This window comes from Schistocerca americana, chromosome 2 (assembly GCF_021461395.2).
Source record: "Schistocerca americana isolate TAMUIC-IGC-003095 chromosome 2, iqSchAmer2.1, whole genome shotgun sequence".
Lineage (NCBI taxonomy): Eukaryota > Metazoa > Arthropoda > Insecta > Orthoptera > Acrididae > Schistocerca > Schistocerca americana.
In genome coordinates, this window is record NC_060120.1 from 810438892 (window position 1) to 810583070 (window position 144179).

Genomic DNA, 144179 nt, shown 5'->3' on the forward strand with positions numbered 1-144179 from the left:
CCATTTTAAGTATTTAAAACAGTTCTCATTCTCGCCGCGCCGCCCGAAGTGGCTGTGCGGTTAAAGGCGCTGCAGTCTGGAACCGCAAGATCGATATGGTCGCAGGTTCGAATCCTGCCTCGGGCATGGATGTTTGTGATGTCCTTAGGTTAGTTCGGTTTAACTAGTTCTAAGTTCTAGGGGACTAATGACCTCAGCAGTTAAGTCCCATAGTGCTCAGAGCCATTTGATTCATTCTCGCCGCTGGCGGTAAAATTCCATCTGCCATACGGTGCTGCCATCTCTGGGACGTATTGACAATGAATGCGGCCTCATTTTAAAACAATGCGCATGTTTCTATCTCTTTCCAGTCCGGAGAAAAAAAATCGGAGGCCTTAGAACTTGAATGCACCTCGCAGTATTGGAGGGCAGCGTGGAGGGTAAAAATCGTAGAGGGAGACCAAGAGATAAATACACTAAGCAGGTTCAGAAGGATGTAGGCTGCAGTACGTACTGGGAGATGAAGCTGCTTGCACAGGATAGAGAAGCATCGAGAGCTGCATCAAACCAGTCTCAGGACTGAAGACCACAACAACAACAACAATCCTTCCGTAGGTGCCTTCATTTAATTTATCTTGTCTTCGTGATCCTTACGCGAAATGTACGTTGGCAGCAGTAGAATCTCTAAATTTTCTCAATAGTATTTTGTGGAAAAAAAAGGAACAAAATACCTCGTCTCTTCTCCAGCGAGTCCTATTTGAGGTCAGAAAGCATCTCCTCAGTAGTCGTTATTTTTATCGAACCTACCGGCATCAAATCTGGGAGCACCATTCTGAATTTCTCCGATGTCTTCTGTTAATACGACCTTGTGGGGACCCCAACACTCGAGCAGTACTGAAGAATCGATCGAACTAGTGTTCTATAAACTGTCTCCTTCCTAAATCCGTGCTGATATGTGGACAGAAGGTTTTCTGTCTCAAGGAAATTCAGTATGTTGGAATTTCGAATACACTCAAGGATTTCGGAGCAAAGAGATGTTAAAGATATTACGTCAGTAGTTTTGCGGGTCCTTTCGTATATCCGTCTTATATACCGGAGTCATCTCAGCTTTTCTTCAGTTGCTTGGGCGAGAGATTAGCGGTCAATGCAAGCTATGTAAAGAGTAAAAGCCGAGTAATACTCTAAAACTGAACTGGGATTTCATTCCAGCATGAGATTTATTCGTTTCCAGTTCTTTTAGTTCCTTCTCAACAGCAGGGATGCCTATTTATATGTGTCCCTAGATGAGACTGTGCGACGGTCAATCGATAGTATGTCATCCTGAGTGAATGATTTTTTTAAACACGAAATTTAAAACTTCCGCTTTTGCTGTGTTCTATTGCCGTACCAGACTCTTCGACTAGTGACTGGCCAGAAGCCTTCGACCTGGTTAATAACCAGCTTGTCGGATTTCCAGGAAGATCTTTCGCTGAAAGTGTATGAACGAGGCAGTAGTGGTATTCTTCGTGCATCGATGTTTTTACAGGCGCACGAATTTCTACTAACTTTTGCCTATCAACGTTTTCGTGTCCTTCTTTTGAACTGTGAATGTAACAATCTCAGTTTCCTCAGCATTTTATGAATTTTGTCATCAAAGCACGGTCCTCAGCTCACATATTTTTCCCGTTAAGAAGGCTTTCCATAGTGAGAGTTCCACCTCGGAAATCTTGCCTTCCTAAGGGACAAAAAGGTCACCGTCCCCGTTTTCCACGTCATTAGGTGCACACAACCTCAAATGGCTGTGGTGTAACAAAATAACTGTTTAACAAAACATACTTGACAACATTCAAATAATGATTAACAAGTGTCAGGCGCTAATTAAAGTAGCATATAGTGTCGCAATTCTTTTCATTTGTTGAAGAGATGGTAATTTATACCGTTGGCCGCTGATAGGTAGACCTACTCCTCGGTACAAGTAGAAAGTCATCGTCATTGGAACTGCTACCAACATATGCGATTTAACGGTAAGTGGTACATTAGTAATTGTCGTACAACAGCATTCATTTATTTAATTTCAGAATTGCTACTCAAAATATGTATCCCTTTTGAATGTCTGCATAATGCGCTGTGACAAAATTAGCTGATAGGTTCGGCGCGGTCATGTTGTGTTCTATTGGTGATTAAATTGTAGGATCAAGTGTTTTGGATAGCCCTTGGGTTAGGGACTATCTGTAATTCGTATAGTCTTAGCGTCACTATCCTAAAGTACAGGGTCAAAGTATGAATATTACACACTTCCTCGAGCTTAGACAAATGCAGCAAATAGGTTGGTTCTTTTTGAATTTGACATGGTCTACGGTGGTCTTGAGGATATTTGTAGAAGGAACATTAAATGATAGGCAGTTCCTCGGGAAACCACAAGAAAAGGATTTTCTTACTATATTTTCGCTGTCATCAGCGGACCAAAACACAGCCAAGGATTTCAAAAAGGCTATGCACAGCAAATGGTTGAAATTTTTGTCATATATTAAGATCCCGATCTCGAAAAACATTGAAAATTCTCTTGATATCTTTATCCCTTTCCCAGATACAGAGGTTTAAAGGTACCCTACTCGTACACGTAAAATGCACGTAAAAATTAAACAGATTGATTGATGAGGCTATATCCGTGATAAAACCGTGATTTTCGGGTATACTCTTGAATGAATGAATGAATGAATAATGCATTGGCGTAAATTCATGGACTGTTACTGAGAACCCCCCCCCCCCAAAAAAAAAGGTTTTTACCATTTTTTGCCGTCAGCAGCGGACTAAATCCCAACCGTGGAGTCCAAGACTGCTATGCACAGCAAATAGGTAAAAGTTTTACGATATATACCTAAGATCCTGGTCTCCAACTGCCTTCGAAATTTTCTTGATATCTTTACCTGTGCCAAGATACAGAGGTTCAAATTAACACTACTTCTATACGCAAAATACGCACATAATAATAATTAAATAAATCGATTGATGATTGATAATGACTGCTATATCCGTGATATCCACTGATATAAGTTGACAGATATACCCATGAAGAATGATCGAACGATGTATTTGTAAATTTTGTTGGTAAAAGTCTCAAAATTTTATTAGCAGTTGGCTTAAAAAATTGTCGAAATCGCGACTTTTTCGTATCAAAGCCCCAGCCGCGGATTCCAAGACGGTTATACACAGAAAATGGCTGAATTTTGTGCGATACATTCCTAAGACCCCGATCTCGAAAAACCTTAAAAATTTTCTTGATATCTTCATCCATTCCCCACATACAGAGGATGAAATATACGATACACTACTCGTACACGTAAAATATACGCGTAAAACTGACTGATGATGGGTATTCCTCTGATAAAACCATGATTCAATTGAACTGCCGGATTTACCCGTAAATGAATGAACGAAAGACACATTTGCGTAAATTCATGGGCGGTTTCTGAGGACACCCCCCACCCCCCCCCCCCCCAAAAAAAAAACATTTTTCACCATTTTTTCGCCGTAAGCAGCGAAGCAAACCCCAGTCGCGGATCCAAGATTGCTATGTACAGCAACTTGTTGTAGGTGTTACAATATTTTAAGATTCTGGTCTCGAACAGCGTCGAAACGTTTCTAGATATAATCATCCGTTTCCGAGACACAAAGGTTCGAAATTACTTTACTTGTGCACTTAAAATACGCACGTAAAATTCGATGTGAGGTGAAAACGTAGTTTACAAAGTGACGTAGCAAGGAGAATAAAGTGTCTCCATTATCATCAGAAGTGTTCTGGGAACCGAATGTTGTTGTGCTTCAGCACAAGCAGAGTTTTTATGCACATAAAATTCTGCCTGATGCATAAAATTAGTTAAACTAACAATATTTTACTGGTTCCCTGCTGTGACAGGGCAAATAAGGGAACCAGCGGAAAAATTCTCCTATCGGATCGCAAAAAGCGCGAGTTTGGTCTTCTTTATTAAAAGGCTCTGACTGAAGAGTGGAGTACCATCTGCCTCATTCTACCTTCACCAGCCCGTGTAAAAATTTTAGCAAAAATATTGCCATGCGACCATATTAACCCTTATTTATGCTGAGAGTAAAGGAGACAGTGGCAACGGAAAACGGACGGAGATGTAGTAAATATTGGAAGATAGTACACAGTGGTTGTGGTATAGAGAAAACGAGAGAGACAATGGAATTGTGAGAGAAAGAAAGTGGCGAAAGTAGCACGGTGACAGTGGAGCATAATAGACAATTGAGAGAACATTCTTAGCAAACGAGTGAAGAAGACAGTGACAGTGAGAGAGGAATAAAGAGAAGGAGAAAATGGAAGTGGATGTGAGCCAGTGATAATGAGAGATAGAGTCTATGACAATGACAGGGAGGATGAGAGAGATAGTGACCTCGAAAAGAGACAGCATCAATAGGAAGGAAAGAGTGAGTAGTAGCTGCAAGAGAGAACAAAAGGGAGACCGTGACAGTAGTGGTAGGGCAGAACGAAGGGGACTGTGGTTGTGAGACAGGAGACAGCGACAGCTGGATAGACACAAAGAGATAATGGCAATGAGTTGGGCCGAATGAGTGAGTCAGAATGGGTAGTCGGGAGTAGATGAGCATGAGAGACTTACAGCAATGGACTAGTGGATGCTCGTGAGTTACAGATAGGAAAACTAATGGGGATAAGAGATGAGTTTCAAGTATAAAAAAAAACACGATTATGTTCACTAGTCAACGTTTTTGTGAAAATGTATAAGGTGCTGAGGAAGGTGAATGGGGCAGCTGGTTCATCACTTGTCTGTCAGAGTCTTTTAATAAAGAGGAAAATATTCGCAAGTTTTGTATCCCGATAGGAGCATTTTTCCGCAGGTGAAGATATCCACAGTTTATTAATAGTTGACAGTGAACTGTACATCAGCAGTGGTGCATGAATGTACTTAGAGCTTAGTGGATTGTGTGGTGTAAAAACATAGTGAATAAGGTGAAAAGATTACCGATGTTAGTAAGTTTTAGTACCTCATAAACAAATGAGAGAATAAAAATGTCCTCGGTCCCGGGTTCGAAACTCGCCACCACCTCAATTTTGATTAATAATCAGGACTAGCGGCTGAAGACTTCCGGCGTAAGTCACCCACATTGTGTTAACGGCCTTGTCAAATACAGCGGAAGAGCGGACAAATGTTCATGGCACTCTCTTGTCCTTGGGGTGGGAAACTGCCCCTAAAGGCGGAAGAATCAGCAATGATGATGTGTGAGGATGCAGAAGGCAGTGGAAACCACAGCATTAAAGTCACATAACGTGTACCAATAGGACACGTGACCTGAAACTGAAAAAGTATTACGATGATCTCTCCATTGGTAAAAGATACGGAATAGTTCCCCATTCGGATCTCCAGGAGGGGACTGCCAAAAGGAAGGTGACCATGAGAAAAAGATTGAATAACCAACGGAAGAATAACGTTCTACGAGTCGGGACGTGGAATGTCAGGAGCTTCAAAGTAGTAGGAAAGCTAGAAAATCTGAAAAGGGAAATGTAAAGGCTCAATTTAAATGTAACATGGGTAAGCGAAGCGAAATGGAAACAAGACAAAGATTTCTCGTCACATGAGTACAGGTTAATATCAACAGCAGCAGAAAATTGTATAAATGGTGTGGAATTCATTATCAGTAGGAAGGTAGAGCAGAGAGTGTGTTAATGTGAACAGTTCAGTGATAGGGTAGTTCTCATCAGAATCGACAGCAAACCAGCACTAACAACGGAAGTTCAGTATACATGTCGACGTCGCAAGCTGAGGATGAAGAGACAGAGAAAGTATATGAGGATACTGGAAGGGTAATACAGTATGTAAAAGGAGATGAAAATCTAATAGTCATGGGAGACTAGAATGCAGTAGTAGGGGAAGCAGCAGAAGAAAAGGTCACAGGAGAATATGAGCTTTTGACAAGGAATACAGAGGAGAAAGACTAATACATGTAATACATTTCAGCTAGTAACAGCGAATATTCTGTTCAAGAATCATAAGAGGAGGAGGTATGCTTGGAAAAGACCGGGTGGAACGGGAATATTTCAGTTAGATTACATCATGGCCAGAGAGAGACTCCGAAGTCAGATACTGAATTGTAAGAAGTACCCAGGAGCAGATGTAGTCTCAGATCACAATGTAGTAGCTATGAAGAGTAAATTGAGGTTTAAGAGGCTAGTCGGGTAGAATCAGAACGCATACATACAGCAATACGGAATAGCTCAGCAGGCAGTACAGTTGAAGAGGAATTGACATCTCTACAAAGAGCAATCACAGAAGTTGGAAACAAAAACTTAGATACAATTTTTTTAAGGCAAGTGCGAAGAAACCATGAGTAACAGAAGAAATACTTCAGTTGATAGATGAAAGGAAGTACAAAAATGTTTAAGAAAATTCAGGAATACAGAAACACAAATCGCTGAGGAATGGAATAAATAGGAAGTGCAGGGAAGCTAAGACGAAATGGCTGCATGAAAAATGTGAAGATATCGAAAAAGAAATGATTGTCGCAAAGACTGACTCAGCATATAGGAAAGTCAAAATAACCTTCGATGAAATTAAAACCAAGGGTGGTAACATTAAAAGTGCTACGGGAATTCCACTGTTAAATGCAGAGGAGAGAGCGTATAGTTGGAAAGAGAACACTGAAGGCCTCTATGAGGGAGAAGATTTGTCAGATGTGATAGAAGAAGAATCAGGAGTCCATTTAGAAGGGATAGGGGATCGAGTATTAGAATTAGAATTTAAGAAAGCTTTGGAGGACTTAAGATCAAATAAGGCAGAAGGGATGGATAATATTTCGTCAGAATTTCTAAAATCATTGATGGAAGTGGCAGCAAAGCGGCTATTCAGGTTGGTATGTAGATTGTATGAGTCTGGCGACAAACCATCTGATTTCGGAAAAATATCATTCACAAAATTCCGAACACCGCAAGAGCTAAAAAATGCGAGAATTATCGAACAATCAGCTTAACAGCTCATGCATCCGAGTTGCTTACAATAATAATATAGCGAACATGGAAATAAAAATTGAGGATGTTTTAGGTGACGGTCTGTTTGGCTTCAGGAACGATAAAGGTACCAGAGAGGACATTCTGACGTTGCGGTTGATAATGGAAGCAAGACTAAAGAATAATCAAGAGACGTTCAACAATGTAAAATGGTACAAGATGTTCAAAAATCAGAGAAATAGCGGTAAGCTATAGGGTGAGAGATGTAATATATAATATGTGCAAGAGCCGAGACGGAATAAAAAGAGTGGACGACCAAGAACGAAGTGCTCGGATTAGAAAGGGCGTAAGTTAGGGATGTAGCCTTTCACCCCTACTGTTGAATCTTACATCGAAGAAGCAATGATGGAAATAAAAGAGAGGTTCAGGACTGGGATTAAAATTCAAGATGAAAGGATATTAATAATAAGATTCGCTGATGACATTGCTATCCTGAGTGAAAGTGAAGAAGAATTACATGATCTGTTGAATCGAATGAACAGTCTAATGAGTACAGAATATGGATTGAGAAAAACTCTAAAAAGGGCGAAAGTAATGGGAAGTAGCGGAAATGAGAACAGCGAGAAACTTAACGTCTGGATTATTGGTCACAAAGTAGATGAAGTTAAGAAATTCTACTATCTAGGCAGCAAAATAACCAATGACGGACGGAGCAAGGGAGACATCAAAGGCAGACTAGCACTGGAAAAAGGGGAATTCCTGGCCAAGAGAAGTCTTCTAGTATCTAGCGTAGGTATTAATTTGAGGAAGAAATTTCTGAAAATGTACGTTTGGAGCACAGTATTGTATAGTAGTGAAACATGAACAGTGGGAAAACCGGAACAGAAACGAATCAAAGCATTTGAGATGTGGTGCTATAGACGAATGTTGAAAATTAAGTGGACTGATAAGGTAAAGAAAGATGAGATTCTGCGCAGACTCGGAAAGAAAAGCAATATGTGGAAAACCTGACAAGAAGAAGGGACAGGTTGATAGGACATCTATTAAGACACCAGGTAATAACTTTCATGGTAATAGAGGCAAATGTAGAGGGTAAAAACTGTAGAGGAAGGCAGAGAGTGAAATATATCCAGCAGATAATTGAGGACGAAGAGGTTGTCACAGGAGAGCAATTCGTGGCGGCTCGCATCAAACCAGACAAAAGACTGATGACTTAAAAAAACGAATAAAAACCAAAAATATAAGTGAGAGATCGAAAATATACTATTTGCGAAGAAATATCACCAGAAAAGAGTGAATCAAACTCAGATATATCTATTAGAAGTATAATTAAGTGTGCTGATGGAGAATATATAGACCTAGCCAGTACCTCTGCTGCCTTCATCAACATAGATGAAGAGGATATTAGTTTCCTGGTTACTATTTCTGGTGTCGGAAATTATTTTGGAAAACGGAGATTGCTTATTCTCTAAACTGTAAGCTTGTGTTGAATTTAAGGCACCTGATAAAAGTTATAATTCCAAAAATGCCATAGACGGTATAAGTAGATTATTTCGATTGAACTGACTGTCATTATATCCACGCCTGGGTTATTCTAAAACAGTGACAGGTGCAATTTCTAAGTTACGTGTCCTTTTTCGTCTACGTATAATGCCTGAGAGTCATCGTGGCGCAATCATAAGCCGTCCACTAACCAGTTTCAAAAAGATTCAGTAATATAAAGAAAACCCACATGAATTCCGAATGTCATAAAGATGCACCAGAAAAGTCAAGCATTTTTTAAAATAATGTAACAAACCAAACAAAGAATTTAATAGAACTCATCAACGAGAATCTTGCATAATTCATACAAACTAGTCGCAGTTAGTTGAAATCAGAAGTTTCTTGGGTGTTGTTTTATGCATTACATGACTTCCCTTTGAGAGAAAAAACAAATTTAATGGCTATTCTTGGTGATTTATTGCAGTTTAGAGTCAGGCGACGAAACATTGCGAAACTGCCCCTAAAAATGCCATCTATATTTTTCATAGAACCCAAAATAATTTAGATTCTGAAACAAACTCTACAATTCTATCTTATGCATTAACCTAAAGGTTTGTGTATGAGCGAGAACAGGATGTAGTTTTCAAATAAGTCTATTTGAAAATCTATATTGAAGCTGGTGGTAGTGATTCAAAAGCGCATAATATTGGAAACGTTATGCAGACGAAATTTTTATCGGTCAGGTAACCACTGAGAGATGAAGGCCTACGGTGGTACCAACAGAAAATAAAGTAAGCTAAATGGTGTGAAAATGTGAAATCTGGGAATATGAAAACTACTGACCTGGTAGGTTAGCCGAGAGCGCTAATACGCTGCTTCTTGGACTCGGACTCGGGTAGGCTCACTGGCCCCGGATCGAATCCGCTCGGCGGATTAACGACAAGGACCGGTGTGCCGGCTAGCCTGGATGTGGTTTTTAGACGGTTTTCCATATCACCCTAGGTGAATAGCGGTCTGGCTCCCACGTCCCGCCTCAGCTACACGACTCACAGACATTTTAAAACGTTCGCCCTATTTCATGGCTTACGCTAGACAGCTGGGGGTACGCTAATTCCGCCCCGCAGGGGGGGTGGGGGGGTGGCGGGTGCGGGGTGTCAACAGGAAGGGCATCTGGCCACCCTCTGACACTAACATCGCGAAATCCATAGTAACAAGGCCGACGCCGCATTGAAGTGGGACAAAGGCCTTAAGAAAATGATATACTACTAGAATATTTATGATTACAACTTTGAACAGGTACTAAAAATGGGCCGGCCGGTGTAGCCGAGCGGTTCTAGGCGCTTCAGTCTCGAGCCGCGCGACCGCTCCGGTCGCAGGTTCGAATCCTGCCTCCGGCATGGATGTGTGTGATGTCCTTACTTTAGGTTTAAGTAGTCCTAAGTTCAACGGGACTGATGACCTCAGATGTTAAGTCCCATAGTGCTCAGAGCCATCTCAACCATTTCAACTAAAAGTGCCCTGTAGAAACGAGTAGGAGAAAGTTATGTACGGATAAAAAGTCCTTAAAATTTCTAAGTCACATTTATGGAGAAAATATCGCTAATAGCATAGTTTGTGAATGAGCTATGAACACTAGACGTTTTGCACATTTCTGAACGATTCTCGTATTATATGCATGAGCAGTTGAATTGCAGATTGATGCTGTGTCGAGGAGAGTTCTCCTGTGGCTACGCCGATTGAGATATTTCCGCCGAGCGGAGTGGCAGCGCGGTTTAAGGCGCCATGTCACAGATTGCACGGCCCCTCTTGCTGGAGGTTGTGGTCCTCCCTCAGGCATGGGTGCGTGCGTTTTCTTCGCATAAATTAGTTTAAGTAATGTATAAGTTTAGGGACTGAGGACCTCAGCAGTTTGGTCCCTTAGGAATTCACACACATTTGAACATTTGAGATATTTTCGCAAATCACATTAGTTTAATGACGTGAAATCTGGTATTAATTGGCAGGGTCTCAGTGGACTGCAGCACTGTCAAGATCAGACATATAAGCGCATTCGTCCGTGGCCACATTTTAGTTACACTCAGACAGGACACTCCAGGTCAACAGTGCACCGTGAGTACGTCGATTTGGATAAAACACCACCCCTCCCTGAATGTTAGTCGTGAATAGCGTGAGATTGACAATGGATCGCCGTAAACCGTCGCTGATTTTTGCAGCGAGCGTACAAGCAATGACGCAGAAAGTCGCTCGAAACTTTGAAACTGGATAACGACAGATGGCGAGTTGCCGTACAATGTGGTACATGGGTACAGATCTCATAGCCCCACACGCATAACTCTACTCATCATCACAAAGCTTAGCATGCGAGTAAGAACACCGCCTCCGGACGCTCGATATGTGGCCTGGTAAGTCACGGAACACGTTAACAACTCAGGTGGTAGGATACGAGTACATCCAGCAGGGCTAAATGATGTGATGTATCCACTCAACACATATGAGAGTGCCGATGCAGTTTCCTACGTGACCTAAACTCGGTCCTTGTAAACACACCAATAGAGTTGTGCGCAATCTGGGTCCAGCTCCAACCAATCTCTACGAGTTCTTGGCTACGGTTTGCCGGTCCAGGATCAAGGTAGCCTTCCAAAGCTTTCTGGTACTCGTAGAGTACACGCTAAGACGCGTCGCGGTCACCACACCCCATTGGTCTTGTTTGTAGGTGTGTGTCTGTATTATGACAGGTAACGACTGGACGCTCTACACTTTTCTCTATCCCTGCCTCTTCCTTAATCTACATTTAATGTTACTCAGCATACGAAATACTGTTTTCGCCATAACTGTGTGATGTGCGACTGCTTGATCTAATTTTCCATCATATACGTAATTGTCCTGGCTGCGTGCAGACAAACGCAGAGATTTGCATATCCTCTTTCTTCTCTGCTGCCTTATTAACATACACTTCCCCTATCTCTCCTTGACCTTAACGCTCTTGTCCGAACAACATGACAGAAACACATGTTCTCGTCATAGCAAAATTCTTTCTGTGCCTCTCCATCATGCACCACTTTCTGCAAGTCCTTCTTGGTAGCAGAAACCAGATTCTGCAATAACGTTCGCATTATATTACACAACTGAAAAACATCTGCAGCTCCAAAAGACAGTTGATGACGTGTCTGCTGATGCCAAAATAATGGTAACCATTGTCCTTGTTACCGCTGTACGTCCTTCTTTTCATCCACATCTTCCCCATTCTCCAGTATTCTTAGCTGGTGCAGTCTCCTTAAATTTCCTTCGTCGAGGACTCTTTATATCAGAAGATATCTGTTTTGTGCGGTTTATTGTCATTATTACCATTATTATTGTTATTATTATTTCTTTGCTTTCTCAGACGTTAAGTCTGGTTAAAAATGGGAAGTGACGCGGACCTTGATCAAGCGTCACTTCCTTTTAGCTGTACGGTATATGTTATATTGCATTTAGGAACTTTCGGGTAATTGAACATGTATCAATAATTACGGATTTCTGTAATTGTATACATAAGTTTGGATGTAGCTGTATTGTATTGATGTACTGGTGGATATTGTGTGGTATGACTCCTGTAGTTGATAGTATAATTGGTATAATGTCAACTTTATCCTGATGCCACATGTCCTTGACTTCCTCAGCCAGTTGGATGTATTTTTCAATTTTTTCTCCTGTTTTCTTTTGCATATTTGTTGTATTGGGTATGGATATTTCGATTAGTTGTGTTAATTTCTTCTTTTTATTGGTGGGTATGATGTCAGGTTTGTTATGTGGTGTTGTTTTATCTGTTATAATGGTTCTGTTCCAGAATAATTTGTATTCATCATTCTCCAGTACATTTTGTGGTGCATACTTGTATGTGGGAACGTGTTGTTTTATGAGTTTATGTTGTAAGGCAAGCTGTTGAAGTATTATTTTTGCTACATTGTCATGTCTTCTGGGGTATTCTGTATTTGCTAGTATTGTACATCCACTTGTGATGTGATCTACTGTTTCTATTTGTTGTTTGCAAAGTCTGCATTTATCTGTTGTGGTATAATATGCTTGCTGTAATATCTGGTGTTTATTGTTTGATCCTGTATTGCAATCATGAATCCTTCCGTGTCACTGTATATATTGCCTTTTCTTAGCCATGTGTTGGATGCGTCTTGATCAATGTGTGGCTGTGTTAGATGATACGGGTGCTTGCCATGTAGTGTTTTCTTTTTCCAATTTACTTTCTTCGTATCTGTTGATGTTACGTGATCTAAAGGGTTGTAGAGGTGGTTATGAAATTGCAGTGGTGTAGCCGATGTATTTATATGAGTGATTGCCTTGTGTATTTTGCTAGTTTCTGCTCGTTCTAGAAAGAATTTTCTTAAATTGTCTACCTGTCCATAATGTAGGTTTTTTATGTCGATGAATCCCCTTCCTCCTTCCTTTCTGCTTATTGTGAATCTTTCTGTTGCTGAATGTATGTGATGTATTCTATATTTGTGGCATTGTGAACGTGTAAGTGTATTGAGTGCTTCTAGGTCTGTGTTACTCCATTTCACTACTCCAAATGAGTAGGTCAATATTAGTATAGCATAAGTATTTATAGCTTTTGTCTTGTTTCTTGCTGTCAATTCTGTTTTCAGTATTTTTGTTAGGCTTTGTCTATATTTTTCTTTTAGTTCTTCCTAAATATTTGTATTACCTATTCCTATTTTTTGTCTGTATCCTAGATATTTATAGGCATCTGTTTTTTCCATCGCTTCTATGGAGTCACTGTGGTTATTCAATATGTAATCTTCTTGTTTAGTGTGTTTTCCCTTGACTATGCTACTTTTCTTACATTTGCCTGTTCCAGAAGCCATATTTATATCATTGCTGAATACTTCTGTTATCTGTAGTAATTGGTTGAGTTGTTGATTGGTTGCTGCCAGTAGTTTTAGATCATCCATGTATAGCAAATTTGTGATTTTGTGTGGGTACGTTCCAGTAATATTATATCCATAATTTGTATTATTTAGCATGTTGGATAGTGGGTTCAGAGCAAGACAGAACCAGAAAGGACTTAATGAGTCTCCTTGGTATATTCCACACTTAATATGTATTAGCTGTGATGTGATGTTATCTGAATTTGTTTGGATATTAAGTGTGGTTTTCCAGTTTTTCATTACTATGTTTAGAAACTGTATCAATTTAGGATCTACTTTGTATATTTCCAATATCTGCAGTAACCATGAGTGGGGTACACTATCAAAAGCTTTTTGGTAATCAATGTATGCGTAGTGTAGCGACCTTTGTTTAGTTTTAGATTGATATGTCACCTCTGCATCTATTATCAGTTGCTCTTTACATCCTCGTGCTCCTTTGCAACAGCCTTTTTGTTCTTCATTTATAATTTTGTTCTGTGTTGTATGTGTCATTAATTTCTGTTTAATGACTGAAGCTAATATTTTGTATATTGTTGGTAGGCATGTTATGGGGCGATATTTAGCTGGGTTCGCTGTGTCTGCTTGATATTTAGGTTTCAGATATGTTATTCCGTGTGTAAGTGTATCAGGGAATGTGTATGGGTCTGCAATGTAACTGTTAAACAATTTAGTTAGATGTGAATGTGTTGAGGTGAACTTCTTTAACCAGAAATTTGCTATTTTATCATTTCCAGGGGCTTTCCAATTGTGAGTAGAATTAATTGCTTGGGTGACTTCATGTTGCAAAATTATCACTTCAGGCATTTGTGGTATCATCTTGTATGTGTCTGTTTCTGCTTGTATCCACCGTGCATGCCTGTTATGTTGTACCGGGTTTGACCATATGTTGCTCCAGAAGTGTTCCATGTCTGTTATGTTTGGTGGATTGTTTATTTTAATGTGTGTGTTATCTATTGTCTGGTAAAATTTCTTTTGGTTTGTGTTGAATGTTTGGTTTTGTTTCCTTCTATTTTCACTTTTTTTGTATCTTCTGAGTCGTTTGGCTAATGCTTGTAATTTCTGCTTCTTTTCGTCTAATTGCTCTGTCGCTTCTTGTTGTGAGATTTTACCTAACCTTTTTCGTTTTTTTTTCCGAGATTTCATTTCTTATAAATTGTGTTAGCTGTTCGATGTCTTTTCTCAGTTTTTCTATTTTGATCTGTAGCCTGTGTTGCCATGCTGGTTTTGTGGGTTTCTTCTGTGTGTTGGTTGGTTCTGATCTCTGCCTAGTGTGTATATTTAGTGTAGTGAGTGCTCCTATATAAACCAGTAGTTGTAACTCTTCCATAGTTGTGTTTTCATTTATTTTGTTGTGTATGATTGTGTTGATAGTTTTTATTGTTGTTTCGACTTGTGGGTTATTTGGTGGTCTATGCAAGAATGGTCTAATGTCTGTATTTGTGTCTTTGTATTCTATATATGTTAGCTGAAATTTTTCTTCTATATCTAACATGTGTGTCACTTCATGTTCTATTTGTGCTTGTTCTGGTGGCTGTCTTAAGATTTCGTTTTCCTCTGATTGTTTAATTGGTGCGTGTTGTTCTTTGTTTGTTTGCTCTGCAATGTTTGAGTCCACTACTGTATTTTCTTCTTCTTCTGATTGCACATTATTTTGTTCCAGTATTTGTTGTACTTGTTGTTTGATGTTTTCTAATTCTGACTGGGGTATCCTCTTATTTTTTATTATTACACGGATCTGATCAGCTAGTCGTTGTTCCGTTAAAAATTTTAATTCTGGGTATCTGGTAATAAATGTTGTGTATACTTGTGGTCTGTATCCAGTTGTGTTGGTTCCTAGGTTTGTTGCTTGGTAATAACAGAACATGAGGTGTCGATTAACTTCATCTGACCATCTCATCCTCTGTCTTTGTTTTCCTTCTAGGGTGGTTGCAGGAAGCATATCCTGCAAAACACCTCTATTTGGATTTTAATCATTTTCCAGTTGGCTAGCAGTGCCGTTACCACTGTGGGCGGGCATAGGGTTCAAGCGTCGTCCCCGTCCATGACGGCGCTTGTCCAAGGCTTCTTTAGTTCTGTCCTGAACCAACTAATCACACTAAAAGGGGGGTTAGCCCTATTAGTGGTTTGTTCTTTTCGTCGCCTTTTACGACTGGCAGAACATACCGGAGGGCTATTCTTTTCCCGGGCCTCCACGGGGTTTATTATTATTATTATTATTATTATTATAGAATTCTCACAATGAATGGACGACGATAAGAAAAATAACGCAATTCATTTTTCTTTATGCTCTCATTGTTATCCAGTAGGCTTTCATTCATTATTTCCGAGAAGGCATGAATACATTCTTCCGACCAGTTCGTTCTGTACTGTTTTTGTTTTGATTTGCTCTGATGTAACTTCGAAGTTGTCTATTTTGTGTCTGAAAGTGTCTGTTCCTAAAATGTCAGTTAGTCTTACGTCTTGCGGTTTTGAGATCCTTTCAAATTTCGTTCAGCCAAGGAGTAGAGTTTTTAAGTGATGGCACATAGTCTGTTAGCCGTTATGTCACTCGCTTTTCTGGTAGTCTGATGAGATGACAACAGAATTTCTTTCACCTTCTCTTGAAGTCGGTTTGATATTGAGAAGCTTTCTGCTGCTTTGATTGACTGTTGCCTGTAACCATTATGGTTATGTCTTGCTGCCAAAATATCCCCAATGATCAATCTCTTTTTTTTATTTCATCACGTTCATGTTTTTTATTAAGTGTCAGTCTTTCGCTTGCATAGAGGCTATTGGTTTAGTGACTTTGTTGCGGTGCTGCATTTTTGTCACTCTTGATGTGAATTTTTTTGTGGTAGAGGTTTTGGACTATCCTAATGGCTTTTTGTCATTATTGTTATTATTACTGTTACTAATATTACTATTATCAGTATTAGTGGCAGCAGCAGCAGTACGGCCATTATTAACGTTATTAGTTCCAAGTTAGTATAATTTACTCACAATAACACTTCAGATATTAAGATTGTTTTAACAAAAATGTTCAAATGTGTGTGAAATTTTATGAGATTTAACTGCTAAGGTCATCAGTCCATAAGCTTACACACTACTTAACCTAAATTATCCTAAGGACAAACACACACACCCATGCCCGAGGGAGGACTCGAACCTCTGCCGGGATCAGCCGTTATTTTAACACTGTTCGTCATATTAAAATAGTTATTTCACATATAACTATAAAATCGCAGAGCGAAAAGGTTGTTGTTGTTGTGGTCTTCAGTCGTGAGACTGGTTTGATGCAGCTCTCGATGCTACTCTATCCTGTGCAAGCTTCTTCATCTCCCAGTACCTACTGCAGCCTACATCCTTCTGAATCTGCTTAGTGTATTCATCTCTTGGTCTCCCTCTACGATTTTTACCCTCCACGCTGCCCTCCAATACTAAATTGGTGATCCCTCGATGTCTCAGAACATGTCCTACCAACCGATCCGTTCTTCTAGTCAAGTTGTGCCACAAGCTCCTCTTCTCCCCAATTCTATTCAATACCTCCTCATTAGTTATATGATCTACCCATCCAATCTTCAGCATTCTTCTGTAGCACCACATTTCGAAAGCTTCTATTCTCTTCTTGTCTAAATTATTTATTGTCCACGTTTCACTTCCATACATGGTTACGCTCCATACAAATACTTCCAGAAATGACTTTCTGACATTTAAATCTATACTCGATGTTAACAAATTTTTCTTCTTCAGAGACGCTTTCCTTGCCATTGCCAGTCTACATTTTATATCCTCTCTACTTCGACCATCATCAGTTATTTTGCTCCCCAAATAGCAAAACTCCTTCACTACTTTAAGTGTCTCATTTCCTAATCTAATTCCCTCAGCATCACCCGACTTAATTCGACTACATTCCATTATCCTCGTTTTGCTTTTGTTGATGTTCATCTTATATCCTCCTATCAAGACACTGTTCATTCCGTTCAACTCCTCTTTAAGTCCTTTGCTGTCTCTGACAGAATTACAATGTCATCGGCGAACCTCAAAGTTTTTATTTCTTCTCCACGGATTTTAATACCTACTCCGAATTTTTCTTTTGTTTCCTTTATTGCTTGCTCAATATACAGATTGAATAACATCGGAGATAGGCTACAACCCTGTCTCACTCCCTTCTCAACCACTGCTTCCCTTTCATACCCCTCGACTCTCATTACTGCCATCTGCTTTCTGTACAAATTGTAAATAGCCTTTTGCTCCATGTATTTTACCCCTGCCACCTTCAGAATTTGAAAGAGAGTATTCCAATCAACATTGTCAAAAGATTTCTCCAAGTCTACAAATGCTAGAAACGTAGGTTTGCTTTCCTTAATCTTTCTTCTAAGATAAGTCAGTATTGCCTCACGTGTTCCAACATTTCTAGGGAATCCAAACGGATCTTCCTCGAGGTCGGCTTCTATCAGTTTTTCAGGTAGGTATGTGAGATTCCCTCGTCCTATGTAAGAGTGGGCCTAATGGCCGTAATCTCTTCAGGTTAAATGGTGACGTAGGGAACCGCCTCCTGTCTCCGTCGTGTGCCGGATTTCTGGTATCGTATAGCGCCTCAGTAGTCTTTTCCTATGACTGAGATGAGGCACATTCTACGCGCTTCCAAATACACTCTGCACTTGTTTGTAAGTAACTGTAAAGCTGATGTCAAGAAAGAAATGCGAAGCGTATCTGTGGACTCAGTTGTAACAATTACTTAGTGTAGTGTCGTCGGAAGAGCCAGATGCCAAAGCAACGTTGGCACCTGGCAACGAAACCACAACAAAAGATAGTCGCCGCCAGGCTGCACCGACGAATGAGGGACACCGGCGTAGCCGATTCCAGAACCGTTTCGCTACGCCATCGCAACGGATCTTCTGCTTCCGGCCGAGCGCAGCACCGCTCAGCCCAGTCCGCGATTATCTACTGAGACAACAGCATCGCCTCCTTGTAAGCCAGATCGGTGACCTGTGTATTAGGCTGCACTTAACGTGAAAGTTATTGTTAAAAAGACTCTGAGTGAGAGACTTGTGTTTTGTCTGTATCAAGTGATAGTTAATCTTCAGAGACAGTTGTGAATACTCATGACATTCCTTTGGCAACATACTGTACAAAATTAAGTAATTCTTGTTATATATGTTATAATGAATTGGCCTAATACACTGAAGAGCCAAAGAAACTGGTACACCCGCCTGATATCGTGTAGGGTCCCCGCGAGCACGCAGGTGCAAGGAATCCTACACATGCTCAATAATGTTCATGTCTGGAGAGTTTGGTGGCCAGCGGAAGCGTTTAAACTCAGAAGAATGCTCCTGGAGCCACTTTGTACCAATTCGGGACGCGTGGTGTGTCGCATTGTTCTGTTGGAATTTTCGAAGCCCGTCGAAAACCTCGATCGACATGAATGGATGCAGGTCATCAGACAAAATGCTTACGTACTGTCAGCTGTCAGAGACATATCTAGACGTATCACAGGTCCCATATCACTACAACTGCACGCGCCCCACACCATTGCAGAGTCTCAACCGGCTTGACAAGTACCCTGCTGACAAGCAGGGTCCATAGATTCATGAAGTTGTCTCCATACCTCCACACGTCCGTCCGCTCGATACAATTTGATACGAGACTCGTCCGACTGGGCAACATGTTTCCAGTCATCAACAGTCCTATATCGGTGTTGACGGCGAGGCGTAAAGCTTCGTCTCGCGCAGTCATCAAGGGTATACGTGTGTGCCTTGGCTCCGAAAGCCCAAATAAATGATGTTTCGTTGAATGGTTCGCGCTCTGACACGTGCTGATGGCCCAGTATTGAAACTGCAGCAATTTGAGGAAGGGTTGCACTTATATCACGTTTCTCTTCAGTCATTGTTGGTCCCATTCTTTCAGGATCTTTTCCGGCCGCAGCGATGTCGAAGATTTGATGTTTTACCGAATTTCTGATATTCACGGTACACTCGTGAAATGGTCGTCCAGGAAAATCCCCACTTCATTGCTACCTCGAAGATGCTGTGTCCCATCGCTCGTTCGTTGGATGTTCAAACTAACTTAAATCTTGATAACCTCCAACTGTAGCAGCAGTAACCGATCTACCAACTGCTCCAGACACTTGTAGTCTTATTTAGGCGTTGCCGACCGCAGTACCGTATTCTGCCTGTTTTCACATCTCTATATCTGTATACGCATCCCTATATCACTTCCTTTGACGCTTCAGTGTATTTTATATGTTATAGCATCAACTCGGTCTCCTCCCAAATCAAACCAATGAACCCACGGCTGTGACGACGAGTGTATCTTCGTCCGATTCAAAACTAATTTATTATGAAAGATATTTACGTGTTAAGATAGTGCCAGAGAGAGCAGTGTATGTTCTGTGTTTACGTGGTTACCAGGACTGAGCAGCTGACAACAGGAACTACGGTGGTGTTAAGAGACTAAAAATTAATCAAAAATTAGTCATCTACAAATGAAACGTGAGTCTTTTACTTTTGTTGTATGTTAGGTACAATACTCTGACATGTGTCATTGAGTGCTATATACTTGGATCTGAGGATGATCCAGAGGAATCGAAACACATCTATCTAAAAATGTGCAACTGAGACGGAACAGTAAATGAAAACTATCTTAAATATCATCACAATTGCTGAATCTCTCACTACGATTACGTCGCCTATAGTGATATTGTTTATTATTTGATAACGAACCTACCTTCGGGAGATGTTCGAGAAATATTTCTATGAGGAAGAGAGCTTAGAAGTTTCTTCAGCTATGTCATACCCAACTAAGGCCATTCATTGTTGGTTAAATCACGTGGTGCTATCAAATTTCGCGGATGTTTAGTGCTAAGTCTGATGCGATCTTCCGAATAGTTCCCGACATTTACGTTGGGATTAAGATTTAGTGACTTCGCAGTCAATTGGAGACGTGATAGGGTTCCTGAGTGTTCGTTAAACAGGCATTGCAGCCCTGCAAAGACAGCTGTTGTCATCTTGGAAGATGGAAGTGTCGACAGCATACACACCGTGAAGATGTAGAAGAAAGAGCACCAATAGGTGACCGAGAATGCTGAAATAAATATGAATGTTCGTATTCACAGTAGCACTGATAAGGGCACGTAAATAATGATACGAAAAACATCCTCGTAATACCACCGCAATACCTTCGGCCTGAGCGACGCTCTCCACAGACGGCGCATTAAACGGCTCACTCGACCGTCATTTGAAAAGAGGCAAAATCACGACTTAACAGCCACACTGCACACCTCTAGTCAGCCGCTGGCCAGTATCTGTGTTGTCTATTTGAATATGTACGGCCGTATGAGCCGCTATGATCAATGACCTACTGTGAGATAATCCACTCCAAATGTCAGTTGTATACAGTTTCCTCCGAATTTCTCTCTCGGAATCTGGTTGTGATCGACGTGCAGTCACTGACAGCAGCAATTCTTGTCGGGCCTGAAACTGATTGCTGTTGAAGAGATGTAACACCCGTCTACAATCCCTGACAGTAGCCGGCCGCGGTGGCCGTGCGGTTCTAGGCGCTCCAGTCCGGAGCCGCGCTGTTGCTACGGTCGCAGGTTCGAATCCTGCCTCGGGCATGGGTGTATGTGATGTCCTTAGGTTAGTTAGGTTTAAGTAGTTCTAAGTCCTAGGGGACTGATAACCACAGCAGTTGAGTCCCATAGTGCCCAGAGCCATTTGAACCATTTGAACCTGACAGTATCATTGACAACCGTTGCTCTTATGCCGCCTTGCATGCACGCGTTGTAGACACGCTGGGAAGTCCACACTAATACATCAACAAATCTGCCAACTTAATTCCCGATACCATAATGGGCACGTCCTAACGCGATAGCTCATTCCAGATGTTCTGCTGTGTCTGCATGTTCATCCACCTTACTGCAGTGTCTCCGTACGACCGACTGGTAAATACACACCAATTCAATGACGATAACGTCAGCGGTGGGGGCTCACAGACCAATTGGTAGAAAGTTCACACTTTCTACGACGCTCTAAGGGTGTGACTAAAATTTTTTTCGATGCACTTACTTTTACCATATGTAAAGAAGAAGAGTAAGGTTTGGTGGAGTCATACATGAATCACGCAGAGGTGGTTGCCCAGGTTCGTCTCGAGGTGCACACCGGCGCAGAAATAACGTGACGAGAACGTACCCATTAGGGGGCGAGCGGTGACGACGTCGCCCACTATTTTGAGAGATTCCGAAAGTGTTCGTGACGGCTCCGGCGGCGTGGAAAGCACGTCGCCTCAGTGGTGGACTGAGGTAGGTGGGAGGGGGAGGGGGGGCTACCTGCGTGCCAAATTTCCTACCGATCGATGCAGCCATCGGCGATATTTAAAACGGCGAGCAAAGAGGAAGAGAGAGAGAGAGAGAGAGAGGGAGAGGGAGGGTAGAGGGAGGGAGGTGAGGAGGTGGTGGCAGGGGTGCACGCCGGAAGGCCTCGCCGGACGCGCAGACAGCTGCGTCCCCGAGGAGGCTCCGCCGGCGCGCAGACCCCGCCAGCGCCAGCGCCCGCTCCTTGTCTCCAGTTTGTCTCACCATATCCAGCGTCTTAACTACGTCCACATGAAACAGAGTACACACGGCACATGAATATTCTAGCCGGTCCCCTCGCCTCATTTCCACCCCCGTCCCTCCGTCTTGCCCTCGTCTCGCCTGCCCCTTTTCCGCGGGCGGCCTACACCCCCCCCCCCCCCCCCCCCCGGCATCCTGCAAGTTTCTTTCCTCCCCCTTGCTTAGCGTTTTGCATTTTTTCTTTTCTTTCCTCCTTCACCCCTATCTTTTAAAACACCCCCTGCCCGGCGCGGCGCGGCGCCCCCGCCCCCGCGTCCTCCCGCCCCCGCCACCGCCCCCGCCGCCCCCTCGCCCGCCTCCCGGCAGCCGACCCTCCCTGCCGCCGCCGCCGCCTACCCTTTCTTGCCTTCACTCTTTTCTCTTGGCGCTGGCTCATTAACTCAGGGCGGACCGGAGCGGGCTTGGCGATCGATGCGCTTGGCGTGTTGCATGTACTGCCTCCGCCGCCGCCACCGCCGCCGCCGCCTCCGCCGTTGCCTCCGCCACTACTCGAATCGCCACGTCACCACCACTACCTCCGCGTCTGCCAAAGTCATCACCGACCGGCGCAGCCACTGCAACCACCGCAGCCGTGTCCAACGGCAACGGCGTTCTCAACAATGGAAGCCCGAGTTCGAAGTCAACGGCCTGCTGATGGTAAGCATTCTCGCCGCTGAGAGGGGAATTTTTCTCGTGGGTACCCAAAAATGAAGAGTTTCTGAATGTATTACTTCTTTTAAGTGAGTCATACTAAGAAAAATGTTGAGAGCGGGGAAAGGAAGGTACACAACTGGGGCATTGTGTTGCAGGAGGCGGCAGTCTTGTTTACCTGCTTCGGACTGGTTTCACCAGTCTAAGAACTTTCAGCATTATACTCGATAATGGCACAAAAACCGAAATCTTGACAGTACAGAAGATGAATACAGTAAAACAGTCAAATGGTGGTTTATTCTTTCAAAAAATATTGAGTGACTGTGGCTCAGCACCATCGAAAATTTTTTAGTGTTTTATCATTTTAAGGGATGGTATCGCGGAAACCACGAAAAACTGCTGTAACGCGTGTTTATTCATAGACAAACGGTTTTGGACAAGTCACTATCCACAGGACACCGATTCAGATTAGACCTTAGAGGTAGGTATTTGACGGCAAGGGACCTGCCTCTAATCTTATGTAGTATTAAGCAGTGACTTAAAGATGCTACCTTGAACGAAGCTGGATGTCAGTGAATAAATACACATTACGGGAGATTTTCGTTACTGCCGTGATACCGATTCTTTTTAAATACAGTTGAAGCTATGCAGCACTATTAAAAAAAATTATTATTTTATAAACGAAAGTCTAGTCTGCCTTAATAGTTAGTAGTCAGCATAGCAAAACACGTTGCTAGGGATCCGGGTCCGATTCTTGGACGAATTTTGAGATTTTCTCGCTCGGAACTGGGTGTTTGTTGTTTTCATCATCAATTCATCCTCATCGACACGAATGTCGCCGAAGTGGCATCAACTACAAAGACTTGGACCACGCCGCCGGTCTACCCGACGGGAGGCCCAAGCCACACACACATTTCAATTCAGCGTAAGTCTGGATGCCTCAGACTAGGGAATACAGTGGCCCTTATATAACTCTTATTGTGTTTGTTAGCTTCGCGACACACAAACGCTAGCATGACTGGTTTCGACTTCTTAGTAAGTCGTCATAAGATTTTCTGTTTAAACATATAAAGAACTGGGGTTGGTAAATACAGTAAAATAAATTAGTTTATTTAACTGTTTTACCGGTTTCAGCTCAATAAGGCCATCTTCGGACCTGAAACTTAAGCAGAGGAAGACTGTTGCTACCACCGGAGTCATATGGTTCAAAAAATGGTTCAAATGCCTCTGAGCACTATGGGACTTAACATCTGAGGTCATCAGTCCCCTATAACTTAGAAGTACGTAAACCTAACTAACCTAAGGACATCACACACATCCATGCCCGAGGCAGGATTCGAACCTGCGACCGTAGCGGTCGCGCGGTTCCAGACTGAAGTGCCTAGAACCGCTCGGCCACACCCGGCCGGCTACATTTGGTTCAGAGCGTAAGGACTTTAGACGTACTAGCAGTCTTCCTGAACGTTTGTATTAGAGCTGAAGATAGCCTTATTGAGAGGACCCCAGTAATGGCAGATAAATAAATACGTGTTCTAGATTGTTTTGTTCACCAAATAATGAAATGACGAGGGTAACAAACGAAGTGTAAGAGCAATGATAACTGCGGCAAAAACGCCTCATTTGTATTTAAAATATTGATCGTAAGGCGAGTAAGGCTTTGACATCGCTTACAGCGAGAAAGTTAAACATGTCCAAGTCGACCTCGTTCCAGCTGTAGCAATATCTCAAATGACGATGACTGTTTTAAAGGACCACCTCGTCTGAATCATTTAGGATAACCATCCAGAAATAAAATGAGGGCTATTGGACAAGTATCTCATGACCTCAGTCAAGGTCCCATTCTTAAACACTGTGCCAACTCGCTTTATCATGTACATGTTGTGCCAAGAGGAACGGTCGATATTCATGGATACGACAGAACGATCATTCGAAGCAACAGCGTCTCTAAAATGCACACCTTAACAGCTATGAGCAATGTTTCATCTTCGATACTGTTAAACAAACCTCTTCTACTGCAAGCTCTTTGCTTTCCTTATTTCGGTAGATGATGCTGTGGACCAAGACAAGAAAATTGTCTAGTAAATATGGGCTCTCAAATGCATACCTTAAGAGCTATGAGCAATTGTTCAGCAGATGACACGAATTTCATAGTAGGTAGGATGAACCAGTGCGCATAGCTCTTAATGAGTGCGTTTTAGAGCCCATGTTTAGTAGAGAATTTTACTTCCAGTGGTCGTAACTGACAATTGACTGTTTGTCCTGGGATACCCTCCACAGGTTATGGTGTGGGAATCGATCGTACGTAACATATTGGACTGGTACCCACTACACGAACGGTATAAATGGAAGAGGTTATGTCCTGTCAGCGTCGAGGTCATTAGAGACGAAGTACCACTTCAAATGTAGAATAATGCAGAAAGGAAACGGCTGTGAAAGGTTTGGGGAATCACCCTGATTTTCGCCTAATTTTATTTAGGGAAGCCATCGAAACTTTCATAACTGAAGACATGACGTGTGTGGGTGACGTGTGAGGGCTCTGTGACCACTTCTAGTATAGTGAAAAAAGACAGACACCGTACGAGTCACATTTTAATGTTTATTCGGAATGCCGGTTTAACCTTTGGAACCTGGCATCCTTGATTCAAATACCTAATTATTGGGAATTGCAGCTCCTCAACAAGGCGAAGATGCAAATACACATACAAAGTAATAGTGTCTGTCTTTCTTCAGGCCGTGAAAATCGAAGTTCAGGAATGTTGATATTTGAACCGTGCTGCTCCAAGAACACAAATGCGGTCTCTCAACCAGTACTTCACATCCGCTGGTCACTCACCTACATCTTGTGTAGGATCTGTCAAACATCTGCTCTCCGACTGATCCTACATAAGATATAGGCCCGAGATTAGTAAGTAACGATGATATCTATCTTTTCATCCCGAATGAATTCTAAGTACGATGTCAGGCATAATGAAAGTGCCATACGACGCTCGGGTAAGATACGGAGCGTTTGGACGTGTTGTCCTTTGCCGTGGGAATTACCCCAGTCCTTCTGCCACTGTTACAGGCGGTGTTCACCAGGCTGACAATGTGGATTACTCTTTTTGGCTACCTCACTTCACGGAGCCACGTCCTGAGACTAGAAATACTAAACTTAGCCCAACTTCTGGCTTAAGATGTAGTTAAAACTTAATATTTAATGTCCAAGACTTTTGATTTATGTAGTGAGAATAGGGTGACTATCAAGTCGCAACTTCGAATTGGCACAAGGTCTAAGGTGAGATTTTAGAGACGCGTGTGTGAAGTGTAGACTTCCGCAGATGACTGTAAGGGATACTGATTGTGTATGTCGTTCTCAGAAATCTGAGAACCTTACAAAATACTGCAAAGACAAAATTCTGCTGAAACTCACTGATGCAAGAAACGCATTGCTTTCGGCATACTCGTCATCACCCTTTATTAGAAACTGCAGTTACGTCTTAAGAAAGAGAGATAAAGTATTTCTATTTTCTTTACTCTTTTGTGTTCTTTGTGGGGGAACGGTCTCTCTGCATATCTCGATAAAAATTACAGTATGTGACATCCAAACCTCATTTCAGTGCTGCCAAATTGATTTTCAGATATTTAATTGTGTTTTCTCTTTTTCACCAAATATCGTGTGTATCTAACAACACCACAGTTCGACCGAACTTTCAGGCAGTTTGTTGCTCGGGTATTACTTAACACGCTGATCCGGTGCTCAGGAAGAACATGGTTCGGCGTTCTTCTATCATCTTTTGAGTCTTCCATGATTTCTGTAAATCTCTATCAGTCAGTGCCAAAGTAGTGCCATTAAGGAAACCGTGGCTGATTCCCTCATCTACCTTTGCAAGTTCACACTATTACTTTTTCACTAATTATCTCGATATCCATAGGACGATCAAGTCAGTTTCCTTTCGTGTCTTATCAGATCAGAGAGCAAGGAAATATTGACTGCACCTTACGTACTGATTGAGAAGACCTACTGGTACGATGCTTTTGAGATAGAGAGGGACGGGACGCAAGATGCATCCACCGACAGAAAAGAAGTTTTATTCTCAGTTTAATAAAGAGAAATTGAGGATTTCAATTTCTGTACACACAGCAACCGCAGTAATAGTAGAAACAAAACAGAATAACGATTGTCGGGTAAGCAGCTGGTATCGAGCCATAATGACACCCTGGTTTTGAGTACACTACTGAACGACATCCACAAAATAATGGTTCAAATGGCCCTGAGCACTATGGGACTTAACTTCTGAGGTCATCAGTCCCCTAGAACTTAGAACTACTTAAACCTAACCAACCTAAGGACATCACATACATCCATGCCCGAGGCAGGATTCTAACCTGCGACCGCAGCGGTCGTGCGGTTCCAGACTGAAACGGCTAGAACAGCTCGGCCACCCCGGCCATCAACGACATCCCCCTTCAGTGGAAGGTACACTGTAAAAAGATTAATACTCTTGCTGATTAACTACAGTATCCTGGGACAGCGTAATGCCGACCAACTGCGACTTAATTGTATCTAAGTTTTGAGCGCTGACCATCGATAAAAATTTGAGAGAGTTGTTAAACTTGTAATGCGAACAGTGTTAAAATAAAGGCGTGAGCTCCTTCGTTAATCGACGATAGTTCAGATTTTGTTTCTGTGACCGATAGGCCGTAACCCAAGACATATTTCTATTCCCCTAACGATCTTCTTCTGATCTCGGAAACCTCGTCAGACTCATATTGCAGTTCCAAACTTAAACAAGTTCAGCGAGCCGAACTGTTTGTATGTTACCACGCAATTTACGGCACAGAATTATATGCCTTGGACCTCGACTTAATGATTATGAAACCAAATCCATCGAGAACGAACATACCGGCCGTGAATGCTTGCACTGTTAAGTTCAATATATTTGCATATTAGGCAGTGTCACGGTTTGTCGTTCATTCTCAGCTCTGGACTTACCGCCGTCCTGGAGTTGTAACGGTCCGCTGCTGCCACCTGGCGGCGTTTCTTGCGAACCACCTGCAGCGTGTTCCTTCTCTTTCAGTGTTCTGTGGCGGCAAAGTCGGTAGGTAGCTCTCGCTGTGATTCACTAATAGACGTTAAGTATGAAAGATTATCCTCTCTTATCAGTAATTATCAGTACAGTACACGTGATGTATAACGATTATAAACCGCATTAATATGTTGACATCGGGATACTGTTTTCCGCTAGCGAAAATTATCTGTATTTCGTCTTTGAAAAAACCGTAAGTTATAGACGGAAGAAACTGTGTTTTTGCAGGAATTTTAAGAGGGTTTTATTTCTTTTCCTGGGGTAACATCTGAGAAGTTGTTACCTATGATTTAATAGTTTTTGGCACTGTGTTTGTTTCACTGAACAACATACGCAATAAGTCCTCAACACGTGATAAATGTGAAAAAGTAACGTTCTCTATCATGTCTCTGGGTTACAGCAGGTATTTGGAAGGAAGTTTGATGTGACGTATAACCATTCTTTCTGGATGCAAGTATGGAGAGTTTAAAAAAAACTACTACAAGAAATTATATGCATTCTTAGCACTGAAACTAAGTTGAGCAGAATATAATATAGAGTAGTGCATACAATAACCGTCCTTAATGATCAGACTTGGTGGACTCGGTAGCAGAACAGGTGTTGTACTACATAGGATGTATTTCTAAAAAGGGTGCTCCAAGCAAGAAAGATCTGAGCAGTATGCTGTCAAACTATTAGTGAAGAAAAGTTTGTTACCTGTGTCACTGTGCGGCTTGTCCCGTCGGAGGTTCGAGTCCTCCCTAGGGCATGGGTGTGTGTGTTTGTCCTTAGGATAATTTAGGTTACGTAGTGTGTAAGCTTAGGGACTGATGACCTTAGCAGTTAAGTCCCATAAGGTTTCACACACATTTGAACATTTTTGAACCTGTGTCATACGTGGGCACGAGGCGTTTAGTCTGCGTGAATGTGAAACTTGGTCCTTGCTAACTAAACATATTAACAACTATAGAAAGAAAAGTTAGTAGAAGGAATAGACGAGCAACCAAGCTGTGAAATATATAGCTTCAAGGAAAAGGAGCAATTCAGTAAAACGGCTGCTAATACTTTCTGTAATAATTACACTACTGGCCATTAAAATTGCTACACCACGAAGATGACGTGCTACAGACGCGAAATTTAACCGACAGGAAGAAGATGCTGTGATGTGCATTCACACAAGGTTGGCGCCGGTGGCGACACCTACAGCGTGCTTACATGAGGAAAGTTTCCAAACGATTTCTAATACACAAACAGCAGTTGACCGGCGTTGCCTGGTGAAACGTTGTTGTGATGCCTCGTGTAAGGAGGAGAAATGCGTACCATCACGTTTCTGACTTTGCTAATATAGGCTATCGCGATTGTGGTTTATTGTATCGCGACATTGCTGCTCGCGTTGGTCGAGATCCAATGACTGTTAGCAGAATATGGAATAGGTGGGTTCAGGAGGTTAATACGGAACGCCGTGCTGGATCCCAACGGCCTCGTATCACTAGCAGTCGAGATGACAGGCATCTTCTCCGGATGGCTGTAACGGATCTTGCAGCCACGTCTCGATCCCTGAGTCAACAGATGGGAACGTTTGCAAGACAACAAACTTCTGCACGAACAGTTCGATGACGTATGCAGCAGCATGGACTATCAGCTCGGACACCATGGCTGCGGTTACCCTTGACGCTGCATCACAGGCAGGAGCGCCTGCGATGGTGTACTCAACGACGAACCTGGGTGCGCGAATGGCAAAACGTCAATGTTTCGGATGAATCCAGGTTCTGTTTACAGCATCATGATGGTCGCATCCGTGTTTGGCGACATCGCGGTGAACGCACATTGGAAGCGCCCTTTCGTCATCGCCATACTGGCGTATCACCCGGCGTGATGGTATGGGATACCATTAGTAACGCGTTTCGGTCATCTCATGTTCGCATTGACGGCTCTTTGAACAGTGGACGTTACATTTCAGATGTGTTACGACCCGTGGCTCTACCCTTCATTCGATCCCTGCGAATTCCTACATTTCAGCAGGAGAATGCACGACCGCATGTTGCAGGTCCTGTACGGGCCTTTCTGGATACAGAAAATGTTCGACTGCTGCCCTGGCCATCACATTCTCCAGATCCCTCACCAATTGAAAACGTCTGGTCAATGGTGGCCGAGCAACTGGCTCGTCACAATACGCCGGTCACCACTCTTAATGAACTGTGGTATCGTGTTGAAGCTGCATGGGCAGCTGTACCTGTACATGGCATCCAAGCACTGTTTGACTGAATGTCCAGGCGTATCAAGGCCGTTATTACGGCCATAGGTGGTTCTTATTGGTACTGATTTCCCAGGATCTATGCACCCAAACTGCGTGAAAATGTAATCACATGTCAGTTCTAGTATAATATGTTTGTTCAATGAATACCCGTTTAACATCTGCATTTATTCTTAGTGTAGCGATTTTAATGACCAGTAGTGAATATCGTCAGTGGAGGTAACAGTAGAGTGGAAAGCTCGCAGAATTACTCGAAGACCGAAGACTAGAATGTGCAAAAACGATAGTAAAAAATGAGAATATGCTGTAAAATGTGATGAGGAACCACATATTAACAAAAAAAAAAAAATCACTGCTTAAAACCAGCACATTTACCGTTTGGCTATTGTAATTCGCAAACGACCTCCCTTAGCTTCGAGGATATTACATTAGGGATACGTCTCCTGTAGAGGACCGTTCGAGAGTATCCGCTAGCCTTAGCGAAGGCAAACGCACCTGCAGTGTTCCACACAATGGATCGGACGCATCTCGGAAGTGTCTCTGTATTAAGTGCTGTTCCGATAGGCGGCAGAGCGTTTTATCTGTAGGCGCTGCACCTGCTGATCGGCCCGTGTAACTGGCGGGCCAACCAGCTCTGATTAGTCACTATATCTTAATTAAGCCGCAATTATGGTGGACGGAGAGGGAAGGCACGGCAGGCGGTTTGAGTTCGTAAGTATCCTGCAGATGGTGCTGGATTTTCAAAACGTGTTTGGGAGTCTGTGTCTGTCATTCCTCAGAGGTTTCGAGAAAGATTGTTTACGTTAGCAAAATCCTTGCTGTCCCGTCACTCGGCGTTGATTATTTCCCTTCTTTTATTTCTCTGTGACATAATTATCATCTGAAGCTTATTTTAATTTAGGGATTGTATGGTCAAGACAATGGCGCTCGTATTCGGGAAGAGTTAGTCCAGATCCAGGTCAGGCCTTTGTTTTTCTTCAGAGCCAACTGAAATATTAGCTTTTATAAGGCTACTACCAATTCCTTTGACTCCAATCTACATCTACATCTACATCTACATTTATACTCCGCAAGCCACCCAACGGTGTGTGGCGGAGGGCACTTTACGTGCCACTGTCATTACCTCCCTTTCCTGTTCCAGTCGCGTATGGTTCGCGGGAAGAACGACTGTCTGAAAGCCTCCGTGCGCGCTCTAATCTCTCTAATTTTACATTCGTGATCTCCTCGGGAGGTATAAGTAGGGGGAAGCAATATATTCGATACCTCATCCAGAAACGCACCCTCTCGAAACCTGGACAGCAAGCTACACCGCGATGCAGAGCGCCTCTCTTGCAGAGTCTGCCACTTGAGTTTATTAAACATCTCCGTAACGCTATCACGGTTACCAAATAACCCTGTGACGAAACGCGCCGCACTTCTTTGGATCTTCTCTATCTCCTCCGTCAGACCGATCTGGTACGGATCCCACACTGATGAGCAATACTCAAGTATAGGTCGAACGAGTGTTTTGTAAGCCACCTCCTTTGTTGATGGACTACATTTTCTAAGCACTCTCCCAATGAATCTCAACCTGGTACTCGCCTTACCAACAATTAATTTTATATGATCATTCCACTTCAAATCGTTCCGCACGCATACTCCCAGATATTTTACAGTAGTAACTGCTACCAGTGTTTGTTCCGCTATCATATAATCATACAATAAAGGATCCTTCTTTCTATGTATTCGCAATACATTACATTCGTCTATGTTAAGGGTCAGTTGCCACTCCCTGCACCAAGTGCCTATCCGCTGCAGATCTTCCTGCATTTCGCTGCAATTGTCTAATGCTGCAACTTCTCTGTATACTACAGCATCATCCGCGAAAAGCCGCATGGAACTTCCGACACTATCTACTAGGTCATTTATATATATTGTGAAAAGCAATGGTCCCATAACACTCCCCTGTGGCACGCCAGAGGTTACTTTAACGTCTGTAGACGTCTCTCCATTGATAACAACATGCTGTGTTCTGTTTGCTAAAAGCTCTTCAATCCAGCCACACAGCTGGTCTGATATTCCGTAGGCTCTTACTTTGTTTATCAGGCGACAGTGCGGAACTGTATCGAACGCCTTCCGGAAGTCAAGAAAAATAGGATCTACCTGGGAGCCTGTATCTAATATTTTCTGGGTCTCATGAACAAATAAAGCGAGTTGGGTCTCACACGATCGCTGTTTCCGGAATCCATGTTGATTCCTACATAGTAGATTCTGGGTTTCCAAAAACGACATGATACTCGAGCAAAAAACATGTTCTAAAATTCTACAACAGATCGACGTCAGAGATATAGGTCTATAGTTTTGCACATCTGCTCGACGACCCTTCTTGAAGACTGGGACTATCTGTGCTCTTTTCCAATCATTTGGAACCCTCCGTTCCTCTAGAGACTTGCGGTACACAGCTGTTAGAAGGGGGGCAAGTTCTTTCGCGTACTCTGTGTAGAATCGAATTGGTATCCCGTCAGGTCCAGTGGACTTTCCTCTATTGAGTGATTCCAGTTGCTTTTTTATTCCTTGGACACTTATTTCGATGTCTTATATGATCGTGTCTTATATTCCACCTCTACCAGCTTCAGTAGGAAGATAATGCTTTCCTTGTAAACGGTCGTACTACAACACTTTCGCTACTTGAGAGGGCCCTCGTGACCAATGAATGATGGTAGGAGGATGAAATGTTGTGGAATCATTTGTAAAGTCATGCAGGGGAGAAGTAACGAATTAACTGTTGACAGAAACACGTATAATTTCCACATGAGAGGGTAACATTCGTTAGTCGCGTTCCATGTTTACGTACCACGTTACAAACGTTGCTTAAGGTGACGACCATCTGCATCCACTATAGCCTGGAACGGGGAGACTTGTCTACTGCTGCCCGGAACAACAGTGGCCCACCGAGTGAGGTGGCGCATTGGCTAGCATACTGGATTCGCATTCGGGAGGACGACGGTTCAATCCAGCGTCCGACCATCTTGACGTAGGTTTTCCGTGATTTCCCTAAATAGCTCCAGACAAATGCCAGGATGGTTCCTTTGAAAGGGCACGGTCGACTTCCTTCCCCATCCTTCCCTAATCCGACGGGCCCGATGACCTAGCTGTCTGGTCTCCTCTCCCAGACAACCCAACAGTGGACCATGGAATGTTCAGCTGTCCTGACACAGCTAGTGCACAAAATCGCACAGTGCATTTCCAGCCGTGGCAACAGGATCTTCATCAACTACGTGTGGCGCAATTGGCCGTCGGCCTCTCCCAGGAGCTATTCCCAGATAGACAGTTAATTCGAGATTCCGAATAACATTCTTCAACCCCGGTGTGGAAAGAGGACGTCTCTGTATTACATTAATGCGTAGATACTGGCGAGGAGCAGATGCACTATTGCTGTTGTTTTGATAAAACGGCATTGCGAGTAAAGCGCTGGTCACCTTGTCCAGATCTACGTTCACTGTCTGCAACTGCAGTACCCACTGCTAGTTGTGTTTCAACCCTACGTCGCCGTACCATCCTCGCCGTTTAACGGAAAATCAGGAGATTAACACTACTACCAACGCAAATCGTGCAGCGTACAGTCTGAGCATCATTCCTGTAAAGTTGGGTACCCATACGGTAAATAGTTTTATGCCTCCACTGGTTGCAGTAGCGGAAGTAGCGGAAGTAGCGTAACTATTTTAAAAAATAGTTCAAATGGCTCTAAGCACTATGGGACTTCACATGTGAGGTCATCAGTCCCGTAGACTGAGAAACACTTAAACCTAACTAACCTAAGGACATCACACACATCCATGCCTGAGGCAGGATTCGAACCTCTGGAACCGCTCGGCCACAGCGGTCGGCTTTGATTATAGCTACCATGTAATTTAGGATACTGACGTATCTGGTGGTTGCTGGGATTATTATAGCTTCCTCTGCGACGTGTTTTAAAATTATTACGTTGTGCTTCTGGTATTCTGCTGAAAAACTTGAAGAAAGGAACGGTAATTTAGCACTTGCTCTTCATAAATAAGGCCGAAAGTTTACTAGCAAGTTACTGGTAACACCATCACAGAAAACAAAAGTAAAGAAGAAAGCTTAGTAATGCAAGAAACATAAAAGAGACCATACCGAAAAGCACAGGCCGCACGTATGGACTGAGTACAACTTCCTCATCCCTCCTTTTCATAGTGTGTACCATCCGAGAAAATCTAATGGCTGATCTCGAATGGTTTAAAGGTTTGTAGCTTTTCTACTTTATTCCTTAACGGGTAATTTTATGAAGCTTCAAAACCTACGTTAAATGTTCTAGTGATTACGCCAACAAAATAATAAAATATGATAAGTCAATCGCGATTTCAGTTGACAGTATGTATTTTTTCCGACAAATTAACGAAATCCTGTTTTTTTACTTGCCAGTACTTGCTACGAGTACTGGAACAAAATAATTTATAGGGTTTTCTAAAATAAAACAGAACAAGTGAATACCCCTGAAGACGTCGTAGAAATATTCAGCCTTGTTATGAGAAATGATGGGAACCGACCTTCGATGAGCTTTAAATTTTGCGACGTAGGCTGATTTTACCGTGCTGACTACTTTGTTGAACTGGAAACGTAATGTTGTGCCTGATTATTATATATTTCTGGAACTGCGTTATATTTTTATCGACCACCAGGAAACACTTTGAACCTTCTTTAGACAAGGGTTCTGGCAAAACATAAGTGAAAAGAAAATCACACAACAAAACTTAATTGGCATGTGATCTACATCTGTTCAATACATCGCATATGGCTCAATGCAATTTACGGATACAGATTTCAGCCCATGTTTTTAGGCGTAGTGACGTAATGATATGCTCTTGATCACTCATTGCCTCTTTCGAGAGGCGTAAAGGAATATTGTGCTTAAAATATGAGATGCTAAAGCGGCGAATGTGCTATAAAAACTACGTTTTTGGTGTAATTGTCGATTCTCCTCAAGTATCGCGGTTTAGCAGTGTGTAAAATTTTTCTTTCAAAAGTTCGTTTTAAACACTCAGTGCACTAAGTTGAACCAAAACTGAGAATTTAACATGGCTTCTCATTATGCCTCGTACTAACATATTTTATTCATGTCGGTCCCATAGTATACTTTAATTTTCTGTCATGATTATGAACTGTCAACCCATTGATAAGTGCTTCGGAAGTTTTTTATTGGTGCGCATAAGTCTACGCTTTTACAGCTGCAGACTATTTTAACTTTTAGAATACAACATGCGTATACCATAACTGTCACGAGAAATGTGCAGTTCTTTTCAAGGTGTGGATTTTGCTCCATACAAAGATAAACTGTACTTGCATAGGTTGCTTAGCAAAGGAATTGCACAAACATAATTTTTTGTGTAGTGAGGATTTCTGTAGAACCTGAAAGAACATCGTCCATTTAGACACAGAATGATTTTGGTATAGTCCTCTTAACACCTCACTCCCTATTTTCTTCGTGACCCTTAACACTACTCTTCCCTTCCTCTTTGTGACTGTGAACTATATGAGTATTCCAGAAGTTTTAAAAGCTGTTCGCAGCCATTTAACTTGTCTGCTGATTCTCCCTCAACGCGCAGGGCCGCTGGTACAATCATGAGATACTGCTCTTGCTCTCGTGAGACACAACGGGCCCTTGCATCGCTAACACGATGAAAATTTGCGTTATGCTTGTGGTAGCTCACTGTTATTGCACGTTTATTTTGTGAGTGCGACCGCTCTCCTATAACCGAATAGATTTTCATTCAAAATGATAAAAGCTGTATTTGAAGGAGAACATAGTAGTAATACAGTAGATTTTGCTGTGGCAGAGCAATTAAGTTCCAGAACTTTTTATTTTCTACCGACTGAAAGCAGACTCATAAATTAATTCTGACGGAAAACTTTCGCATATGAAGGGGCCGTCTCGGAAAGAATAAAATGGCAAATACATGAATAACTTTATCAACGTTAAATGTCAAACTGATAGCCGATTTCCTTACGCTCTGCCGATTTATTTGGTTCCGACAACGAACTTGAGAAAAATATTGTTTTAGTGTTGTTCCCACCATGCCTTAGGCTGCAAGATGATAAACAGACACATAAACGGCATATATTATGTGAGAATTGAATTCAGAAATGAAACAGGCTTGAATCTAATAAAACTTCACTTCTCCAAAATTCGAGAAATTACGTATAGTTTCGCATTTCATGAAAAGTCAGAGCACTGTTTCGGTATTAATAATATTAGCTGCAGACGGTTTTTGATACTTTCATCTTCCACATCTAGATCCATTTCAAAACGCTAACTAATAAGATGAAGTTATTCTAGCATTTGATAATCTTGTCGTAATGCTCCATAAAGCGGTAAAATAACAAACTGCATCAAAAATATCTTTCTTTATAAGAAAAGATCTGATTAATACTTTGCCGGCCGGAGTGGCCTAGCGGTTCTAGGCGCTTCAGTCTGGAACCGCGCGACCGCTACGGTCGTAGCTTCGAATCCTGCCTCGGGCATGGATGTGTGTGATGTCCATAGGTTAGTTAGGTTTAAGTAGTTCTAAGTTCTAGTGGGCTGATGACCTCAGAAGTTAAGTCCCATAGTGCTCAGAGCCATTTGAACCATCTGATTAATAATGAAAACGTTTATGTTGGATTAGTATTACATTCTATAACGCAGAAAAAGTTGAGTTCAAAAACGGAGGCAAAAACGTGTGGACAGAATGAGAGATGAAAGGCTACATAAGGCTCCTAGACTGCAACCCAAAAGAGAGACACAGGTCGATCAGGGAACGGTGAACATAAACTTTGTGAGACGAACAAGGATTTTCTTAGTTCCTGTATGACGAAATTAATTGCGACTACCCTTTTAGAACCCAAAATGTAAGTAAGACGTTTGTGTGACACGCGCTTGCGCGGGCTCATATGTATGTGCGCACGTGAGGAAGATAGATGGATAGACAGACAGATGGGTAGAGAGAAGAGAGAGAAAGAGGCGAGAGAGCTTAACCCTGTGATCCTTGGTGCTATTTCAACCAAACTTTGTGCACATACGTATGACTTACGAGCTCGAGAATACAGTGGACGTAAGATACCCACAGCAGCTATGAGGTTGAGGATGAAAATGGGGTGACGTGCAAAAATAGTCGAAATCGACTAACATAGTTTCGAACCTTCATATTTCGGGCTCTATGACTGACGAGAGACCCGATGAGATTTATAGTCGAATTTAATCGAGTAGAACACAGCTCTCAAAAACTCCTAGAAACATTTAAAAATGAAAAGAACGCTGTAAACCGATCTAGTACAATCTAATACTGTAATATACCAGTTTTGCGTAACTGTATCTTCAAAGAAGATGGGAGAGGGCAAAACTGATTTTATACCCAGCAGACAATTCATGCTGAAAAATCTTGGTTTTTAGTTTAGTAGACCGTGCTGCCTAATCAGACTTGAGTTTCAGTCATGATCTATAGATTACAGATGTAATCTATTAAGTTTTTGTGCAGAATATACGCTATTCTTTTACTAATTTTCATCCAGTAAGCTGTTTTTATTGTTTTAATTTACTTGTTATTGTTTGCGAAGCAAGTATTGCTAACGCTACGGCAGGAACAAGGCCGTCTATTAAGTACTGCGGAATGAGTTTGAGAATGCGATGTTTCTCTTCAAGGACAAGTTTGCGTGGTTTACACAAGGACGGGTTCACCCAGGAGTTCATTTATTCTTGCTTCAGCAGGGAAAATTGAAGATTTAGTGCAAAATGAAGTATAGTGTTAAATTTATTTTCAAATGTTTTGTAGTTTGGATAATGCACTTCCACATTTAAATAACGTGTGAATGAGACCTCTCACTTTTGACACGGTAGACAGAATTAAATCCTTTTAGTTTCTAACAGAAGATTAGGAAAAGTAAGTAAGCGGTCGTTTCCGGAAATCGGCTTTTGTTAAATGAAATGGGTAATTAATTAACCCGCGCAGTTTGCAATTGCGCATATATGAATTAAAGAACTTGATGAAGTTTATATTGTCCTGAAAAACAACTACGGAGTTATACGGGTTTCTTCATCAGAAACCCCTTTACAACAGCTTTATAACCATCAAATAAATAAACAAAATCACATGGAGAGTGTATAAATAGGAAACAAATTACCGCTTTCAAACTTTCGTACTTACTACCTGAAGAAGTCTCAGCATCAGTATAGTTAGAAAGGCTGTATTGTTGCTACACTGTCGGAAATGTTAAAATGAATTCATAAGCGCTGAGATCTTTTAAGTACTCCACGAAGCATTGTGTGTTCCTTTATGTGTGTGACAGAAATACATAGTTACGGAATATTACATGGTCCCACTTGGTTCAACAGACTGCTCACAGAAATGGATCTATGTGAAAACTGTCCCACAATAATGTAAATTCTAAGAGGGAATTAGGTTCAATAACCTCGTTTAATAGAGCATTTACCAATGCAGTGTATTACATTCCCAGCATGAAACGTCGTTAATAATGATACGTCTTACACTTGAGTATGTTTGCTATTGGTAGCTTTCTGCTTCTCTAGGGCAGCAGACTACTTGCGAACCGTGAGGTTCGAGGTCGTAATATATAGGAGAGTTTTTCTTTGTGTCTGTAAAACATCCGGAGTATGATCACCTCCGAATTTTATTGGACGTAAATTAACCGATAATGAAAGCTGTATATATTATGTAATTGCGTTTTCTTCAGTGTTACGAACAATTGCTATGAATGTCTCCTATACATGGAATCTACAGTGGATAGCCCATGACGACATGTGACATGATTTCACCAGGCTATGGAGGAACATAAGGGGACAAACAAATTGCCTCTAAGCATTTCTCTCACTAATGTCACAAAAAGGAAGTTATTATTATTATTTAAGTCCTCAGTCTTCTGGCTGGTTTGATGCAGCTTGTCACGAATGCCTCTCTTGTGTCAACCTCTTCATCTCGCAGTAGCACTTGTAACTTACGTCCTCAACTACTTGCTGGATGTATTACAATCTCTGTCTTCCTCTAATGTTTTATCCTCTACAGCTCGCTCTAGTACCATGGAAATTGTTCCCTGACATCTTAAAGGTTTCGTAGCGGTTCTAGGCGCGCAGTCCGGAACCGCGCGACTGCTACGGTCGCAGGTTCGAATCCTGCCTCGGGCATGGATGTGTGTGATGTCATTAGGTTAGTTAGGTTTAATTAGTTCTAAGTTCTAGGGGACTGATGACCACAGATGTTAAGTCCCATAGTGCTCAGAGCCATTTTTTCTTAACGGTTTCCGTCCCTTCTACCTGTCAGTATTTTCCATATCTTACATTCTTTTCCGATTCCGTTCACAACCTCCTCATTCCTTATCTTATCAGTACACCTAATTTTCAACATATCTCAAATGCTTCGATTCTCTTCCGTTACGATTTTCCCACACCCCGTACAATGCTGTGCTCTCTCAGATATTTCTTGCACAAACTAAGACCTACGTTTCATACTGGAAGAGTTCTCTTGGCCAGAAATGCCATATTTGCCTGTGATAGCCTGCTTTTCCTGTCCTCCTTACTCCATTAGTCATTGATTATTTTGCTGCCTTGGTGGCATAATTCCTTAACGTCATCTACTTCGTAAACACCAACCCTCATGTTAAGTTTCTCGCCTTTCTCATTTCTGCTCGTTTTCATTCTCTTTCTCTTTCTTCGATTTACTCTCAATCCATATTCTTCACTCATTACACTGTTCATTCCATTCAGCAGATCCTGTAATTCTCCTTCAGCTACACTGAGTATAGCAGTGTCGTCAGCGAATCGTATCACTGATATCCTTTCACCTTGAGTTTTAATTCCACTCTTGAATCTTTCTTCCTTTTACTTCCATCATTGCTTCTTCGATGTATACATTGAACAGTGGGGGAGAAAGACTACGTCGTTGTCTCAAACCCTTTTTAATCCGAGCACTTCGTTCTGGGTATTCCAGTCGGCTGGTCCCGGCAGAGGTTCGAGACCTCCCTCGAACATGGGTGTGTGTGTTTGTCCTTAGGATAATTTAGGTTAAGTAGTGTGTAAGCTTAGGGACTGATGACCTTAGCAGTTAAGTCCCATAAGATTTAACACACAAATTTTTTTGGGTTATTCCAGTCTTATTATTCCCTCCTTGGCTCTTGTGCATGTTATGTATTACTCCTCTCTCCCTACCGCTTACACCTAGTTTGTCAGTATTTTCGAACGTCTTGCAGCGTTTTACGTTGTCGAACGCTTTTTCCAGGTCGACAAATCCTATGAACGCGCCATACTTCCATTATCAACCAAAACTTCAGAACTGCCTTTCTGGTGCATTAGCTTCCGCAAATCCAAACTGATCGTCATCTAACATATCCTCAATTTTCTTTTCCTTTCTTCTATAAATTATTCCTGTGAGCAACTTGGATGCACGAGCTGTTAATCAGCTTACACCTAGTTTGTCAGTATTTTCGAACGTCTTGCAGCATTTTACGTTGTCGAACGCTTTTTCCAGGTCGACAAATCCTATGAACGCGCCATACTTCCATTATCAACCACAACTTCAGAACTGCCTTTCTGGTGCATTAGCTTTCGCAAATCCAAACTGATCGTCATCTAACATATCCTCAATTTTCTTTTCCTTTCTTCTATAAATTATTCCTGTGAGCAACTTGGATGCACGAGCTGTTAATCTGATTGTGCGATAATTCTCAGCTCTTGCTATCTTTGGAATTGCCTGTATGACAGACTCATACATTCGACATAGTCGTTTTTTTTGCCACATTCCCCAATAAATTTAGAAATTCTGATCGAATGTTGTCTACCCTTCAGCCTTATTTAATATAAAGTCTTCCGAAAGCTCTTTTAAATACTGGTTCTAATACTGGATCCCCTATCTCTTCTATATCGACACCTGTTTCTTCTTCTATGTACTCTTAACACCTCTCCACGGTCTCCTGTGCATTTAACAGTGGAATTCCCATTGCATTCTTAATGTGACCACCCTTGCTTTTAATTTCACCGAAGGTGTGCTGACTTTTCTTTTTCGATTTCTTATCATTTTTCTTGCAACCATTTCACTTTAGTTTCCCTGCAATTCCTATTTATTTCATTCTTAAGTGCGGCCTGAAATCGGCAAAGAGGAAGAGAGAGAGAGAGAGAGGGGGGGGGGGGGGTGGAGGAAATGGACAGATAGATGGAAGAGGAAAAGATGAGGAAGATGAAATGGAAGTAGAAGGGAGAATGAGGATCTGGACAGTGGGTAAGGAGCAAATGGACAGAGGAAGGAGAAGCGGATTGACAGAGGGGGAGGAGCAGGAGTAGATAGACAGAGAGCGGGGCGGGAATGGAGGGCGTGTATAGTGAGAGGGGGCGATGGAGATGGACATAGAGAGGGGGGAAGGAGCTAGTAAGAGATAGATAGAGGATAACAGAAAGCTCACGACAGAGGAAGTGTGGACCACTTTACACGTACGGTGACTTTACTTGGGTCGTGGTACTGCGGCGGAATGAAAACCAGAAGCAGTGGGGCCGCGCCTGGAAGTTGCGCCCGGAGTCGGTCTCCGCGCCTCGCCTTTCGCCGCCGCTGCTCGCCTCCAGCGGGGACCGGGCGGCAGGGCGGCGGCGATATTTTTTAATCTATCGGAAGCGAGCAGCCGCCAATGCGGGCCGCGCACCGAGCATGCCGCGGGGGTGATTAAAATAAAAGTTAAGACAGGCCTGGGGAACGCGGCGCGGTGGGGGAGCGCCGGGGAACCATTATAATATAAAATGTATGAAAAACACGCCTTTGTCTTCTCGCTGCTGCCGGATAAATAGGGGCGAGGGCGCCACCCCGCCGCCCGCGTGCCGGTCCCTGGTTCATATCCGGTCGGGTGAGCACTCTTCCACCTCACGCCTCAAGTGTCTCCTCTCCCTCTCCCTTCTGCAGCGGACTTCCCTACCAAGCTAGTTTCCCGCAACTACTGATACCTATTGGCGCGACGTGGCAACTGTTATTTCAGTCTTCCGTCACGTTGTCAAAATGTCCTCAGCGGTGGAGGGACAAGTCACAGTAAAGTGCTTGTTGGAGAGTCTACACAAGCCTAAATATCGTACTATTTACAAGATTCAATAATTCAAATGCAGTGTTCACAAGAACTAAGGGAACCTGTGTATCACAGTCCGGTATGTTAAATCTATCTAATTCAGGTATCAGCTGCGGTCTTATTACATGGCTTGGGATCTTCAGCCGGCCGGAGTGGCCGAGCGGTTCTAGGCGATTCAGTCTGGAACCGCGCTACCTCCACGGTCGCAGGTTCGAATCCGCCTCGGGCGTTGGTGTGTGTGATGTCCTTAGGTTAGTTAGGTTTAAGTAGTTCTAAGTTCTAGGGGACTGATGACCTCAGATGCTAAGTCCCATAATGCTCAGAGCCATTTGAACCATTTTTTTGAGATCCTCGCTTTCAAAGTAAACAACATTAAAAATCATTCGCTATCTAGTGGCTCGGTTATGCTTTACATTGTCCGTTGACCCTTCAGAAGGAAGTGAGTTTTCTGGTGAGGTACACAGGTGGCAGTTTTCATTTTTGGGAGTTTTTTTTTCTTTTGTCAAAAACGTACGATGCGAAGTCTTGAGGCAGTGCAATTTACAAGGGCAGTCTGTTTGAACCAAGAAGGATGGATTTCGGTCGTGTTACTGCACATAATCTCTATATGTCATACACTGGCTGTGGACACGCTACAGGGGGACAAGTCAGTACATAATGCTGGATGGAAAATGTCGTCGACGCTTTGCAACGCCACGTGAAAACTGATATCTGGCCTCTCTGCGTTGCGGCATCGCAGGGATAACGTCAGAGTACTGCAAGAGCAGCTGTGTCCGATAAGACTGTAATGAACAGATCACGAGAAAGGACCTTACGACCCAGACGTCCTGTTCGAATATCTCTGTTAACAGGACATTTTTCAGTTCGTCTTCAGTTCCGTCGTTTCCATGTCAACTGGCAACTATGTCACTAGAGGAACATGCTATTCACAGACGAGTCCAGATATCCTTCGACGCTAGATGATGGCCGTGTTCGGGTGCGGAGACCCGTGATCAGTGCTACTACCAAATGTTGTCCAGGAAATCGTCAGGTTTCCAAGGTTGTGTGATGGAGCTTCAGTGTTGACAGCCACATCAATCTTGTAGTCCACGGTCACTTTACAGCAAGGCAGTACAGCGAACAGATCCTGTTGCACCATGTAACGGCTGCTGCATACGGTGGTGGCTCTGAATTCCTTCTAATGCTAGGGCCGACGTTGCGGGCGTCAGCAGGGATATTGTGCGAAGTCTGGACTTTGAAGTAATGGAATGGCCAGCGGTGAGTCCCGACCTAACCTCCATCGTTTTTATGTGAGACATCCTTGAAAAACGTGTTCACGGTCGTTTTGTTCCATCACAGACAATACAGGAACTCTCATGCGCTCTTATTGAAGAAGGGGTACGGATACCATGGGGGGACATATGTAGACTTACAAAGAGCATGCCACGTAGGTGTCAGACAGAGACAACGCTCGCGAAGGGCATATACGTCGTTGGAGCTCTCAAATACGTAATGACGCTTTGTTGCATACTTAATTTGAAAGATGAAAGTATAATTGGGTAACATACCCAGACCTCAATTATTGTTCAATGGAGTACGGCAGACACCCAAAGTCATGTTCCGCTAGTTCTTTTGAGTGTGTGTATTATAACATTTTATTTTCAACCCCGTTATACAGTTATACCTGAATACATACGACGGCTGTTCGGAAAGTAAGGTCCGAGCTGGCGCGAAATGGAACTCATTGTGAAAATCCGATAAAGCTTTCCACAGATGTGTTGGGCAGTGTCTCTAGTATGCCCGTCGCTTGCGTCACATCCCTCTTTTCAGTTCTGAGCACACAGTGGACACATAAAGATGACAAGCTAAACAGTCTCTCCCGCAAAGTACGAGGGCCACGTGAGAAATTTCGCCTGATGTCATGCAGCCCACATAACACAACTGTCACGCGGTTGCTTCTTCATGACCATTGTTGGCTGCACTCTGCAGGGGTAATGAAGATGGTTCTGCAGCGTTTTCGATGAGAAGTGTTTGATCAGCCACAATACAGTCAGTAACTGGATGCCCCTGAGTTTCATCTCTGTTCACATGAACCGCTAGCTTTGAAGACAACTTTTTGGCACAGTCAACGAGCTGTAGGCAAGCGTAGAGGGTTGGCGGAAAGCACAGGCGGCTGCCTTCTATAACAAGGGTACTGGAATGTTGGTACAACGCTAGGACACATGTGTAAGTCGGAGTAGCTGGAAGTAGCTGGAAGATGTAGGTATCTGTAGCAAATAAAACATTTTTGATTGTCGCGATGGTTTCCTTTTCGCGGTAGATCGGACATTACTTTCGAAATAGTCCTCGCACATGACATTCACAGAAAACAAGTAGTTAATATTTTATATGCTCTCGTATCATCCGTGGATCGCAAATAGTCTACAGCGGTTGGGGGCTGTTCGCAGTCCTGAGGGAGTATGACCAAAAGCAAGCAAATACACAGAATTTATTGTGAATGAGTCCACTTTGAGACTTCCAACAAACTTTATTCATTGTTTTAAACCTTTACGAAAAAAAAATGGTTCAAATGGCTCTGAGCATTATGGGACTTAACATCTGAGGTCATCAGTCCCCTAGAACTTAGAACTGCTTAAACCTAACTAACCTAAGGACATCACACACATCCATGCCCGAGGCAGGATTCGAAACTGCGACCGCAGGGGTCGCGCGGTTTCAGACTGTAGCGCCTAGAACCGCTCAGCCACTCCGGCCGGCTGCGTTTGCTTTCTGTGGGCGGTTAGGTCTGGGTGTGGCTGTGTCCTGCCCTGTGGCATCACGCAGTATCTCCAAGCCTCAAACTGCTGTTACAGGAGGGGTCCTTTCTAGCGGGTGAGCGGTTTTGAGTTCTGTGCTCCGAAATACCAAGATGTTGGCAGTATACAGGGTGAGTCACCTAACGTTACCGCTGGATATATTTCGTAAACCACATCAAATACTGACGAACCGATTCCACAGACCGAACGTGAGGAGAGGGGCTAGTGTAATCGTTTAATACAAACCATACAAAAATGCACGGAAGTATGTTTTTTAACACAAACCTACGTTTTTTTTTAAATGGAACCACGTTAGTTTTGTTAGTACATCTGAACATATAAACAAATACGGAATCAGTGCCGTTTGTTGCATTGTAAAATGTTAATTACATCCGGAGATATTGTAACCTAAAGTTGACGCTTGAAACCTCCGACGTTCAGTTGCGTGTTGTAACAAACACGGGCCACGGTCGGCGAGCAGCATCTGCAGGGACATGTTTACGATGACGACCGTGTTTACGAGTGTGGCTTTAGTGCACTGTTGTGGTTTGGTCTAGCTGTCGCAGTGTCCGCATGTAGCGCTTGCTGTTATTGTTATTCTGCATTCGTCTTCGCACGCAGACCAACTGTAGTACACCGTGTTACCAGATGTCTGTAATAGTGTAGTGTTGTAGGAACTGTCACCATGGTGTATTCGAACTCTGAAAAGACGAAGATGATCCTCATCTATGGCGAGTGTCGACGAAATGCAGCTGAAGCCTACAGGGTGTATGCAGAACGGTACCCGGACAGAGAGCATCCAACGTGCCACACATTGCAAAACATCTACCGCCAACTGTATGCAACAGGTATGGTCGTAGCACGCAAACGGGTCCGTAACAGGCCAGTCACAGGAGAAGCGGGTGCAGTTGGTGTGTTAGCTGCTGTTGCCACGAACCCACACATGAGTACACGGGATATTGCGAGAGCCGGTGGACTGAGTCAAAGTAGTGTCATGTGCATACTGCATCGTCACCGCTTTCACCCGTTTCGTGTGTCGCTACATCAGCAATTACATAGTGATGACTTTAATCATCGAGTGCAATTCTGTCAATGGGCATTAACAGAGAATGCGTTACAGTTCTACCTGTTCACCGATGAAGCGGGTTTCACAAACCACGGGGGAGTGAATCTACGGAACACCCATTACTGGTCCGTGGACAGTCCTCGCTGGCTCAGACAGGTAGAGCGACAGCGACCGTGTACTGTAAATGTATGGTGCGGAATCGTTGGCGACCACCTCATTGGTCCTCACTTCATTACAGGGGCCCAAACAGCTTCAACATACATCGCGTTTCCACAGAATGATCTGCCAACGTTGCTCGAAAATGTCCCACTGGAAACGCGTCGACGTATGTGGTATCAGCATGATGGTGCACCTGCACATTCCGCAATCACCACTAGGCTGACCCTTGACAGGATGTTCGACGGGCGTTTCATAGGACGTGGAGGACTCTTAAATTGGCCAGCCCGTTATCCTGATCTTACACCTCTGGACTTATTTCTGTGGGCTACGTTAAAGGAGAATGTGTACCGTGATGTGCCTACAACCCCAGAGGATATGAAACAACGTATTGTGGCAGCCTGCGGCGACATTACACCAGATGTACTGCGGCGTGTACGACATTCATTACGCCAGAGATTGCAATTGTGTGCAGTAAATGATGGCCACCACATTGAACATCTATTGGCCTGACAGGTCGGGACACACTCTATTCCACTCCGTAATTGAAAACGGAAACCACGTGTGTAGGTGTACCTCACCCCTCATGGTAATGTACATGTGCGTCAGTGCAAAATACCAATAAAAAGGTGTTAGCATGTGGACGTAATGTGCTGTTCCAGTCTCTTCTGTTCCTAAGGTCCATCACCGTTCCCTTTGGATCCCTACGTAATTCGGTGCTCTCCGATACACATGATCGAACAGCGGAGGAGTGGTACTCAAGCGTCAAATTTAGGTTACAATACCTCCGGATGTAATTAACATTTTACAATGCAAAAAACGGCACTGATTACGTATTTGCTTATATGTTCAGATGTGCTGACAAAACTAACGGGGTTCCATTTAAAAAATGTAGGTTTGTGTTAAAAAACATACTTCCGTGCATTTTTTTGTGGTTTGTATTAACCAATTGCCTCGTGATGCCAATTGAGGAGCTACTCGACCGAATAGTAGCGGCTCCGGTCACAGAAAACCATCATAACGACCGGGAGAGCGGTGTGCTGACCACACGCCCCTCCTATCCGCATCCTCAGCTGAGGATGACACGGCGGTCGGATGGTCCCGATGGGCCACTCGTGGCCTGACGACGGGGTGCTTTAGTGAGTGCTGTATTAACCAATTACACTAGCCCCTCTCCTCACGTTCGGTCTATGGAATCGATTCGTCAGTATTTGATGTGGTTTACGAAATATATCCAGCGGTAATGTTAGGTGACTCACCCTGTATATTTCCGCTGGAAACACTGCCATACTGTGATTGCACTAATCTACTTTCTGGGTATGCAATGCCACAGTTCTATCCCTTCTGTACTACTATGCATATTTCAATCATTTCGTTGTGCCTTTAAAATGAATTTACCATGGTCGTGCAAGGCATATACCGTTTAACATGTTTTAACGTGAAGCCAGTGAAAAGCGCTAAACTCCAGAAGTTCTGTTAATGTTTCTTAAACTGCATTCAATCTGGGAGGTGTCATTACAAACACTGTACTTTTCAAATGTTTCCTCCATTTTGCTGCTATTCGATGCTATTTTGTTAGGGCTCTTAATCGCCCCGTGCTTCCATAACTAGAGTTGTGTTATTAAATACTAATATACTGCCCATTTTCACCGTGGTTTTGCAAAGAGGAAAAGTAGAAGTCGACTAGTCATAACTAAATTTCACAAGAGGCACAACACTTGGCTGTAAATTTATAGGATCTTCCGTATGTTGTAGAGTGCAACTTGTTTGTCCGTGTCGCGTCCGAGGACGCCTCGATGTTGCTGCCGTCGGTCGCTGTCAGTGGGGCGTACGCTTCCTCAACGGGCCGTAGTTCAACGACAGAATGTTGATGAGAAAGCGCCTTCCTTCAGAAAAACTTTTAGTTGTAAATCATACTATTTTAAGTAAGAGCAAGTTCAGGTTACTGATGCCGTTGGGCCCCCGGGCTGCAGAATAGACAAAGACAGAAGGATTCTGTTTTTTCTATTTTTCTCTAAGATAAGTTGGTTTAAGCGCTGTGAGTTTGTGTCATGCTCAAAATCTCCTTGAGAGGGGATTGGTTATATCCTCGTGATGATAAATTTTTTATGAAATTATGATTTGTTTGTAGCTGAAGTTTAAATTAAGTTATGACTTCATCAGTCATGCCTATTTGTTCACGTTATATGAGTAATTTTGTTTTACATTGGGGCACTTACTTATAAATTTTCTATTATTTCTTAAGAAATACGCTTTTAATTATTTTGTATTGTGTTTGAAAGTCCATTCTCCGGTGGTCCCGAATCATAAATTAAATTATTGTCAGTTTTAGTCTTTCATTTTATTCTTACATTTTATTTAAATAAAGTTTTCCGGCTAGTAACCACTTATTTTATTCTGAATATCTGTGCTGATACCACTGGGCCGTGATATTATGCTACTATTTTGTGGTAAATAAAGGAAGCAAAAAGGGTATTGTTATATTGTATCCTTAAATACGCCAGCGGCCATGTCCTCTGCAGCCGCCGATGACAACTTTAGTTTAAAACGGAGCTAAAGTTACTCCTACTAAATTCATCCATTGCTTCATAATGAAAACACTTAGCGACTTATAACGTACTTTAAGTGTGATTTCGAACCTTTTCCAAATTTATTCTCAATTACATGCTTTATCATTTGTAAAGTAATCAGACGTTTGAAGCTGGTTTTTTTCATTGGAGATCGATTCTTTGAAGAATGGAGGAGCTACTGCCGTATTGCTAAAACGGTCACTAAATCTGTGTGGAGACTGTCGTATCACCTGCAAGGGATGACGATGATGTTTGATTTGTGAGGCGCTCAACTGCGCGGTCATCAGCGCCCGTACAATGTCCCAAATCTTTCACAGTCCTGTTTTTTTTACACAGTCCAGTCTAGTCGCTGGACAACACAGACACCCAGTCCCCGGGCAGTGAAAACCCCAGCCCGGCCGGGAATCGAACCGGGACCCCATGATCTAGAGGCAGCAACGCTAGCCACCAGACCATGAGCTGCGGACACTTGCAAGGGGGGGGGGGGGAAAGAAATCGTTCAAATCTCTGTGTTCCGGCATAAAGATGAAGAACGTAAGAGAAAAGAGAGCTGTGAGACAGCAGCAATCTGACTACGACGTCACCGCGACAGGCGTGGCCTCTAAAAGAAGAGAATATAAGCGGCAATCCTGCCAGCCTCGGCCGCACAGTCGTAGACCGGCACGAGCAGAGAGGACCAGAATAGCAGTGATATTAACGATAGCAGTGACTTATGAACGAGTGTGAATAGCTTGCATGGACAGTGTATATAGACGACACTGACTATTTGCATGTTGCCCATCGCCTGCGACAACGCTTTGTAAATCAAAGTTAAGTACTGTCAGTCTACTTTATTGTAATATAAACCATTAATGGGATTTTCTTGAATTGTTGTTTAGCTATCCGAGAAAGCAGCATCCTTTAGGCACCCTATAACAGACGACTGGGCAGGACACTACAGACTGCTGTTGCATCACACTCACACCATTAAGATTCAGTAAACTTGTTTCGATGAAAATAAGCTGTTTTCTATGCCAATGACTAGAAAATGTACTTTGGTTGAATCTCATTGTCATTAGCGATATTATTTATCTTCTGTTAGCTTTAAACGAAATAAAACAAGATTTCCTGGGAGTGTCAGTTTTTACTTTCGCGATGGATTCCTCCTGATTTCCTATTCGCTTCTAGGGCTCCGTACCTCAGTCGGTGAAAGTGGAACCCTTAAAGGATTGCTTTGTTGTCCGTCTGTATACATGTATGTGTGTATATGTGTATGTATGCATTTTCGACTATTAAGAACCATTTTTCAGCTTGAAATTTTTGTCACATATTAAGGTCTATGGTCCCTTGGCGATGTTAAACTTTTAAGCTTCTACGTCATTTTAGTCAGAAGATACGGCCATTTATGCCACGTATTTTGATAATGGAAAACTCACTCATCGAAGCCTATAAAGCGCTTTCCCTTCACCTAGAATCATAAAATTTCACAAGAAACAATGTTTCATAGTACGAGCAAAGAGAGAAGTACGAAAGTTGTTAATTGTTAAACTATTTCTTTTCTACTTGTAGTGCGTCTATCCCTCTGTCCGTTTGTCAGGACCCCTTTTTTTTCAAAAACAGGTACAGGCATCAGGATGAAATACACAGGGTGCCCATTTTTAACGTTCCAATATGAAAACGCTGTAGGAAGAGACCGACTGCTCAGAATGAGGTCCAGTTTGAAAATATGGTCAAATTTGGATATTATTATTGACTCAGGGGTACCGTCGTGGTACAAAAATTTGACGAATACATAGCGATGTAACCGTCTTAACGTAAATGAGGTCAGCTGTAAATAACAAATGAGGTCAGCTGTAAATACACTCCTGGAAATTGAAATAAGAACACCGAGAATTCATTGTCCCAGGAAGGGGAAACTTTATTGACACATTCCTGGGGTCAGATACATCACATGATCACACTGACAGAACCACAGGCACATAGACACAGGCAACAGAGCATGCACAATGTCGGCACTAGTACAGTGTATATCCACCTTTCGCAGCAATGCAGGCTGCTATTCTCCCATGGAGACGATCGTAGAGATGCTGGATGTAGTCCTGTGGAACGGCTTGCCATGCCATTTCCACCTGGCGCCTCAGTTGGACCAGCGTTCGTGCTGGACGTGCAGACCGCGTGAGACGACGCTTCATCCAGTCCCAAACATGCTCAATGGGGGACAGATATGGAGATCTTGCAGGCCAGGGTAGTTGACTTACACCTTCTAGAGCACGTTGGGTGGCACGGGATACATGCGGACGTGCATTGTCCTGTTGGAACAGCAAGTTCCCTTGCCGGTCTAGGAATGGTAGAACGATGGGTTCGATGACGGTTTGGATGTACCGTGCACTATTCAGTGTCCCCTCGACGATCACCAGTGGTGTACGGCCAGTGTAGGAGATCGCTCCCCACACCATGATGCCGGGTGTTGGCCCTGTGTGCCTCGGTCGTATGCAGTCCTGATTGTGGCGCTCACCTGCACGGCGCCAAACACGCATACGACCATCATTGGCACCAAGGCAGAAGCGACTCTCATCGCTGAAGACGACACGTCTCCATTCGTCCCTCCATTCACGCCTGTCGCTACACCACTGGAGGCGGGCTGCACGATGTTGGGGCGTGAGCGGAAGACGGCCTAACGGTGTGCGGGACCGTAGCCCAGCTTCATGGAGACGGTTGCGAATGGTCCTCGCCGATACCCCAGGAGCAACAGTGTCCCTAATTTGCTGGGAAGTGGCGGTGCGGTCCCCTACGGCACTGCGTAGGATCCTACGGTCTTGGCGCGCATCCGTGCGTCGCTGCGGTCCGGTCCCAGGTCGACGGGCACGTGCACCTTCCGCCGACCACTGGCGACAACATCGATGTACTGTGGAGACCTCACGCCCCACGTGTTGAGCAATTCGGCGGTACGTCCACCCGGCCTCCCGCATGACCACTATACGCCCTCGCTCAAAGTCCGTCAACTGCACATACGGTTCACGTCCACGCTGTGGCGGCATGCTACCAGTGTTAAAGACTGCGATGGAGCTCCGTATGCCACGGCAAACTGGCTGACACTGACGGCGGCGGTGCACAAATGCTGCGCAGCTAGCGCAATTCGACGGCCAACACCGCGGTTCCTGGTGTGTCCGCTGTGCCGTGCGTGTTATCATTGCTTGTACAGCCCTCTCGCAGTGGCTGGAGCAAGTATGGTGGGTCTGACACACCGGTGTCAATGTGTTCTTTTTTCCATTTCCAGGAGTGTAACAGATGAATTACGACGTTTATGATTTGAGTTGGACTTCGCAGTGTACATGACTGAAGAAGTTCGGCAGTCAACAACTGTGGCACTGTAAATTAGGTAAGTCTATCCACCAAGGCAAGGTAGTACCACATCCGATGGGAAAAATCAGTTTTTAATTGTCCTGGGGCCAAAAATCGCATAAAAGCCAAATTACATCGGTTTTTAAATGCCTTTGTGTCAAAACCCCCATAGAAATCTAAATGATACCGGGGTCGTGAGACTGGTGCAAGACATGTTCAGTATACTGTCCACCGCTTCCTGCCACAACTGGCAGTAGACAAACAGCACGCTTGGAAATTTGTGGTAAGGTGTTATGGGACCAAACTGCTGAGGTCATCGGTCCATAAGCCTACACACTACTTAATCGAACTCAAACTAATTTGCGCTAAGGACAACACAAACACCCATACCCGAGGGAGGACTTGAACTTCCTACGTGGGGAGCCGCACGGACCGTGACAAGGCGTCCTGGACAGCGCGGCTACCACGCGTGGCAACAGCATGCTCCGCAACACATTCGGATGTCTCGAGTGTCATGATCAAAGTGGGTCGCGCAATGTTTGCCTTCAATTCTGCTTCGTTTGTAATTGGAGCAATGAAAAGAACATATTTCAAATAACCCCATTATCGAGGCGTCACACCGATTAAGGTCAGGTGATCTGGGCCGCCAGGGTGTAGCGAAATTCTGCCTGATAATTCCAGCATTTCAGAAATGCCTCTGCAGCAGCCGCTTCACTGGCTGTGAAATGTGCGGAGGAGCGCCATCTTGCATAAAAAAGATCCTTCCTAAGCATCCACGCTGTTCAAGAGTTGGAATGAAGTTGGTGCGCAAAAGACCAGTGACGGTACACGCAAATGGCTTCTTAAAACTCACGTATCCGAAAAAATACAGCTCTGCGAGAAACGCTGCTGTCAACACGCACCACGCGGTCACCTGCGTAGAATGAAGTGGTACCGGTTAATGCGCATGCCAATTTGCCGTTGCCCATATTCTGTAATCCTGCCTATTAGTAGGTCTTTAAAGATGGAAAATGGCTTCCTCTGCTCACAGAACATTCCATGGCCATTCACTGTCCACTTCCATGAATGTTGGTGATATGTTTTGAATAGTTATATAGGAGGTTTCGTAGGATTTTATGCACTGTGCTCGCAGGCACGTCCATTGTTAGTGCAATTCCCCGTGCACTGCATGTTTACACACCATCGCTCGAACCCTCCTACAGTGCTGTGGCCACATCTTTAAAAGAGGTCAAATCAACTGCTTTCTCTCCTGTGCAGACATCGGACCAGTGCCTGTACTCATGCCCTTGAGCGTCTGGAACGTCTGCAGTGCTGCTGGTGCACAGTCACCGTTCTTTAGAAAGATCTTTACCGGCAGCGCTAGATTCTTCATTGAGACAGTTACAATGGGTGTCTTGGACCCAAACTAAGGAACAACCATGTGTCGCGCATCGGTTGGTGTGCCTATTCTTAAGCTTACAGCGAGCGCTATCTATTGGTCAAATTTTAGGATTTATTTATTTATTTCATTTTATTTTTTATTTTATTTATTCATGACGTTCCCCCCGAGTCAGATATATGCTGTTCAAATTTGACGTCATTGTGAGCAGTGACTCTCTTTCTGCTGGGTTTTGAAACTGGGACTTTAATTATGGATACCCTTCACGTTATATACTAAGGTATACTGCTACTTAGCGGTGTAAATAATTTAAGCTTCTAAGTCAGTGCAATCAGAAGAAATTGCCATACACGTCATATGCTTTGATACTCCCATGCTCGTTCATTTTATCCTATAGATGAACTGTATATACGCGCATACACGTCGAGTGCCGTTGTCGGGCGGTAAAGCGCATGGCCAATCTTAGTTTTAACCTAGCTAGCCTTCCCCTCTCAACGATATGAGGAATCGCCAGAAGCAACACTTGATTCGGATTCCACGTTAAACTATAGCACTGCTTTCCCCAGTTGGACAAATGGGTTAGGTTAGAGACACGCAGATCGCCGAAATGGCATCCAATAGAAAAACTTGCACCAGGCCACTGAGACACAAGAGATTACTATTGTTATCTATATAGATTATTAAGTTTCTACAAACACTCAAGTGCGAATGCTAATCACACTTCGTCTTTTCAGCCATATTGTTAATTACAGTTCGTAACAGCTAGAAACCCTGCATCAGTATCATGTTCATTGACTCTTTTGGTACTCTGTTCGCATGTTCATCGAATGTTATTCGTACAGGATGACAATTATTGAACTTTAAATTGGATCGGTTCATCGGTAAGCCAAAGTGGCGCATTTGGGGGACTGATAATCCGCATTTCGCGATGGAGAAGTCTCTTCAGCCTCAACGTGTGACTGTGTGGTGTGCGACGCCCAGTCACGGAATAATCGATGCGACATTCCGTGATGCCACGGTGACTACCGAACGGTACGTGAAGGTTTTGAAAGATGATTTCATGCCCATTCTCCAAAGTGACTCTGATTTCATCAATATATCGTTCATTCAAGACGGAGCTCGACCCCTTCGAAGCAGAGAGTGTTTGATGTTCTAGAGGAACACTCTGGGGACCACATTCTGGCTCTTGGCCAGTGGCGTGGGCCTAGATTGGCCGCCATATTCTCAGGATCTGAACACATTCTACTTCTTTTAGTGAGACTGTATCAATGACAAGGTGTACAGAAATTTCTGAGCTGAAAACAACGATTCAGAAGGTCATCGACACCACTGATGTTCCGACACTTCACCGGAACTTGAAGAATTTCGCTATTCGTCTGCGCCACATCATCGCGAATGATGGTAGGCATATCGAACATGTCATAACCTAAATTCTAATATGAGTAGTGGCGTTTACATCTTGAATAAAGTGTGTGCACTCCTAGTTTGTAACTAATTTACGATTTTTTTCATATAATTCAATAATTCTTACCCTGTATATGGCTTATTAGCCACATAAATTGTGCGTGTTAGCCAATAGCATCAACGTTTTTACATCACTCAGTGACTGATACGTAGAACAAGCTTATAAGATGTCTTTATCATACTCTACGACACACTGTTGCAATATGACTATTGGCATTCTTACCCATACTAGAAAATGAATGTTCCTCAATTTACAGTCTAGGTTCTCTATAATTTCGTTATGCTCCTTGTGCAACAGAACCGGATACACTGTTCAGATCTAACTGAAATGCCTGTTTTATGAATGCGATCAATTAGGTTTATTGAAATCCATTGTGAAATTCGACTTTCACATCGTCGGTTAGCAACACTGTACACAGATATAAGTGTGTCTGCACGCTGTTTAGCTTATCCTGGAGGCCACAAACGACTGCTAAATAAGTCGATGGTTTCATTCGGTGTAGTTTCTGTTGGATCAGTTGCTCTGCAACTAAAGCACCACAATTAGAACGGTAAATTACTTTCAGACCTTCTCTAGTACTCCTTACATAAGTTTTTTTTTAACCTTCTGCTGTTCGTTTTCTTCTTTGAGTTCTAGGAGCTGATTATCTTGGACACCTTTATCACTCCTTCATTTTGTATCTTATTTTCCTCTATCATCTGTTCCTGCCAATTTACGATAATTTCACCTGCATGTTCATATACATCTCTAAGCCAATTGAACTTGCCTTCTGATTTTTCAAAATTATTTACACTTGTTCATTCGGTTTTCTAAAATTCGTTATTTGAGCATGCCCAGGGCTTGTTAACTCCAATTCTGCTTTTCTTATATTATCTGATGTCTTCTTCATAATCTTGTATTAGTTTTTCCTGATTTAATCAGTAAGTAACAGATACGTCGCACATGTTTATTTTGGTCCACACCTGTTTCCTCCAAATTTTAAACATTTCTAGAATTTATGCTTGTACACATGTTTTCGTCAGTGGATTTTCTTACAAAAACTTACTGCTATTTAGCTGTCAAGAATTAGCGTGGTGTTAATCACACGCCTACTAATTACTAAGCAGTTTTTCTTAGATTCCTCCTTCGTTCGATAATTCTTAAAATCGTTTGCTAGTAATAGCCAGTTACGGCTCTGACGCATAAGACGACGGAAGGCTACGCCCAAGAAAACTACAACTAATATCAGCATGAAGATGTTCCCCTACAGAACTGGTTACATCCATTTTGCGGGGGAAGGCGACTTTCTTCCAGTTATTCGTATTTACGTCAAAATTTGGAATACACTAAACCGGCTTGCTGCAACTTCGCCAGAGCACTGTTGACATTGAAGAACCTTCTCTATCATTATCGTTTCGTGAACAAACCAAACATCCAGTAGTACCTAAGAACAGGTTGTACGGCAGTGTATTATGTGATCCACTTTGAAAATGCATTACACTTCACGAAATATCTCATAGGATATTTAGGCCAATCAGACATCCTCCAAAATCAGAAATGACGTCTTTGTACTACGCAACACTTTCTAACGTTGTCAGCAGTTTTTGATTCATATAGCTATGTACAGTTCCGTAATCGAAGGATAGGCGGCGTTCTGTAGCAGATCCGATGATAGTGCTGTCGCAGTGTGTTTTGGAGCACATCCTTCAGGGCCCTTCATTGAAAATTGAGCCCTTGGATATTCCCATGTTGACCGAAAGAGCTGTGGATTTACTGGAAGCCACAATGAAAGCTGAGTATTAGTTGAACACTTTCGGATAACTAGCATCCCTTCACGCGTGATATCTTCTATGATGGCGATCGCATCTTCCAACAAGAAAAGTGTCCATTTCAGCATACTCCATCAGGATAATTGTCAAGGTCACAAGGCCAGAAGAGTGCTACGTTGGTTTGAAGCGCTTGATAGTAACCACCAAATCCACTATCTGAACACGATCGAACACATCTGAACGTCATCGGACGCCAGATACGCGACCTGAAACCACCGCCTCGAAACATACGGAAATTGCGTGACCTGCGCGTAGATATGTGATGCGACGTGCCTCAGGAAACTTACCAAGGACTTGTCGAATACATTGTTGGCAAACCAGCGCTGTATTGCGTTCCATAGCGGGACCATCAGATTTTTAAACAGATGCTCTTAATCTTTTGGTTCATCAGTGTGAGTACACTAGGGGAAAACCTGCGTCAGGTTTTATTCCTAAGAGAAATAATGAAGATAACTCTCGATACGATAAATTTTATTCGGGGAAGAAGAAGAGCAGTGGGCTTGTACGAAAGGACTCTGCTGCGAAGTTAATGTATATGCTACATACAGCTGCAGAGGCTGACAGTGTCTTTTTCAACAAGGACGGCGAAGAAGGCCAAGTTGGGGGAACCCTCTTGTCGTTGGGTTGGAGAAACGATGAACAAAGGATGAAAAAAAATAGCGATTATCAACACCACCAGATTGAAGAAACATCATGTGTATCCACAGGACTTGTGGTCTTTAATTGAAAATGTGTCACGATTCTCTCTCCACTGGTAAAAGTTCCAGATTAGTCCCTCATTCAGATTTCCAGGAGAGGGCTGCAAAGAGCGAGGAAATGGTGATATACACCGAGTCGGAGCGTTGAACGTCAGACGTATGGGTGTAACAGGGAAGCTACAAAATTAAAAAATGAAATGCAACGACTCCATCTAGATATAGTGGAACTCAAGTAATTAAAATGAAAGAAGAAAATGATATCTTGTGAGGCCAGTAGATAGCAGCAGAAATTGATATAACGGGGGCAAGGTTCGTTGCAAATGGAAAGATAGGCTAGATAATGAATTGAAAGAATTGTTCTCATCAGAAGCGACAGCACAATAGCATTGACAGCAGTAGAGACGGCGTACATGCCGACGTCACAAGCAGAAGACGAAGAGAAAGAGAAAGCATAACAGGATACTGGGCAAACAATTAAGTGTATGAAGCAGAAGGAAAATCAAATATTCATGGGTGACTCAGCCGCAGTATTAAGCGTAAGGAACAGATGACAGAGTTATAGGAGAATAAAGATTTGGGATGAGCGAGGAAAAAGACTGGTTAAATAAGAAAAAGTCACAAGAGGGGGAAGTATACCTGAAAAAAAAAACCACCAGGGACACGGAAACAATCTAGCTGAATCAAATAATGATCAGGCTGAGTTTCCGTGATAGGTATTGTTTTGTAAGGCATACAGAATAGGAGATAAGGATTTAGATGGAGAGTAGACCTAAGCTTAAGGGAATCGTCCGGAAGATCAATGTCAAAAGAAGTGGGATACTGAAGTACTGAGTAATGATATGGTGCGTTTGAAATATCTGTTGCTGTAGATACTGTCATAATGAATTACACAGTAGACCGTTCAGCTGAAGAAGAATGGACGTCTATCGACAGAAGAAGGAAGTACAGAAATGGTGTAGAAGATGTGAATTCGGCAGTAGATGTCACCTAGGAATGAAATAAACAGGAAGTGAAAGGAAGCCAAGGTGAAATGGGTACAGGAGAAATGTGAAGGAATCTAAAAAGAAATAGCCGTAGGAAGATGTGACGGATATAGGAAAATCGAAACAAATTTACGTGAATTTAAAAGCAATAACAATGTAAGAGGAATTCCACTGTCAAACGCAAAGGAGAAACCGGATAGGTGGAGAACGTACACCGATAGACTCTTTGAGCGGAAGGAAATGTTCAGTTGCGGGACAGAAGTCGAAGTGATGGCAGTCCAAATAGAGTCAGAGTTTAACAGAGCATTGTAAGACTTGCGATCAAATAAGACGGAAGAGATAACATTACTTCGGAATTATGAGGAAGTGGCAACCAACTGGACGAGGCATCAGATTTCCGGAAAAATTTCCACACAGTGCCACAGGTAGCAAGGACTCATAAGGGCGAGAACTATGGCACAATCAGTCGTTGGCAATACGAAATTTAAAAATGTTTCAACAGTTATCTATTTATCTTACGTTACTGTCACGTCTGAATGCTGACGTATATTAGAGAACCACTGAAAATTCGTATCAGTTTCCGAAATGAAAGTTATTTCTGTAATATAGAGATAATGATAGTGAATTACTATTTACGAATGATAAAACGGTACATCGATTATATGAGTTGTTGCTCACTCTCAAAGTCTGCTTCGCCTTAGGTTGTCTTGCTAACAGTTTGTGTAACCGATTTGTATAGCAATCCTCAGTACTGAATATCTTTTTTCCGTCCTTAATCTTCTTCTTTACGTTTGTACGATGGCAGTTCTTCGTGCCTTCTTACGACGAGAATGTCGGACCGTAAGTGATTCAGTTATGACCTCGGTTGTAGGTGAAGCAGTCATTAAAATATTGGACACGTGTGCGAGCCACAGGCAGATGGGCGCTAGCGACAGGGCAGGGCGCAGCAGACGCCGCCCTTGCGGTAAATTCACTAAGGAAAACACAACTTTGAAATTCCGTGCTTAAGCGTACCTCAGAGCGCTTAACGAATGAAGAGCATAACAACTTAAGAAGGGGAAGGAACTGGGAAGGAGGAAATGCATGACGGGAAGTTTGGGGAGGGCGGAGAAGGCAGCACAAAAGGGGCAGAGATAAAAAAGAAAGAGTGCGCCCTCGTCCTGCGTGACACTCAGTGGGCGCCGTCGACGTCGGCGTTGGTGGCGACGACACAGCAGCGGCGCGGCGGACGTTGGGACAGCTACGGAGCCCACGCTTCACCGTTTATCACGGCGCAGTACTTCTTCAAGGGACTCATTTTATCCGTCTCGGATTGTGATTAGGATATGGAGGCATGTAAAGAAAAAATCAGAACAGTTACCTGCGTCAGTTACTTTTATTTCATTCCACGATTTTCTTCGTGTGGATGAAAGGTTTATATGAGTGCTTCCTTCCTGTACGTAGCCAATTGTCTGCCTTACGCTTCAGTCCGCTAAAAATGAGTAGTGATGTGACAGTTGCTACTGTCGCAACCAGAAACAGATCGCAACATATTTACTTTGATTCTCACGATCAGATCGGAGGTGCCGTGGGATTTTAGACCATCTGTCTATGGGACGGAAGCAGCTATGTGCGGGATTGAGACGGCGATGGCGATGTGGTCTCTGTGGTAGAGAGAGTACAAAATGACTCGGATGTCAATCTAAGAAGTGTATATAGTGTTAATATGGAAATGAGACTGTGGGTTGGCATTTTATTTATTTGTTTAATCTGATCTTATTACGGCCATCAGACCATATTTTACATCGCATCATTGTTTCACACGTACAATATCTTTTCTTAGATCATATTGACCTGAGAAATATCAGTGTTAATATGACAAATAGTATTAAAGTGATTTACGTGTCTATAGTGGCAATGTGAGTATGAGGTAATATAGTTAATGCTGTCATTACTTGTAGTACTTCTGCTGCTACTGCCAGTAATAATAATAATAATAATAATAATAATAAACCCCGTGGAGGCCCGGGAAAAGAATAGGCCCCCGGTATGTTCTGCCAGTCGTAAAAGGCGACAAAAAGAACAAACCACTAATAGGGCTAACCCCCCTTTTAGTGTGATTAGTTGGTTCAGGACAAAACTAATGAAGCCTCGGACAAGTGCTGTCATGGTCGGGGACGACGCTTGAACCCTATGCCCGTCCACAATGGTAACGACACTGCTAGCCACATGGAAAATAATTTAAATCCAAATAGAAGGAAAACAAAGACAGGGGATGAGATGGTCAGATTAAGTTAACCGACACCTCATGTTCTGTTATTACCAAGCAACAAACTTAGGAACCAACACAACTGGATACAGATCACAAGTATACACAACATTTATTAACAGATACCCAGAATTAAAATTTTTAAGAGAACAACGACTAGCTTATCAGATCCGTGTAATAATAAAAAATAACAGGATACCCTAGTCAGAATTAGAAAACATCAAACAACAAGTACAACAAATACTGGAACAAAATAATGTGCATTCAGAAGAAGAAGAAAATACAGTAATGGACTCAAACATCCCGGAGCAAACAAACAAAGAACAACACGCATCAATTAAACAGTCAGAGGAAAACGAAATCTTAAGACAGCCACCAGAACAAGCACAAATAGAACATGAAGTGACACACATGTTAGATATAGAAGAAAAATTTCAGCTGATATATATAGAATACAAAGACACAAATACAGAAATTAGACCATTCTTGCATAGACCACCAAATAACCCACAAGTCGAAACAACAATAACAACTATAAACACAATCATACACAACAAAATAAATAAAAATACTACTATGGAAGAGTTACAACTACTGGTTTATATAGGAGCACTCACTACACTAAATATACACACTAGGCAGAGATCAGAACCAACCAACACACAGAAGAAACCCACAAAACCAGCATGGCAACACAGGCTACAGATCGGAATAGAAAAACTGAGAAAAGACATCGGACAGCTAACACAATTTATAAGAAATTAAATATCAGACAAGAAACGAAAAAGGTTAGGTAAAATCTCACAACAAGAAGCGATAGAGCAATTAGATGAAAATAAGCAGAAATTACAAGCATTGGCCAAACGACTTAGAAGATACAAAAAAAGTGAAAATAGAAGGAAACAAATCCAAACATTCAACACAAGACAATAGATAACACACACATTAAAATAGACAATCCACCAAAAATAACAGACATGGAACACTTCTCGAGCAACATATGGTCAAACCCAGTACAACATAAAGGCATGCACGGTGGATACAAGCAGAAACAGACAACACATGCAAGATGACAGCACAAATGCCTGAAATGATAATTTTGCAACATGAAGTCACCCGAGCAATTAACTCTACGCGTAATTGGAAAGCCCCTGGAAAAGGTAAAATAGTAAATTTCTGGCTAAAGAAGTTCACCTCAACACATTCACATCCCACTAAATTATTTAACAGTTAAATTGCAGACCCATACACACTCCCTGATACACTTACACATGGAATAACTTATCTGAAACCTAAAGATCAAGCAGACACAGTAAACCCAGCAAAATATCAGCCCATAACATGCCTACCAACAATATACAAAATATTAACTTCAGTCATTACACAGAAATTAATGACACATACAACACAGAACAAAATTATAAATGAAGAACAAGAAAGGTGTAGCAAAGGAGGACGAGGATGTAAAGAGCAACTGATAATAGATGCAGAGGCGACATATCAAGCTAAAACCAAACAAAGGTCGCTACACTACGCATACATTGATTACCAAAAAACTTTTGATAGAGTACCCCACTCATGGTTACTACAAATATTGGAAATATACAAAGTAGATCCTAAATTGATACAGTTCCTAAACATAGTAATGAAAAATTGGAAAACCACACTCAATATCCAAACAAATTCAAATAATATCACATCACAGCCAATACAGATTAAGCGTAGAATATACCAAGGAGAGTACCCGTGGTCTAGGGGTAAGCCGGCACGGTAGCTCAGCGTGTTCGGTCAGAGGGTTAGCTGCCCTCTGTAATAAAAAAAAACTGAGTTAATCGATCAAGAACGAGCTTCAACGGATGTCTCACGACGTCCGCCCCGAGCAGATGCAACGAATAAAAGTGAACAAAATGAGATTTAAAAAAAAGGGGTAGCGTCTTTGATTCATAATCAAAACGTCTTCGGTCCCGTGTTCGATACCCGTCACTGCCTAAATTTTGATAAATAATCAGCATTGGCGGCCGAAGACTTCCGGCATAAGAAGTCAGCCCCATTCTGTCAACGGCCTTGTCAAAGAGGGCGGAGGAGCGGATAGTGGTTCAGGGCACTCTCTTGTCCTAGGGGTGGGAAATTGCCCCTAAAGGCGGACGAACCAGCAATGATCAACGACATGAGGATGCAGAAGGCAATGGAAACCACTGCTTTAAAGACACGTAACGTGTATCCACAGGACATGTGGCCCGTAATTGAAGAAGTGTCATGATGATCTCTCCATTGGCAAAAGATTCCGGAATAGTCCCCCATTCGGATCTCCGGGAGGGGACTGCCAGGGGGGAGGTTACCATGAGAAAAAGATTGAGTAATCAACGAAAAGATATCGTTCTACGAGTAGGGGCGTGGAATGTCAGAAGCTTGAACGTGGTAGGGAAACTAGAAAATCTGAAAAGCGAAATGCAAAGGCTCAATCTAGATATAGTGGGGGTCAGTGAAGTGAAGTGGAAGGGAGACAAGGATATCTGGTCAGATGAGTATCGGGTAATATCAACAGCAGCAGAAAATGGTATAACAGGTGTAGGATTCGTTATGAACAGGAAGGTAGGGCAGAGGGTGTGTGACTGTGAACAGTTCAATGACCGGGTTGTTCTAATCAGAATCGACAGCAGACCAACATCGACAACGACAGTTCAGGTATACATGGTGCAAGCTGTTCGAGATTCTGAAAAAAGTAGGGGTCATATACAATATGTACAACAACCAAGAGGGAATAATAAGAGTGGACGATCAAGAACGAAGTGCTCGTATTAAGAAGGGTGTAAGACAAGGGTGTAGCCCTTCGCCCCTACACTTCAATCTGTACATCGAGGAAGCAATGATGGAAATAAAAGAAAGGTTCAGGAGTGGAATTAAAATACAAGGTGAAAGGATATCAATGATACGATTCGCTGATGACATTGCTATCCCGAGTGAAAGTGAAGAAGAATTAAATGATCTGCTGAACGGAATGAACCGTCTAATGAGTACACAGTATGGTTTGAGAGTAAATCGGAGAAAGACGAAGGTAATGAGAAGTAGTAGAAATGAGAACAGCGAGAAACTTAACATCAGGATTGATGGTCACGAAGTCAATGAAGTTAAGGAATTCTGCTACCTAGGCAGTAAAATAACCAATGACGGACGGATCTAGGAGGACATCAAAAGCAGACTCGCTATGGCAAAAAAGGCATTTCTGGCCTAGAGAAGTCTACTAATATCAAATACCGGCCTTAATTTGAGGAAGAAATTTCTGAGCATGCACGTCTGGAGTACAGCATTGTATGGTAGTGAAACATGGACTGTGGGAAAACCGGAAAAGAAGAGAATCGAAGCATTTGAGATGTAGTGCTATAGACGAATGTTGAAAATTAGGTGGACTGATAAGGTAAGGAATGAGGATATTCTACGCAGAATCGGAGAGGAAAGGAATATGTGGAAAACACTGATAAGGAGAAGGGACAGGATGCTAGGACATCTGCTAAGACATGAGGGAATGACTTCTATGGTACTAGAGGGAGCTGTAGAGGGCAAAAACTGTAGAAAAAGACAGAGATTGGAATACGTCAAGCAAATAATTGAGGACGTAGGTTGCAAGTGCTACTCTGAGATGAAGAGGTTAGCACAGGAAAGGAATTCGTGGCGGGCCGCATCAAACCAGTCAGTAGACTGATGACCAAAAAAAATACCAAGGAGACTCATTAAGTCCTTTTTGGTTCTTCTTCGCTTTGAACCCACTATCCAACATGCTAAATAGTACAAATTGTGGATACAATATTACTGGAACATACCAACACAAAGTCACACATTTGCTATACATGGATGATCTAAAACTACTGGCAGCAACAAATCAACAACTCAACCAATTACTAAAGATAACAGAGGTATTCAGCAATGATATAAATATGGCTTTTGAAACAGACAAATGTAAAAAAAAAGCATAGTCAAAAGAAAACACACTAAACAAGAAGATTACATATTGGATAACCACAGCGACTGCATAGAAGCGATGGAAAAAACAGATGCCTATAAATATCTAGTATACAGACAAAAAATAGGAATAGATAATAAAAATATTAAAGAAGAACTAAAAGAAAAATATAGACAAAGACTAACAAAAATACAGAAAACAGAATTGACAGTAAGAAACAAGACAAAAGCTATAAATACTTATGCTATACCAGTTTGGAGTAGTGAAATGGAGTAACACAGACCTAGATGCACTCAATACACTTACACGATCACAGTGCCACAAATATAGAATACATCACATACATTCAGCAACAGAAAGATTCACTTTAAGCAGAAATGAAGGAGGAAGGGGATTTATCGACATAAAAAATCTACATTATGGACAGGTAGACAATTTAAGAAAAATCTTTATAGAACGAGCAGAGACTAGCAAACCACACAAAGCAATCACTCATATAAATTCATCGGCTACACCATTGCAATTTCATAACCACTTCTACAACCCTTTAGATCACATAATATCAACAGATACGAAGAAAGTAAATTGGAAAAGGAAAACACTACATGACAAGCACCCATATCATCTAACACAGCCACACATCGATCAAGACACATCCAACACATGGCTAAGAAAAGGCAATATGTACGGTGAGGCGGAAGGATACATCATTGCAATACAGGCTCAAACAATAAACACAAGATACTACAGCAAGCATATAATTAAAGATCCCAATACCACAACAGATAGATGCAGACTTTGAAAACAACAAATAGAAACAGTAGATCACATCACAAGCGGATGTACAATACTAGCAAATACAGAATACCCCAGAAGACATGACAATGTAGCAAAAATAATACGGCAACAACTTGCCATACAACATAAACTAATAAAACAACACGTTCCCACATACAAGTATGCACCACAAAATGTACTGGAGAATGATGAATACAAATTATACTGGAACAGAACCATTATAACAGATAAAACACCACATAACAAACCTGACATCATACTCATCAATAAAGAGAAGAAATTAACACAACTAATCGAAATATCCATACCCAATACAGCAAATATGCAGAAGAAAATAGGTGAAAAAATTGAAAAATACATCCAACTGGCTGAAGAAGCCAAGGACATGTGGCATCAGGATAAAGTTGACATTATACCGATTATACTATCAGCTACAGGACTCATACCACACAATATCCACCAGTACATGAACGCAATACAGCTACATCCAAACGTATATATACTACAGAAATCTGTAATTATTGATACATGTTCAATTACCCGAAAGTTCCTAAATGCAATGTAACATATACCGTACAGTTAAAAGGAAGTCACGCTTGATAAGGTCCGCGTCACTTTCCATTTTTAACCAGACATAACGTCTGAGAAAGGAAAGAAATAATAATAATAATAACAACAGTAATAATAATAATAGTAAGAATAATAAAGACAGTAATTATGACAAAAATAACAATAATGTTAGTGACACTATAAAAAGAATTTATGGGTGTACAAAATAGACATTTTCTGATACAGAGAATCCGCTAAAACATCAGATCACCGACATCGCAGCGGCCGGATAAAAATTCTGCAAGAACAGGAACAACGATGACTGAAGAAAATCGTTCAACATGACACAAGTGCAACTCTTCCGCAAATTACTGCAGATTTCAGTGCTGGTCCATCAACAGGTGTCAGCGTGAGAACCATTCAACTAAACATCATCGATACGGGCTTTCGGAGCCGAAGGCTCACTCGTGTACCCTTCATGACTGCACAACACAAAGCCTTACGCCTATCCAGGGCCCGTCAACACAGACATTGAACTGTTGATGACTGGAAACAAGTTTCTTAGTCGGACGAGTCTCATTTCAAATTGTGTCGAGCGGATGCACGTGTACAGGTATGGAGACAACTACATGAAGCCATGGGCCCTGCATGTCATCAGTGGACTGTACAAGCTAAAGGAAGCTCTTTAATGGTTTTGGGTGTGTGCAGCTGGAATGATGTGAGGATTCTGATACGTCCAGATACGACTGTGACATGTGGCGCGTACGTAAGCATTCTGTCTGATCACCTGCATCCATTCAAGTCCATTGTGCATTCCTACGGACTTGGGCAATTCCAGCAGGACAATGCGACATCCCACACTTCCGGAATTGCTACATAGTGGTCCAGCAACACTCTTCTGAGTTTAAACACTTCCTCTGGCCACGAAACTCTCCAGACATGAACATTATTGAGCATATCTGCTTAATATCGTATTGAGTAGATCTTTGGAACGAAATATGGTAGCTACACTCCTGGAAATGGAAAAAAGAACACATTGACACCGGTGTGTCAGACCCACCATACTTGCTCCGGACACTGCGAGAGGGCTGTACAAGCAATGATCACACGCACGGCACAGCGGACACACCAGGAACCGCGGTGTTGGCCGTCGAATGGCGCTAGCTGCGCAGCATTTGTGCACCGCCGCCGTCAGTGTCAGCCAGTTTGCCGTGGCATACGGAGCTCCATCGCAGTCTTTAACACTGGTAGCATGCCGCGACAGCGTGGACGTGAACCGTATGTGCAGTTGACGGACTTTGAGCGAGGGCGTATAGTGGGCATGCGGGAGGCCGGGTGGACGTACCGCCGAATTGCCAACACGTGGGGCGTGAGGTCTCCACAGTACATCGATGTTGTCGCCAGTGGTCGGCGGAAGGTGCACGTGCCCGTCGATCTGGGACCGGACCGCAGCGACGCACGGATGCACGCCAAGACCGTAGGATCCTACGCAGTGCCGTAGGGGACCGCACCGCCACTTCCCAGCAAATTAGGGACACTGTTGCTCCTGGGGTATCGGCGAGGACCATTCGCAACCGTCTCCATGAAGCTGGGCTACGGTCCCGCACACCGTTAGGCCGTCTTCCGCTCACGCCCCAACATCGTGCAGCCCGCCTCCAGTGGTGTCGCGACAGGCGTGAATCGAGGGACGAATGGAGACGTGTCGTCTTCAGCGATGAGAGTCGCTTCTGCCTTGGTGCCAATGATGGTCGTATGCGTGTTTGGCGCCGTGCAGGTGAGCGCTACAATCAGGACTGCATACGACCGAGGCACACAGCGCCAACACCCGGCATCATGGTGTGGGGAGCGATCTCCTACACTGGCCGTACACCACTGGTGATCGTCGAGGGGACACTGAATAGTGCACGGTACATCCAAACCGTCATCGAACCCATCGTTCTACCATTCCTAGACCGGCAAGGGAACTTGCTGTTCCAACAGGACAATGCACGTCCGCATGTATCCCGTGCCACCCAACGTGCTCTAGAAGGTGTAAGTCAACTAGCGTGGCCAGCAAGATCTCCGGATCTGTCCCCCATTGAGCATGTTTGGGACTGGATGAAGCGTCGTCTCGCGCGGTCTGCACGTCCAGCACGAACGCTGGTCCAACTGAGGCGCCAGGTGGAAATGGCATGGCAAGCCGTTCCACAGGACTACATCCAGCATCTCTACGATCGTCTCCATGGGAGAATAGCAGCCTGCATTGCTGCGAAAGGTGGATATACACTGTACTAGTGCCGACATTGTGCATGCTCTGTTGCCTGTGTCTATGTGCCTGTGGTTCTGTCAGTGTGATCATGTGATGTATCTGACCCCAGGAATGTGTCAATAAAGTTTCCCCTTCCTGGGACAATGAATTCACGGTGTTCTTATTTCAATTTCCAGGAGTGTATTTTTACTGGCTTTTTTTCCGACAAGTATGTGTTAGGCAACTGGAGACAGGTAGTACCAAGTTTCTACCCAGAGATCAGTAATTTCCGTAAATTTGGGACGGGTCGTTTGCGAGCACGGGGCTGGCACCAAGCATCCCAGATGTATTCCATCAGGCTCAGATAATGTAAATTTGATCACCAGGATATCAACGTGGGTTCATTATTATGCTCCTCAGGACACTGTAGCACGATTCTGACATTGTGTCAGGGGCAGTTATGCTGCGGGAAGCTGACATCACTGACATCAACTGATTCAGGTGGTCCGCAGTTATGTTCACGTAGTTCATAAAGGTGCCTTGGATTACTGCCGCCACCATGGAAGCGACTTCCGTAGCTGTCACTGTCAACCTTTTTTATTCCTTTGGGGAACACTAAAAGTGCGATTCAAAGTTTTGCGATATACCTACACAGGACTTATTTCCTAAATGGAAAAAAGCAAACGCTTTAAGTACGCAATAACTTTGTGATACAATGTTTACATGTTTACTACATAAGACTATTGAATAGGAACAGATGAACGTAACCATGAGGCAGGTAATAGAAGAACGTTATCACTCTCAAGTAGTAAAATAAAAGTCTCGTGACACTCCTGACATGTATTCACAAAACATCAATGCGTGGCGACGTGATGCTTGAGAAACGTTGTCCTATAGCATTATGCTGCCTCCACAAAACCTTCGTCCGCGATAGACCATCTGCTTTACAGAGCGGGTGAGCCTCCCACCTTCATGTTTTGTGCAGAGGCGAGAACACCTTGTCGTCTACTCGTGGTATCACTGTCCTTCAACTACGTTTGATGCTCACATTAGCAGCACGCGAACAGCCGACCAGCTTCGTCATTTCCGAATTGATCGTTCCCGGGTACCAGCCTGTAACAATTGGACCTTTATAACTGTTGATTACGTCAGTTCTGTCGTCATTTGCGGTGTGAGACGTCCCAGAATATGTTCCATTTGTTTCTGCTCCACTTGTATCTTTATCGCTCTACGTACCTGCAGTTCCACCACGCGAAATTCAGTCACGCTGTGGACAATGTTTATTTTATTTTTACTTTTTTTCATTTCTTTCTCTCTCCCTCTCTTTTTCCTCTTCAGTGTCGACCTTCTAGTATAACATAACGCACAACGCAGTTGCTTGTGAGTCAGTAATCCGTGCGGCAGATCAACAACCATGGGCTGGTACATAAGGCAGCCTGAGCGTGGTTTTTAGGGTGTTTTCACATTCGCTTAAGCGAATGCTGGACTGGTTTCCAAATTCACCTTACAGAATAAAAATATTTGATAAAACACAGAACAAACTTTACAGGATTCACAGACAGGTAGCTGTTACCCCTCGGATCAGAATTTATAGTGGGCATGGAGGCTGAGCAGGTGAGGTGGTGGCACTACTTGTGCAGAAGGATGAGCTCAGGGAGCCAGTTAGAGTGGCTATCACCCCAGAAGCATCAGTTAAAAAGCGTTCTCAAGAAACATAATTATTATTCCTGATTTTAAAACATGGATTGTCTTCTCCTGTGCTCAGAAAGCACTCCGAACAGCATGCCAACGGGTAATGTGGGCCCAGCACTCTGGAGGCTGTACGGTGTTACGCAGTTCAGGACCCAACAGCCATGCTTTGTTGGTAGCTGGAGTGAGGGTCTGTAGGTGCAAGCCTACAGCGGCTCTCCAATAGCTAGTGTGGCCCACAAAATACTCTAGAAGACGGACGTGTGCTGAGGCGTGTACCACTGGCACAACAACGACAGTGAGTGACGTGGAGACTGAAGTCCAGTACCTAAAATCAGCAACACAGGGTACAGCCAAGGAGGCAGTACAGGCAGGGAGGTGGTTCTCAGGTGCCTCTCCCAACAGGCTGAAGGCGGCACTGCTAAACAGCAATGGCAGCTTGCAGTGGATAGGTCCCTGTATAGCTGGGTTGCTACAGTCTCAGAGGCTAAGTCCTCTCTCAGGCAGCAGGCACCACATGACGATTCACCAAGCAAGTTATCTTGTAACTAGCGAGACTGTCATTCTGTACAAATCAGAGATGCGAATTTGATGACCATACACTAATATTGAGGCTTCTGAAATCGGGGAAGATAAACTGGACATAAAGTCATCGTAGCCGGTGATGGGGTCATTTGCTCTCATTAACCGGATGTGGCAGCGTACTTGTCCCCACTGTCGTGTCTGTTACAGTCAGTTCCCGTTGCCTTAGCACTCTCCAACAGCCCTAGGACACAGTCAAGTAAGTGAGCTCGAATGTTATATGTTATCACTCGGTGTCGGAAGGCTCACAGAATGACGTACAGAGAGCTGTCATACTGTGCCATTTACATTCATCTCTTATGGCTCGGCTCAGTGTCGCATATGCTAAGAGCAACATGGGCATCAGATACTGATTGTGACTCACGATAATGGTTCTTTGCCATCTGCTCCACAATTTATATGCGTTCCGGGGAATTGGATCTGCTATGTGCAACATACCTTGCGACTGTGGTGTCATGAAGGTCATCCACCCAAGAAGTTCAAAAATAAAAGGAAATTTGCCAAAAGCTGAAAAAGTGTATCCCGTACTAGGTGGTATAAACGGTAAGGAAAAGAAGTTTATTTAATTCTTTGCAAGTTGTTTCGGTGTTGCTGTACTATTTCAAGCCCTCATTCTTGTAGCAAATCTTGCTGTCATATACCTGGTTCCATTTCAACAGCTCGGATAACCACAAGAATGAGCTATTAAGAATGGGGTTGTAATTCTGATATAAGTTACAAAGAACGAAATATTAGACAAAACACCAGCCAACTGGAACTGTGTAACTTACAATTTCAAAAAGAAAAGTACCACTACGGAAGCCTGCCCAGTTAGCCAGTTAGCCATGCAGTCGCGGCACGAATCCACCCGGTGGATTAGGGTCGAGGTCCGGTGTGCCGGCCAGTCTGTGGATGGTTTTTAAGGCGGTTTTCCATCTGCCTCGGAGAATGCGGGCTGGTTCCCTTTATTCCACCTCAGCTACACTATGTCGGCAATTGCTGCGAAAACACTGTCTCCAAGTATGCGTGCACCGTAATTACACTATCACGCAAACATTTGTGGTTACACTCATCTGGTGTGAGACGACGTTCCTCGGCGGGCGGCGGGGGGGAGGGGGGGGGGTGTCCACTGGGATGCTTCTTCGAGAGGTGCCGATGTGAGAAGGAATATCACCCAATCAATGCTAAGATGATTGCAGCACTGCATTGATATCAATGATCATCACTGCGAACACTTCTACGAGTATAAATGGACGTTCATGCCACCTTTGTGAACTTCGTTGACCTTCAAAGACCTTACTGTTAAACATCACTGGATTCGTCTCGATATTCGCTATCAGAAATTAAGTACCAAACTATAGCATCCCATTAAAAAAAAGAACAAAGTTGACCTTCATATCTCTGAAGCGATAACACCTAGCTATAGCCGGCCGGCGTGGCCGAGCGGTTCTAGGCACCTCAGTCTGGAACCACGCGACCGCTACGGTCGCAGGTTCGAATCCTGCCACGGGCATGGATGTGTGTGATGTCCTTAGGTTAGTTAGGTTTAAGTAGTTCTAAGTTCTAGGGAAGTGGCAACAAAACGACTATTCACGTTGGTGTGTAGAATATATGAGTCTGGCGATATACCATCTGACTTTCGGAAAAGCATCATCCACACAATTCCGAAGACGGCAAGAGCTGACAAGTGCGAGAATTATCGCACAATCAGCTTAACGGCTCATGCATCGAAGCTGCTTACAAGGATAATATACAGAAGAATGGAAAAGAAAATTGAGAATGCGCTAGGTGACGATCAGTTTGGCTTTAGGAAAAGTAAAGGGACGAGAGAGGCAATTCTGACGTTACGGCTAATAATGGAAGCAAGACTAAAGAAAAATCAAGACACTTTCATAGGATTTGTCGACCTGGAAAAAGAATTCGACAATATAAAATGGTGCAAGCTGTTCGAGATTCTGAAAAAAGTAGGGGTAAGCTATAGGGAGAGACGGGTCATATACAATATGTGCAACAACCAAGAGGGAATAATAAGAGTGGACGATCAAGAACGAAGTGCTCGTATTAAGAAGGGTGTAAGACAAGGCTGTAGCCTTTCGCCCCTACTCTTCAATCTGTACATCGAGAAAGCAATGATGGAAATAAAAGAAAGGTTCGGGAGTGGAATTAAAATACAAAGTGAAAGGATATCAATGATACGATTCGCTGAAGACATTGCTATCCTGAGTGAAAGTGAAAAAGAATTAAATGACCTGCTGAACGGAATGAACAGTCTAATGAGTACACAGTATGGTTTGAGAGTAAATCGGAGAAAGACGAAGGTAATGAGAAGTAGTAGAAATGAGAACAGCGAGAAACTTAACATCAGGATTGATGGTCACGAAGTCAGTGAAGTTAAGGAATTCTGCTACCTAGGTAGTAAAATATCCAATGACGGACGGTGCAAGGAGGACATCAAAAGCAGACTCGCTATGGCAAAAAAGGCATTTCTGGCCAAGAGAAGTCTACTAATATCAAATACCGGCCTTAATTTGAGGAAGGAATTTCTGAGAATGTACGTCTGGAGTACAGCATTGTATGGTAGTGAAACATGGACTGTGGGAAAACTGGAAAAGAAGAGAATCGAAGCATTTGAGATGTAGTGCTATAGCCGAATGTTGAAAATTAGGTGGACTGATAAGGTAAGGAATGAGGAGGTTCTACGCAGAATCGGAGAGGAAAGGAATATGTGGAAAACACTGATAAGGAGAAGGGACAGGATGATAGGACATCTGCTAAGACATGAGGGAATGACTTCTATGGTACTAGAGAGAGCTGTAGACGGCAAAAACTGCAGAGGAAGACAGAGATTGGAATACGTCAAGCAAATAATTGAGGACGTAGGTTGCAAGTGCTACACTGAGATGAAGAGGTTAGCACAGGAAAGGAATTCGTGGCGGGCCGCATCAAACCAGTCAGTAGACTGATGACGAAAAAAAAAAAAAGTTATAGGGGACTGATGACCTCAGATGTTAAGTCCAATAGTGCTCAGAGTCCTATTATGCCCCACGTTGTCCCATGTAGCTTTTGTCTGACAAACCTTTCAGCTCGTGTCATACTTTCGGAGTTATTCTTGGTGGCAATAGTTAGTGACTCACCCTCTATATTTAGGCATGCTACAGACTATAGCTCCTCCCCACCTATCTCACTCCACTCCTCTCTACTTCAGGGCTCTGTACTCCCTCTTTCCTCTCTCACTTACCGCCCTTTCTCCTCTTGACGCTATGGTAGTAGTATGTCGATTGTGGTCTTGGTCCACATTTCAAGTTTCCGCTACAGTATGCGCTGGAGTTGCCGAAAAATCCAACATGGTGTCGACTAGAAATTTAATAGTGCAAGTTGTTTGTGACTGAAAAAAAATGCAAGATGACTGTGGTGGGAAATTGAAAAATACAGGACAACAGTGGCAGAAAATTTAAAAAATGAAAGATGCTGTTGGTGTAAAATTTAAAAAATCCATTGTGGAACTGTCCCACTTATGATTTGTATCCCCTCCCACTCCCATCCCATCCACTACCACTCTCCTTCCCCCTTTCATGCCAATCTTACCGTAGTATTTAATTGAGGTAACTAGTCAATACAATTGCAATGCGCCAAATTCGAAGATACGTAGTATTTCCAAAAAAAAAAAAAAAAGTATGTGATCATTACTGGAATTTACATCATTTTCAAAGATATTTGCCTCTAAATTGTGTAAATTGGTGCCAACATCTGCTCCCCCCCCCTCCCAACACACACATCTCCGTTTTTCATACGTCATACATTTATCTTCCTACACAAGTGAGCCCCTTCCTCCTTTCTCTCTCTCTCTCTCTCTCTTTCTCTCTCTCTCTCTCTCTCTCTCTCTCTCTGTCTTACAAAGAAATCCAGGTATTATAGGTTTTTACGAATGCCTCGTATCCTGTGTTTACACACACACACACACACACACACACTCTCTCTCTCTCTCTCTCTCTCTCACACACACACACACACACACTGCACAACATACCATTTCTGCAAATGTACTCCACAGAAAGTTGCATTCTCTCTCTCTCTCTCTCTTCACCTCTGCATCATCATTAATTTTCATTTCACATACGGGCACTCATCATCAAATAATTACGTAGAAAATTTTCACATCTGCCTCATCATCATCATTATCATTTCTCTCTCTCTTTTCTGTCTCTGCATCTTCATTAAATTTCATCCGATTTGTGTGCACACAATACAAAAAAATTGTGAACATTATGGCTCTTTATCCTCACTATCAGTAAATTTCATCTGTCTGTAATGCTTACGATAATGAAGCAACAGTACTATAATGCCCTATAGCGGGAATAAAAGGAAAGAAAACACCAAAATTTCGTTGTAAAAAAATTGTCTTACAGTTTCAGGAAGTAAATGACAGTGATCTATGATTTGCTATCACTAAAAGCGGCAACATATAATTTGATCATCATCGTTAATACTCAGAGAGTATCATCTATTTTAGACAGTAGATTGCCAAAATGTACGTACATATTTGAGCTATCTCCATTAGAGAAACAAGATTTGTTTGCTTTACCTAATTAAATAAAGTCGAAAGGACACTGAACTGCATTTCGTAGGCTAACTCTGTATGATATAGTTACATGCTCAACATAATAATGAACCTGTTTGTCGCATTCAAACAGAAGCAGTTCAGTGTAATAAATGTATTCATAACTATCACATGGTTCAAAAGTAACGAACTATTCAGAGTTTTTAAAGCACTCCTTCTTAAGAAAGTCTACAATTTTCACATTCACTTCTGAAAAGGTGCTTAGATCACAACTGTAACCAATCACCTTATACACGAGACAACACACAGAGCACAAAAAGCTTTCTTTAAAAGTCTAATATTAAGATCTCTCGTAGTATGGGTGTGTGATGGCTTTTTGAATATGGATTGACATTTTGTATAGACAGTTAGCCTGAACACTAAACTGAACAGGCTTAATGTAGTCTTTGATAACCCCACTGCAGTTTGAATGGTCGTTTTGGACATTTTGAAATCTCCTTTATATAGATTTTCATTGTGGATACGTATTAAACAATTTTCTAACAAATCATGTAAGGCTGTGCTACTTAGGCATATATAATCTATCAGATCATGGCTCCAAATATTGTGACAATAGTAGTGATGTCCACACGATTCATACTTTTGGTTTTCCTGCAAATAACAGACACCATATTTCACTGTTAAATAAAAAGGAAGTTGAATTAATGAAAGAGGTGAATCTAATACAAAATTCGTCTCTCTAGAAACAAAAATGTATGCACTCAAGGCCGAGTCTTGAAGCATAATCGGCAATCGATTATTGCAGACAAAGTGTGTCGGAATCAGAAGTTAGAAAACTATTCAGTATGTAATTCAGTCAAGGTAGCATGATGTTTCTATTATTAAACAACACAAACTAGGTTCTCTGCATTGTATAATGAAGGTTTTTCACTTAAATGTAAAGTGAATAAATGTGACTGTGGTCACTACCTAATGAAAAATGGTGATTATTGATTTTATTGCTATTAACGTAAATACCTTAGAAAAAGGAAATGTGTGTGTATCTGTATGCGCGCGCGCGCCTATGTGTGTGTGTGTGTGTGTGTGTGTGTGTGTGTGTGTGTGTGTGTGTATGTGTATGTGTGTGTGTGTGTGTGTGTGTGTGTGGTTGCGCCAGCGTGCGTGCGCACCTTCAAGCCTTTCCGCTAGTCAGTCACAGGAAAAGAATTGAGACATTTAAATTGCTGGTTTCACGCTGAAGCTTTCATTACTTGTTGTAAAGTGCTACTTCCTGCCACTACTTTCACAAAGATGTTAAGAAACACCTGGCATCCAGTGGAAAGCCCTCGCTTTTTAAAACTACAAGCTCAGGCCAGATTAATCCCATGCAGCCGGAGAAAATCACACAACGTACATTTCACGTCGGACGTGAAATCTGAATGGTTACTTCATCGTCAATGACAAATTCCCTACACATGAAAAACTCCACAACATACACTTTAGTGAGATCGACGACTGCAGTATGTGTAGTTGATACACTAATCCATAAATCTGACTGTGGACCCACAGATAACGTGAGTAATTTTCTTCGCCAGAAATTGGAAATAATGGACAGCAAAGCCCCTGCAAATGTGAACGTAAGTGAACTGATACGACCGGAAAAGATTGGTTGACCGATAAATAAGAATAACTCTGCAATCTGAATGCTTGCAGTTAGTGCACGAAATATAACAAATCACTGAGAAGCAACGTACTATGACTGTCATAGCCTGAAAATACAGAATGGGAAGTCACGACTTACGCTAAATATAAGGAAAAGTTTTTCAAGAGCCAAAAAGTAATGACAAAGTCAAAACTAACGAAGAAGAAGGATAAGAAGACGATTACGATGAAACTACTGGTAGTGATGCTGCTATAACTGTAGCCTATGTAAAAAAGGAATACTTATTACTGTGGTAGAAAGCCTGAGTGTATTTGAGGATACTGAAAGACACAGACATTTTCTGTATGTTACTTGGTGTGAATATGTAACTATTATGTTGAAAAACTGAACAGTAAATAGTAAGGAATTAATGTTGAACCATTATCTATAGGCTGGAGAATAGTCCCCCTTCCACAGAAACCGAAAAACCGTCGCTGCCGTCCACAATAGCGAATAGTAGTAACCGATTGGCGAAGCTCCGAAATGATGCGTTACGACTTACATACGACCGCTCTCGCGTGACCTGTTTTTCCAAAGTTCGGTCCTAGTTCTGGATCAGAGGCGAGCAGCGTAAGTGACATGCTCGTTATAAAATAAATCTTCCTTCATACAAGCGTGTACACCAGGCTATATTTATTATTAATGGGTCCCCTAGCCGTGGAAAACTTTTAGGGCAATATAAAAGATCATGGAATCTAAGTCAAGACTGCGATTAACAGCTATATAGTTGCCCTAACGACTCATAAAAATCTCGCAAAATTAAAAAAGAACAAAAGTCGCTAAAAGTCAAATCCAATTAGAGAATGACACTACCGTTGTGATGCTACAAAAAAAAAATGTGGAAGATTGTATGGAGAAAGTCCAACTACATCTTCTCATCTGGCAGGCAGCGAAATCAAAGATAATAATATAGCGAGCTGACACAATATATAACGAAATTAAGCAACATACGAAGAAAGCAATTAACGAACTGCTGAGAATATGAATGCCGCTACCGCAATTGCCACACTAACATTCCAACAAATCAGAAAATCGTGCCCCACCAGCACCAAAAGGGGTCCAGGAGATGAGAGAGCCAGCCGCTGTCGCCAAGCGGTTCTAGGCGCTTCAGTCTGGAATTGTGCGACCGCTACGGGCGCAGTCTCGAATCCTGCCTCGGGCATGGATGTGTGTGATGTCCTTAGGTTAGTTAGGTTTAAGTAGCTCTAAGTTCTAGGGGACTGATGACCTTAGATGTTAAGTCCCGTAGTGCTCAGAGCCATTTGAACCATTTGATTTGAAGATGAGTGACTATCACAGTGGGCGGTGATCGAATGGCCACTATAGATAGACCTCTCTCCACAACTCCCTAATTTCTAAAAAATTCAATGTGAGTTGGACGTCTCAGTGCCGTTGACAATGTGGATAATATGAATGTTGCTTATTTCATAAGAAACGAGGAAACGCTGCAGAAACTTCTCATTGTTGGCATACAAAACACAGCTTAACGTATAAGAGGTTGGTACCGGGATGGAGCAGTGTCTCATCTTCAGGTCGGCTTCTTCACTTCAAGCAAGGTGGCGGAGTGACTCAGTTCGATTGTTCGGTACACCAAATTAGAAGCAAAAGCGATGGACCCTTCCAATCCGGCCGAGCAGAGTCTCGGCGTCTCGTCCTTTGTGTCCTAACAGAACAGGCAAAAATGTCATGCTCAGTTATTCTCTGGAGCCTTCTGCTCAGGGCTAGGAGAGGGGTCAGTTCTCTTGAGAAAAGCACGGAGCAGCATAGAGCCTTACTTCCACGAAAACTGCCCAGCCCCCAGGGGACTTTTCCTTTTCCTTAGATTCACTGACCGTTTCCTGCTGACAAAGAGAGGCCAGAGACAACGCCTCACCATGCGAGTGAGGAAAACGCAAAGCTTTCCTTTTAATATAAGTGCCCAGTAAAATTAATCACGAACTGGTGGCAAAAATGCATCAATATCTCGTAGCAACACGTAATAGTAATGTCAGGTTTCACACTGCTCGCACCGTAAGCGGGTTGTTTCGTCCCAGAGATTGTCAGCATCTTGCTGTGCTAGCGGAGCGGGTCTTTGAAAAGCATCGCAAGATATGTCTTACTCGAACGCGGAGCTTTGGCCTGTGATGGCTAATCAGAGCGCGAACTGACTAAATTCGTTTCTGTAGAACCTCAAGTGATTGAAGTAAACTTTTGTGCCAGTTTCTTTTTTCCAAAGGATGTATTTTTGGGCGCTTGATTTGGGGCTTTCGAAATGGGCACATTCAAATTTTTGCTGCAAAGGATTTGATGAGATCGAAGCTTACTTAGTGCTTTCTCGCTCCATCGTTTCGTCTACGTTGTCGGAATTTACACTCGCTTTGCAAAATAGAGCTAATTCTGCGCCTTTCGTTTTGTATTCGGTTAACTGTGGGGAGCTTAATGCCTTGAAGTGCCGCGCGGGGTAATCGAGCGATCTAGGGCACATTGTCACGATCCGCGTGGCTCCCTCCGTTGGAGGTTCGAGTCCTCGATCGGGCATGGGTCTGTGTGTTGTCCTTAGCGTAAGTCAGTTTAAATTAGATTAAGTAGTGTGTAAGTCTAGGGACCGATGGCCTGAGCAGTTTGGTCTCATAAGACCTTACGCAAAATTTCCAAATTTTCCATTTGTAGTCATTCCACTCCACCAGAGCACGTGATTGGCAGGATAAGATCCTAGTTCAAGCATCTGTGGATGCAAGGGACTTGTAGTCGTTCTCTCGCTCGTAAAAAAGTGAGATACGGCTTTGTAATGTTATTTTGAATTTTCTGTGTACGACGACGTAACGCGCGGCTGTTAAAAAAACGTTAGATCTGATGCACTGTATAGACCTACGAAGCGTAGAACATCGTAATTCTTTTGCAGTACCTTTGACTTCCATTGATTCATTACTTTGTGTATTTGCCGTTGTGTATGATTGCAACCACGTGTCTCTCATCTAGTCATACGTATTTTGAAATTCATTTAAGAAAAAACGTGTCCCGTCCACTTACAATGTTTCATTCACATGGGCAACAGCACATAATTACATAGAGCTCTTACTGTTATCTTTCGTAAGATTTTCACAGCATTGCACCTAAGAGTATGTGAGACAATGCTACGAGCCTTGTGACTGCAACAACGGACTCACCGAATTTCACTTTCTCCACCACATCAGCTAATAAATTAATTAGACTTTTTCAGTCATTGTGAGCCACAAATGTGAAACAAATTTTACCTGCACATGTCTAGTTTGCCAGGCACGACTTAATATGCGATAAAAGTTTCCAATCAGTATTCAAATCAAAATTCTTCGGTATCACTTCCGTCTCGTAATGGCTATCCACCACTCCTGATTTCCGTTAAGGGTATGTATAGAAATACTAATTTCTTCATAGAGAGATGAATTAACATAAATCTTAAACAAATGCAAGTTATTGGTAGATCTAGTAATTAACGTATCAAACGCTGTACACCAAACACTCTTCTATTTGATGGCGATCAAATAACGATTCAAGTGAATGACACACAGTTACAGAAAACTATGTATCTTTTAAATCTATGTAAATCGTGTAACTTTAACATCTCAGTCAATAAAACGAAAATTATGGCTTTTAGAGGAAAAGATCGAGCGAGATCAAAGAGTGAACTAGAAAACCACATTTTAGAGCAAGTACCGAATTTTAAATGTGTTGGCTGTGACATAACCTCTTTATTTACAAGAGCATTGAGCAAAACGTTAGCAAATTTCAAGGTGTACTTGGACCATTCGAATAACTTTTAAAAATTAAGTTAGGAAAGAAACGAAAATTAACTTTTATAAAGTAATGTCTTTATCCTCATTGTTTTATGGCAGCGAAACCTGGGAGGACCCGGAAATTACTAAAATACATTCAGTAGAAATGAGATTCTTAAGGAGTGTTAAAGGATGAGCGATGATGGATGGGATACGAAATGAAGATGCTATGGAAGAACTAAACACAGAATTAGCAATAATAAAATATTAAATATCAGACAGAATTGGAACGATCATTTACAAAGGATGGAAGATACCCGACTTCCCCAGGGAGCGTAGGGTTACATGGCAAAGGGCAGAAGAGAACGAGGATGACCCAGGATACACTGGAGATAACTGTTAAGCCGGAATGGACAAGGATTCCTAATCCATGGAATGAAGGACAAGAAGAAGAAGACTTGTAAATAACCCATTTAGTTTCGTTTGCGAGAGTTACGTTATCTCCGAAGCTTGATTACTTCATTCAGACTGCTTTTCCAAGAATTATCTTAAATACTTTTTTTTGGCGGGTGGGGGGGGGGGGGGGGGGGATTTCGCGAGAAAACCAGGTTCGTAGTTGTTTATGAACACCCTGTTCTAAAGTTTACACCGAGTGGCAGACTCACTGTAGTGTGTACCAGTCTAACGAAGAGCTGGAGGTATCGCTGAAATGGTGTGCATTGCGTTCCTCTTTACCCTATTTGAAGTTACCTGTGTGCGTGTGTTTCTTGTTTACGGGCGCTCAACGGCGAGGTTATCAGTGCCCTTACTCATTTGAATCGGAACTAATGTGGACAAAACAGCTAAAATTGTTGCACACAGTGAAGGTGAAACCTACGAAACGACACTCGTGCACTCACTCCCACCGCACCTATGTTAGTCCGCACAGTCACTTCATCTCACACACCTTGAGACGAAAGGTGGAAGGCACTGAGGATTGAAACGTAACGAAAACAGCAGAGGAGCTAAATCAGCTAAGCAGGGAAATGCGACTAGTTGACCACTTAAAAAAAACATAGTAGTTCTGATAACACGTTAAGGTTAAGACCACTTCCCTACAATCTTAGGAAACATGTTGGACAATTCTGAAAACCTCAAAATTCTATCCACATTTATTTAAAAGTCATTTGAAATGGAGGACGAATCTGTCGACAAAACGTCGGAAAATATCGTATTAAAAAGAGAAGCAGAACTGCAACCTGCCCTGTTCTGCACTGTATATAAAATTACTACGGGCCTCTGCTGTACCACGGTGGTAGTAAATTAAAACCCCGGGTTTTAGCCTGTACGTGCCCCACGCGAAAGACTCAAACACACCCTTCGTGGGTACCCAAAACGGCCTCGTTGCTCGTAAATAGGCATTCAAAAGCTGGACAAACAACGGTAGGGTGAGCTGGTGAAGTGGGAGTAGCAAGGAGCGTACATGCCTGATGCTCCATGGTAAGTGCCGGTTCACTAGTGTCAGCGTGGTATGTGGGTATGGGGCTGGTCCAGTAAGCGCCCGTAGCCAGACTGACAGCGGTAATGATCATCAGATGATAAGGTGTCGCTAACCCGTACACTGTGCACCCACACAGCCCCGGATCTATAATATTTACGAGCCAGGGCAAAAACTTGATAGTGGCGCATCCTGCCCCTCCACGTGAGCCTCTGAGATAGGACTTCAAAAATTAAAAAAAAAAATAATCGGTTTATCAAAAATATGTTAATTTTGTAGCTCACATCTTTCTGAAGAGTTTGATACATAAAACACGTATGTTCGAGTAAATTCAAGACATATGATTTGGTCTTCAGTGTGCCAAAGTGCAGCGTATTTCTCTCCCTGTAATTCAAACGTGTATATTTTGTAATGGAAGCCATCAAGCCTATATTCAGGTTAGTGGTACCTGTGGTGCCTGGCCTGCCTCTAGTCTGGCGGTTTGACATTCTAACCCCTTTACGTAAGACTCACAATTAATACTAAGAGGGACAATTTATGACCGGGAGAATAAGAACTATTCAGAAAATTTGCACTCTTTATTGCTTACTAGCTCATAACTTTCTCTTTCGTGTGACATAAAATTAAATATAGGAAACATAAACCAATAAACACAAGATACAAGGAAAAAAGGAAAACGGTACATATTCCTTCAATCCTTAGGTCTCAGTAATATTTTCTTTTTAATCTTGCTAAAACTTTACATGGCGTGCTTTTCTTTTTGCAAAAGAATCTATTACCTCATCAAAGTTCGTCAAACGTATTGCTACATCAAAATGTCGTTTTATAATATTGAAAAAGCTGTTAATACGAAAAGTAGCCGAGACTGGTGTCGTTTCTCGATATGATTACGTCTATTTTGCCACTATCCGCTAGATAAAATGAAATAGGCCTTTCTAATATTGCAGCAGTTGTAACACGCCCCAAATGAGCGACACTTTTTCGCATAAATGATCATTCCCATCTGTCTCATTTACATAAATAACTGACGATGTACCAATATCAAATGCCTATTAGGCCTGCTACAAAGAAAAAATCGTATGATAGGTAATAGTTTGACATTTCATTCCTATGCTCCAGTTCCTAAAACATGAGATCAAAAAGTAGTAGTACTACGAAATTTTTATATAAATTTGGAAGCGTCATATTCTTCCATATGTCCCCGTTTCTTCTCCTTCCTCTTTCTAACAAACAAACTCGTCATCACTAATGCTGTAACTATTGTTGCCATTGTCAAAACTTAGTCTCCGGTTAATTTCACTAACCCTACCGGAATCACCGGTTTAGTTATCCCATGTTTATTCTCTGGTTAGACATTATTGTGTGTTCGTAGAACGTGTTTTCCGCGCTATTCCGATAATAGAACTTAATCGGCTGCTAACCGCAGACTGTGCAACTGGCCCTTAGTAGTGTAGCGATCTGGCAAAAATTTTCTGTCAGTTTCATTTTCTTGGATACTTGGATAATATGTAGTCTTTCTCAAAAATGGCTCTGAGCACTATGGGACTTAAAATCTGAGGTCATCAGTCCCCTAGAACTTACAACCACTTAAACCTAACTAACCTAAGGACATCACACACATCCATGCCCGAGGCAGGTTTCGAACCTGCGACCGTATCAGTCGCGCGGTTCCGGACTGAAGCACCTAGAACCGCTCGGCAACCGCGGCCGGCTTAGTCTTCTCACCTGCTATTCCTGTTAGTTGTTTATTTCCACTCTGGTAGTCCGAATCTATGTATTTCGCTAGTAACTATAACAACGATTATAATTCGCTCACTCACTCAACCACATAAACATATAGCGACTGGCCTTCACCAGTTCGGGTTCTTTCGGCTCAGCTCGTATGGTCTCGTCCCCTTTTGTCCGCGGAAAGTTTGTTATTTGTCAATGCGACGGGGATTCTGTGCTGTGTCAAAACGCGCGGGGTACGTTCGCCCTTACTGGTGCTGAGCGTCCTGCGTGATAAATCAATGATAACTCCTGGTGGTCACGATAATATACGTGTATGATGTGGTAAAACCAAAATCAAATTGTGTTCTAGATGATATGAGAGCGCCTACGGAATAGCAGGTGGCGAGCATGCGCGACGGCAGCGATATACCATATCGCCGTCGCTGCGTCCAGAGATGCTGCCTGAGCGACACGCAGCAGCCGGCCACTATAGCGAAGAATCGACAGCATCGATGATTATTACATTAACTGTTAAAAGTTGGCGTGGCGTTGCGTGTTTGTTCGTTTTAAATGGTTCCTATTGTACAACGAAAACGGTTAGTTAGTTCCCGGATAGATCTCTCACCGACCAAGTGGTGGTAGTGGTGTATATCAGGTCTGATCTTATAGCCTTTCACTGCGTGGTGTAGTGAGGCTACTCAGTTTACACCTAAGTCTTGGGAGAGGGCACGGTATTTTGTTGATTATAGTTGTGGGAACAGTTTCGTTTGTAAAATTTGCTGGGGTGAGTCCCGCGTGAGCCTGATTTAATTGAGAGATTGCTTTGTTAGGTGCTGAGTTTTGTGGAATCGGTGTGACCGATATCCTGTCTGCATTGTATGTTGAGTGGTCGCGACGCGCCCAGAGGTAATTGGGTTGTTTGTCGTTTTTAGTGAGGTGGTTTGGGTATTGTGCGTGTGTGTATCGAGAAGGGAAGCCTCGAACACGTGTTGATAGTTGTATTTTCAGGACCACTAGCTTGCAGCAGACAGCGAATTGGCTCATAGATCGACGAACTGTTTCACTATACGGTGATGGTGTGCACGTATCACTGAGTAGACAAGCGATAGTAAATTGAAGGAACCATTTTACGAGCTACGCGTAGCTAAACCAAAACTTGATTCATCAAGGTGACGAATGGCCGATTTAAATGTTAGAGAACTCAGTGGGGCGCGTGTGGTCAACGCCTCAAGAGGTCAAGATTTGCTTTTAAATTGTAACTTAAGGTTAGTTGAAAAGTGGCGGTGACATTTAGGATTTTTGGTTGATTTTTTTTATTACTTCTTTCCGTATTGTGGGAACTGATAATATATTTGCTGGCACTTGTTCACTGGTATAACCAACGTGTATTGAGATACCTAGAAAGAAAATAAATCCAATTTTATTGGGGTTAAAGGAAACTTCCCAGTTTATTTAATTGGTATCTAGTGTGAATATATCTATATCATTTTCGGAAGTACAAAAGAGTGTAATTCAGAGACATTGATACCGTGGAGTCGATATCACGTATAATGTGGTGTTTTTAAATGTGTTTGGTAAAAGGTTCTTGAACGAATGAAATTATGAATAAGCTACTGAAAGTAGATCTTCTCAATATTAAAGAAAAGATTTCAACTAAGGGAAAAAGTTTTCTAAATGATGAATAAGTTTAATTGAAGTAATTGAATTATTTACGGAAAGGCCAAAGATTTTGCTACTAACAAAGATTCGTTATTCTGTGACGCATGCGAAGTCTCATCACTTACATATTGTCGCTGCGTCGAGTTGGAAAAATATTTAAGGGCGAAATAAAAATGTTTTAATTGGTTCAAATGGCTCTGAGCACTATGCGACTTAACTTCTGAGGTCATCAGTCGCTTAGAACTTAGAACTAATTAAACCTAACTAACCTAAGGACATCACACACATCCATGTCCGAGGCAGGATTCGAACCTGCGACCGTAGCGGTCGCTCGGCTCCAGACTGTCGCGCCTAAAACCGCACGGCCACTCCGGCCGGCCGAATGTTTTAATTCCTAACAGTAGTGATGGAAGTGTCCATAAACAGAATAATCATTACAAGACGGTAGAGAGATTGGTGTTTTAGTACAAGTAATAATGTAATTCCGAGTTTATGTCAGAGAGTACGTACTGCGTTGTGAGCTCGTTGCGAAAGATAACAGTTGCGTCGCATTTATCATCACGCAAGATAATCAGGTACTGAAATTAAAGGAGTTTGTTGCTCTGACGAGATCAGTATCGTAGACAACGAGAGTGGTCCATTAAATAGGCGCATTTATTCACTACTGCTTAACTTCAATAATCAGTGGCGTGTGAATATTGTTAAGTGATTATTCGCAGTTCTGTCGTGGCTTGGTACGATTTCGGCGTCGTGTCTAGGCAGGGTTTTGTTCCCATTATTTGGCAGACAGGCTGTTTGCATGGTCAGCGGTTGAGGTGGCTGCAGTATTAATTATACTAAGGCTGATTTCGTGTCCGATTGGTGCATTGCCAGTGTGATTGCGGCGCGGGCTAGATTCTTGACGTCATCAGAGGCTCCTCTCCAACTGGAATCTTCTGCAATTAGATAGCGTTCTGCAGTCTTAACATCTAGTTAAAAATAAGAAACTGTACCTAATTAAAGGTGTGGTGGTCGACTGGTGGCATAAGTATTTTGCGCAACAGGATACTCTGCAGTAACGGCACAGAGACGTCGGTACAGTACGATTTCTTGTCGTTGTCAGTCGATCTTGGGTACTGCCAGTCACGGACCAGTACAATTCCCCTGGAAGAGGCATTACGTACACTATGTACACATTCAGAAATCAACTTATGATTCGTCCAGAAATCAACTTTGAATGTGTTCAAAAATATTCAAAAATCAACAGGGATGTGTTCCAAAATCATATAAATAATCGATAGACCAATGTGCGCTGAATGCTTTTTTTTTCTTCTTCTTAAAGAATATGATTTTGGCGCTTCCTGAAATTGTCGACTGGGACAGATATCCCGGTTTGCCCCCGCCCCCCTATAGATCCTGGAATGTACCTAAAGTCCAGAGCCGATCACACGAAAGTCCTAGAAACCACAAGCAGACGTGTTTTGTCTCGTCCTCGAAGTTTCCATTTTCGTTACTTGCAAGGACGTGTAAAGGTGAGCTGCGTAAAGAAGTGACCACTACGGGGAAGGAGAGGCCGAGAATGTTTCATTATTGAAGAAACTGCCAATTAATTAACTTCGGCAGTCTATGGGTGCTGCGCCGGCTAGGAGGCAAGGGCAGAGAGGCAGCTCGGCCACGCTACAGGAGGCAGGGGACGCCTCGGCTCGGCGTGGGAAAGCGCACGCCGGCGCCCGGCAAGCGGATGACAGGGCGGCACATCGACCGCGCACTCGTTTAGGGGCGCTTTTAACTGCCCGGATGAATTTTACTGCGGCATTCTCGGATTGCGATGTAAGTGCAGTTTTAATTAAAGACAGTTAACCGGCACGGTGCGGCGGGGCAGTCGCAGGCGTATCTCGCAGCCGTCGCGGACCGGCAGGGACAGAATTTCTAAGACAGCCATCAATAATTCCGTTTCGTAAACAAGGACGCTCCACTGTAAAACGGATATTAAGGAGCCTAAGACCGTTTTAATGATAAGCTCTGAAGTTACTACTTTCCCCACCCCTTCCCCCCTCACTCCACTCGCCCTTCTCACAGTACGGAAACAGTCGCGCCGCCGAACGCACGGACTCTGTGACACAAAGCGGACTTCATTCATATTCCAGTGACGTTTTGCTGTAATTTATTATGCGGGTCCGTACAAGAATTCGATGTTATGGTAGTTATCGGCGCCGTCTGTGAATGCTGTATCAGTCGGCTACATTTCTCGTAAAACGTGCAAAATTCAAAATTACACGACCGTACACTCGGTGGTTCAGTTAGTGGATGCAAGGTGCGGGACGAGTGGAGGTGCATGTCAGCGATAATGCTTGATTTTTACGCTGTATCGCAGCTCAAACAGAATCGACGAAATAGCTATTTGACTGATCAGACACAGTCCTCCAATTAATTCCTTCGAATGGAAAGGGTAATTTTTAAGAATATTTGTTAGTCTGTTTAGGAGTGAAGAGTGTCCTTCTGCAAGATGCTCACTCCAGGCGGGTGTAAATGAATGTGCACAACGGAAAATAATAAACGCTAAAATGATGATTTGTCCCTGTCTGACTACCCTCTGAAGCAGATCTGAGGATCTCTTAAATCAATAAATTACAATCTAAACATAAATGAATGATGAAGACAACAAATACTACTAAATGATAAACGTTGTTTCTTATTATACGTTTATTGCAGATTTAAAAAAAAATCCTTTCTGACAAATGTCTATATTTCCTAAGTAAAATCATTAATCAATAGCCCAACTCTGCCCCCTTTTATGGCTACGCGATCTAACATAAATAACGCGAAATGACTGACATTATCTACGTACCAAACACTAAAGACACCACATTCAGAGATGGTCTACAGTGGTGTGGAACCTCAGTGGAAATAAACTAACGTGACCACAGCTGTTTAACTTTATAGCCCCAATAAGCCGAAGCAATTTGCGATATCACCGTATGTACTGCGTTTGGTGCGTCGGAGTGATGGTTCTCGTACAAGTGTGCGTCGATAGAAGAAATCCCGCCACAAAATAAAACTCTTTCAAACACTAGGACGGCAGAAGGCGGTCCTCTCACTAATACACTCTAATACTGTCTTCTCCTCTCTGTGTTCTACAGACGAGAAACGCTATCCCAGCCACAAGGACAGAGTTCTAATAACGTCTCAACACAAGTGTAGGCAGAAGAAGTGCTCTCAATCACTGAACGCTGCATACTCAACGACGACTTCCAACCCGGAGGCGAGTCTAGAATCGTGTAAGTTCGCAACAGTACAGTGTCTAACTATTCTAACTATAAACTCTCCTGAGAGCGAAGACAGCAAATCCGTCCGTCTCAGCAAAGGTGATATCGAGCGACCGTCACACACAACGGAAGACCTCGTCTCATATTCCCGAAACCACGGAATATTCTCCCTCTCTACGGATTCTTCCGAACTCCGACCAACCGTATTTTAGTCTTTTGTCGTCCAGCGCGGTAAGTTTGCGAGGAAAAACCTATACGCGTACAATGGTTCGCTTCTGAGTAAAAATTCTTCGAAATAACCCAGCCTGCGTGGTTTCCGAGGTGCCGCTTCTTCGTTCCTCTCACCTGCGTCCAAGATTTTAAGCGTTCGGAAGTATTATCCGGTTATCCTTTCGGACCCTACTACAATAGCGGCCGGCTGTCACCCTATTGTGCTCCAGAGCTCAGGTGCCACGGCGTCTGTGTTTAAGCAGGACCAACACCTGTGCGGGCCTTCCACCCAGCGCTTGAGTTCTGCCTGCGTTTCAACTCCACTGGCGTTCCAACCTCTACTAGTATAGGCAATCATTCATTACCCCGTTTTTCTAATAAAGACACTCCGTCACCTTTCATGCAGTAAGCGTTCATAATTATTTACAAGACGTACGTGACAATGTCAGTCTCCTTTATACATTCATATATACGATGTACAACCTATCACATGATACCTAATTGTGTTTGTACACCACAGAAAAGTATGTGGATGAGTTCTTGCAAGGTGCGAAATTATAGTCACCTTACACTTCAAGTAGAAGATATGTAAGGGCTTTCGCAGTCGTAATAAGTTACAGCAAACAGTTTGGCCAATTCATCTTACTAAGAAAAGAAAGCGAGCAGCAGAATAGAAACGTCAGCAGAGGAGCGCAGGAGAAGAAATAATGCGATAGGAGTTCTGAGAAGATGTTATGGAATAGCTTTTGAAAGAAATGTTCTTCTTATTTCATATCTTCGTACCGGTCGTGATGACGTCACTGGGAAAATGTCCTGAATGAAGCCCCCTTGCAGTAACAATATTGTTGCTGGAGCCCGTAAGTCTTGGTAAATACGACGTTAGAGGCTCGTTTGAGTGTGTTTATATCGTAATACCAATTTCTGCCACCATACATTTCAAATTTGGCATAAATTATGGGTACTTTTGTAAAAGGTTTCACTGTCAATATTAACAAACTTTATATCAATATAATCGCTTTCTGTAGTTTCCTAATGTGGTTAAAAAATAAATTTCTCCAGTACAAAACAATGTCGCTCCAATATCTCTGTCGATATAAGAGCAGCCGACCAGAGACGGTGTCGCCAAACGTGCTCTTCGTTTGCTTTTCTAAAACCGAACAGAAAAGCGATACGAAATTTGGACATGGGAAGGTAGTAAGGATCGAACCCGAGCCAAATGCCGGACAGTCTCATGCAGTATCGTATACGCTATGAAAACAACTGTCGCTAATTTATCTGGCGGACAGCCTCAATTTGAGCACGCAACGGCTTGTATCTCGTCTTCGTCTCGGTGCGATGATGATCTTTTTTTTATGAAAGACCTCAACAGGTTTCTAAACGCTGTGGAGAAACAGAAGTGAGCCGACACCAGGCAACCGTATTTCGCAGCGTTAGCCAGATAACAGATAACAGGGCACGTTTTTGGCAAACGATCTAGAGATACTATGTGGTGTACATTCTTCTAATCTGGAGGGCTTAAGCTGCACCTACCTCGGATATGTAATTCTCCCGATCTGATGTCGGATGACTATCGGATGACAATAGGAAGGAAAACGTACACCAAGACCGCAATCGTGGGAGCGACAACGACCGATGACGCTCGATTACGGACCGACGAGTTGACGGACCAAACATGATTCTTTCGTTTCAGATATCGGAACCCGACCGGAAATAATGACGACGAAAATTGATAAAGAAAAGACTACCATAATCGCGACGTTAAACTAGAACTGTAGGAGTCAATTGGGGACTAACTATTAGTAAAAGTCAAATATCAGTTACAGTACTTTTAAAAGAATTTAAAATTACTATATTTTACTACGGATAGTTACAAACTAATGCAGCATTAAGATACATCACTGTAACAAACAGTATTTAACAGTTAAAAACTAATGGTAATTATTGTTACTGACTGCGTGCATTTTGCCGGAAATCGCGCCGGTTTCGATCAAGTATGATTTAGAACTCAAGTAAAATAAAATACAGGGTCCCTTACGTCTTTTACCGCGTCATTCTCCGTTGAAATTATTTGAGCAAATTTCGAAAATTACCAGTAGAATACATTCACGTCCTTAATAAGAGCTCACAAGTCTGGCCAATAGATATGAGGGATGACTTTGGTAATGGGTATAGAAATACTGACAGACAAAGAAAGGACTCACAAGCTAGAGATACCATGCAGCTACTTCTCTATACGAAACATATCAGTAGTGAATCAAACGGAAGAAGGTAATAACATTGCTAAAGTATTCTACGCCTGGGATTGTCCAAGAGAGACTTTACGTCAGTCTCAGACTGAATGTAACGAGTTGTAGACACTTGTGAGAAGCGACATTTGTGAGAAACTAGAATGTGGCGACACTTGTCAGAAATCCGGGATGCCGAGGGACGGGCATAGGGTGTGTCGCAAATGCTTCGACACTGGCTGCTCGGCCACTACCTGCTGCTTGGTGTGGCTGAGCGTTCGGCTTGTGCGGCCCGGGCAGCTGCAGAGGGACGTACACACTTCTCCAGTGCAGCCATGTTACATTATTTCAGAATTTTTTTGGGCAAGGAAGAGTGGCCTTAGTCAAATTATAAATCAGAGCGGATTTTGCCCCCACGACATCAAGGCAACCATTAGTTGCAGCACAGTTACGTGGAAGACGTTATCCATTGGAATTTTTGTTTTGATTAATCTTAAAAAAAAAAATTGTTCAAATGGCTCTGAGCACTATGGGACTTAACTTCTGAGGTCATCAGTCCCCTAGAACTTAGAACTACTTAAACCTAACTAACCTAAGGACATCACACACTTCCATGCCCGAGACAGGATTCGAACCTGCGGCCGTAGCGGTCACGCGGTTCCAGACTGTAGCGCCTAGAACCGCTCGGCCACTCCGGCCGGCGATTAATCTTACACAGGGCACAATTTTCACTCAAACTCATACTTAACTATGAATTTTACAGAAACTATAGAAACTGAACTTTTTTCTTTAATTATTTCGAAATAAACCTCAATTTTACCGTACCACGCAGGGAAGTGTAAATCCTGCTAGCAATTAGCGTTAAGGAATGCAATTTATGTATTGAAACAAGATGTATTCATAGTCCACTCAGACAGACGTCGTTTATAAAATTCTCTGCACAAAAATGCTGATTGTGATTGTTAGGAAAGCTATGACTTTTCAGACTTCATTAGTGAATCTTTTACAATTTGCAAGAGACATTTAGCCGACTTGTGTCGTTTCCAGGGAACACCACGAGGAGGTAGTCTCTCTTCGTCCCCCGTTATAGTTATTTACAATATTTACAGGATGATTATTTATTTACAGTTTTAACAGTATGGCGATCGACGTGAACTGAACCCCTTTTCAATATTTACAAGTTTTTCTGTAGCTTCAGCTATTTCCTTTTCATTGTAATTTCTGTGCATAGAAGAAATGATTATATACTGCCATCAACTCGGAGTCTTGTAAGGGCCTTAGAAACTATCTCATCTGCCTTAATTGCGGACTTCTTTCTTCTTTTCCCACCTAGATTTAAAACTAGTCGGTCAAATAGGTGCCCATAATATTCTGCGTCCTCTCTGAGAATTTTTACTAAGGAGTAAAAATTTGGATGAACCTTGCAAATTAATGTATTTATCCTCCGATTCGACCCTTCTGAAACATTGTTGGTGCGGTGGCGCCTTCCTGCGCAGTTCCATATACCGCTTGGCATGTCTTCATTATCCAGCCATTGTCCAACAAAGTAGTCGTAAAAATCCTGCAGTTTTTCATTATCTGGCGTGCTCTCCTGAATGCATAGCCACCCATCATCTAACATGTCCAGGGGAATGTGAGCCAAAGCGGAACACAGTCTTATGTGAAAACGAATTTCTTCGTTTTCCTTGTAGGCCGCAATTCTGCACTTGCCTCCACAAGCAATGATTGAAATGGTAGTTGCAGCCATTAACGTTTGCATCAGGAAACGAATGTGTTACTGATTGGATGATTGCAGCTTCATGATAGGTATAGGATTCCATCCAGGTACGTTGGTCTTAACAGCTGTGAAAAAGTGATCGTACATTTCTGGCTTTTTTTTTGGGTAGCAAGATGTACACGGTTGGAACTGTGATTGTTTCCTCCTCAGAACTGGAGATACGGGTATGAAGAATAAATAACTGTCCAAACTGATTGCTGGAGCTTTTGAACGAATTGCAGTCTGTTAAATAGGATTTTCCCCTTTCGCTGGCGAACATCAATATCCTATGATGTGGACCTCTGCCGTCATCTGCAAGTAAAAATTTGCTCGCATCATTCATTAGCAAATGATGTTCTTGCAGAAATATTCCTGCAGCATCGGTCAGATCTTCTTGTGTAGATCCCATGGTTTTTTGCCTGATGCGTTGCAGCGATCGTTTTGCACTCCTGTGTGACGGCAGTGATGTGACGATGTCGTATCGTTGACTGAACAGCGCTCCTACTTCTTCAGAGTAAACAGAAGACATTAAAGTGTCCGCTTCTTTTGTACGCCTTTTGGCGTTTGCGACGTGTTTTCGCACTTCATTAGCCGCTACGTCCGGAATACATGTATGGCTGCCTTCGCCGAAACTAAGTTATTTTTTGATTCAACCATTGACCGAAAATGGAAGAGGAATTTCTATCCGTAAATTATCTCTTTTTTCTGCAAACAACATCTCTGTAGGCGTTAGTCAGTGACTGTAAGTCTTGCATTTGCATGTCTATACATACAGGAAAGTATCTGATAATTTATAAATCAGTAATAGCAACCCATTCCCTGAGTGTATTGCGGTTTTCGTTGGCACATGCTAACCAAAATATCACGACTAAATTCGAAACCTATTTGTTGCCAACTAATCATTGACTTCTGCATTGAAATGAGATTTTCAGTTGAAAATTTCTCAAAGGGGAAGCTTTAGATAGGAATTCGTAAAACAAAATGATTTTATTTCAGTTAACTGTCGCGACATGAGGTTAAGCCACTTTGATGACGGACAATAATATCTTTTAGGGCACCGCACACTGCAGCTCACTGGAATTTCTGTAACTGTGACAAAATTTTTACCTGCATTGGTCCATCATCTTCTTATGTAGGTTGGTAACTATCATTCTTCGAACGCGGCATCCGATAAAATTCGCGTAAGTCTCAAGATAAAATGTAACGTACAGCAGGGTAAAAGATAGGATAAAATATCTCAGGGGGGTTCTAGTTTCTGATTGAGAAGCAATTAACGAAATAACACGGATAGTGTTCGGTCATTCACCCTCGAATAATCCACGTCCAACCTCTCCTATCTTGCCCCTGAAAACAATTAAAAACACAATATAAGTTACATGTATGACAAGGAGACAGAATGGAAATTTTTTAAATAATTAACTCTACCAATCATAGTAAAATAAGTAATTATTAAGCTAGCAATTTACGAATGAATCAACTTGCATGTTGTCGGTACAAGTTCACAAGAGAGAAAGACAGAGTGGTAGGTATATGATAAGTGAAGAAGCCTCTATCATCTTTTCTCAGCGACATTACCTTGCATCTTCCACAGCTCTAGGGGTTACGCTTAGTATAAAAGCTCATTACAATTATAAAAGTGTTCGCTGATTTGTTGACAGGCAAGATATTTTATCAAAGGTGCATTTAGGGAGAAATTGATTTTCCGTACAATAAGTCTTTTCGAACATCAGTTAAACAAGAATCAAAAATAAAGCGAAACACTTCAATGAGATGCCCATCGATAACTGACTTCACTGCATTTAATATTTAGAATGTCAATAACCGTTATAGTTTTCTCTTTCCTATGATCCACTAATCTATAGACTGCAAAGATTGTCTTAGGGCGATTCTCATTGGTACTGCGTTCTCCTTGATGTAGTTCTAACATTAGAAACGAGGCGACTATGAGAAAAAATTGATAAACCAACAAAATTGTTACATACTTCGAGTCGAAGAATGGAATGTCAGAAATATGAGTGTGAGAAAGATGAATATAGGTTCATATAAAAAAAAAGAAACATAGCATTACGGAATGAGGTCAGAGGGTGAGTTACTGTGCTCTGTTCAATGGATGGATTATTCTCTGTCGGAATTAACAGCATACCAGCAACAGAAACGACGATAATTTACGTACACATGTCACTGACATAAGCAGAAGATATATGAAATGATCGAATTGTTGGCCGGTTTGTCCCAGTCGAGTTCGGCCGCCAAGTGCAAGTCTTATTTTATTCGGCACCACATAGGGTGACTTGCGGCCAATGATGAGGATGAAATGATGAGTAAGACAAACAACACCCAGTCCACGAGCGGAGAAAACCTCCGATCCGGCCGGGAATCGAAACTGGGCGCAGTGCATGAAGGCAAGCACGTTACCACCCAGCTAAACAGGCGGAGAAACAGAAGGTGAAGAGATGGATCAAGTACATGAGGAAATTGAGCTTACAATTCAGTATTAAAATATTCAGTATTAAAATCTTGTAATAATAGCAATGGTTGATGGGAAAACTGTAGTAGTGGAAGGAATAGAACACAGAGTTACGGAGAAATATGTGTTGGTAGCAGGAATGAAAGAGAAGACGAAAACTGAGTTTTGTATTAAATTTCAGCTCACTTTTTCTTTTTTTTTAAATCAGTTTTTAACTTATCTGATGCAGCTTACCACGTACATCATTCTTATGACAACCTCTTCATCGCGTAGTAGCATTTGTACCCAGTGCCGTCAACTGTTTGTTGAATGTATTTCAATCTCTGTCTTCCCCTGCAGTTTTTATCTTTTACAGATCCATCTAGTACCACTGACTTTATTCCCTGATGTCTTAACCTATGTCTTATCATCATATCCCTTCATCTGATCAACGTTTTCCTTATGTTCCTTTCTTCGGCGATTCTGCCGAGAACCTGCTCATTTCTTATCAGTAGAGCTAATTTTCAATAAGCACTACATCTCAAACTCTCCGATTCTCTTCTCTTCAGCTTTTCTCACAGTCCGTGATTTAGTACCACACAATGCTGCACCCCGAACTAACATACTCAGAAATAGCTTCCTTAAACTGAGACCTATGTTTGATACAAACAGACTTCTTTTGCTCAGGAATTCCCCTGTACTAGTCTCCTTTTTATGTCCTCCGTGCTTCGTTCATCATTTGTTATTTTGTAACAATATTTGAGCCTCACTGCAACGTGTGAAATTGGCTGGCTCTGTGTATCTTTTCGCGGGGGAATCTTCTTTTGTTCTCATGATTCCGTAGTGAGATATGAAGTAGAGGCGGGACAATTGTTGGATCATCTGACGTGCATACCAGTTCCTAAGATTTTTACGTGAGTATAACGTCGGCATTCTTTTATAAACACATATTTGTAGTTCCTAAATGTCCATGTTACATACTCATACTACACGAATTTGTCAAAATTCTTAGGAATGCGTGTCTAAATTTCTGGGACACATTCCTTTAGTCTAGCTCGTTGAAGATGGATAGCACATGAGGACCTCTATAAAATATCGCACTAACGCTTAGAGCTTACGTGAAATTTTCCCAACAAACGAGTTGTTAATTATTTTTGAAAACGTTCCTGCAGAAAATCAGCGGCCAGAATAAAATATTTACAAAGGCACGGTGACTGGTTTCGGTCACCCCATGATCATCTTTTCACCTTCAAAACCATACTGATGAATAATGGATGTACACGAAACAGGAACCTCTGAATGACCTGATACTAACCAGTTATTCTGGGGTCTGTCCACATTTAAGTTAAGCTGCTGCTCTTCAAATCTTTCTTCATATCTTTGCATCATACGGAGATCTTACCTTCCTAAATACGACACCGTTAGCTGTATCCTAATGAACCGGCCTGGTGTCGCACGGGTAGCACTAAATATCTATGGCTGGACGGCTTGTCTGGCGAAGAGGTAATGAATTAAATAAGCTAACCTTCACCGTGAGTCAGTCTATTTATTAGCTAAAACACTATCAAAATCCTTAGAGTTGTCCCTGGGATTGACCTTGACATACAGATAAAGTAATGTGGCGGGGGATTTTCACTTAGTACTATGCGTAGATTTGGTAATAATACGAGCCTGTCTAATAAATCTTTTATGTGGTTCGAGGACATCAGCAGTCCTACAGGGCTTCAATGGGACACAGCCGATGCTACTGTCGCTTTTGGTGGATATGGTCTGTCCAGCGCAATCTACTGTGTTTTTTCAACTACAAATTCCTTAACTTTATCACACAGTGGAGAAGAGAGGTTTAGCTCGAGTAATGTTAGCTAAGCCAACCGATGTAGCCCACTGAAAGGGTGATTGTAAAGATATTCCATTGCAATGATGATAATATAAACTGTGATGTACAGACTATCGCAAACTTTTTTTATTTTTATTTATTTTTTTGGTTTCCTCGCACACGAAGTTGTGTTTCGTGGCACACTTTCACCACAATGTCAAATTTTAGCAACTGGGTAAAAGTCTGATTTGTAAAATGTGGAGATGGCATTTGTAATTAATTAAACCGCCAACTATTTGTATCGTAAATTTTCGGACTTCGACGATCGTCATCTAAAGATTTTACTAGTAGTAGCAATTTCAGGTTGTCTATTTACAGCTCTTTCAGACTGAGAAGTCGATAACGTTAAAACTAAGAAAAACGGAAATAATATTTAGAGATAAAGTGATAGTGTTCAAGACACGGTACGAATGTCCGGTAGAAATAATAGAACGTGACACAGATGTCTATAACGATGTGATAATCGCCATCACTGTTATGAAAGATACCTGATCCGCTTTATTCAAGGGGTTGCTCAGATCTTTGCCAGTGTCTTTCAATGTGCCTGTCATTTAGGTTGATACGCCTATATCACCTGTACTATCTTAATTTATCATGTCCACTCTATCGACGTATTCGTTCAATTTATTATTGTTTTGTATCCAATTTTTATTTAGTTTTAATATCATTCAATTTGCCTCGGTTCTTATCGTTTGTCATGTTATTAATCACAGAGAATCGTTTGAATTGTCTCATAAATATTATTTCAGGTAGCTTAATTCTGTTCTGGCATTTTTATTTATTTTTTAGTTGCTCAAAGTCATCCTCTTGTACACCGGATTAGTTACTTTCATTCATCATCATCATCACTGTCATGATCAACAAGAATTAGTCTTGTTACATATCTCGTCTTTCATTTTCCTCCATTATGCTCTTCAATCTAATATGAGTCTATATAATCATTTCGGATGTGATCAACTCTTATGTATCTTTAAATCAAGCTTAGTAGCTCTATTACTGTTGCCCTGGTTTTTCGTTTTTCTGTTAGGTTTCAATACATTTCTCCACAAAGGTTTGTAGGGTCTGCCATGGTTCTATAAAATATTATCACTCATACCACACTGGCTTTGCAATCTAAGTAGTTTTTAATTGTGCAATTTAAACTACTGAATTATTTAATTTTGCATTCAATGACAATGGAAATACGGAATTGTCTTGTCACAAACAATAAACAAGATTTTATTTTTCTTTAATCACAGAGCTTGATCGCGAACATACATCAACTAATCAGTTGATTTCGATCTGTGACGATCATCCTCAGTTCATTTGTATGACGAAAAATGTAAATACAAATAAAAGTATAAAGTAAACTAAATAAGGCAAGTGTTGCCTAGTGCCTGTGTATTAAAGTATAGTCCACATATTACTTTTAGTGTCTCATTTCCTGTACTAATTCCCTCTGCATCATGTGATTTAATTCGACTACATTTTATTAACCTTGTTTTGAATCTGTTGATGTTCATCTGATAACCCTCCTTTCGTCCATTCCGTTCAGCTGCTCTTCCTAATACCTTGCTGTCTCTGATCGAATGACAATGTCGTAGACAAACATCGAAGTTTTTATTTCTTCTTCCTGAACTTTAATTCATTCTCAAAATTTTTACTTGGTTGCCTTTACTAGATGCTCAATGAACAGACTAAGTAACATTGGGGATAGGCTACAATCCTGTCTCACTTCTTTCTCAGATACTGCTTCCCCGTCATCGAGTATGCTTTCTGTACAAATTGTAAATAACCTATCGCTACCTGTCTTTCACCCCTGCTTCCTTCAGAATTTTGATAATCATATTCCGGTCAACAATACCTAAAGCTTTCTTTAAGTCCAAAAACGTTATAAACGTGGATTTGTCTTGCACGTGTCTTTTCAGTCACAGAGTCAGTATTATATCGCGTATTTCTACGTGTATTTGGAGCTCAAACTGATTTCTCCCCAAGTCAGCTTCTACCAATTTTGCCATTCTTCTGTAGTAACTACAGTGTTTAACAAGATTGGCCGGTTCCACAAGTTTGTTTGCTATTAAGAATGCTGCACTTGTAAACTGTTCCCTTTCCTTGCTTAGGAGTCAAGGCCTTACAAGGGCTCCGCATATCCTTCATTTAACTACTGTAGTTTTGTTTCTACATCTCTTTCCTGATGACACAATTATTCTATTAATTTTCACATAATGATTGCGAAATACGTCTGTGTTAACTGTCAGCTCTAGAGGAACGGATCTTACTATTGCAGCATGTGTTAAGTTCCGAACAGTGTGCCTCCCTGAACGGAAAGCAGAAGATCCGCAAAGGTTTTCGTGACTGACTGTGGGATACCTGGACGAGGAATGACCCTGGTGCTCAGTGTGAGGGCGCAGGGTCAGCGCGCCCGTGTGTGTGTGTGTGTGTGTGTGAGCTGTCCGTTCCGCTACAGTGGCTGCGCCGCCCACGCAGCGCTGGGGCCCGGCCCGCAGTGGGTCTTGCAGCCCGGCACCCTTGCTCCCACGGATTGCTGCCGGAGGAAACAGACGAGACTTTCGTTGCGGATTATCGCTCCTTAACTGCGAATCACTGTACTCCAGTCTCAACAATGGAAGTTGTTAGCACAAGCATTCGCTACGGATTATCATTCCTCAATAGCGAATCACTGTACCCCATTCTCAACAATGAAAGTTGTTAGCACTGGCTAAACAGGCAAGAATATTTATATCCTGTCCGAACGATAACTGCCGATGTATGTAGCCCTGTTGTAGCTATTTACTGATTTTCCCGTCAGCTGGTGCCTTATACTTTAATTTCATTACGCCTTCTTTCCTTAGCATTTAGGCAACGTGACACTATTTAACCAAAACTAACGGATGTCATAATTAAATGAACTTAACGCAACTACATTGGCTGACAAAAAAGTGATGGATCCCGAAGACACGGTCTGATGTCAATGTAAATTCTTACACGGACTTATCATGGTTGGGTGTGTAAATGATTAAGTGGCTCTAAGCAATATGTAACTTAACTTCTGAGGTCATCAGTCCCCTAGAACTTAGAACTACTTAAACCTAACTAACTTAAGGACATTACACACATCCATGCCCGAGGCAGGATTCGAACCTGCGACCGTAGCGGTCGCGTGGTTTCAGACTAGAGCGCCTACAACCGCTCGGCCACACCGGCTGGCGCCGAAAGTAATTCGCGAAGATTAATGATAAACTTATAAATACAACGGAAGAATTTAAAAACATAACATAACTGAACTACGTACGGATGGACACTGAAGTGAAAAAGACTATAAAAAAATTGAATATTGTTCAGGAAATTCAGTACTGTACTCGTGCGCAAATAAAATTTCCAGTTTACCTTAAACGTGTAGATTGGGCTACTTAATCTGCACATGTTTGGTGGGGCGCAATTGAGTGCTTGTGCCTGTTAACGTTTTCGATACCACCAGATGGAAATGATCTCACCTGATAATCTTAATTTTTTCGCTGGACCGTGGAGACGTCAGACTACCCTACGTGCAGCAGGGAATTCTTTCGCCGAGACAAATGACTTGACTAATGGCAGGAACAGGGGAGAACGAAAGGCTAGTAACAGACAGAGAACTGTAATAGCCAGTTATGATATTGATAAAAATACACAAATGCAAGGTAGTATTGTCACAAAGAAAAGGATTTAGCCAGTCCACAATTTTGGGATGTATGGCAAACCGCTGTAATGTTGTAATATAAGCTAAATATACATAACACATATATTAAATAAAACGGAAAACAACTGTAACTCGTCCAGACTCGAAAGAGAGTGATAGAGACTAAGAATCACGAGCTAAAGAAGTTAGCCAAGTGAAGCTACATAATACAAGCACACAGATAACGGCACCGTGGCAACTCTTATCGCTCTGATGTCGGTGGAGCCTTAAAACAGGCTTCCCACGGTGCAAATCGAGTATTTGCTTGTTGATCAAGGACGAAGTTCCCACAAACTTTCTACTCTCAATCGTCTTTACTAAAGCCGACTGAATCTACACATGGCTGTTTTCAAAATAATGGATGCTAACACATTCACCGCGCATGATGAAAACTACAACACTACTGTTAGTCATGAAGTGAAGCTGACTAAGAACACCAACGAAATGGGCTTGAGTTTTGTAGCTTCGGAAGCAGCACGCAATGTGCCTCCTCCAAAAGAAAAGGGTCCCTTTAGCCAACTTTACTTTGGTAAGGTTAGAAACAGTTCCTACTGCTACCGGCTCGGCCTCCTGGCCTTCATGTTGGTGACCATATGGTGGCAACAGTTCCCCGAACGTGCGCGGAATCAGTGTTCCAACACGACGGCATTGCTATAACTTGAACGTGAAAGTAATGGCCCCAAAAGTCTGCCGATTTTCGCCATCTTGTGCATTTTATGAATTAGATGATCGTTGTTGTTGTTGTGGTCAACAGTCCAGACACTGGTTTGATGCAGCTCTCCATGCTTCTCTATCCTGTGCAAGCTTCTTCATCTCCCAGTACCTACTGTAACCTACATCCTTCTAAATCTGTCTAGTGTATTCATCTCTTGGTCTCTCTCTACGATTTTTACCCTCCACGCTGCCCTCCAATACTAAACTGGTGAGACCTTGATGCCTCAGAATATGTCCTACGAAGCGATCCCTTCTTCTAGTCAAGTTGTGCCACAAATTTCTCTTCTCCCCAGTTCTATTCAGTACCTCCTTATTAGTTATGTGATCTACCCATCTAATCTTCAGCATTCTTCTGTAGCACTCCATTTCGAAAGTTTCTATTCTCTTCTTGTTCAAACTATTTATCTTCCACGTTTCACTTCCATACATGGCTACACTCCACACAAGTACTTTCAGAAACGACTTCCTGACACTTAAATTTATACTCGATGTTAACAGATTTCTCCTCCTCAGAAACACTTTTCTTGCCATTGCCAGTCTACATTTTATATCCTCTCTACTTCGACCATCATCAGTTATTTTGCTCCCCAAATAGCAAAACTCCTTTACTACTTTAAAGGTCTCATTCCCTAATCCAATTGCCTCAGCATCGCCCGATTTAATTCCACTGCATTCCATTTTCCTCGTTTTGCTTTTGTTGGTACTCATCTTATATCCTCCTTTCAAGACACTATCCATTCCGTTCAGCTGCTCTTCCAGGTCCTTTGCTGTCTCTGACAGAATTAGAGTGCCATCGGCAAACCTCAAAGCTCTTATTTCTTCTCCGTGAATTTTAATACCTACTCTGAACTTTTCTTTTGTTTCCTTTACTGCTTGCTCAATATACAGATTGAATAACATCGGGGATAGGCTACAAACCTGTCTCACTCCCTTCACAATCACTGCTTCCCTTTCATGTCCCTCGACTCTTATAACTGCCATCTGGTTTCTGTACAAATTGTAAATAGCCTTTCGTTCCCTGTATTTTACTCCTGTCACTTTCAGAATTTGAAAGAGTGTATTCCAGTTAACATTGTCAAAAGCTTCCTCTAAGTCTACAAATGCTATAAACGTAGGTTTGCCTTTCCTTAGTCTATTTTCTAAGATAAGTCGTAGGGTCAGTATTGCCTCACGTGTTCCAACATTCCTACGAAATCTAAACTGATTTTCCCCGAATTCGGCTTCTACCAGTTTTCCATTGGTCTGCAAAGAATTCGTGTTAGTATTTTGCAGCTGTGGTTTATTAAACTGATAGTTCGGTAATTTTCGCATCTGTCAACACCTGCTTTCTTTGGGATTGAAATTATTATACTCTTCTTGAAGTCTGAGGGTATTTCGCCTGTCTCGTACATCTTGCATGGTAGAGTTTTGTCGGGGCTGGCTCTCCCAAGGTTATCAGAAGTTCTAATGGAATGTTGTCTAATCCCGGGTCCTTGTTTCGATTTAGGTCTTCCAGTGCTCTGTCAATCTCTTCACGTAGTATCATATCTCCCATTTCATCTTCATCTATATCCTCTTTCATTTATATAATATTGTCCTCAAGAACATCGGATTTGTAATCTGCTTTCCCTTCTTTGCTTAGAAGTTGGTTTCCATCTGAGCTCTTGATATTCATAGAAGTGATTCTCTTTTCTCCAAAGGTCTCTTTAATTTTTCTGTGGGCAGTATCTGTCTTACCCCTAGTGATATACGCCTCTACATAATTACATTTGTCCTCTAGCCATCCCTACTTAGCCATTTTGCACTTTCTGTCGATCTCATTTTTGAGATGTTTGTATTGCTCTTTCCCTGCTTCATTTACTGCATTTTTGTATTTTCTCCTTTCATCAGTTAAACTCAATATCTCTTCAGTTACCCAACGATTTATATTAGCCCTCGTCTTTCTACCTACTTGATCCTCTGCTGCCTCCACTATTTCATATCTCAAAGATACCCATTCCTCTTCTTCTACTGTATTTCTTTCCCCCATTCTTGTCAATCGTTCCCTAACGCTCTCCCTGAAACTCTGTACAACCTCTGGTTCTGTTAGTTTATGCAAGTCCCATCTCCCTAAATTCCCATCTTCTTGCAGTTTCTTCAGTTTTAAGCTACAGTTAATAACCAATAAATTGTGGTCAGAATCCACATCTGCCCCCGGGAATGTCTTACAATTTAAAACCTGGTTCCAGAATCTCTGTCTTACCATTATATAATCTGATACCTTCCAGAATCTCCAGGCTTCTTCCATGTATACAACCTTCTTTCATGATTCTTGAACCGAGTGTTAGCTATGATTAGGTTATGCTTTCTGCAAAATTCTACCAGGCGGCTTCCTCTTTCATTCCTTACCCCGATTCCATATTCTCCTACTACGTTTCCTTCTCTTCCTTTTCATACTATCGAATTACAGTCACCCATGACTATTGAGTTTTGTCTCCCTTCACTATCTCAATAATTTCTTTTATCTCATCATACATTTCCTCAATCTCTTCGTCATCTGCGGAGCCGGTTGGCATATAAACTTGTACTACTACGGTAGGCGTGGGTTTCGTACCTATCTTGGCCACAATAATGCGTTCACTACGCTGTTTTTAGTAGCTTATCCGCATTCTTATTTTTTTATTCATTATTAAACCTACTCCTGCATTACCCTTATTTGATTTTGTATTGATAACCCTGTATTCACCTGACCAAAAGTCTTGTTCCTCCTGCCACCGTACTTCACTAATTCCCACTATATCTACCTTTAACCTATCGATTTCCCTTTTTAAATTTTCTAACCTATCTGCTCGATTAAGAATTATTTCTGAAACATGGATTACTACAAGTACGGTTGCCCTCAAGAAAAACTATTTGTAATGATAGTTACAGATCCCCAGATATTTGTATTGCCCGGAATAATTCCCACCTCATTCTTAATGTATCTCATTGATTGTTCTCCCCGCTCGGTAATTTAAAAAATAAGTCCCTTTACAGAAACGGTCCACACCACAACAGTATCATTTGGTGTAGAGTTTATAAACCTGGAAGAACATTTAAAGCACGGTACTTCAGAAAACAAAACGCTCTCTAAGCCATAGTTCCACCCCAATAATTTCCTGAATACGAGTTCAGTGTCCAAAGCAAATTTGCAGAATTTCTCCAATGTAGCACTCATGTGAATAAGGATGCTAGCAGTCCAACCAAAAGGATAAGTTTTGGCGCTGTTCACATTTGCTCAGTGGTACTCTTATGTGAGATGTGCAGAGTGAGATTGCTTCGGTTGCTTCTTATTTCCAACTTAGTGATGCTGGCGTTCTATGGTCCTTTTGTATGACTTTGCAAACGACAGTATAATCCAGTATGATAGTCAACTTCTGAGCTTACAATGCTTGTGACATTTACACCCACAATTTGAGACAAGAGTTTTATTTCACAACTCTCATGCAGAGAGAGAGAGAGAGAGAGAGAGAGAGAGAGAGAGAGAGAGAGAGAGATGAGATGTTTTGGAGATGAAGTCTACTTCTGAATAACGACAGTGAATAGAAGAAGGGAGGCAGAGATTTCGTGTCCACAACCCCTCCTCAACCCCCCGCCCACAGCCCAATGGATTAATTGTTAACTGTCAGGTCTTCTCAGGGCGACTGATTAGTAGTGAGCTTCTGGGTGTTCTGTTCCGAATTGTTGGAGTCTGGTTGGAGTCTAGGCAGCTGGAACACATAACAGTAATACATGCAGCACCCAAAGAAGACGGCGGGGTCGCTCGTCGAAATATTAAGTGTGAAATGAGCATGGATAGAACTGTTTCACCACCGATTTCGGGATCACGTCGCAGTCTGACCGAAACCAGTTATCATGGTATCCAGAGTCACTCACGGCAACGCGCCTGCTAGGAGACCAGATTTCACTGACTGCCAGCGATTGGTGGAGATGAGTGCGCAGTATGAGACAGTACTGTACCGATGTGATGCGCGTTTTAGTAGTTCGAAAGAAAGTTTCAAAACGACATACATTTTTTTCGAGGTCATTGCTAGGCCTGTTAATATCATTATTATCGTCATCATCTTCATCATCATCGTCATATCACTAGCCATTCATCGCTCTTACTAAACATGGGAGTCTTCCAGACATTTTCGTATGTTAGATTCCTTTATTTTTCTCATCCAAGTTTGCCCTGCTTGTCTTTTGTATCTACAATCCGTCTTCCATTAAGCCGACCTCTAGGTCTTTTCAGGAGATATCCTACACACAATCTCCGTAGTCCATTTCCCGTCAATTCATCTCGTTACATCCCCAGAACATCTCTATTTCAGTTTCGTAACAGTAATTGTAACGTTCTAAACTCTTTTTTTTTTCTTTTCTATTTAATTCTTTTTCTGACATTCTTATTATAAACAACAGGCATCTTTCCTTTGCTCATTAGGCTACGCTCGATTTTTGAATTGCATGCGCATTTAACGTCCATATTTCTTGTTACTAATAGCTCCGTACACTGGTTGTAACATTCCGTTTGAAAACAGGAGATCTTTCTGAGAGGTAGAGAGCATGTTGAGAAGTATTAGTAGCTGTCTAGTTCCTTTACAAAGAAAGAGAACTGAATAAAATGAAAATCGCTTTCCCAGCCACTGATTCGAGTTGCTTAAGTAATTGCGATTTCGGTTGGTATAGGAATTGGCCTATAAATTAGATAATCGAGAATTCAATGAAATCTGCCTATTTTGTGCACCGAAATCAATTGTCCCAGGCCAGCTAACAATAATGCTAAGTTTTCAGAATAGAGAACTAATCTAATGATGGGGGGGGGAGCATTTGTTATAATCTATAACTAAACTCCTCCTAAACAGACCATGAAGGCCCAACAGTAATGACCGACCGCCGTGACATCCTCAGTCCATCGGCGTCACTGGATGCGAATATGGAGGGACATGTGGTCAGTACACCACTCTCCCGGCCGTATGTCAGTTTCCCGAGACCGGAGCCGCTGCTTCTCACTCAAGTAGCGCCTCAGCTTGCCTCACAAGGGCTGTGTAAACCCCACTTGCCAACAGCGCTCGACAGACCGGATGGTCACCCATCCTTGTGCTAGCCCAGCCCGACAGCGCTTAACTTCGGTAATCTGACGGGAACTGGTGTTACCACTGCGGCAAGGCCGTTGGCAGCTGTTATAATCACGAATCGTTTAATTCATAAAATAAATAAGATGTTGTAATTCAGCAGAAGTTCCGGAACTATTACTTTTATGTTCAAGCTACAATAACGACGGCGATTAGGACAAACGACTCCATCCAAGTCCAGAGAACTAGTCACCACAGGGTCACCAAACAGCATATCCGGATACCGAGTAGCCCTCTTGGCGGCAGGCAGCAGGAACTGTTTCCGTCGCCACCCTATTCGTGTTGACCATATGGATCTTTTTCTATCGGAGGAAGCACACTGCAGTGTGTGTTAAGATTAAAAAACTAGTGCGTGTCGCTGTCTCGGCCCCATTTCGTTGCGGTTCTTAGTCGGCTTCTTTTTGCGACTAACAGAAGTGCGTTAGTCGCCGTCATTTCGCGATAAGTGTGTTACCTACCCTCACATTGGAAGCAATCATGTGTAGATTCAGCCAGTACACTTTTCACGGTCGAGTGCTTTGGCAGCATCGTCCACGATTAACATACAAATACGCGATTTACACACTGAGTAAAGCGGTAAAGCTCTGTCGCACTGCCCCTGTCTGTGTGGTCATACCCCGTGACTCCTCATGAACAACTCCTTTCGTTTATGGTTCTCGGCTCCCATATTAATCTCTGTTTCCCGTTTATCGGAATCTCTTGAGACAGGATGAGTTATTGTTGTTAATGTTTGAATCTTTTATCTACATTTAGATGAACCTACAGCAAACTGGCTGCTCCCCCGTCTTGCCATGAAATGTGGAATGGCGAAATACCACTCTCTGTGAACACTGCCTCTCATATGTGTGTGTTTATCAAGAATATAACCGATTCTGTTACTGCCCTCTCCCTGTTACTGTTCTGTAGTATTCCCCTCTTCTTGTCATTAGTCAATTCATTTATCTCGGCAAATTAATTTACTGCAATAGGTGATGTAGTCTGAAACCTTCACGGTCTACGGAAGGAAAGATTAGCAGGTGAGATCGCTTTTATCTCCCGTTAGGGGAAAACTACCTCTCTTTTACTTGCCGCCAGGCATCTACAAACTTAGAAATCCGATCTAGAGGCTTAGTGACCGTGGTGGGACACCCAAGGAGGGCAGGAGGGGGGGGGGGGGGGGAGAGAGAGAGAGAGAGAGAGTTCAGAGCCACCGAACGCTGGCTTTCCTATCACACAGAAGTAACGGTTGCCTTTGTCGAGAAAAGCACTTCCACCAGCGAGAGGTAAACAGTCGGTGATGCGATGAAGCCAGACACCTTGGAAATTAGCACAATAAGTCGGAGTAGAATAAAAATTAGAAGCAAAGAATGCTAAATTTAGTTTTGAATTTAGAAGGAAACAGTAGCAAACAGAGGCAGCAGTTCCTTTCCTGTGGCCCTTCAGATCCATCGTAACATGGTTTCACCTGGGTCTAAGCTCAGGCTCTAGCTTTTAAGAAGCAGGCGAGTTTTATGACGAAGGCACCTTCAGAGAACAAGATTGCCTTGACTAAAATTAGCACCAAATTGTTATAACCATTGCAAGTCAGATTTACGAGAAGGCCACACTAGAGTCGTCGAGGCAATGGGTGTGAAAACTTAACGGAAGGGCAGGTAGAAGAGTTCAGAGCAGGAGTAGCTGTTAACAGCGCTGTATATTATATAGAATTAGGACGAAAATTATCTGAAAAGTTAATTCGCGAGAATTTAAATGTTGTAGCTGTCGGGTGAAGTCATCAACAGTGATCATGTGGTTGTCGCTAGAACCACTTCAAGTGGCCCCACCTGTGACCAGGGTGGCACAATGTGTCGACGCTATCGCCTGCCCAGAACCACTGCATCCTGTGCCCTTGAACATACTTTCCTCTCACATTATGATCCTCAGGGCTGAGAGAGCAAACTAGATGGAATCATGTACTTCGAGAAAGCGCGGCTCCGGCTAGCACTAATACACACATACGTCCCACAAGAAGGTGTCACGTTTCTGCGTAGTATGGCACTATCATCCTTGCCATTCGACCATACGGCTTACCCCATCAGATTATAAATGATTTAGTAGAATGACTTCCAAAATTCAAACAGTTGATTATACGTAAAATTTCACTGACTGTTGCGTCACAGTCCACAGTCAACTGATGAATGTGTTTAACCGTCACATAACATACGAAATAAATTTCTGGTGGCAACGTTACTAGGAAGCACCGTTCAGATTTTGCCCACTATTAGGGCCAGAAGTTTCAGCATGGAATCAGGTGCTCTCTAATGTCTTGTCTGATGTTCACTGCTGAGCCAAAACAAGATGACCACTGCCCACCAGACGCTGAATGCCTCCTGGTGGTGCTGCGGGCACGGCCGTAATTTTTCCCGAGGGCATGCAGCTTTACTGCATGGTTAAATGATGATAGCGTCCTCTTGGGTGAAATTATTCCGGGCAATACAAATATCTGGGGATCTATAACTATCATTACAAATAGTTTTTCTTGAGGGCAACCGTACTTGTAGTAATCCATGTTTCAGAAATAAACCACTTTCAGCTTTAAGTAACGACTAATATAGCGCTAGAGCTACTAAGGAAAAACTGATGACGAACGCACTCCCCTGGTTTAGAAACAGACGATATTATGTGGCTCTAACGTAAGTCGTTTTCCCCATAGCGTTCTGCATAAAATTTTATTATGTTTGATTTTTTTGCATTTTAACTACATAAAATATGAAGAAACTGATACAATTATTTATAAGCCTTTAGGGGAAATAAATGTTGTTGCGTAATTGTTTGTACTTATGTACAGGTCAGTGAACTGTATCTACCCAGAATCAGGATACTTCCGGATAACGAATCTGACCTTCAGTAAACGTGAGTACTTCTCTGTAATTACTTGCACTTGTTAGCGAATTATCGCGTGTCTATGACCGCAGTTGGCTCATTATCGTTATTAATACAAACAACAATTACCGCACGTTCCAGGCTGCAGCACAGAGATTCTACGGTAATTTGACTTTGATTTCAATATAATGCTGGAACCGGCTGAAACAGAATAACTTCACTACGTTAAGGGAACGTTGACGTCAAAACTAGAACAATTCTCACAAGGACAGATTATCTATAGGTATTTAATGCAAATTAACCACCAAGTGGTGTACGGAAAACACGTTTTCAATGAGGCACACAGCTGCGGGATTCATAAGGGCAGCGTATTTTCCACGAAAGAGAGAATACGAATTGCTATTCGGCCCTGGCAATGAAAGGGAACGCTGTCACAAATCTTTATCTCTTCAAACAAAGAAAAGGAAAAAAGCAAGTGACAGCCTTTAACTTTTGAGGGACCGGTAAATTATACGATTACGCAAGGCAGGAAACCACTTTTCCTAACGAATTCATTAAATGGAGAACATGACATCTACTCTTAATTATTAAACTGTTTTTCGTTGGATGTCCTTACCAACAAACTGTGTTATGTCGTGGATCATCATGACGGTGAAAATTTGGAAACATTGTGTCCATCATGGGATTTAATATAAAATAAAAGTGTCTTTTAACGATAGCAGTTCCTTTAATTTTATTTATGTTACACGAAGTTTTCAGAAACTAGGAAAATAAAATCGGTAACTTTGCTTCACTCTTCAATAATATATAAGGGTCGGATAGATTTTCTTTTGAAAGTGTTTCTACAGAGTTTATGCAACTTAGCGCGGCTCTATTGCGTATAAGCACTGACAAGTACGCAAGGGATTAGAGTGGCATTCGTGTCTTTCCCAGGTGCGTGCAGTATATCTGGAAACGTGAAATGTGACGACGTTATTACTAAACGCGTTCAAACAGGACCAAAAACATGTTATTCTTTTCTTGGTTGCTGAAGGACAAACACCGGTAGACATCCATCGGAGAATTAACAATGTGCTTGGGGACAGATGTCTTTCGGAAACCACCATACTGGAACGGTGCGTGAGAAGGAGTGCTCCTGCTTCATGATAACGCACGTCCCCATACCGCAAATGTGTTAACCCAGAAGTTACGCCAACTCAAGCGGGACATACACGAGCAGCTCCCCTATAGGCCCGCTCCCTCCCAATGTGATTATCACTCATTCGGTTCCCTAAAAATGGCCTTGAAGGGTCGAAGATTCCTGACGGACAAGAATGTGCAGCAAGCAGTTAAGGACTTCCTCACACTACAGGATACGGTGTTTTACCAAATGGGCATCTTTAATCTGAGGCGTCGGTGGGATGATCGTCTCAGTGGTTTCGACGATTTTACCTGATTAGCATACCGAGTCAGGTTTGTACGGTCTTCAAACAGAAACTTTTTGACTGCCCTTTATACTTTTAGAAAGTAGACGGAAATGCGGCCAGCATAATTTCCATTTACCACATGATACCTGTTGTAAGTAAGTCCTCCAGGCTAAACTGGATAAGCTAAGAACAGCATTTACATGAGTTTGGAAAAATGGCCAAACATGATAGGAATGATAGGGTTAAAGAAAACACAGACGAAGCACTACCTCGAATTTTGACAGCGTTGCGGTTTCCTTTCCAAAGGAACCAGTCCAGTAATCATTTTATTCGATTTAGAGAAATCACGAAAAATCTGGATAGTTGCACCTCCTGAATGCGAGTCCAGAGATTTGCTGAAAGCCAGTGCCTTTGATCGGTGGTTCCTGTTTAGTAATAATAATAGGAATAATAACAGACACAAATTCACGTATATTTTATATCTATTGAGAAGCATTTCTTGCTGGTTTGTAAGGGCGACATATTTCAACACTACACTGAATGGCAGTATTGAAAGTAAGAATGACTTTGCTTGAGGCTGCATTTACATGGTCTTCAATTTTAACAAGCTCGATTCCGAGACTCCAAGCCTCATCTTCAGATGTACCTCTTCGCATTAAACAATTATAATAAGCTACTGCACACATAATACTGCCACGTTGCTTTGCAGTTATTTGATAGCAACTTTTTTGATCTCTTCAGGTCGTTAGATTACTTAACGTTCTGATGTTCAAGTCAAAAGCGTACATAGAATTACAGTTTTGCTAAGGTCCAATTTACCCATGTGAAGTATCATCAGATGGTGCTGGCGTTTAGTTTACACCCAAATTGACAAAAAATTACACGGAGAATGTGTATCTCATACTTTAGTACGTAACGGTGTAACGCCTTATTCTAACAAGCACAGAGGTGTGAACGTCGTAACCAATTATAAAATAACGTGATGGAGTCCTATTAAAGTATTGTGGTAATATATCCAATAGCGCCTCGTTGTACTCTACTGTCACCCTATTTATAATAAGGTATTATGTCATATAAAGACGCCGTAGTTGTGAGATGTTCCTTCCGATTGATATTATTCTATGCTATATGGGGTAGAAAGTTTTAAACAACATTTATATGTGTTGTTCACTCAGCAAGGAGATAATAGGGTCAATAAGAGTTACTAAAAGCAACCATCAACATTGTTTAATGCACGATATAATATCCTGCTTTGAAATATGTTTGGACCTAATTTGTTACAAGTATTATGCTCACGCAAGATGCGCAAATCAGAATGGTGCTGTCGCGTAAAATAATAAATTACTATCGAGGAAGTATTACAGTTTACTCAAGATCTAACGCACTATTACCACACTAGCCGAAACCGAGCGAGGTGGCGCAGTGGTTAGACACTGGACTCGCATTCGGGAGGACGACGGTTCAATCCCGCGTCCGGCCATCCTGATTTAGGTTTTCCGTGATTTCCCTAAATCGCTACAGGCAAATGCCGGGATGGTTCCTTCGAAAGGGCACGGCCGACTTCCTTCCCCATCCTTCCCTAATCCGATGACACCGATGACCTCGCTGTCTGGTCTCCTTCCCCAAAACCAACCAACCAACCACACTAGCCGAGCATCACACTTGCTACCCACAGTACACAAGTGCCTACTCCGTATTACACATCACCATCAATCTTAAACCTGTCTCAAGAAACCCGCCTGTCGTCAAGATAAACGTACCGAAGGTACAATGCTGAAATTGAGTAATAAAATTATAGTTAATATACTCTTTTCTGTCGTCATGTGAACTGTGCAGCTTAGAAGGCTACGCCAAAAAATCATCCTAGTTCAAATAAAACTTAAGATCATTTAATTGCAGTCTGAGGAAAATTCATGTAGCCGTGTGGGGCAGCCGCGCTGTCTCGGTCGCCTTGCCACCGTCCGTGCGGCTGCCCCCGTTGGAGGTTCGAGTCCTCCCTCGGGCATGGGTGTGTGTGTTGTCCATAGTGTTAGTTTAAGTTAAATTAAGTAGTGTGCAGGCTTAGGGACCGATGACCTCAGTAGTTTGGTCCCATAAGACCTTACCAATTTCTCTCAATTTATTACAGAACTGTGTTCCTGCAGTTTCGTCGACGTTGGAAATTTTAAATAGAATGTTAGCTGAGTTGGCTGAAATACAACATTGGACTCATAAGAGCGTTAAATACGCCTGTTTCAAGTTTTCTACCTTTTCTCCAGATTGAATTGTGTATCCATCAGTTAATGAAAACTGTCATTTCTAAAATTACCGTTTCTCAAATTGTTTCCGTAGAACGACCTCTTCTCCTGGAGAAGTTTCAACACTACATACAGTTCAAGAGACGGTGCCAGAATTAAACCTAACCAACCTAAGGACATCACACACATCCATTCCCGAGGCAGGATTTGAACCTGTGACCGTAGCGGTCGCGCGGTTCCAGACTGTAGAGCCTAGAACCGCTCGGTCACATCGGCCGGCTCACTGGCTGTCTTAAGCACGCTATCCACCTACTTGTAACTTTTCCTCTGAGTCCAATGCGCATCCGAAGAGTTCCTGTCAAATATACATATATATATATATTTAAAAAAAGGAAAAACAGGAGTCATCAAGAAAAATGTAAAGTACATCCAGTACAAGTATACACAATGTTATAAAATGTACTGACAGTCTCCCTAGATGACTACTAGTGTCATAGATTAAGACAATAGAAGACATACTGTAAATTCTAGTCGTACTGATGTTTATTGATGTTTAGTAACCGCATAATAAACGTTCGTCTGGCTCTCTAGTGCCTATATAGTTTTTGTAAGATAACCCGTTAAATATTCGCTGCACAAGGAAGCAAATTTATAATATTATTCCTAGGAGGCCCTTCATGGGCGCTTATAGCTTTCTTCCTATTGAACGTAAAAACCTAATTTTGTTGTAGATATATTATGCAATGTTCACTACTATGCCAAAAAAAAGTACGAGTATCAGGACCAACAGTTTGGTTTCGAATTACTTACTTGGGTTTTTCTCGGAACAAGCTTGTGGAGATTGGGTCCACTTAGATATGACCCACTCAATCGTAATTTTCAGTGATCTATATTACCAAACGACTAAAATGATTACGCAATCGTCATTGCAGGTTGCCTATCTAAAGTCTTCAAGGGGCAGCAAAAATTTCATTTTCATTATTACACAAAATTATTGGCCGAATAGAAAAATTTAAAATGATATAATCTACCCATTAATAGGCATAGTCGTTTGTTATCAGACGTTTGAAGCTGTTTACACATGGGGTATGGGATGGGGTTGGGGGGACTACTGGAAGTCCTTTAATGGATACCTGACGCCTACTGGACGTAAATGCTGAACTCTTTTCCTTTATTCCTTGTAGCAACGCTCATTTTAACATATCACGAGAGACAGGTAGGAAAAAGGGGAATAGTGTACTTCCTTGAAAACTGTTTAAGGTCTCAACACAGGCTCTTTAGGCGACGTTCAAATGGTTCAAATGGCTCTGAGCACCATGGGACTTAACATGTGTGGTTATCAGTCCCCTAGAACTTAGAACTACTTAAACCTAACTAACCTAAGGACATCACACACATCCATGCCCAAGGCAGGATTCGAACCTGCGACCGCTACGGTCATGCGGTTCCAGACTGAAGCGCCAGAACCGCACGGCCACACCGGCCGGCCTTAGGCGACGTACCTTGATGCAAAATGACTGTATTTTTTTTCTTATTTCATTGGTGAAGTGAGAAGCTATATTCCGTAGTAAACGCCCATGTGGATACGATTACTTTCTTGTTTGATGAAAATTTATCGCCAGCAAACCAAACGTTAGTGATCTGAAATGAATCACTAAGGTCTAAATCAACAGAATAAAGCGACTGCGTTAAGTAGGGCGTTCTCCGTATGAAAGAAGTGATATTGTGCAACTGACTATTGGTCTTTCATCTTTCTGATCTGGTTCTAAACCCTCCAATATTGTGGCATAATAGGAACCAGTTATGGTTATACTTTTTTCTCTGGACTCTACGGAGATTACACAGATGATCTGGAGAAACGCATAGAGCAATGGCTTTCTCTCTTCCATATTAAGAAACAGTCTTTCCTTTCTCTGAGAAATTGTAATAGTTTTGAGTGTTACTTGGTCCGATATTGCTTCCAAATTTCATCATCAGTTACGAATCTATGAAAGAAGTTTTGCACTGTGTTCCTAAACATTTTCAAATTCTCCAATGAAATTTTCATCAAATAAATCGGCCACAAGGCGAATGCTGCGTTGCATCAGTGCAGCAGTGAAACGTTAAGTGTTTGTGTTATAGATATGCAGTTGGGAGAGGGATCTATTTGTTACAGAACAAAAGGCAGCTGCAGTGTACAAAATGTAGTCAGTAGAACGTCGTATTGACGAAGATATAAACGTATTTTGCCAGCTGCAGATGGGCGAAAACACGAACAGCATCTTCACACAAATAAAGATTTACAGAAAGTCATTTGCTGCTGCATTCCTTAGGGTGAGTTATTATCATGAGTAGGTTAATGTTTCAGAAAAGTTTAAACGTTCAAACCTGTCTTTTTTATTGTAAAAGAATATTTGCACACAACTTGTGTGACTCCCGAAGAACGTACGTTTGATGTAAGGTAACACAAATAATAAATAATATATATTCACATTCATATAAGTGGTAAAACTGAAGTGCTGAATTTACTGGTGTAACGTCCGTATGCAGAGTATTACGTGATAACCCAAATCGTCTCTCTGAAGTATCACATAGGTGCTTTTCTAGAATATGAATTATGGAGAGTACCATGTCATTTCCATAGGAAGAGCGATGCATTTTTAAATCACCTGCACCACTGTATATATGTATACAGCGAAACGAAGAAGTATGTTCCTGTTGTCATCGATTTTATTTTATTGAATTCTCTCTTACATGTTGTTCCCATAACATTTACAGAGAATTCCTTTTCTGTATTATTAAATGTTCCTCAATAATGTTGTGTAGCACAAGGGACGTGTTATTATAGTCTATATCCTCATAAAGTGTTGTTTAATTTTGAAGTTCTTGGCTATTAGCAATCTGTAGCATATTTGCCGAAGACACTGTAAATTGCGAGAGATGACGAAGGAATGTACCTTGAAAAAAGGCTATAAGATCAATATTAACAAAACTAAAACGAGGCTAATGGAGTGTACTCGAATTGAATCTGATGATAATCACGGAATTATATTAGAAAACGAGCCACTAATAGCAGGAGACGAGTTCTGCTATTTGAGTAGCAAAATGGTGACAGCATAGGTACAGTGGATATAGGCCTAAAGTGTAGATTTGCAGTAGCAAGGAAATCATTAGAAAAAAGGGAACTATAATAACATCGAATGTAAAATTAAATTTTAGGAAGTTTGTTCAAAATATTTCTTTGGATCATAATCTGATACTGAAGTGAAACGTGGGCTATGAACAGCAGAGAAAGTAGGAGACGTTTCTTAATTGTAAAAAAACTACATATTTGATGCGTAATTGGTGTGATCAATTAACAGGCTCTGAGTCGAACTGACGTTGAAACAACTTTATAGTACAACTTGTCTATAAGAAGGGATAGTTGAGAGGACACTTCGTTAACATTCAGATCATCAGTTCTGAAATGGAGGGTAGTGTAGGGCTAAAAAGTGTAGAGGTATACCACAACCAGATTACAGCAACCAGGTTCCAATGAATGTAGAGAGACTAAGATACTTGCTCAAGTTAGGACAACCTTGAAGGCTGTCAGTTTTTGGACAGAATACAACAACATCAACAGAAATGTAAGCCAGGAGTAGAGTTAATTAGAAACCCAACACCGTATAGAACAAGATCAGTGACGTTTTAATAAAGAGCCTTGCAGTGACTACACAGTGTGGATTAAACTGGGAATTCGATTGAATGATAGTTGAGCAGTGATGTTAACGTTCTGCCTATGTCCCACTAGGGTGCCTGCAGCGGCGACTAATCGAGTTCCTCATCACAGCATATAGAAGGATTGCTTACGCCTCACTGGAAATACGACAAAGATCCTTGGAGATTGGGAGTTCGTCGTTGAACTTCATGTGCAGAAAGAGCTGTCAGTAGCGGGAATTGAGTTGCTAAAGCCAAGTATTTTGACTGTAATTGTGCGGAATCTGACGCAGTGGAACAATAAGAAAGGAAGGAGAAGAAGATGCCAGCCAAACAGAAGGACTGTTTTTAAAAAAAACTCTCGTATACCTAAGTATGGGAAAAGCTGGTGATGCGTGACACGGTTAACAGGTCAGGGGTAAGAATACATATTCGGTTTGGAGTTGGGGAAGAAGTTTCGTTTTCCTTGGATCATTTGTACAATTAAACATTATGATGTGGAATGAGTCATTTTACATTCACATCACACATTAATATGTAAATATGACTACGTGATCACTATTTCCAATTGCCTTTTGTTTAAATACAGTGGTGAGTTAGTAATTCCTACCTCACCACCTTTTATATACAGGGGTTGGGCAAGATAGGGGGGCACCAAGAACGTAACACGTTAGCATTCCTAATGCGCTGTAGAAAAACTGTTGGCATTCCAAACGGTTCCCAGTCGTTTCGGAATGGATAAATACAGGTTCTGTATGGGCTTCAAGAGAATCTCATAATATTATTCCTGCAAAAATAATGGTAACTTCAATTAACGATCATGAAGGGGGATAGCGATTACGTACCTTTCTCTCGAAAGTACACTATAAAGGCTCAATAATAGTGTGGCTATTGTGGCCAGGGGAGGTGAGACAATTGATCCTCGTGGCCACGAAACCAGTCCTGAACGATTCTAGTTGTTTGAACAGGGTTCGTGTCGTCTTGGAACAAAGTACCATCACCGGTGAACAAACACTGCGACATTGGATTGACCTGATCAACCAAAATTGCCACATAATCCTTGGAAGTAATGCAATGTTGTAGGGTACCCGTGGGGCCCATGGAACACCACGATTTACCTTCCAAAATTATCACCCAGTCCCCGATTGTGTCACTCTTGAGACCTAAAATCGGCAGTACGTTTACTGTTTGAAACAAGACTCATCCGACCAAATCACTTACTGTCATTGTTACAGAGTCCATGTTTTGTAGCTACTGCACCACATTTCCCTGAAAGGGTCATGTTTATCACTGATGTTTGGTTTTGGAATCCCAAATCGCTCTGGAATCCCCTGTTTACGGAAGTCCCTTCGTGTTGTTTTGGTGCCAACAGCGTTTGCAAGAGTGACTTTTTTAGCTGTCGTCCTCTTATTTTTTGTCACAGTAACTCCATTATGAACGTCTATCACGATCACTCAAAAGATACTTCCGTCCGCGTTGTGACTTAGCGGATGGTGTTTTTCCGCTTTCCCTATATGCGGTATAATCTTGAAACATCAAACACTTCGGCTTCCTTGGTTACTGAAGCACCCACCACACGAGAACCAACCATTTGCCCTCGTGCAGCTTCAATTAGCTCCGACATAACACACTTACAACGAGATTGACTGCCACCTGCAACGTGTTGAGGACAATGTACAGGTGTCGTTCGTGGTCAAATACAACAGTTCAACATTCAGTATTATCTAGGATCTGTATTTATGATCATGCATGCATTTCTCGCACTGCCTCCGTATTCATGCACAACCCTGTAGTAAAATTGAATGTCTTTTAAAGAATAGAAGGGGTTGTCAAGGAGAAATGTCTTCGGTTTGCTTTTGAATTTAACTTCTCTTTCTGTCAGGCATTACGTATCTTTAGGTAAGTGATCAAAAACTTTGATCTGGCGGCAGCATCATGCACGTCTTTTCGTGCTAAAGACAACCTTACTGTGGAGTAATGAATGTCATTCTTTCTTCCGGTATTATAATTGTGGACATCATTGTTCCTTTCGAACTGCAGTGGACTATTTACAACAAACATCCTGAGTTAATAAATATACTGTGAGGCAGTAGTCAAAATGGCTAACACCTTGAACAGATGTCTACAAGGCGATCATGGGTGGGCACCACATTTTAATCTTACAGCACGTTTTGAGTAATGCACACTTTCTTTCTTAAATATAGAAATAGAAACAGTGAATGGTCCAATCTCAAGATATGCAACATCGAGCGAATTTGAGTAGCCCCGGAGTCGTGGTTATATGTTAACGGCGTTGTTTTCCACAAAATTATGAACTGTCCGTCCGGTTGTTGACATGTCTGGTCACCGTATTTCAATTTGTGTCTGTGTCGTGGTGTAACGTCCGTTTGAGGTGTAAGGATGGGACCTCCAGATGTACATACATTAAAATTCAAGGTGAAAAGATATTAATGATAATATTCCCTGATGATATTGCTACACTCAGCGAAACTAAGGGATATTAACGAGACCTGCCCAATGCGATGAACAGCCTAATGAGTACAGAGTATAGGGATTGAGAGTAAATCGAAGAAAGACGAAAGTAAGGAGAAGTAGCAGAAATGAGAACAGCAAGAAACGTAACTTCATAATTGATGGTCACGAAGAAGGCGAAATTAAGGAATTATGCTTCCTTGCCGGCAAAATAATCAGTGACGGACGAAGCAAGGAGGACATCAAAAGCAGGCCAAAAGGGCTTTCCTGGTCAAGAGAAGTCTACTAGTACCAAACACAGGCCTTAATTTGAGGTAGAGATTTCTGAGAATGTATGAGTCTGTCAACTCCGTCTTCTCACGTCTGTCTATCTCCTCCCCCTCAGCCTGTCTCTTACCCTCCTCCTTCCCCTCTCTTTTTTACATTTGTTCCACCCCCAACTCTGACTGTATTTTCCACCTCCCTCTAACGATATCCTGTCCCTCTCTCCTTCCAGCTGCATCTCCCTCTCTTTCCTTTCCACCTGTGCATGACCCCTCTATACCTTCAACCTGCCACATGCATCTTTCCCTACTCTCTTTCTCTGTCCATTCCTCTTCTCCTTCACTCTCACCATTTCCTCCTCTATACATCGCAACCTGTCCCCATCCATGTTCATCAGCATATGAAACCCCTGAAATACAATTAAATAAATCAGGCCAGTACTGCTTTCACAACACTCAACTCTGTCTGGGGCAGGCTACCAGGGGCTTGAAAATCATGTATTTTTGTAAAATGTAAACTTTCATGGCCACGAATGCCACAATTAAAAAAAACTATGAGCTATTATGCCATGGTTGAATGGATTTCATATCAAAACCCAACACTTTGTTCCCATCTGAGGGTAACATTTTAAGGGGATTTTAGCTTCTCTGAATGTCTGCCTCGAAAATGTCCTCTGTAGATGGATATGAAACATGCAGTTTTAATGTGAAATCCATTCGACTATGGCATAACAAACTGGTGCATTTTGTTAATTGTAATCATGTATTTGCTCCTGATATACAGACTGCCATACAAAGCAGGTCGATAAAGCAGATTGATACTACTACAACACACCTGTCATGCAGGATGGCCTACATTTTAGGGATTGGAAACTCAGTTTTTGCCCCTGACACTTTGGCTGCTCTTCAAACCCGGTTTATTGGCAGGTCATTACAGCTCCCACACAATGTATTTATCGAGCAGGGCAGTCTCAATGCCAGGGGCTGGAAAAAGGACACATTTTTGCATGTACATCGGCTTCTACTCTATCTACAACGTTTATAAAACACGCAGTGCTGATACTCATGGGGGCTGCTGTTTCTGTGCCACATTTGGTTGAAATCCAACCAGGGGTCGGGGGGGATATGCAAGACATACATACACTCTAGTTTTTATATGTAGCAGTACTTCAGAGGAACTAATGTTAATAACAATATGAAATATACTACTATTAATGGTAATGTGACAGAGAAAAGACAACAGTAGTCAGGAATAACGATACAAAATTGCGACATTGTGATGTAGGCAGTTCTAAGAGAAATTATGCAACTGTGTTTGGGAAATGGCCAAGTTATAGTGAGATAGACGGATGCTTTATTGCAGGGGAATTAATGACACCTATAAAAAGAAAGGCAGAGGTTTAAGGGGAAATGTGATTAGCTATCTTTGGAAAAAAAGAGTTGATTTATTTCTGTGATGCTGGGAGGATTGCCACGTCGAAGTCTAGTTTATGTTCCCTGAAAGGAATTGAAAATAGGGGACTGAGTGATATAGTGATAGGGCAAGGTTTTTTTTTTTAAATAATGCTGCGCTGCGGGGAGCTGCTGCTTGCTCTGCCTGTCAATCTATACTCGTGGTTATTGATGTGCTGGAAGCCGCCGTGGCGGCCAGTGTGGGGGTGGAGCCGTGGCCGGCCGGACAGTGGGGCAGCGCTGTCGCCGCGGGCTGCGGCTGATGGAGTGCCCGCCGAGAAGGGCAGGGGGAGCCCTGACCTCGTCCACAGACCCACTCCTGGTATCGAGCGACCTTCGCGGCGCGACCAGCCCCCTTTTATAGGGCTATAAATTAGAACAATGTTTTAAGTGAGGGAACGGCCCGGTGCCTGTCGAAACGGCAGTTTGCCGGACGGTTGAGAAGCAGTGACTCCTTTCACCTCATCTGGCTTGCCGATTCTTCCATATTCAGCACGACGTCAATTCACTATTGACCCGTCTCTTTACTTGATTCACTGTGCGCGAAGTTGTTAGCCTCTTTAGCAGAGTAGTCGAATGCGTCTGATTGCCACGCTGAGGGATTGGTTTCAGCTCCTGGCGCTGCCAGGGATTTATCCCTGGTGGAGGGACTACAGCTTATCTCGTGATATCAGATGAGGAGCAACTGGATTGAGAAGTATTGGCTTCAAGGTCAGGAAAGCCGACGACGGCTGGGAGGGCGGCGTGCTGATTCCACGCCCCTCCGTACCACATCCGAATGACTCTGCACGACAGGGGATTACACGGTGGCCGGTAGGCATAGGACCGTGCTGATGACGGCCTGATTGCTAAGATTAATTCCCTTGTTTGCAGTAAAATTTATTTTTTGTACATGTATGTGGAGCACAAAAGCTTGAAAAAAGGATTCATACACATTTAGTACCTCCTGGAAAGATATTTAGAGTTCGAGACTCTTTTCCTATTTCTTCTCTAGGTCTCAAATAGTCGTATGAAAGTGAATCCTGATCATTGTTGGTTCCCATATTACGAAATGGATTCGCTTTTTGCGAATCCTGGTTGATGCCAAATGTTTGCGTCAGATGAAAATCCGTTCATGACCTAGACTCGAATGCAGCTTACCCAGTTATCCCGATTGGTCACCTTAAAAACATGGGGTACATGAGCTCTCCTCCAGGACCGAGCCAAACTTCTGTATTTCACAGAATTCACGACCCTTAAGCTCGCACGTTTCGTGATTCCTTCACAGGAAGAGAGAAATACGTTATCGTCTTTTTTTTTTCAGTCGAAGCATGGATGCATCATTGATGGTTACAACGACTGTGTTTATACTACAATGACTGTCTTCACATTCCAGTGTCCTTCAAGCATGCATGTGGCCAGGGGAACATTGCCAAATTCGTTGAAGACCTGGACTGCTTAAAGTACCATATTGTTCGTAGCAGTAATATTATTCTTGAAATAAAACTGAAATTCAATCGGTAGCTTGATTTTTTTTTTTTTTTTTTTTTTTTTTTTATAATTGTACACTTCGCAAGCTGTCGAATATGTGCACGATTTGCTATCACATACTTCCAGTATAGCATATTGATTAAACAAGCTGATTAAATATCGTTGTTAAAGAACTGTAGACAGTTAATATCCTTTCCACATCCAACACTAAGTAACTTTCAAATCTCATGTAAAATCTGCAGACAGCTCAGAAGTCAGCGTAACTAAATCAACCCCTTGACCGTTGAACTCTTGCAGCCAAGTTACTACAAATCGTTACATAGATCGATCGACAGCATGTCATAAGAATATATCACCCAACTAGGTGTACTGGACTAAAGTTCAACTTTGCATACTTATTTTCAGTTTTGTGTCAAACGAATTTTCGATTAATTTCACTTACCTCCCCTTCACTGCTGTCATCTCAGCACATAGGGTTGAACGCCATCGGGACTCATCAGGCAGCACGACTACACCTATAAGAGGGAGTTGGCTTGGGAGGGGCAATAGCTAGCTTACCCCACAGTGCTGTTCCCATTTAGTATGAAATCATGTTTATCAAGTTCGACTTATCTTACATGAAAGTAAAAATAAATTTAGTAAAATTTTTTAATGGTCAGAATCGTAAGTGAATAGTCTTAAGCGATGATTAGTTTCATATCTTCAGATATGATTCTTAAAAGGTTTTATTAAAGAATTTTATAGCTTTATATAAAACTTTTAGACTGCTTTTCTTCAACCTGGTGAAGTTAGGAAGTAACAAGTCTGAATTAAAATTATATCGGTAGCCAAGAATTATGCTTGCTTTTCCATGTCGTCCCTTTTTCACCACCACTCTCATATGGGTGTCAAGCAGTCTCGATTCACAGTTTGTTGCTCCAAGTAGTTAATTAACAAGTGTACAAAGTTAGGTTGAAGTTTGTTCAGGCATTAGAAGTTATAATTCAACATAGAGTAAATGAATTTTCATATTTACATCTATAAATACTCAGGTGGATGCCGTAGATAATATAATTAGTCTGAAAATAATATATGAAAGTGGTAAGAAGAGATTCTATTAGCAATGAAAGTGTCCATTTTCAAGGCTTAAGTTCGCCAAATGTGCATTATAGAAATTTCATAAAAAATGCTATTCAAAACTCGAGTAAATTCCACTTCAGCCAGCATCTAAGAACACGCTGTCATACTTGATAACCTCATTTTCAACCAGAGCTTAATGGCGTCTTGTTGAAACCCTGGGCTCCCACTCGGGAGAGTAGGTTCCAATTTCGCTTCTAACGGTCAAGCATCTTCCCTGTTTGCTAACAGCGATAGGCAGTTATAACTTAGCCAGGAACTTACCAGCTACTGGCCATTTGCGTTAAATTCTGTGCTTTAGTTCTCTTAGATACAACAGATACGAAGATACAGTGCAGCAACGGAACCTAGAGAAGCAACGCAAGTGTGAAATTACATCAAATTATGCCTAATCAAATTATGTCTAACATGTTGCTACAAGTAAGTGGAGAACTTAATGTAAGTGGGAGCTGTTGTTCTCAACTTTTAAAATAACATTCCGCTTATATTCACGAGCCGGAAGACAGGTTTGATGCAGCTGCTCACGTTACTCTCTTGAAATCTCCGTAACTACAGCAACATCTATCAATCTGAACCTGACAGTCAAGCCTTTGTCACGCTCTACAATTTTTACTCGCTACATTTTCCTCCATCACGAAACTGACGATGTCTTCATGTCACAGGATGCGCCTTATCGACCAGTTCCTTGTTTTAGCCACGTTTCTACATCTACATTTATACTCCGCAAGCCACCCAACGGTGTGTGGCGGAGGGCACTTTACGTGCCACTGTCATTACCTCCATTTTCTGTTCCAGTCGCGTATGGTTCGCGGGAAGAACGACTGTTGTGCCATATAGCTTCTTTTTTCCTGATTCCATCCAGTTCCTCTTCATCAATTACTTCGTTTACGGACGGAACGTTCCTTCCACATACACAGACTTGTTTCTATTGCTGAATTTACTATTCTTTGGTGTCTCAGGAAGATGAGGTGTTGTTCTGTTTATCGTCTACTTCCAGAACAGATTTCCTAATACGACACAAACCTAGCACAGAAAACCTTTGTAATATATTTCCTGACCAAGCCCATCGGCTTCTCTTGTTCACTACAGTTTAATGTCTGAGCCGATTTTCGCCATATGGTGGATGAAGATTTTTGTCTACCGGCAAGGCTATGAGCTGGTCTCTCAGGACGTTACATATTACGCAGCACTTTCCGCAATTAAGTGCAAGTAGGAAGATGCTCTTTGCTGAAAAATACCAAGGTCAAAAGAGGGAAATAGAAAATTCTTGAATTCTGTTTCTGAGTCTGACTGGCTTAGAGGGTTTAATGAAAAATAATTTAATGCAGCTTTTTGGAGCTCGCGACGTCGAGGAGTCCGCCGGCAGCCCTACGGGGTTAGGAGGCAGGTCTGGGGCGAAAGTTAGGCTGTAAGGTAGCTACCATTTTGGAAGTCTGGAGTGATTGATCATTCGTCACCAGTGAGGTTACTTTTCCAGTATGGAAAGCCTATTGGAAAATGTGTTCCTGTGTATGGGCGTGGAATTCGGATGGAGCTTTTTCCGGTTTTCTGGGTGTACACTGCTGCTTTGCGAATGCGCACGTACTCGGTAGTCAGAAACGTTGTATCAACCGGCAGCAAACTGGGAAGTGTTGTTTGTCAAAAGTGACAGACGTGACGATGTTTAATTGTGCCCAGTTTATGACTAAAATTATTTCAATAAAAACATTCGAGGTCGCATGTAAGTTGTATATATTTCAATTGGTAACCTCTTCCTGTCACTCATAAGACTAGTTTAAGACAAGTTTTTTACTCATTGGTGACTGTAGGAGTCGGTGGCGTGGAGAAGGCCGCTCTGAAGAGGCAATGGCAAAGTGAAATATACAACTGAAACTTCTTTATTTAAAATGAGTGTGACTGTGCTTAAATTGCAGAATGACTAAGAAGATGAAGCTTCCACGTTATTTGATTCTGAAATAGCTGAGTAAAACTGAACGTGCTGAGCCTACTTTCTCTTTACTTTTTCTTATCGTGTCAACACTGACCCACAATATTCTAGCGCAACGCAATCTGACTGCTCAAAAACAATTACAACCTGACTTCAAAGAAGTAATTCAGAACAATGGCCCTGACTAAAAATAAATCTTAACGATAACCTATATATTTCATTAAACACTTACCTCACAAAAATCTTCATTACGCGAACTATTGCAATACAGCGAGCGTCAATAAGGCCAGCTAAATAAAAGATTCCAACTATTAAAGCCACTAACTACTAATAGGCACGTGGTTAGCAAAGGAAAGATTTTGTTGCAAACCCAATAACGTATTGTTTTACCTTAATAGTGTGACATCCAGTTCAAACACGAATATAAATCGTCATTGACATCTAGTACAAAGGTATATAATCATCAATAATATTCAGTTTCCAAGTCGAACATGTACAGATCGTTAGCCTGCGCTAACACTACAGACCTCTGCCCTCCATCAATGCTAACTTCTCATATTTAAAATCGATCACTGTTGGCTGTTCACCTCCAACTGCCAAACAGTACTTCCGTCACTGCTGGCGACTAACTTCCAACTGCCCAGCACTATTGGTGATTAACTTCCAACAACGAGTCCAACCAGCCACGGAGTCTCTTTCAAAGAAAGCGCAGTCAGAGATCCAATGCAGAGACCTACACATCACTGCCAAACAGAAGCAGCCCACTTAAACAATTTACATGCGATTTGGACTGTTTTACTAATATAGATTTTGTACAATTTTATGGAGCGCTGTGTTTTCCCTAGGACATTGTTCCAAGAAATTCCCAACGTACTACACTTTTTTCCTTGAAAATTTGGAGTGAGTTGACTTTAAACTGTTATCTTGCTTCATTGTTACTGAGATTGTCACCAGAAATTGTTAGATGGCAGTTGCAGACTGTATATGAAATGTTGGTGGGGACAATTTCCAGTCTAGTTGTCGTATCTCGGAATCTTTCTATGGATCTGCACGGGGCTTCAATTATTTACTCCGAAGTAATGAGTAGTTTGTTCCAGCATTATGGGCCAGAGAGAAGACAGAGATCCTTATTTAGACTGATACAGTAGCGTAGCACATGGCTTAGTGGCTTAGTGTACTACACGTATCGATCGATTCATAAAGTTTACTCACCTTACTCATAATAAAAATACATAAATTACGTGTTCATTTTTTGACTGGGACATATTGTTCTAGAAATGAATGAAAAAACGTTTTTATTCCTCGGTTATTACCAAGGAACAGGAAACCCGGTTCCAGATAACCCCACAGTTGCACTGGCATACCATGGCCAGGTACGTAAATGATAGTGCTGCAATTCTCTCTGACAGTTAGATCAGCAGCTGGCCGGACTGGCCGAGCGGTTCTAGGCGCTACAGTCTGGAGCCGCGTGACCGCTACGATCGCAGGTTCGAATCCTGCCTCGGGTATGATGTGTGTGATGTCCTTAGCTTGATTAGGTTTAATTAGTTCTACGTTCTAGGGTACTGATGACCTTAGAGGTTAAGTCCCATAGTGTTCAGAGCCATTTGATTTTTTTTTTTTTTTTTTTTTTTTTTTTGTTAGATCAGCAAGCATTAGTTTCGCCTGTGTTTAGTATTGTTACCAGGCATGATGGGCTGTATAGGGAGGTCGGAAAAAGTCTGAGGGTAACAGTTAAGAAAAAAATTCTATACGTTGCTCCTTTTCATCATAAATGAGCACTGAAGATAGCCAATCAGGCAGTTGCACGTACAAATTCAAGTGGCGAGACAAAGAGTGTGTCAGCAGAGGTGTTCTTCGTTTGGTTTCCTAAAACCGAACAAGAGGTCAACAAAAAGTTGGACATTTGAAGGTAGTGAGGATCGAAACCGAGCCAAAAGCTGAGCAGTTTCTTGCGATACCATCTACGTATGCTATGAGAACAACTGGCACTAACTGTATCTGGACAGCCGCATGACTTTGCGCGCGCACGGCCTGATTGGCTAACATCAATGCTACCTCGGAATTGGCGCAACGTGTGAAATTTTTGTCTCAACAGTTATTTCTCGGCACAATCTCCCCTTTAACATCCTTACAAGCTTTTTACTCCGTTTCTGACCTCCCTGTGTAAGGGGCGTGATCGGCGTCAGATGCAAAGTGATCATCGTGAAGGACAGGAACATGCCACGTATTGATGTAATGAAGGTGATCGAGTACCAAAAATGGACTCCCTGCAACGTTTCGTATCATACAGTACCATTCAGCGGAGACTGGCTGCAGCCGTACTGGAGAATTATTTTCCCCAGTGTAGGCTGCCGTTAATACAACAACACAAACGACCATGACCGGGAAGCAGAGTGTGCTAATAAACGGCGACGTACCATGTACAGCTAGTTACGGTTCTCTACTACCCCGGATGACAGTTATCAGGGAGTATGGTCACGATCTATGAAGGGGTCCCTATCTTTCAATACTTTGGGAAGGCGCACCGGGATTACTTCTGGTGACAGATATGGGGAGCCATCGTGTATGACGTCAGGTCACACTTGGTAGAGACCGAGGAAACTGACGGCATAATGTTACGTCACGGCTATTCTACGTCCTCATGTGTTACCTATCCACAATGGTGGGAATTTTCAGCAGGATCATGCTCGTCTCTGCGTGATGTTGTGGTACTCCTGTCGCCAGCAAGATTCCCACATCTGTCCCCCTTATAACATGTATGAGAACAGTTAGAACGGAGACTCCGTTGCAGTGGCAGTGCACAGTATATATATCAAGGACCAGTTACAACAGTTCTCGATCAGCTTCCCTCAGGAGGGGATACAACGGCTTTGTGGTACCCTCCCCAACCGAATCAGTGCATGCATCTGAAGGGATGCAAATTCATACTGGCAAGGTCTTTGTTAAGTTGGCTCGTTACTATGATCACTAAAATAACATGGCAATCCACCTCAACCCGGAAAATTTCATTCCGTTTACTCATCCTGCGTAAGTGAGTACATCACTTTTTGGCTGAGAAGTCCCTCAAGATCCGTGGATCATTATTCAAACATTTTGCGCTACCTAGAGAATGAAAAATATTTAAAACAGGAAAGTAATGCAAAGAATTAATGCAGGTCTGGCAATAATCGTTTCCGAGATAATTTGAGGAGCATTCCCTTACAAAATTTGCCTGAAGTGCCGCACGTCGCTAACAGGTGTGAAGGACTGGCCACGGCCGCGATTTGCGCTTAGCCTAACGGCATGGAAGCTTCGAACCCGGACGGAAGTAACGCTGCCACTTTACTTCTCTCATAGAGTGTTTCGGAAACTTACCTTAAGCGAAGTTTTTTTTAGAAAGTCATTATCAGTTTTAATCAGTAGGCCTACTTGCAATTTTTTCGTATCAGCACGTGGGTACGGAATACTTGGTGTATAAGCAGTGGGGATGTTTTAGGTATCAATTTTCTTCTTCACAAAATATCTTCTCTTCCTCGGGTAAAGATTGTTCGCTTACGATTTCCCTCAGAAGCAGCGCTTCGTTATTTATGAACACTAAAGAGCGTTTGATGAGAGTGCAGGAGATTATGAGGTGTGGTATGCTGCTCAAAGAGCGCCTTACCCTTTATTGTGCGGCGGTTTTAATGTTTGCGGTGGGAAAAAGACGGGATGCTGGGGTGGGAGAGGGTGAATGGGGGAGAGGGGAGGCAGTAAGCGTGTGGTGTGTTTTCGTTCGCCGCCGCGCCGTCCCGCTGCTCGGGCCTACGACTTTAACAATCCACTCGTCAGCCGCAGAGGACGGCTTGTCGCACGCATCCCTCTTGATACCTACTTTCTCTCAGCTCGGGAATGTCTTCAACAACAGAGATTCAAATGAAGTTTGCACTCTCGCGGGCGCCCGGCCTGGAGCGCCGCCGCGTACTTATGCAAAGTAGGCTGCCAGCGCTCCCACGGCGCGTACTTGCAGTCTCTCTCTCTCTCTCTCTCTCTCTCTCTCTCTCTGTCTCTCTTCTACTGCCACTCTTGCCATCGCTCTTGCTCTACCAGACAACGCTCTTACCCATCTCCCTCTCTTTCTTTGCCAGTCCGACCCGCGCGAATCTCTCATTTCTGGCCGCTAGTTACACATAATATCACTTAAGAGACGTACGGGGTTACAACGATGACGGACAGCTATCAAAGCGAGCGAGGGCAGCTTAGCTCTCTCTTTCTCTCTCCCCCTCTCTCTCGTACCTCCTGACGGAGTGATAATCGAGTTTCGCCTAGCGGCCTCTTCCAAGACAAACGTGGTTTCCGCACTGTGGAGCCGAAGGAACGGGCCACACCGCCAACAGTACAGTTTCGTACTATCCTGTCGGAACAGACGATCCTGACTCCGCTCGGTCCCTCCCTCAGCTGTCCCCACCCTTCAAGCCACGCCGGGAAACGCACCCTTCTCTCCACATTTCTAAAGTTTACATAAGCTCAGCCAGCACATAAGAATGACTCTGTATTGTCTTTTCCGTGGCCATAGAAACCAACCCCCCGCCACCCACCCTTCCTCTCAAAAAGCCACCCCCGACCTTTTTTTGCCTCCACCCCCTTCTTTCCTTTTCAGAGTGAAAGCAGAAAACACTCCCTTCCCGCAGCGGCGCGCCCCTAAGAAAATGTAGCTGGAAATTTCTTCATCTATTTTAACCCCCTTCCCCTCTCCTCACATACCTTCACTCATCAACCCTTTTGCCTGCTGGCTGCTGCCTCCACTCCCACCTTTTCCTACCCCCGGCGCGTCCCATCCTCCTTTCCCGACGCACCGTCTCGCACCCCAAGAGCCGCCACCTCCCAACTCCCCCTCCACCCGCCCGCAAGCGCGCTCGATTCCTACCCTCTTAGCTGTCTGTCTGTTCTTGGCAATCGTTAAAATCTGGCCAAGAAGAAATGTGCAGAAGGGAGTACGCGGGGGGGAGGGAAGGGGGTGCGCTGCAAAGAAAGGAGAGAGAGCAGAAAACTCTACAACACTCTCCGCCCTCCCTCCGCGCGCCACCCTTCGCTACCCCTCCAATCCCCACCCCCTACCCCCACCCCCCGCCGAGACCCGCTACGGCGCAGCGCCGTCACCCCCTCCCCCCACCCTGCCTCCTTCTCAAACCCTTTTATTACTTCCCCTTCTTGGCCGAGCTCGCATTTTAATCGATTTCATTTGCGCGCATGTGAGTGAGTGAGACTGTGTGGCAAAAACTGCTGCCAGGAGAAAATGAAGAACAAGGAAGGAAACGGAGGAAGGAAGGTCGGAGAGCGAAGATGCAACGGCGGCGGCGGCAGTGGCGCGGCGGGGGGAGGGGGGGGGGGGGGAGCGGGCACACTCAGAAGAGAACGTGTTTTCTTTGTTTTGCTCGTGCTTACGTCATTAAGGCCGCCATATATACTTACAGCCGAGGGGGGCGGGGGTGGAGCAGGGTGTGGCCCGTCTTGCTTCTCCCAGACAGCCTCCGCAAGACTGCCTGCCCGTCCGTTCGGATTTCCCAATAATAAAACTTACCGATGGCTGCGCGCTCTTCCCACCCCCTCGCACAGTGTCCGCACTACTCTAATTAAAATATTTCGGACGTCTGCCGCGTAGAGTTCAGCGCCCCCACGCTGCGACTCGGCTTCCTCACGCGGAATTTTTTTAGCCGCCGAAAGGCCAGGCCGCCCCGGACCGCCGGCGCCTCTTTCGGCAGCGCTGGCCCACACAGCACCTGTTCTAAAGCGGCCGCTTTTAATGACGGCCGCCGTGCGAGCAGGTCGTTGAACCCTTTAGCGTGCCGTGAATTTTTAAGGAGCTGCGCCGAATTTACGCCGTCAGTCTATGCGCGCCCGCGCGCTTTTTGAGAGCCTCTCGCATGCGTCGACCGCCGACTGAATAATTCCACTATTTGTTTACCCCGCGCAGCAGACGATGGAACGCGTCGAAACGAGTCCAAATGTCCAAGTTCACGGACAACGGGGTTTGGTTACAATGGGAGAGATAACGATACACCTTTGTGTAAGCTCTACATATCCAGCACCTGTTTAATGGCTTATCTGTGGAACACTGACGTCCTCTTTCGTTCTCCTTATACAGGCTGTTACAAAAAGGTACGGCCAAACTTTCAGGAAACATTCGTCACACACAAATAAAGAAAATATGTTACGCGGACATGTGTCCGGAAACGCTTGATTTCCATGTTAGAGCTCATTTTAGTTTCGTCAGTATGTACTGTACTTCCTCCATTCACCGTAAATTTTCACAATCAACATGTGTGGGCTGACGAGAATGCGCACGCAATTGGGCAATCACGTCATCAACACAGATTTTCTGTGAACGTTTGGGCAGGCATTGTTGGTGATGTCTTGATTGGGCCCCATGTTCTGCTAGAGCATGTGCCTTTACAAGTAGGACTCAACATGTGGTTCATGCACGATGGAGCTGCTGCACATTTCAGTCGAAGTGTTCGTACGCTTCTCAACAACAGATTCGGTGACCGATGGATTGGTAGAGGCGGACCAATTCCATGGCCTCCACGCTCTCCTGAACTCAACCCTCTTGTCTTTCATTTATGGGGGCATTTGAAAGCTCTTGTCTACGCAACCCCGGTACCAAATGTAGAGACTCTTCGTGCTCGTATTGTGGACGGCTGTGATGCAATACGCCATTCTCCAGGGCTGCATCGGCGCATCATGGATTCCATGCGACAGAGGGTGGATGCATGTATCCTCGCTAACGGAGGACATTTTGAACATTTCCTGTAACAAGTGTTTGAAGTCACGCTGGTACGTTCTGTTTCTGTGTGTTTCCATTCTACGATTAATGTGATTTGAAGAGAAGTAATAAAATGAGCTCCAACATGGAAAGTAAGCGTTTCCGGACACATGTCCACATAACATATTTTCTTTCTTTGTGGGTGAGGAATGTTTCCTGAAAGTTTGGCCGTACCGTTTTGTAACACCCTGTATATTGCGACATGTCCGTTACTGTTCTGAGCTTGTGTTTACGTCTGTAATTGTTGTGCCAGTTTGCAGTCTTTCAAAGAGAACAAATTGCCTCTGCCGTTGGGATATACCTACGTACTCCAGTAGTATCTGCTCCCACGTTTATAAAATGCGACATCAAGTGCTGTAAAATCGAGATAATAGTCGTGCGAGTAAGCAACGCCAAGTGAGCGTACCACTGGCTGTCGTGACGGAAAAATAATTAACAATTATGCTTGTTAGACTGTTTTTATTACATTGTCTCACACATTTGTGATCAATATCAGAGAAGAATATGAGGATAAAGAAATTATATTAAAAAACTAAAAACCCTCCTCGATTGCGAAAATAGCACGTAGTGTTAAGTGTTAACCCAGGTTTCGGCGTAGATAGCTACACCTTCTTCAGAATCTTCAGAACAACAATAAAAACCACAAGTGCCTAAGAACATCTTTGTCAATGATTAAAAGAACACCATAGCTATATATTTATAAACGAAAAAGAAAAGAAAAACACAAACAGTACATATGTACAAAGTCAAAACCACTACTTGACTTAATGGTGTATGCTCCACCCGGCCTGTGTTCGATGGGCCATGACCCGCCATAAACTGCAGCTACAAACGGTCGCTCACGTACAAGCCTGACCCGCTATGTATGCACACGCGCTAGACAAGGAAAGTTACTTGAATGCGCATCCGCATGCGAATACGAGAAAGTTTATCCATGGGTCGGGGCTAAATAGCCCATATATTCCCAACCATGGATCAACGTACATCAAAAAATAAAATATTAATATATAATTAATATATTAACCAACGATTGCTGACGCGCTGCGATGTTGAAGGTTCATAAAGAAATTACTTTGTGTCATGTCTTTTTTCTGCAATTCATTAAAGCATATCGAACGATAGAAGCCTTTCAGGTTATGCCTGTAGTTCTGGCTTGAAACGGCTGAGGTTTCACTGGCTAGGTTCGTTAATCGCACTGGTACGACTTAGTCATTGATGGAAATTAAAAAAATTGTTTGCTTCAACTGGTCAGTGCGACGAAGAGAGCTTATAGTAAGTGGAAATAGAAGAATGTGAATGGAGCTATCACTAATAGTGGCAGCAGCTGCAGTAGTACAATCGCTACCAGCATTAACTTTGTTAGTACATAGTCTCCATGATTTACTCGCATAGCCACTTAAGACTCTGAAGTCATTTCAATACCATTGGTGATATTAGAATTGTTATTTCTTAGGTGAATGACGAAAGTGGACTCAATGAAGCATGTAGAAGACAATATACGCAAAACCTACACTGCGCCTTTATTTGAAAGATTTGGAAAATCTCATGACATGGCAGCAGAGATGGAAGCATATAATTAACTTAGAGTGTAGATTTTTCGGAGTAATTAACATCTTACTGATAAACATCATCCACCCCATCGCTTCAGTAAAGGAAGAAAGATAGCCGGTAAAATGCTATTACAAGTTTACGAAGGACCATTCCACTTTTTCCTTAACATTTCCCACAGAAAAGAGTCACGATTGATGCGTTTAAGAGACTATGTGTTAATGAGATTTCTAATAAAAGTGACGATATACTATGGGAAAATAAGTTTACTGCAGACCAAATATACAGCGTGGATGAAACCACATAACCCTCAATTCAGAAAGGCAACGACTCACCGTCTACAGCAGCTACAGTGAAGTGACTTCTTTGTGGCTAAGTTCAAATCCCGAAAAAGTCATAAAACAAGCTAACATCGCAGACGTCCTGAGTAATGCATACACCAGGTCAGTTTGTATGGACATAGCACTAAATGATTTGAAGGCAACAGGCTTGTGGCCGTGTGATGGAAATGTCGTCAAAGGAGAGGACTTCGTAGCTGCTACTGTACATATTGTTGATCAGTCAGACGAAGAATCAGCTGATTGAACTAATGCAAGAACACGAAAGTCTGGAAGGCTGCCTAACATTGCAACACCACTCAGTGATCAGTTTGGACCTTCTAAATGTGGACCCGAGAACAATATTGCAACGGTTACCGTAAGTGACAGTCAACAAATCGTCTTACTTGAACACTTTATCTCCTATAACGTATGTAACAACTGTCATCAAGAGAAATACGAAACGACCTAAACCAACGATGGAATTAGCATCAAGTCCCCACAAAAAGAAAATAGAATCCAATGAAAAAACAGATAAAAAGAAGAAACCTTTGCACAAATCTATAAAAAAATGAGACAGGTAGATGAAAGCTTTCAGAAGAACAAAAAAGTAAGGGAAAGAGTGAGTTGGTTATGTAGCTGTGCAGGGAAAATCGAGAAGAGGCGACTAAGTGTTTGAAATGTAAAGGTTGGGAACCTGAGCTATGTACTGGCGTGGAAGGAAAAGTTAGGAAATATTTCTGTGATATCTGTGTTTAAACCAACTGATTTTTTATATTCCAAGTTAACCAATTTAATTTGTTAATAATTTATGTTTTGTTTCCTATGTGTGATTTCATTAGGTGTAACTGTGGAAGTAACGCATGTTTGTAGCTCGTAATTTGACCTTTTGATATATTATTCAGTGGATGTATTATTTCGTGGTTGACTTCTTTTGCTGAGTACGGCTTAGGCTACAGGCGTACTACGGACTGGGAAAACGGACGCCCAATTATACGCAAAGGCACAGATTTGAAAAGGTTTGAAACTCATTTTGAGAAAATATTTATGTATTTCTATGGAAGTTGATCCATAGCTTAAAAAATAAAGATTATGTATACACAAAACAAATTGTGTTATTTAAATCACCCTTCCAAATAGTACGACTTGAACAACCTTGCCGTATATTCTGGAGGAAAAGGCCAGCCCCCTTGAGTGCATTCTCAAATCCACAACTCGCATGGCTACAACCTGTAAGCGAAACATACTTCATTAATAAAAAATAGAGAAAAAAATAAGATGGTGGTTTTAATGCTACAAGTGCTCTACGTGAACTCCGCCCCACGTCATTATAGCGTACGGAACGATCATACAACCATCCTTTCTGGCAGAAAGATCACAGTACATAGTAATAGACGGAAAATCGTCGAATAAAATAGAAGCCATATACACCAGGCGTTCCCCAAAAAAGTGTTACAGGCTCTTCCGAATTTATATAAACGATTTAGGAAGAACTCTGATCAGCCCTCTTAGATTGTTTGCAAGTGATTCTGTCGTATTCCGTATAGTAGAGTCATCAGAAGATCAAAACATGTTGCAAAATGGTTTAGACAAAATATCTATACAGTGTGAAAAGTGACAATTGTCTCTGAATAAGGAAACGTGTGGGATCATCTACATAAGTACGAAAAAAAAAGTTAAGTTTTGGTTACGCAACAAATCATATTAAGTCAAAGGCGTCCATACAACTAAACACCCAGAGATTACAATTAATGGTCAACTTAAACTGAAACGATCACATAGATAATTTTATGGGAAAGACAACGGAAGACGGGGTTTAATTGACATAAATCCAACAAGCCTACTAAACAGATTTCCCTCACTGCGCTTATCCGTCCTCTGCTAGAGTACTGTGTGCGACATGGGATTCTTACCAGATGGGATTGACGGAGGACGTAAAGTAAAAAGAAGGGAAGCTCGTTTTGTATTATCGCGAAATAGGGAAGATAGTGTCACGGACGTGATAAGCCAGTTGGGGTGGCGGTTTTCGTTACGGCGTGATCTCTCGATCACAAACTTTCTCCTCTGAATGTGAAAATATTTTATTGTCGCTAACGTACTTGGGGAGAAACGATCAACGTAATAAAATAAGAAAAATCAAAGCTCATATAGAAAGATTTAGGTGCTTATTTTTCCCAAGCGCTGTTAGAAAGTGGAACGATAGAGAAATAGTCAGAGGGTAGTTCGAAGAACTCTGTCAGGCACTAAAGTTTGAATTACAGAGTAATCACGCAGATGTAGATGAAACTGTTAGAGAAGTGCTTCTTTGGGATGTTGTACAACTCGTGCGTAACATTCACACATTCTTCGGTCTTGGCGGAACGTGTGAGCCTCATTTTCCACCTTGTCGTTTGTGGTAGGCTCATATTATAATGCCAACTCTCACCACCCTTGATGGTTTTTTCGAGAAAAATTTGTCTGAATTTTTAATTTCTATCAAATCGTGACTGGTGCACACTCGTCGTTTTTTGTTCGGGAGCCAGGATGTGAGGGATAAACTTCGCTCACACCATTTTCGTCTTCAAAATATTCTGTAGAAAGTCTTGAACACTTAATTTAGAGATGTTGAGTTCGTTGCTCCATTAAGATTTGTGACACAACAATTTTGTCACACTACAGCCGGATGTCCACTATTTAACACTACCTGCTTACAAATGACTGGTCGAATGGACATCCATTGTTTGTGGTTCAAACTGCCGCCGTAGCTACTCTACTGATGCTACTTACACGCCAGGAGTAAAAACAATCTTGGAAGCTTTGAACGGACCGTGTACTTACGATGAGGTCATTGATTTGTCGAAGGTTGTTCGTCCAGATCTTCATACACTGTTAGAAATAATTTTAAAATTAAGTAACTGAATCTTTGCAATGTGTTTTTTCTTGTCGTTATTCAACATAAAATAAAAAATACACCTTTTCACTTTAATGTGGTGAAAACAGTGTAGACACCATGCTGCTTAATAGAATCGAGTCATCTCGAACTGTAACTCCCGGTAATGTGCTAATAAATAGCCCAGTGCCCTGGCAGCTCTTCAAAACTGCCCACTTACGATGAGTCTACTTCTATGGTAGATTATACGTCATTATTGTGGCAGCAACCAAGCTCTTTGTTTCTTACAAATCAAATCACTATTTTTGCAGTTTCAGACGACACTGAAGGTCAGTTTCCAGTTCGATCCAGTAGCACAAAACAGAATTCGAGGATCCTCACAAATTGTCTGTACTGTTCTTATGCAAATCATGTTCCAAACAATATAAGCTCGTACACATACATACCACCAGCGGGAATGTCAGTGACTACAGTTCGTGTTTAGCGTTGTTTCCAGGACCTATAGGTTATATAACAAGAGTGGTTCAAATGGCTCTGAGCACTATGGGACTCAACTGCTGAGGTCATAAGTCCCCTAGAACTTAGAACTACGTAAACCTAACTAATCTAAGGACAATACACACATCCATGCCCGAGGCAGGATTCGAACCTGCGACCGTAGCGGTCGCGCGGTTCCAGACTGTAGCGCCAGAACCGCTCGGCCACCAGCGGCCGGCAACAAGAGTGGACGGCTTCAGATGTTAAAGTGATCACTGACAAGGACACGGAATACCGAATACTCTTGTGACACACCGTTATCATCACCTGACGGAGTTTGCAAGTGTCTCATTGTGCGTTTCCATTCGGTCAGCTGGTCGAATCGTGCAGTATCAAGATTCCTGGAGCATTCAGCTGTGACAGTGGCCACATGCTGGCCTGCATGGTAACATGATGTCAGACATAATCGTCGTGAAGGTTTCGATCCACCACGTCTATCCACTAAAGGTGGATCTTTCAGATCTACTTGTGCCATCTGAGAACAAGCAACTGATTCCCTGCAATATTCTGTGCCATGCAGGACCATTGGTCACAGCTGGAATGGGGAAAACCGACTCGTGTGTAACTTGCTGTTAATACCACAATACAAACACCTGTATTTGACGTGGTGCAGTGAGCGGGAAGCCTGGACTGCTAATGAAAAGCGTCGCATTGTGTTCACTACTTTCAATGACCAAGGTAGGTCAACTGGCACCTGCAGAGAGGTCCCATTCCTACATTGTTTTGGAGATACAGCACCGTACCTCCCGGCGTCGCGGCGTGGGCAGCCATCGGGTATGACCACAGGTTATGAGTGGTTGTGGAGGGAACTCTGAAGGCATAGTGGGATGTCATGGACATCCTGCGCCGTCATGTGCTACCTCTGATGTGTCAGTATCGTGGTGCCATTTTGAACAGAAGCATGCTCGTCCCTTTATGGCATATATCGCTATGAAATGTGTGTGACGTTGAGGTACTGATGTGACCCACAAAATTCCCATATTTGTTCCCAATGAACATGTGTGGGACCAACTTGGACGTCAACTCTGTTCCAATGCCGGTACTCAGAATTTGAAGAACAGTTACAGTTGTTATGGGCCAGCCTGCCTCAGAAGAAGATAGAACGGCTTTATGATATCCTTCCCAATGGAGTCAATACAGGCATCCATGCCAGAGGGATGCGACGTGGAGCAACGTGATAAGTCGGGCGTACTGCCACATATATTCTCAACCCGTGTTCATTTTGCTTCCTTCTCCACTTGTGGGTGCTTCATTGTCTTCGTGAGGCAGAGTATTTATAAAGAAGCATTTTTATCGACGTTACTTCAGAACGCTTTCTAAAGGAAGTGTTTGAGAAGAAACTGCACAGTGCTTCGTTGAACTTCCTCTATTCTCAGAAACCTTTATTTACTGACCAACACAAAGTTTGTACCCTTAAACGTACTTTCAACGAGGTATTTCAAATTGTGCCAGAGCTTTTTCAAATCTTCAGAGCACATCTGGAAAATTGTAAAAATTCTAAACGCCTCTTTCATTAATTGCAGCAAAATTGTATTTTTAAAATGGAGTGCGTCTTAAAGCAAATTATTTTTAAAATTAATTACTCAAATTTTGATTAAGTTAAAGATCCTCGAGTTACCGAAACTCAGTTGACAATTCTAACAGTAATAATTAAACTTCAAATATGGCTGCCAATATCAAAATACGTTAAGGACGAGTTTAGCAATATAACGACAAAGCGTAAGAACCAGGCATCATCATCATCATCATCATCATCATCGTCATCATCATCCGTTTGATTTCTCTGTGTGCTAGCGTCTTCACATGAAGGCGCCAAAATGTATTTTCTAGTGTAATGTAACCACGTATCCTTAGGTTTTCCTGTTAGTCTTGTTATGTCTTTCCGAAATTCAGCAGGGAAATTACACGTGAATCTGTACGTTTCATTCTTTTTCTGTCATTATCACACCTTCCACTACAGCCTAATCGGTGATACATTTGTCTGACTTTTGTAGTAATACTAGCATGCGTCTCTGCAGTGCTTGCTTGATTCCTTGCAGTTTGAGAGATTTAAAATCTGTTGATCCGTATTTCAATGCCATAGGGCTGAATGGTAATTTATAATTATCGTGTAGATACAGTAGCAAAAGTGGGATGAATTAATTTAAGTAAAGAAGCAGGAAGATACATTGAACATGTCATTGCAGCAAATCATGTGCAGTCTGAAGTATAGCCATCATCCTTCGTTGAATTAATGGATCTATCGAATCCCCACAAATAAGAGATTGTATCGCGCGGATGAAATTTCGAACAGAATCTTTTAACGTGATGTAGATCTTGAGTGTTAAGTGTAGCGCATGACTGACACAGAGAATTTTTACAGACAGAAAAAATTATTGTTAAGCCACTTTGTAAAAAGAATGTGTTAATAAACTCTGTAATCCATCTTTAGCTGACCAACAAACTCATCCCACACGACACTGAAGTTTGTCTGCCAAGAAGTAAATACCACATATATTCCAATGTCTATCTCCCCTTACACATTTTACACTCTGGACCTTCCTCTAGTATCGTGATCGTTAGGCTCTGATGTCTTAACACACCACCCATCACCTTGTCCCTTACTGTAGTCAGTGTTTTCCTCGCCGTTTCAGCGGATAATCTCCTCGCCTATTATTCACTCCGCTCAGTTTTCGCCATCATCCTATAACACCACATTAAAAACGCTTAGATTCTCTCCCTTTCCAATTTTCTAACAGTCTATAATTCACTTCCATGCATGAAGTGCCTCAGTCGCACAGCATTAACAATATTGTCAAGTTAATGTCTCTCTGAAGTAGGCCCATTGTTATCCGAATACGACTGCACATACACCCCTGATGACAATGACTGTACCTGAAGTGAATAATCCTTGTTATGTTACGTTATGTTAACCGGGGAACTAGAAACGACGGAGAGGCTCCGTCCCCGCTACAGCCGCAGTGGTCCGCAACCCCACGACGACTATCGCAATCCACTTCACCCCTCTGCTCTCCCACACCGAACCCAGGGTTATTGTGTGGTTCGGCCTCCGGTGGACCCCCAGGGAACGTCTCACACCAGACGAGTGTAACCCCTATGTGTGCATGGTAGACTAATGGTGGTGTATGCGTACGTGGAGAACTTGTTTGCGCAGCAATCGCCGACATAGTGTAGCTGAGGCGGAATAAGAGGAACCAGCCCGCATTCGCCGAGGCAGATGGAAAACCGCCTAAAAACCATTCACAGACTGGCCGGCTCACCGGACCTCGACACAAATCCGCCGGACGGATTTGTGCCGGGGACCGGCGCTCCTTCCCACCCGGAAAGCCGAATAATCCTTACTAAAATATACCTTTTCTAGAAACAAACTGAATCCAAAATAAAATAAATGTACACAACTGATCTTTTTATCTTTCAGTATTTTATTTTCGCGAAGTTATATAGGTTACCGACAGGTTGCATTTGCCATACCAGCTTACTCTTGGCTCAGGAACTACAGGTCGTTATAGAAAACTAACAATTTTCCAACAAAACGTCGGGAATGATAAAAAAGTAACTGTACTGTGTATAAATTTTTAACTTAAGAAATCTATGGAAATACCTGACAAAAACACCTGTCTCGGTACTGTAAGTATCTATGCAAGATTTGTGTTGCAAAAAATTACAATTTGAAAATAAATTGTGAGAATATTTGTTCTGATAGTCCCAGGAAAGACCAGGGTAAATAATTATCGGCAGTGAAGCAAAACCATCGCCACACAATTCGCGTGGAATAGCTACAAAGCGATTAAAAATCTAGCCTGATGAATTCCATTTCCTGATCATAAACACTGATATCCGTACATTTAACTGCACGAACGCGATATCGCGCTGCTGTCCGACGTAGTGCTTTGTGTGAACAGACGGCAGTCATATCTCACGGAAGCGCTACCTAATGTTCACTATTAACGTTTTGTAGCAAGAACTACCGACAGTTAACAAAAAATGGTTTCTTTAAAAAGTAGCGATTTGTGTAATCACTTTAAGAATAAAAGTTAAAAACTCTGCTTAATTAGTATAATCGTGTTTTGCTTTTATTCTAAAACGTGTTGGAGACGAGAGCAGTACTGTACTACAAATAACTGGGTGTAAGCTCTACTCCGAGCTGAAGTTGGCACGGGAGAGGCCATTCCAAACAACATAGAAAACTGACATTAACATAATTAATGTACACAAAGATCGACACTATTATGTAGGTTCTTGTTGCACTCTGTGTAACGAGCCAATAATTTATTGTGGTGGACGGCACGGATCAAACTGCCGCCACCACTCATTACAATCACCTGTACGATTAAACACCGAGAAGGTATACTTACTGAGACTGTTTTACAACTTGATGCATATAAAAATGTAGAAGCCTTTGCGGACTAATGTTCTAGCCGGGCAGCGTCGTGATCGGCAAAGAGTCTACATCGAGATGCAGTCAGCTACTAGAACACAATCAAGTGGCTGCAAATTCACGATGGATTAATTGTTAAAAGGGATATTGGCGCTGTTAATTTATTCATTTTAACATCTGCACATGGTTTTAACATGGGTTTAGTGAGTCTGGATGTATTTCCATTCAACTCTAAAAGTCAGAATAAGGAAAGGGTATCTGACTGTGAACGTCTGTTTCTCCAGACACAAACGAATTTGATGAAGAGGTCGGGGAAGCCAGGTTGTTAGTTTTAATACCATCTGATAAAGTGGTTCTTAAAATGGTTGAGGCTGGTATGGTAAGATTTTAGCTCAGGCTCCACTAGTACTTCGTTAATTTTGGGACTCTGAAAGAATTCGGAGGAATTATAAATTTTACAATCTGTCGATCAAGTAATTATATTAGGAGCAACTTTGTAGTTGTATCCTTTAGAGATTGTATTTGATTGCTGCACAACCAATTGTGGTGGAAAGTCTTTGATTATAGTACTGTTGGTAACAGGCAATGTTTCCGATTTCGATTCCGTGTTATTGGAATGGTAGCTCTGCACAGAACCCTCTCGAGAGACACATTGGTTTCTGACTGTAAGTTACGGTGTTTGGTCGTGGAGATTGCACTGAGTACTTAGGAACGAGTCAGATGCTGTATGTTTTTGAGAGTAGACTCCATTCGGTTGGTTACTGTACTTAAAATTCGTGGTACAGCATATATTGCCGTAACGTGGATAAGCATTTTTCCTGGTTATCGTATTGGAAATTGGAAATTTGTGGTAAGGACTACGGGACCAAACTGCTGAAGTCATCGGTCCCTAGGCTTATGCACTAATTAAACTAACTTATGCTAAGTACAACACACACACACTCATGACCGAGGGAGGACTCGAACCTCAGACCGAGACAAGACGCCCAAGACCGCACGGCTACCCCGCGCGGCAGGTTATCGCATTGAGGGTTTTGTTAAAGAACCATTAAACCAAATCACGTTAGTCGCTACGTCACGTAGAGGAACCTACCTCTGGGGAGTGTCAAATCCTTCTGTAACATAATTGCAGGTCATAGTAGACTTATTTTTTATTTTCTTAAGACAAGAGTTTAAAATTACAGTGAATCCTCAATGGACGAACGGAGGACAAAATAGCATGAAAAGGAATTTACGTATTGAGTGTAATGAAATCAGGAAAAGAAGGAAATTTTAAAATATTAAGCCGCGCGGGATTAGCCGAGCGGTCTAGGGCGCTGCAGTCATGGACTGTGCAGCTGGTCCCGGCGGAGGTTCGAGTCCTCCCTCGGGCATGGGTGTGTGTGTTTGTTCTTAGGATAAATTAGGTTAAGTAGTGTGTAAGCTTGGGGATTGATGACCTTAGCAGTAAAGTCCCATAAGATTTCACACACATTTGAAAATATTAAGTTTCCTCCCAACTACCGTTAAAAGATACAGTATTCCCCATGCGGTGAGTTCGAAGAAATAATTTATGTCTAATTGACAAGAGAGTATAGCATTAAAATTTTTCATGAAAAGTTTCGTTGCCACAGGGGGATATGTATACTGTAATAATCACAAGTATTACATTCCCAATTTTAACTCCCAAGCACACGTTTTTATAGCCTGATCTATATAGAATTTATATGTTTATACACTTTTGTATTTATATTCCTTTTTTGTGACTGAAAAACTTCTCCTTTGCGTATATTGATTCTGCATAAATGTGCAACTAATTTATAACCACTTATTGAACATGTAACTATATTGTGTTCATACAAACAAATGACATCAAATTCTTTTCAAGTACTAAGGCCTTCCAAACAAATTCACAACTAACTTAGTTTATTTTTATTTATTTATTTGTTTATTATTTTAGTTTATTTCTACTCCCCTAATATTATGATAAAGAGTACGATGATTCCAGTTTTTGCTCTATCCTTATGCCATGAATTGAGGGTCTCTTTCTGTTTGATCTATTGCTGGTGTCTCATCTGTACCCAATAAACATACACATTTGCCTTTGCGTGCTGGTAGACCAACCCCCTCCCCCCCTCTCTTCCCATTGTGTTCTACTAATAGATATGGTAACTTTACACTGGAAGGCTGCAGCTGTGAGTACTATTCACCTGAACATCATTCAACAACAGGTAAGTTAACAGAAAATCTACGCTCAGCCGCCACTGTTGGAAGTGAAGTACTCTGACGTTGGGTCGAATGTTAAGTAACTTAATATTGTGGAAAATATCTGAAATTTAATCATTAATGTAATCCAATGGATGTATGCTAGGTCGTAATCTGTGCCAATAGAGGGTCATTAGACTTAATGAAATTATCATTTACAAACCTTATCAGTAACAGAAACTTAATGCTTAAAGTTAATCCCTCAAATTGTGACGCTTTGGGTGCTAGATCTGTGACATTATAACAAAGGATATTTTCTATGCATCCGTCCTGCATCTCGTGGACTATTTACCATATACTATGAAGAAAATATGTTCATGAACATATATGTGCAATATGCTCAGCTTGACATATTGTAGAAAG

General features: G+C 42.3%; 1 pseudogene; it reads right to left on the bottom strand.

Moving 5' to 3' along the window:
* Window positions 1-106208: 106208 nt before the first annotated feature.
* Window positions 106209-106326, bottom strand: LOC124596958 (annotated as a pseudogene).
* Between the last annotated feature and the right edge of the window lie 37853 nt (window positions 106327-144179).